Source organism: Aulonocara sp. 'chitande type north' Nkhata Bay, linkage group LG1, assembly GCF_057382095.1.
Source record: "Aulonocara sp. 'chitande type north' Nkhata Bay isolate Kocher_YH1m ecotype deep benthic linkage group LG1, A_spYH_male_GT1.1, whole genome shotgun sequence".
Taxonomy (NCBI): domain Eukaryota; kingdom Metazoa; phylum Chordata; class Actinopteri; order Cichliformes; family Cichlidae; genus Aulonocara; species Aulonocara sp. 'chitande type north' Nkhata Bay.
In genome coordinates this window covers 40,728,012-40,845,837 of record NC_141344.1, presented here as the reverse complement: position 1 = coordinate 40,845,837, position 117,826 = coordinate 40,728,012, and the positions used below count along the sequence as shown (strand labels likewise).

General features: G+C 42.5%; 5 protein-coding genes across 9 annotated transcripts; 2 read left to right on the top strand and 3 right to left on the bottom strand.

The window, feature by feature from the left end:
* Positions 1 to 1,374: 1,374 nt before the first annotated feature.
* Positions 1,375 to 4,957, bottom strand: mesd (mesoderm development LRP chaperone). Its single transcript, XM_086296444.1, has 3 exons — positions 4,760 to 4,957; positions 3,133 to 3,361; positions 1,375 to 2,082 (listed from the first exon to the last, which is right to left on the bottom strand). The coding sequence occupies exons 1-3, from the start codon at positions 4,917 to 4,919 to the stop codon at positions 1,815 to 1,817; spliced, it is 657 nt and encodes a 218-aa protein (XP_086152570.1). The 5' UTR covers positions 4,920 to 4,957; the 3' UTR covers positions 1,375 to 1,814.
* A 2,073-nt stretch (positions 4,958 to 7,030) lies between these two features.
* znf414 (zinc finger protein 414) lies at positions 7,031 to 11,029 on the bottom strand. The gene is made up of 5 exons (XM_086296432.1): positions 10,877 to 11,029; positions 9,363 to 9,473; positions 8,448 to 8,553; positions 7,836 to 8,359; positions 7,031 to 7,576 (listed from the first exon to the last, which is right to left on the bottom strand). The coding sequence occupies exons 1-5, from the start codon at positions 10,923 to 10,925 to the stop codon at positions 7,407 to 7,409; spliced, it is 960 nt and encodes a 319-aa protein (XP_086152558.1). The 5' UTR covers positions 10,926 to 11,029; the 3' UTR covers positions 7,031 to 7,406.
* A 6,992-nt stretch (positions 11,030 to 18,021) lies between these two features.
* On the top strand, positions 18,022 to 35,883 carry plekho2 (pleckstrin homology domain containing O2). Its single transcript, XM_086296419.1, has 7 exons — positions 18,022 to 18,598; positions 24,848 to 24,997; positions 25,223 to 25,345; positions 27,801 to 27,905; positions 28,008 to 28,106; positions 31,232 to 31,504; positions 31,612 to 35,883. The coding sequence occupies exons 1-7, from the start codon at positions 18,590 to 18,592 to the stop codon at positions 32,908 to 32,910; spliced, it is 2,058 nt and encodes a 685-aa protein (XP_086152545.1). The 5' UTR covers positions 18,022 to 18,589; the 3' UTR covers positions 32,911 to 35,883.
* Positions 35,884 to 37,397: 1,514 nt separating this feature from the next.
* On the top strand, positions 37,398 to 72,903 carry ankdd1a (ankyrin repeat and death domain containing 1A). Of its 5 annotated transcripts, none has more exons than XM_086296331.1 (15): positions 37,398 to 37,548; positions 49,526 to 49,629; positions 53,641 to 53,739; positions 55,018 to 55,116; positions 55,250 to 55,354; positions 57,204 to 57,302; positions 58,350 to 58,448; positions 63,462 to 63,560; positions 63,645 to 63,743; positions 64,212 to 64,310; positions 64,410 to 64,508; positions 66,877 to 66,972; positions 70,175 to 70,367; positions 71,994 to 72,125; positions 72,320 to 72,903. In XM_086296331.1, exons 1-15 carry the CDS (start codon positions 37,515 to 37,517, stop codon positions 72,379 to 72,381), a joined length of 1,518 nt encoding a protein of 505 aa, XP_086152457.1. In that variant the 5' UTR covers positions 37,398 to 37,514; the 3' UTR covers positions 72,382 to 72,903. The 5 variants fall into 5 exon arrangements, with proteins under 5 accessions (XP_086152457.1, XP_086152486.1, XP_086152476.1 ...); XM_086296350.1 differs by lacking the exon at positions 37,398 to 37,548 and adding an exon at positions 38,717 to 38,820; XM_086296341.1 differs by lacking the exon at positions 37,398 to 37,548 and adding an exon at positions 38,760 to 38,874.
* A 1,059-nt stretch (positions 72,904 to 73,962) lies between these two features.
* Positions 73,963 to 99,881, bottom strand: LOC147339581 (hatching enzyme 1.2-like). Its single transcript, XM_086296385.1, has 11 exons — positions 99,339 to 99,881; positions 85,325 to 85,429; positions 85,048 to 85,078; positions 84,773 to 84,838; positions 84,470 to 84,619; positions 83,165 to 83,282; positions 82,854 to 83,032; positions 81,118 to 81,199; positions 80,284 to 80,408; positions 74,501 to 74,549; positions 73,963 to 74,189 (listed from the first exon to the last, which is right to left on the bottom strand). The coding sequence occupies exons 2-10, from the start codon at positions 85,385 to 85,387 to the stop codon at positions 74,506 to 74,508; spliced, it is 858 nt and encodes a 285-aa protein (XP_086152511.1). The 5' UTR covers positions 85,388 to 85,429; positions 99,339 to 99,881; the 3' UTR covers positions 73,963 to 74,189; positions 74,501 to 74,505.
* Positions 99,882 to 117,826: the final 17,945 nt, after the last annotated feature.

Here is a 117,826-nt window from a genome sequence, read left to right as displayed (position 1 = left end):
TCGCTCCCCCCTCTTCAAAATGATTCCAATGTGACCAGAAAAAACGATTCTTCTCCCTTTACCGAAATAGCTGGTCTTTTTTCGGAGGTTGTAGCAGTAATTTAGCGTTTTGTATGCGTGTATGTGTTTTTAAAGATCCACAGGTTGCTAAGAGATATATTTTATACTTATTTATTGTACAGACACTCTTGATGTAAATCTACGAGGGACTTGTTTTGAGTTGTAATGTTATTACTGTCCTGTATGTATACTGGATGTAGGAAACAAAAACCATCATAGGTCCACTTATTGCATACATGCCTATGACTCCTGGTATAGTTGCCTTGTTTTAATTGTATACCAAATGGATGTGTTGTATAAGTGGCTAAGGTGATGAAACTCCATGACTCTGAATTTCTTTGAGGATTTTTGCACATAAATAAAGACAGTTTGTCTGCACATCTCTGTGTCCCTGATTAAACCAACACAGTGGATCCCAGCGTGACTAGCAACCACAGCAGTGGACGTTAACTGGGATACAATACTGGGATGAACAAAATATAATTTTACTGCTTAAAAAACACAAAATCAGAGTGACTGCACATTTTAAGATCAAGACCACAATAATTCTACTGAAGAGTAATATGTAATAGCTGAGTTGCAGCTGCACCATCCATGTGACATCCCTACACTTCTGCTAATTTTAGCCTGTTTTGTGAATAAAGTCTATACAGATATGTACACAACCTGCCTCTCACCCAGTGACAGCTTGATGCCTTTTAGGATCCACTGCATCTATACCTACACAAAAAGCTTGTGTGCCCCCTGTTGGCCAAAGCTTTAATTACAATGTACTGTCAGTAGCTTTACTAAAACTTGGGTTTCAAGTTCAGCTGCGTTTGTTTATGCTGGTATCAGCAGCAGCATCACGTGGCTGTACTGAACATCAGCGGTCCTCAACCTTTTTTGTGCCACGGACCAGTTTACTGTCAGACAATATTTTCACAGGTGTGAAAAAGGTGTCGCGGATAAAAACAACAAAATAAAATGATACAACCAAGACAGACTCTGGGATTTTGTAAACATAATAATGAACACAATGTGTAATTGTGTTACTTTGTTAGCAGCATCCTCCTGAAATGCGCCCACAACATTGAGTGTAACATCCTTCTCTCTGCCCCTTAATGCTTTCTGGTTGCCATGGCAATGCATAAATATTTCTTTCAAAATAAGACACAACTACAACACAGGAAAAGACCCAGGGAACATCCGACCCAAACGACTCGGTCCGAGGCCCGGGGATTGGGGACCGCTGCTGTATATATCTGCACGCATGCCTCTCAATCGAAAGCAAGTCTGCACTTGTTACTGAATGCAATGTTTTCACAGTGGAAGTCAAAGATATCAAAAGTTTATTTTCTCATCAAATCAAATAGAAAATGTGGATGCTACAAACACACGAGGACAGGACGGTGAGATCTGTGCCTCCATGCCTGCACCACACAAAAATTATTCCACAACCAATCATGGATACAAAGGATTAAATGTTTGACAGTGCTCATGTGGAGTACCTTGTTAACAATAAATGCATGTGCTCCTTTTGATCTGGTGATGACTTAACAGAAATCAATATGGCTTCCATTGAAAATGATCTGAAAGAGTGACGATTCCAGCTGAGCAGTGAAGGTGACGTTACCCATCAGAATTCATTAGTTCACTCATCCCTCCACATCTCCAGGTGGTCCAGTGGGCCCTCACCAGTTCACTGCTCACAGAGTGGATGTGGGAAGCATCATTTATGAGACCACAAGGTTAATTACTAACTCACAAACTCATCAGAGCTCCTGTTTCAGAGAGTTTGCACGGTTTCCCTCCAAATCAGGCTTCTTGCTCTCCGTTTTCTTCTTGCTCTTTCTCTTAGTGTCGACCTCATTCTGCTGCTTGTATTTGGCATCATCCTTGTTGGCAGCCTTCCCTGGAAACACCTGTCCCTCTACAGTAACATCTACGCAGCGCTCTTGAGCCACAAGGAAGTCTTTCACCTCCCAGGCAAAACTACCATCTCGCAGCATGAAGATCACCCTGTTGGAACCCACCACGAACCTACAAGAGGAAACATTCAGTTTTATTAATAAAGCACCAAATAACAACAGCAGTTGCCTCAAGGCCCTTTGTATTGTAAGGTAGACCCTACAATAATGCAAAGACCCCAACTATTAGACGCCCCGCTCTGAGCAAGAGCTTTGGCGACAGTGGGAAGGAAAAATAATTAACCTCAGTGTGTGAAGAGGACTCTCCATTTACATGCGCAAACTGGAGTCTATTAGATAGATATGATACAAACCACTGCAGTGCAGTACCTGTAATACCTACAGCATGTTCTAATCGCTCTAATAGGATATTATGATCAACAGTATCGAACGCTGCACTGAGGTCTAGCAGGACAAGCACAGAGATGAGTCCACTGTCAGAGGCCATAAGAAGATCATTTGTAACCTTCACTAAAGCTGTTTCTGTGCTGTGCTGAGCTCTGAAACCTGACTGAAACTCTTCAAATAAACCTCTGCAGATGATCTGTTAGCTGTTTGACAACTACTCTTTCAAGGATGTTTGATATAAAGGAAGGTTGGAGATTGGCCTATAATTAGCTAAGACTGCTGGGTCTAGAGATGCTTTTTGAGTAAAGATTTAACTACAGCCAGCTTGAAGGCCTGTGGTACATAGCTGATTATTATAGATAGGTTGATCATATTTAAGATCAAAGCATTAATTAATGGCAGGACTTCTTTGAGCAGCTTTGTAGGAATGGGGTCTAAAAGACACGTTGATGGTTTGGAGGAAGTAATTATTGAAGCTAACTCAGAAAGATCAATTGGAGAAAAAGAGTCTAACTTAACATCAATGGTACTAAGAGTAGCTGTAGATAATATTACATCTGTGGGATGAATTGGGCAGAGTGATGATAATTCTGGAATAAAAAATAAATAAATGCATGCTTCAGTATTGATCAGTATCACAGAATGGGCTCTTAAACTGTTCTGAAAATGACTGTCAGTGAACACAGTTTGTTTGTTACTGCTCTACAAATAGAAATCACTCCCACGCAAACGACAACAAGAAACAAAAAACGAAACAAGGTCAGAAAGGAAATACCTCTGAATATCAAAGTTGGCATTGAAAAGGCTGCCCTGCCACAGGCCTGTGATCTCCTCTGTCTCTTTCTCTGTAGGATCTCCTGAAACTGTGGCAAAAACCATCAGAGTCCGACCTTTTTTGGACATCTTAAGCAGCTCCTCTGGTTTGGAGGGGTTCACCTTAGAGAAGTCGATGGGAGGAGGAGACCTTTTGTGCTCTGGAAGGTCACCTTCCTCGATGTCATCGTCTGCCTATTAAACCACATGGAGAGAAAAAAACAAAACACATGACAACAGTTTAAGATGAAACAGCAGCTAATACTGCGTCTCACTCGTTTGAATCTATTTTATACTTTCCACTCTTACACTATAGCATGTGTGGACGAAACTCCAGGCCTCAAGGGCCGATGTGTCCTTGATCCAACACAGCTGATTTAAATGGCTAAATTAACTCCTCAACATGCCATGAAGCTCTCCAGAGGCCTGGTAATGAACTAATCATGTGATTCAGTGTGTTGAACCAGGGTGAGATCTAAACCCTGCAGGGCACCTTGAGGCCTGGACTTCCCCCACCCCTGCACTCTAGACACAAATATTTAGATGATGTTGAGTTTTGTTTTTTATTTTAAACAAATGGCAATCTTGTTTTTTTAATTCATGTTTTTTATCCCTAAAATAACTGGTTTAAAAGAGACCGAACGGAATATTCGGAAATAGGATGACTCATTGTATCATTTAGTGATCATTTCAGACTGAAAGTAGGAGGTACCTCCTTCTGAGAAGTAGGACTGACAATAAAATCAAGCTAAGCAAAAGAGACAATCATATACTTAAGCTAACCTATATCTATACACTCAGTCTTTACAATGTGGATAACTTCATATCACTCAACAGAGCACTTTGCTATCAGACTGCTGGCTTACTTTGAATTCAGTTTGACTTATTTAACACCAAAGCACAACAGCAGTCGCCTCAAGGTGCTTAATACAGTAAGGCAGGGCTGCCCAATCCCAGTCCTCGAGAGCTACTATCCTGCAGCTTTTAGATGCATCCCTACTCCAACACAGCTGAATCAAATGGTTTGATTACCTCTTCAGCATGCCATCATGTTTGGCAAAGGCCTGATAACAAGCCATTCATTTGATTCGGGTGTGTGGGAACAAGGATGCACCTAAAAGCTGCAGGATGGTAGCTCTCGAGGACCGGGATTGGGCACCCCTGCAGTAAGGTAAAGGTACAATAACGGACAACCCCAACAATCAAATGATGAGCAAGCACTTGGCTACAGTGAAAAGGAAAAACTGCTTTTGAAAAATAAACATTTTAAAAGGATCACCGGAACCAAAAAAACTGTATGTATTGATTAACCAGTGAAATTATAATAACCTCTTGTGGAGTTTAAACTAAAACAACTTCCTCTGGAAAGAATACCCCGCATCTCTCCCACTGTGGAATGTGTGCCACGTCTCTCTCTTATAATGACTGTGGTGTTTAGTCTTTCTGTAGCGACGAAAGAGTCCGGCATCTAATAGTAACCCCTAGCACTTCCACCAATATATCAGTTAAACACTCAGACTTAGCTGGGCTCACGACACCTAGCCAGCGGCTAACAGCTGCTAACATCTGAAGGCTGTGGACGGGAAAACTTGCCTCCCACTGTTCCAGGAGCCGTGCCATGTCAGCATCATTGTAGTCTCGGATGTCCTTCTTTTTCTTGGCCTTTGCTTTAGTCTCGGTCTCTACAGCACAAAGCATGTGTGTGCAGAGCACAAGCACCGCGCATCTCCACAGAAAGCCAGACGCCATGTTTCCAGATGGTACCCTGTGATTGGCTGTGAAGTCTGCCGGTCACAAGACGAGAGGGGCGTGTCAAAAGAGTCCGGCCGGCATTGCAGACCGGTGGAGAATTTCAAAGTAAAGCCGGGAGGACCCACCGGGGGGACCCACCGGGAGGACTACTACAGTCTACTATTATTACCGAGCACTGCTCCCTTAATCGTTATTATTGTTATTGTTTTTCAGGCAAATTAATCGACTTTCCGGGGCCTTAACGTGCTCAAATACACAGATACGTTATTGTTTGGGACATTTGAAAATGGCTCTAGAGCGCCACCTATGCAGACTATAATGAAGTACTACGGACGGACACGTAGTTTGAGCTACATGAATGAAAAATGTACACATATAACAAGCTAAGAGGGACAAAAAGCCTCTGGGCTCCTTGATCAAACCAAACAGGAAGTCCAATATTTTGAATTGAAGATAAAACTGGTGCCGATTTTACTATTTTCAAAGTGTTCATTCAATAAACGTTATAATTATATTATAATTATACTATACTATATTTGCACACTTTGCATCTTGCACATGTCTTTGTCTCGTCTATAATATCCTGACAATAACTTGAACATGGTATGCAATTACACTGCACAACCCACTTTGTATTGTCTCTGTCCTGCCTTTGTTTATCGTACAGGCAGTATTGTATAGTTATCATTATAGTATTGTATAGTTAGTAATTGATATATTTTTATCCCTTAATTTTACCGAAACTTAGCCTATTATTTATTTGTAATTCCTAGTTGTATATCTCTTGGAGATATATCTTTTATATACTCATAAATGCACCATAGGGGGCTTGGGGTGAAACAGCATTTGATTATACTTTGTATACTGCTGTATTGACAATAAAGCTTTTGAATCTTGAATAATTGTTCAGTGTACACTACAGACCTGGGCTATAGGGTGCATCTGTGGCGCCACAGCAAATTTCAATCATTTGCCATGACATTTTTATTATAATACCGTGTCCAATCTGGCTCAATCTTCTCAATTGTGATAAGGGTGTGCCCCTGAACACATTTTTTATTTGGAGTGTTTAACAATCATCACATCTCCACTTAGTACGCACAGAAAATATCATGTTTTACACTTTGAGGTATAGCTTCAAGGTGGTTACACTTGAGCAACTTGAACTTTGGACATGAAAAGCCTTAAGGAGCTGGTCTTAGTGTACCGTATGTTTAGTTTATGTACATCAGGTTTTAATGATGCTTTGACATGAAATTTGTTTTTATTTAATGGTGCACCCTGGTGACATGATAATCGAGGGGTTTGGAAAGCTTAAAAGGTCGTGAGATTTAGCACGCACCTTGAATGTGATGTGAACTTTTCAGGTTAACTCTTTTCATTGGATGTTACAAATTGGCCCAACAGTGCCACCTACAAAATCTGAAAAAGGCTTGAGTGTCCACACCACCCACCCCTCTAATAGCTGGACATTTATTAAGGAGCAGTTCTGGGACTTGTGTTAAACACCTGTTGGTGATGGGAGTGTGATGCATGTGCAGTGCACAACTATTACTGTAGAATAAGTGATCTTGGATTTGTAATCTAGTTGACTGGTTTTTGTATAAAGTGCTTTTACTCTACCTGTAGAGTAAAACTTCCCTCATTTACCCATTCATGCAAGCACTTCTATATGGAAGTGCTTTTGGATGCATCAGAGGGGAACTTGGGTTCCGTATATTGTCAAAAGATATTTGGCATGCAGACTGGAGCAGCCAAGGATCGAACCAATTCAATTCAGTTTTATTTACACAGCACCAAATCACAAGAACAGTGAGCTACAGGTGCTTAATACTGTAAGGTAAAAACCCAACAATACAGATAACCCCGTATGAGAAAGCATTGGGCGACAGTGGGAAGGAAAAACTCCCTTTTAAGAATTGGCTGGAGGTGAGAGATAAGACAACACTATAGAAGAGAGCCAAAGATAATAAGTAATGACTCAATGCAGAGAGGTGTGTCAACACAGTCTTGCATGAATGGGGTCTAAAAGACAAGGTGATGTTTTGGAGGAAGTAACTACTTAAGGTAACTCACTGTTCATTCACTGAACAGGGTTTAGTGATCTAAAACTATTGCACTCCTCTTCGTCTTTCCGCTTTTCTTTAGAGTTGGTCACATCTGCCTTCATCTCATGCCACGCCAAACCTCTGCATGTCCTCCTTCAATCTTCTCTGTGGTCTTCTTGTTTGTACTGGAGTGACCCAAAAGTCAGATATTTAAACAAAAACTTTCACAAAAACGTCTGAACCTTTTATTCAAGAGGTGAAGATGTTAGATGCTCTACAGAAACAGTAATATACAATTTTCTTAGCATCATTACCCAAGCAGATACATGCACATAACTCCTGCGGGTGTTTCGCTCTGAGTCAACCCTGCTGTGCACAGCCAGCACTCAGAATTTGGCTAAAACCTCGACACATACAGACAACTAGAGTTGCCACACTAAGTGTTAGTAGCAGAGCTCCCTGTATCTTCTACAGCTTTGATGGTGCCGTGTTTACTGCTGATGTGCAGGGTCATTTCCTTGCGGTTGGTTACTACATGGCCACACTGTACACATGTATAGCGCCCCCTGGTGTGCTCCCAAAGGATGCGTCTGCTGCAGGCCAAACCTAATGCACAAAACAAATAACTGTGAGTGTTTGATTTGCTCACTGATTAAACTTACACAAAAGCAGTCAAAAGCATGCTAACGTCACAGGATACATTTAAGGCTTTGCAAAAGGTGACGGGTTTCATCTGCGACCATTTTTAATCATCCTTTCAAAAACAATGATCAACCAGGAAACTACTTTATTTAACTACTGCTGCACTTGCGCTGGGCTGAGTAACTGTTCCCATGGTGCTAGTCTGCAGTGAACCCGAACTCACCTGGACTCTTCTTCCAGATAGCCGATGACCCAGGAGGAGAATGAGGTGCTGATCCTGGAGCAGGAGGGATGGGCTCAGGTGACCTGGTCTGTGGCTGGTGCTGAACCTGGAACTCAGGAGGGTCAGCGCTTGCTTTTGGACCATCCATCTTTAGACATGGGGGCATGTTAGGGGCTTTTTCCTTAGGCAAAGTACGAGCTTCATTAATGTTTTGAAGAGGGGAGGTTTCTTGGAGATGCAAGATAGGGGAACTGAGCAGAGGTGGGGCTGAGGAGTGTGCCTGAGGATCAGCAGGGCGGATGGCTCCATCTGGGTTTGGGATTTGAGGCGGCAGTTGCTGGGGTGCAGACACCGACTCCAGCCGTGGGAGGTGCTGCTCTGTGGGTTTTGGGTTGGTAACAGCAGCAAGCTGAGGGGGTGTCTGTTCAACAGGCTTCGTTTTACTCCGTGTGACTTTAGAACAGGTGTGCAGGTGAGTCAGCAGGCCACGGTATGAGCGCAACTTAGTGCGACAGCTTTCACACCTGCAGAAAGAGAAGCCAGACGATTGTAAACATGTCTACAGCTCACTGACAGCACATCAGCACATCCGGAGAACACAGGCCAACTCACTGGAAGAAAATGTTGGGTTTGTGATGATGCCTCATGTGCTCCATCAGTTTCTGCATGTTGGAGAAAGAACCACCGCAGCCGACAGTAGAGCACAGCAGCACTTTACCTAAGGAGATCAAAAATAGTGTTTGTCATCTGATACAATCTTTGTTGTCCACAGGAACATGCAGAAACTGTAAGGCAAGATTTTTGGGGTTCAGCTATAATCTGACATTTAGAATATACTATTAGGGTACTGGGTGAAAAGCCCTCCCCTCTGCCCGACACATGTGCAGAACCATAAGTCAGCAGGTTATCTGATGGGTTCCTAGCTTACTTCTCTTCTAACATCACGGTTGTTAGTTTCTGCTTATTTCCTACGCTCTTTTTATCACTATGGTTCAAATAACATTTGAGTATCTATCATTTATTAGAGGAATAACTTTGGACGACAGTGGTGTACTTCTGAACAGGAAAAACATCGTCACACACTTGAACATCATTTGAGTGTTTTCAGGATTCGGTTACACTTTATTCTAAAGCAACATAACAAATAGACTAAAAACACGGAGACGGTGCGAAAAGTCTCACTGAACAAAACCACAGCCGTGAATAACAGCAAAACTCAGACTGTTAACCATTAATGATGACCAGTTACTTTAAGAGTCCCAGTGCAGTACAGCAGACAACAGCACGTCCACAGTACAGCCATCACTGCCACATGTGTTACAGCAAACAACGCAGTCACACTGTCTAAAGAAATTATACCAAGTTTCATATCATGAACACAAAAACATGTTTTGATGGAAAGCACTGTTCAGGACTGGAGACTGATAGAAATAAACCATGTTTGCTTTTATTATGCGCTTCAATACTGGTTTATTTCCAGCCGCAACCTTATTTGTTTATGTCCACAGTTGGAGTGCAGGACCTCACCAGGTAGAGACTGAGCCGGGATATCATGATCTTTGATGTGGCTCTCCAGAGCACTTGTGTCGCGGTACACTCTCTTACAGGCGTGCAACGGACACGGTATCCTCTTGTTTCCTGAAATGGACAAAGACGACTTTAAAAGCTGACACAAACACAACTATTCATGGAACCCAACATCATGTAAATCACATCAAGAATTTAGTAACTTGTCTGGAGCTGCTTAGCTAGCCGGGCTAATGTTAGTGAACACAGACGTGGTTTTGCCATCTTGCTCGTGACTATGGCTTGTGAGGCATTCCTATAAAGTATAAAATGCCAGACTTTGACACTACCGTTGATGTTTGAATGAAAGAAGCAGGTCTAAGTTTCACAGGCGAGAAGCTCAATGTTTTTCCAGCCTTACAAACATGTTTGATTAAGTAATCCTTCTCTAAAACTGCTGCAGGGACGATGCTGCCTGTCTCCATCACTGACCAGGACACCAGACTGACACTGAACTCTCCAAATTTCATTAACTTCTGAGCAACGTTAAGTTAGTATTTTCACACATGTAACTACAAAACTGACTTTTTATTTAGGCCTTTTCGCAAGAGTCCGATTAAAAAACCCCAACAAGTCGGTCAGTGTCTTAAACCCGCAGAGAGAGAGGATTTGGGTCAGAGCGTGTGAAAGCAGCTGGACACTGCAGGGAAAGTAAAGCTCAATTTGAAATCTACTTCCTAATTTCTAATTGTATTTCCTGGAAAGCCCATTGTTTACTACACTGCAACCTTCCACGCCATTCAAGTTGTTGTTTGCTGCTTCGACCCAATATGTAGTTACACTGAGTGCTGCATTTTAATAGTCCAGCCTGGGCTTCCCTCCCCCAGCTGACTGGACCGTTCCCGTAACCCTCTTACGACTCTGAATGCTCTCAGCGTTTAATAACATCATAGCTAATACTAAGTCATGATATAGTGAGGGGTCAGCATCACCTTAGACCGCTGAGCTGTCACACAGGCGTCTTTACAGTTCAGTCACGTGTAACAACAGCTGTGTTATCACAGCAACCCAAACAGCAGCAGCACAAAGTCAATGGAAACTGGAAGCAGCCTGGTTCTTGTGTAACGCCTTTAACAGCCTGCCTCAATCAGCCATTCACGCTTTCAGTTGAACAACCAGGGCAAAGCTGCCAGTCTGTATCTGCGATCACATTATTGAAGTCTTTGTTTTCTGCGCATTAATGGTGCGCAGCACAGCCAGACAGCAGATGATCGGTCCGCATGTGTCAGTCAAACACGGACAAGACAACAGAGCAAAGCAAACCACACGAAACGCTTAGAAATCGCTGGATTTTGGAACTTGTGACGGTTTCCTCTGTATACAGACCGCTGCCCCCCCCCCGCCCCGCCCCGCAATATGGCGACCACTTTGAGAAACAGCAGAGGAAATACGTTACCTACGTGCGTACAGATATCATTAAAAAACGGAACCAAACCGAAACTATAGGTATCTTTCAGAATGACTTCATTACTAACCTCCGTTTGCATATTCAGACGTCTGTGCGGGGACACTGTCTGCAGACATGCTGCTCCTGCTCCTTCTTCTTCGCGTTTATTGGTGTTTGGCAAGAAACCACACAGTGGATTACCGCCACCGTGTGGTGTGGACTGTGAACCAATCAACAGTTACAAAGAAGCGCTGAAGAAGTGACTTTCTCCCAATCAGCTTTCTGGGATTTACAGGGATTAACTTGGATGACGAGCATGCGTCAAGAAAGTTTCTCATGACCACCGATTAGCGCTGTTCACAGAGAGCTGGGAATGTCTGCAATCACAACACTGCAAAGATGTAGCCTTAGCCTTAGATTACAGCTTTCACCATCTTTCAGTGGCAATTATAACAAACCAAGTTAGTAGTTTGAGCATTCACAGATTGTAACTATAGTTTTTATAAACTGTCATGCCAATAAAGCACCATTTAAATCTGTTTTTGAGAGTGATATCCATAGTTGGTATCAGCTGGGATGTCTGTGATGCAGTTTGTTTAAAAGCAAAGTACCAGTCTTTGTTTGTTTCTGTACCACAGAGTGGATCAGGAAGCAGTACAGGGAGGAGCTGCTGTGCAGAGGAAGAGGGACTACTCGTTGGCTGTTCCCTTGTTGCCAAAAGGGGAACAAATGAACAGGGAAGTGACCCTTTGGAACTAAACTATTGAACAGACCTGCTGTTTACAGCATTACATAGGATTATTTCCCCTTAATTGTATTTGTTGTTGTTGATAAAAAATAAAAATGTGACTTTTTAAATCAGATTTCCTAGGCTCTCTTTAATTGAGGGGGTGTTGGGAACTTCAAATTCGAAGGCTGTCACAGTATCAGTATCTGTAGTTAATCTGTTTCCCTCCCCAAGCATATTTCTCCTATCTTGGCTTCCCTTCACTGGCTCCCTGTTGAATACAGAATTGAATTCAATATCCTGCTCCTTAAGTAAAATATCTTTGGTAATCAGGCCCCATCTTATCTTAACAACGTTATAGAACTGTATCACCCCAATAGAGCCTTTACTCTCAGACTGGGGGCCTACTTGAAGGGTTTGTAAAAGCAGAATGGGAGGCAAAGCATTGAGCTTTCAGGCCCCTCTTCTGTGGAACCAGCATAGGGCTTTAGTTAGTGCTGGATCAGGAACTGAGTGCTTCTTCTCCTCTCACCTTTTTACTCACTCTGTGTTTGTGCACCATTCTGCACTTACGCATTAGTTATTATTAATCTCTGCCTCTCTTATGAAAGGTAAAATATTCTTCATCACCTTTACATTATCAACGATCTAGTCACTCATCACTCGTAGTTTTTAACCACAAATTAATTACATTCCACGATAATCCATCTAAAAAATGCTGTGTCTGTGTCCATATCAAGGAGAATGAAAACCTCAACACTGAAGGAAGCCCACACACACAGACCACACACAGGGAAAGAAAAGGAACACAGACATGTTATCCCAACTGGGCCTTCATCAAATCAGCGAAGATGCACAGTAAAGGTCAGACACCAACGAGGGAGCATCAGACTGACAAACGGAACAACACTGTCATGCCTTACATAGCAGGTTTATCAGAGAAACTTCTCCAAGAACGACATCCGAGCCACACACTCACACACAAACTGGTTCATTCCAAGGACAAAACTCCCAAACACAAGCTAAACAACACAGCATACGCTGTGCAGTGAAAATCTGACTGTAGCAAATGGAATAATAGGGTCCAAGGAGGAAGAGCCGCAGCTTTCCTCTCTTTCAATGGAAGTGATGACTGTTTACAAAAATATGAATCAAAGTCAAAGTCAACTTTATTTGTCGATTCTGCCACATGTACAGGACATACAGAGAATAGAAATTGCGTTACTCTCAATCCCTAGATAAATAGCAAATGAACATTTAAATATATTTAAATATAAAAGTGATTAAAAATGCAAGTAAAATAATTAAAAAGTAAAAATTTAAATAAATACAATTTTACATATAACAAGAAAGCTATATAATATACAATATAATGGGTAAGTGACATTGAGTGTAAACCAGGCAGAGTAGTGCAAATAGGCAAATAGTGCAAATGGAGATTTAGTAGTGTACGGTAAGAGAAAGTGTAACAACAAAGTCTTATGAGGTAATGGCAGTCCAATGCTCCACAAAGTGACTGGTAACTGGTGCAGGCCAGTGAGTGAGTCAGAGAGTGTGTGTGTTTGTGTGTGTGTGACAGAGTTCAGTGAGACCGTGGAGGAGAGAGGGGAGAGGGGGCAGAATCGGGAGGGAGTTAAGCTTCCTGACAGCCTGATGGATGAAGCTGTCCTTCAGCCTGCTGGTCCTGGCCTGGAGACTCCGCAGTCTCCTCCCCGACGGCAGCAGCTTGAAGAAGCTTTGCATTGGGTGCGTGGGATCAGCCGCTATGCAAAGGGCTTTTTTAGTGAGACGGGTGCTGTAAATGTCCTGGAGGGAGGGGAGAGAGACACCAATGATCCTCTCTGCAGCTCTCACTATGCGTTGGAGGGTTCTATGACAGGACGCATTGCAGGTTCCAAACCACACAGTGATGCAGCTCGACAGGATGCTCTCGATGGTGCCTCTGTAGAAAGTGTACATGATGGGGGCTGGTGCTCCTGCTCTTCTTAGTTTGCGGAGAAAGAAGAGACGCTGCTGTGATTTCTTGGCCAGTGCTGTGGTGTTGTACGTCCAGGAGAGATCCTCTGTGATGTGCACACCCAAGAACTTGGTGCTGCTCACTCTCTCCACAGACGCTCCGTCAATGGTCAGAGGAGCATGTTGGGTGTGCATTCTCCTGAAGTCCACAACAATCTCCTTCGTCTTCTCCACATTCAGAGAGAGATTGTTGTCAGCACACCACATGGCCAGGCGTCTCACCTCACTTCTGTAGTCGGTCTCATCCCTGTTGCTAATGAGACCCACCACCGTTGTGTCGTCCGCAAACTTGATGAAGAGGTTGGAGCTGTATGATGGAGTGCAGTCATGGGTCAGCAGAGTGAAGAGGAGGGGGCTCAGCACACATCCCTGCGGGGCCCCCGTGTTTAAAATGATGGTGCTGGATGTATTACTGCCAACCCGTACTGCTTGAGGTCTTCCGGTGAGGAAATCCAACAGCCAGTTGCACAGTGAGGTGTTGAGCCCCAGCTGGACCAGTTTTTGAATGAGCTGTTGGGGGATTATGGTGTTGAATGCTGAACTGAAATCTATGAACAGCATTCGAACATATGAGTCATTTTTGTCCAGGTGTGTGAGTGCCGAGTGGAGTGCAGTGGAGATGGCATCATCGGTTGAGCGGTTGGGCCGATAGGCAAACTGGAAGGGATCCAGGGAGGGGGGCAGGACAGTCTTGATGTGTTGCATGACTAGTCGTTCGAAGCACTTCATCAGGATGGGAGTAAGTGCAACAGGACGGTAGTCATTAAAGCAGGAGGGAGATGACTTTTTTGGAACCGGAATGATTGTGGTGGCTTTAAAACATGTGGGGACGACAGCCTGGATGAGTGATATGTTGAAGATGTCTGTGAAGACATCAGTGAGTTCCACTGCACAGTCTCTCAGTACACGACCAGGAATGTTGTCAGGACCCGGAGCTTTACGTGCATTGATCCTGCTGAGGGATCTCCTCACGCTGTCCGGTGACAGAGTCATCACCTGGTCACCAGGAGGGGGTGGGGTCTTCTGTGCAGTGGTGCTGTTTTGGACTTCAAAGCGAGCAAAGAAAGTGTTCAGCTCGTTCAGCAGGGGGATAGTACTGTCACAAGTCTGTGGTGGGGGCTTGTAATCTGTGATGGTCTGAATGCCCCGCCACAGGCTCCGTGAGTCTCTGCTGTCTTTGAAGTGATGAGATATTTTCCTGGAGTACTGGAGAATCGATACATATGAAGGTCAACTTCCAAGCTTGCTCTCTGCTGTGTCCCCCATCTGGATCCATGGCTGTAGTGGTGCTTGATCAGACTGGTAGCCCAGTACTTGCTCCAGCAACTTGCAGTTCACTTCACTTCTATTCAAGTTTTTGCTTTTTAAAAGTTTTCCCCAGTTCATCATTGCACCATCGTAAGTGGTACAGTGAAACTTTCTCTCATCATGTGTCCTGACACCCTGACAAATAGTTGCCACTAACCTTTGGAGGAGTTGGAAATTCCCTTAACGACTGAGTGTGTGGCACCTGAATTTTCAAGATAGGACATAACTAATGTGAACAAAGGCTGTATGCTACCGGGTATGTGAGCTGCAAGTGTGTACCTTCAACCTTGGGTGTGAGTTCCTCTGGCCATGAGCATCATCAGCAGTGTTGTCTAGGGCTGGGCCATATTATACCGTTCACGGTAATACCGGTATAATGTTAGGCAACGATAGGAAAATGAAATATCGCGATAGAATGGGAGTAAAACGCGCATGCGCAGTGCCTTTGTTTTCATACGCACATGGCCGATTGTTGAGGAACCAGAATTGGTTTGTAAAAATGGTGCAACTTCAGTGATGTGGAACTGGTTTGGTGTTTGTCCGTCAGATACACAACAAAGCACATTTTTTTGCAGAACATGCAAGCGGCCGTTGTTATTGTCGTATTTGTCGGACTAAGATGCTCTTAAATCTGGGAGTAATCTGGTTCCCAAACTCCGTATATTTGACTTCAGGTCAAACAACACTGCAGCATCACTGAGAGTTAAAAACTGTCTAAATTCTTTCATCTTTAATAAAACGATCAGCATTGCTGCTTTACCAGGTGTAACTATGAAGTTTAATTTCCAGGCATCCATGAAAACAGAATTTATTACATTTAACGGAGTTAGAAGTTAGCAGGAAGCTAGCGGAAGTTAGCTCGCTAGTTTCGCTAGTTACCTAAGCATGATATAGCATGTTCTGACTGAGAGATTTCTGAAAAAAATCAAACGTACAGCTCTGCTATCACTTCCAACATAAATGAAGACAGGAAACTAAACAGCAGTGACGTTTGTAGGGTTACTGAAGTTGGGCTAGCTGCTATATAATGATGTGCTACGTGATCGCTAGCGACACAGCTATGTTAGCATAACATAAACAGTGAAGCTGGAGGACGAACACTAACACTTTTCCACTTATAAAAGTTAACGTGAAGGTTCTTCATGGTTAGAGACAAATGCAATCGCATGGCAGGATGCTGTAAACGGACCAAACTTCAGTCAGGAGAACAACTGAGATAATCCATCCACAATACGAGGTTAGTCATTAATATACTGCAACAACATGGGAATAGAGCAGCTGCCAGAGAATTCAACATTAAGGAATCAATGGTACAGAAGTGGAGGAAGCAAGAAGAATGAGTTTAATAAAGTTTGATTTATCTGACTGCTTTGTTTCGCTTAATGTGCCTTATAATCCCGTGCACCTTATGGTCCGAAAAATGCGTACTGCACACTGCAGTTTAATGTTGCAAAGCACCTCTTTTTAACTTCAGTGGATATTATACATGGTTATGCTCAGGACATGTCAGCCCATTTCTAGTGGAAATGCCTTTTGGTTAAACTTTCAGCAAGCAATTTGCATTTGCACTGTTACATTTTTATAAAGCTTTAATGTACATAAAAACTGTTGTGATATTTTGATACCATGGTAGCATTTACAGGATATTGTTTTGTAGTGATATTATACAGGAAAACTTACTCAATAAGGCCCATTTACTAGTTGTTTTTCTCTTTCTCTGTGACCCAAGAATTAATGTGTAAGAATCACAGGATGGTACCTCAAGGTTGAAAACACCACAGAGACCACTTCCTTACTCCCATCCTCCCTTCTTTATCTCCTAGAAAAGGCTTGTTAAAGGCCAGGTGGTTTGTTTCAGAATTCACTAATGAAAGAACTCTGTATTCTATGTCTAGGAGTGTATTTCGCTGGGATGATCATAAATTGTAGCTGAACTGATAAACTATACAAAGGATACTTCTTTGCTCAGAGGGCAGGAAGACGCTTCCTTATTTGGTCTGTACCGGTTTGAACTGAGAATCTGCTGACACACGAACCTTTTTCCTCTATATAAACTGTTGTCTGATGAATAAACCTTTGAGTTGATTTTGGGAAAGCAACCTGAAGCAGTCTGTGTTTCCTTGTTCTCCCAAGCTACTCCCGACGTCGTAACTAACCTGCTGAACGGCATACTTGAGTGTTACTTTGAATAATTTTGAATCTTATAGGATAAAGACAAAACTCTGCTTATAGGTGCCCACGCCTCGGAGGAAACCCGATCCACGGATGACCCGGGACGGAGATTTCTTTCAAAAACCAGCTTCTTGTTTAAGTGAAAATAAATGGAAGGTTGTCTTTTTGCGCTAGTAATGTTGTGGAGTTGTATTTTGTCTCGCATCAATTATATCGTCGGTTATATCGTTATCGCAAATTTTCAAATATATATCGTGATAAATATTTTTGGCCATATCGCCCTGCTCTAGTGTTGTCCTTGTTGTGGCAGTCTTTAGCTCACATTATGCTGTTTCTGGAGCTTCCTCTTCTTCTACCTGTGGGATTGCCAGACTCTTTAAACATGGTTAGGGTTGCCTTGTAGAGCTCGTTGCCAATCTTCTTCTCTCGCCCCACACTCTAGAAGAAATAAAAATATATCCACTCTCTTTCACTTATCCTTATCAGCCTTTCCCAGCTACCATGGGGCAAGAGGAAGTGTACACGCTGTGCAGGTCTCAACAGTCTGTTGCAGGGCTAACACATTTCTATCAGAGTGACTCATATGCATTTTTATACCAGTTCTTTTTACTGACCTGTTGCCAATTCACTATGATTGACTGACTTTTCTTTTCCCTGTCTTTGGAATTACACACCTTTTCCAAGGATGTAGCTGGCATCAAAACTTTTTTTTTTACCACACTGGCCTCATTTGAGGTATTGCTCCCTGAAAACTCTTAAAATGTCTTTTAAAATAAATATAACTAAATAAATGACTAAATCCTTTGCTTTCTTTATATTTTGTTGGGGTGATACGCCGTCTATTTTCATTCTATTTCAGAATTTGTGCGACCACTTCGATTGCGGATTAGAAAGATGCGTGCTACAGATTTCAAACATAACCTCACAAACCAACAGGAACAGCCACACCTACCAGGAAGTGCTGAGTGAATGAAGTAGTGACTATAGCGAACATGCTAGGTCACAGCACTGTGATGTTAGTTATTATGTACAACGACTTTGAAAAGAAAGTAAACAAACAAACAACAAACCCCTCCCCCTCCCGCTGTCTGCCAAGCAGTGGAAAAGTTTCCTGCGGTTTCATCCACGGAGTGATGGCCGAGCTGTGAGTCTGCTTGTCAAAGGATGCTGGAGCTGCAGCTGCGGGTCTTGTTGGTCCGCTGCAGACGCAGACGCGGGGCCGCAGACGCAGATGTCCACTTTAACGCAAGCGTGCTGCGAGGATGCGTGGCTGCTGCACGCGCACACACTGCTCGCGTTGCTCCTCCTTGCAGATTTTTCAGTTCAAGAGTGTAAAGGGACTTCAACCGGAAACTACTTTTTTTTTCTTCGAACTTTTTCTGTCAGAAAAAAAGGAAAACGGGCCGACCCTCCTTGTCATAAACTGACTATTTCCTTATTTTTGCTCATTAACGTGTGCGCTGGAAATGTGTCAGCTGCCGGCCCGCAGGCGACAACTCAAGCGTTTTTGGTGAGAAAGGGCGACGTCGAGTGATTCTGGGCTAGTCAGCAGCCACATAACGGAGCCCAGTCTTTATCATGGAAGATGTGAGTAGTCCCTTGAGTCTTACTGCGTGTGCTGCCTGCCCTTGTTGTGCTTTTGTTTTGTGACAGTTTCACCACTTTTGACAGAAGCGTTGAATCAAAGCACCCCGTGACGTTAGAATAATGTACTTTGCAAAGGCGCGATCAGCTTCTGAGGCCCGAAGAGTGCTGGCAGTGTGAAGCTGGAGCACTTTTCATGGGAGAGTCATGCGAAGCAACAAGTTGTTAGGTGACGTTTCCAGCAGACGGGCTTGCCTGCTTCAGTCAACTGCAGTGAAAACGTTCTGGGGCTGGAAACACCTGTTCACCTGTCTCCACGTCACCGATCCACGGAATCTGCTCCTTCCAGCACAGAGTCAGGGTGGAAGGACCACAGCCAGGGCAGGGCGGCTAATTCCACCCACAAACTGACCGCGTTAATGAAAGAGCGCAGAGAGAAAATGTGGAGCCTTTCAGAGAGAAACTCTGGTAAACGCGATTAGCGGTTCATCACTGGCTGCCTGGTTGGTTCTGGCAGGACAGCAGCAGGACATGCCGAGCCTCGCACGGCTACACAAACAGGATAAAAAGGCAGAATAGAATCAAACGGAAGAAAGTAGCTGAAGTGTACGTTCGGCAGTTGTTCTCTGAGTTTTAAGGCTGCGTTAGTGAGGGCCTCTCTTATCTTAGTACGTTATGATTTATGACAACCTGCGGCCGCAGTCTCAGGATCAGATAGTCTGGTCATCTGCTGAAAACTTGACGCTTTTCATTCAAAAACATCACAGTTACCCAAGTCACAGTATTCTATATATGACCTGCATACCTCAGTTACATTTGGGCATTTTGAGGAAGCCAGTTTACCAGAATAGGGAAGTCAGAAAGACACATACTATGTCAACTACTGTATGTAAGGAACTTGTTGTGCACACTTAATGCATGTGGTGCCACGCCCTTTGAGTGGGATTCATCAAAAGTATGCTGTTTGTTAGCTGCTCTCTACCTTCAGTCTACAGTGTCACGATTAAAGCAGCAGCCTCTCTTTTGCAATCTGTTCAGTCTGGAATTTGCAGTGCTGATGGTGAAATCAGTTAATGCATTTGAAAACATCAGTGTGACTCTGTGGCGATCGTCACATCCAGCTTGGCTCGGGTTCACTGAGGAAGACGCCATAGAAACTGCCTGAAGTAGAACTGCTGGAAGATTTAAGAATGTGTCAGAGATCAGTAAGATTTGAGTCCTACATTTTCACTGTGTGGGCTAGCTTCACTAAAGGTTGTCTCTAGCTCATCAGCGGGTCACTCTGTGATCTGCATGTAAAGCAGAACTGAAACGAGTACATGGGCATGTTTATGCCTGGAGAGTCCCACCATGTGACTGTGTTTCTGTATTTTTAATTTGCACTTCCCTGCTCACCTATTTTCTTAAACTTGCACCCAGAAAGCGTCACAGCCCTTCTGTGATGACCAATCGCCTTGGCTCTGAGTCATCTACACTCTCCATTCCTCTCTGACCTCGTCAGAGAAAAGAAAAGAAACTCACATTGTTGTCGGGCAGAAAACAGCTCTCTCTCATCATCACAGTCAAGCTTTCTTCCCTACAATGGATGAATGTCTGCACACCATCATACTTTGGGTCCACCTTTCATAGTAAGCAATGGACAATATGCTGTTTCCATATCAAGAAGGGCATAAACCTCTTTTAAAACACCAGCACAAAACATACCAGGACATCAAGGATCTCATATTGTGTAAGTTTAATTGTAATAAAATGTAAGGAATATTTAATACTACGAGTGGCAGCTAGCCGACACTGATGCATACAAAAAAGAGGCCCGATTCATAACTATGAGTCTCAATGATATGTAAGTCATTAACAGTCATAAACACAGCCAGTGTACTGGCAGATAAATGCTATAACAGGAGGTGTTGGACTGGTGCTTTTGGTTGCGCTAATCTTTGTTTGGAGAACAGTGAGTCCAGAGTGCATTTCAGTAGTTTTCATCCCCTGTATTCAATATGAAAAATACATTTGTAATGCTAATGAGAAGCAGTACATTTTTTTTTTTTACTATTTACATTTGGGAATTCATAATGAAGAACTGTGTGCACTAATATAGCATGACACTTTATTATAAACACAAGACTGTGGGTGTTAATGTGCTATGTGTCACGGCTGCAAGAGTGTTCTAAAAAATGTGTTGTCCCCATCATCTTTTACTTCTTTGGCCTACAGAATATGAGCTGTTCTGCAGAGTTTTGTGGCTCTTTACCATAGAAAGTTGACTCAGTTTTCACTAGAAATAAAGAGAGATGCTGCTTTGCAAACACTGACTAAAGAGTAAGGACCACAAAGTGGAAATTTTTGTTAGGTCAGTTGCTATCAAAACTTTAGGACACCACTGTGGTCTGTGGTGTTATATGTACACATATATATATATGTTATATATATATATATATGTAGGCCTATAAATTAGGTTTAAATCTAGAATGGACTGCAATTTTATACAATAAGTTGACTTATTGAATAATAGTGCTACACTGATTTCTGATAACACTGATAGTGTTATTCACTCTACAGTTGTGTGTGGAACCTACTAAGGCTTAAACAGTGAAGCTGCACCTTTTTAAACTTCAGACATGTGGTAGGTACTCGTACTGACTGGCTAATTGACTTGCTAACAATATGTTCTGACCCCCCCCCCCCTCTCCAAAAAAAAAACCAAACAAAAAAACCCCCCCACTTAACCCTGCTGTCTTCTTCCAGCCTGTCGGGGGTTAAAGTGTGAGTTACGCTGAGACTTAAACTGGGAATGAATGCCAGATACACCCTAAACTTAAAGTACCACTTCCACAAAAGCACCTACTCTGTTTTCTAATCCTCTTCTAAGACCCAACTTGCATGAGATACCTTTGCTTAGTATCTTGTCACTTTGTAACTGTACTATAATTTATCCCTGCATGTTTTTTTAACAGAGCGATGGTAGGTAGGTGTTGATCCATTTTTGCAGCAACCACAACACCACAGATAGGAGAGGTAATAGATCACAAGCATGTGTGGGCAGTTTTAGGTAAAACATTGTTTCGCGTCTGACTTCCTGTCTAAGTCCAAAATTGGAACTTTGTAACTTACCATCTGATATCATAGTGCAGAGCTGCAGCAGTCGGCTCAGGCTTGAGTAATGGAAACCTTTCTGTGTTCCAAGGGTTTGATCAGCCCTACACAGTAATTCCATCCAGGAGCACCAATGACTATTCTAGTTGTGCTATCACTTTATTTTGAAAGCTAGCTTTTCAGTTTTGCCCTTTTACCCTTCATTTGCTGCTGCGGTGCTCTTCACTAAGATAAGAGATACTCTGAGTTACAGTAAAAGTGCTTAAGAGTGCTCCCACTTAGCCTAACCCATAATAAGAAATCTTAGATTATTTGCAGTTGGAAGAGGATCACGGTTTAAACTGACCAAACATTTCCATGAACAAAATGTTGCTCAGCAGTATTTAACCTTCCTGCCTTCTTGGGACCTTTTTGTGCCACTGCTATGTGTTAAATGGCTGCCATTTCCACTGTGTTCAGTGGAATATAACCAAACTTGCCACAGGATAGTTTTTACCTGTCAATGTTAATATTCCAGTGTGAATTCCTTAAATCAGCCTAAAATGGCTGAGCAGCAGAAATCCCCACACCCATCACCCTGGGGACCATTTTCTGCCCATTGACTTCCATTATAAACGCTATTTTTCAACCCCAAATTATCATCATATGATTTTATTTTTTCTTCTTTTCTTGGATGTCAATGAAGACTCAGGGCCTTGAAGTTTTAATTTTTAAATTGCAAAAAAAATGCAAAAAAAATAATGGCAGGTCAAAATGTATGTTGGTGCCAATCTTTGGTCCATCTAAAGGCCTACTTATAATGACAATCACATATTACTTCAACTGGTTTTTTGTGGAAATATTTAGTTTCGTTTTTTGGTTTTTGGGGCTTATAACACAGGGCGCTCATGTAATAACACTGGGATTTGAAGGGTTAAAACAACGAAAATATAATTAAAACTTTACATGAATATTTCAGGGAGAAGTAGTTTTACAAGGTTGGCTAATTTAAAGTGGAATAAAATATGGATATATGGTCTTTTTATGGCGTGGCTGAGAATGGTCCCTAGGGTGATGGGTGTGAGTTTTTTAAAGGATGGCAGGAGGGTTAAACATTATTGCTCAAAGTTTAAACATTGAATGTCATCTACCTGCACTCTACATTCAGAAGCACCTTAAAAATTGGCTTAAAAACTAGGATCAGATTTATCACAAGGCTCCACATTCAAAAATATTGGCATTTTCAACATGGGATTGAATAGGAATGGATAGGTTGGATATCATTTCCGACTTAGAAAGCTGCACAGTGTGCCAGACCACAGCTGATCCACTGAATTCTGTCCCGTGTTGCTGTGTAATACCCAAAGCATGAGCAACAGCACACAGGTTTTTAAAGCCAGAAAAAACCATGCACAGAGGAAGTTAACAGCAAAGTGACAGCAGCGTTGAGGTATTTCACCTTACATACACCAGCAGGTTTTATTTTTGAGTTTGCAGTAGTTGCTAATTTCACCACAGTCTGTGGTCAAATCAGCCATCTACTTATCTACAACTCAACCAATCTATGTCTAAGTTGAGTCTGACTTTGACTTAAATATCACATAATGACCCATAGTTTCTTCCTCACACTGGAGATTACACAGTTTTTAGCGCTAGTATTGTCTCAGCAGTCTGTATAGGAAGACACCTGACAGCAGATGTTAAAGGTCTGCACGTCTGCAAGCAGTCTCACTTGAAACCAAAGGTTTGTTCTTAAGAACTGTCCAGTACACAGTGAAACGAGACAACATTCCTCCAAGAGCTTGGTGCTACAAATGACATATAACAGACAAACAACACGCAAAGTGCAATGTGCAAAAGTTGCAAAAAACCAAAACAAAGACAGTGCAACAGCCAACAGAACAGAATGATACAGACACAAGACAGTGCAGGCACAGCAGTGCAATAGAAATGTGCAAAAGACTGAGCATTGTGCAAAAAGTCACTTTGTGTATAAAGGTGTGTGTGTGTCAGTCCAGTCACCGAGTGTTCAGGAGTCTGACGGCTTGGGAAAGAAACTGTTTCGCAGTCTGACAGTGAGGTTTTGTGGATGCAGCGGGTGCTCCAGGTGTCTGTGGTGGGGGGAAGAGAGGCTCCAATGATCTTCTCAGCTGCTCTCACAATCTGTTATACATCTGTATCAACTTGAGAGAAAGGCAGATGTGAAATGTAAAAGTGAGGTCAGAGGTCAAATATGATATTGGATGCAAACTATAATGTGATATTTAGATTCCCATTTTCCAGTGTCATTTCCCAAATGTCCATACAAACACATTTTTTATATAGCTCTATATAACATTATCAGGAGAGGTCAAAGCGATCCTGTTAACATTCAGAATGACATACAAATGCTACCAAAAACAAAACCTCCTTGGTGAGGGTGATATCCTCAGTGGTATGACTCAGTTGCCTGGAATAATCCAAATTCGGTGCACTGCACACTGTTGTTTGACGACTCTTGTGCCTCTAATAATGACTGGAGTGTCCTTTGTGACGTCACTTGTAGGAGCCCATCCAGAAAGCTGCCGCAGTATTCTCCTGGATGGTAGTTGTTGCCACTCAGACGATGTCACCACATAGGTGCTGATATATGAGGAGAGCCCTGCTCTCAAAAACCGACATAGATGTAAAAGTTGGATTTAAGAAATAAGTACATAAAGTTTTAAAAACATGTTTAGAGCCATCTTCTGTCATTGAACGTGACGCCATGTGATTGGTTGGTTGCAGCTGATAGACATATTAGTTTATGTTTACTAACTAGTGACAGAATCGACGACGCAGAGGAAAATGAGGACTCTACAAAACTCCAGGAAAAACAGCACTTTTATCACATTGACACATCCAGGCTTCAGTATCTTGACAGTTTCTGTGGGCTGTGGGTGACAAATGACAGTAACACTACTTGATATAACCTTTAATATGTGCTCATGCTAATAAATCACTTTAGTTGCTCATAAATTTGGATTCCACGTTGGTGAAAATGTGCAGAAGAGAATCAACACCTCTGTTCTTTTCCTGTACAGGTATATTGTACGACCGTCATTTAGAGCAGTGATAAAATGAAAGTGAATATAATTGTCTGCATCCTGCAAGTATGCTGGTGTGTACTGAGTGTGACTTCCTTCCTCTGTATCAATACAGGGTGCAAAAGAGGACCCAGCCCTCCAGAAAGAGCCTAAGTTCCTGAGTAAGGCTGGCTGGTTGAAGAAGGGCTATGGCAGACTGCTGGCAAGCTATAAAGACCGCTACATCCAGGTGGAGAAGACAGAGATTGTGGTGTATGAAAATGAGGTATATAAAGTTTCAATACATCGGGTGTGAGAATATGAACTTATATCAATATTGCCATTTAATTCTTGTAGTCTTGCAGCTGTTAACTTTTATTTAACATCAGATAATCAAGTAGATGGTCTAATTTCTCTCTTGCTTGTTGATAAGATAATAAGCTAAAATGATGTTGGCTTTATCCTTAAATTATACACACAAATTTTCAAATATCAGTCATTTGTGTTGCAGGACCTACAGAACTGCTTGGAGAGGCTTGACCTGGAAAACTATGACAAATGTCATGAATTAAAGAGCCCCTTCACGAAGAAGCAAAGACTTATACTCATACGATCGGCAAAGTCCACAAATAAGGTGAGAGAAGAGTCTGTCTCTCTATCTCTTTCTGTCCCTGTCACAAACATTTGTCCTGCCTGCACAAAGAACACGTTGTAGATCGTGGTGCAGGTAAGCAGCAGGCTCAGATTAGTGGTGCTGGTTGCAGTGATGCTGGTGAGCAATCCGGTTGTTCAGTGATGACGTGACGAATCCTACTTCTGGGCCTAAAGTAGTCTGCGTTTAATATGGCTTTTGTGTTGTTAACATGTTTAATGTTTTGTATTTTCTTCTATTTAATCTCAAAAAGCTCCTAAAACAGTCAGTGATCCCTGTTGACCTCCCTCGGCTTTTATTACCGCTAATCATTTATTTAAGCTCAGTTTTTAAAACCTTAGGATGTAACTACAGCCCAGCCCATGCAGCAGTATATGAATGACTAACCTCGTATTGTGGATGGATTATCTCAGTTGTTCTCCTGGCTGAAAGCTTGGTCCTTTTACAGCATCCTGCCATGCGATTACATTTGTTCCTGACCACCGAGAACACTCACCTTAACTTTTATCGAGTGGAAAAAAAAGTTAGCTTGTTTATATTATGCTAACATAGCTGTGTCGCTAGCGGTCACGTAGCACATCATTATATAGCAGCTAGCCCAACTTCAGTAACCCTACAAACGTCACTGCTGTTTAGTTTTCTGTCTTCATTTATGCTGGAAGTGATAACAGAGCTGTACATTTTAATTTGTTTCCAAACCGCCGCAGTCAGGACATGCTATATTGTATTTAGATAGAAGCTAGCGAGCTAACTCCCTGCTAACTTCTAACTCCGTTAAATGTCATAAATTCCGTTTTCATGGATGCCTGGATGTTAAACTCAATTGTTACACCTGGTAGAGCAGAACGCTGATCATTTTATTAAAGATGAAAGACTTTAGACAGTTTTTCAACTCTCAGTAATGCCATAGTGATCGTTTGATATATGGACCTGCAGCGGAGTTTAGACCCAGACACGGCTAGTGACGTCAGACTGAACAACCGGATAGCCTGCAGCCAGTGATGCGAATGAACAGCGGGTCACGGTTACCAGTGCTGTCACAAATGGCTCAGAATGATATGGTGGAAGCTGCATCCAGTTCTCCAAAGGCTGATTTGATAAATGATGAAGGAATATGACAGGAAAATGATATCAAGGACTGCTTAGACGCTGGCAAATGTGATAAGTGGCTGAAAATCAAGGTAGCCGGCAGACGAGAGGAATGACAGTTGAGGCTGCAGGTAGTTTTTGGTGTTTCACAGTTCTCAGACATAGTGTCACAGGACGAGCATCAACAGTCATACTCCCTACAGGAAATTTCCTATTTTCTAATAAAACCTTTGGGAGTTAGAGAAGTTAGAGTTCTTTTCCTGATCTGCACATGTTTATTAAACCTACCGTATTTTTCGGATGACAAGGCGCACCGGATTATAAGGCGCATTAAGCGAAACAGATAAATTGATAAGTCAAACTTTACTCAGTCATTCTTCTTGCTTCCTCCACTTCTGTACCATTGATTCATTAATGTTGAATTCTCTGGCAGCTGCTCTGTTCCCATGTTGTTGCAGTATATTAATGACTAACCTCGTATTGTGGATGGATTATCTCAGTTGTTCTCCTGACTGAAGTTTGGTCCGTTTACAGCATCCTGCCATGCGATTGCATTTGTCCCTGACCACCAGAATCCCTCACGTTAACTTTTATCGAGTGGAAAAAAAGTTAGTGTTCATCCTCCAGCTTCACTGTTTATGTTATGCTAACATAGCTGTGTCGCTAGCGGTCACGTAGCACATCATTATATACCAGCTAGCCCAACTTCAGTAACCCTACAAACGTCACTGCTGTTTAGTTTTCTGTCTTCATTTATGTTGGAAGTGATAGCAGAGCTGTACGTTTGAATTCTTTCATAAATCTCTCAGTCAGAACGTGCTATATCATGCTTAGGTGGAAACTAGCGAGCTAACTTCCTGTTAACTTCTAACTCCATTAAATTTAATAAATTCTGTTTTCATGGATGCCTGGATGTTAAACTTAATAGTTACACCTGGTAAAGCAGCAACGCTGATCATTTTATTAAAGATGAAAGAATTCAGTTTTTAGACAGAAGCTGACGGAGTTTTGGACCCAGATGCCTCCGTGAGGCTCCTGACGTAATGCTCCAACAATCCATCAAGCAGTGCGGCTTCGTAGCTTAGCAAAGTCGTACTAAAACATTTTTTGACAGATTTTTGAGCGCCATGTACCACATAAAATCGGTTCATGGTCAGTAAGCACAACCAGAATTCCTACGTAAGGGCCTGTGGCCTAAATAGATTATTTCTTATTCTTAAAAAAAACACAATAATGAGCACAGTTTTTAAAAATAGAAGAAAAAACTGTCAATACTCCTGTTATTGTGTCGCAGTTCGATTATCTACCTTAGTTTGAGTTGACTATTGTCTGCTTCATTCATTCACAGGTCCATGATGTTAAATTCCAGGCTCAGACAGTGGAGGACAAGGAGGCTTGGATTAAAGCCCTCAGTGATGGCATTAATCGAGCAAAGAATAAAATTTTTGATGAGGTAAACATGCGATAGAGCCATAAATTTATCTTAAATCTTGTCTTTGTCTCGGTTTTAATAAGCATGTAGTTTTAAAACTCAAATTATTTCTTATTTTCACAGGTGAAGATTGATCAAAGCAGCAACTTAGAGCACGTTACTCGAACAAGACCCAAAGGGAACCGCAACCGGCGTCCACCGACCAGGATACACATGAAAGAGGTGCGTGTCAAATTGAAATAGTGCTTGTAGTATTGTTGTAACGTGTCTTTTGTTTTAATTTGCTCTTAATACAAACTTTGCTTCCGTGGTTACCTGGGTCTTTGATTGATTTGTATTAACTGACATGAAACCCACATCGTAACTAATCAACGTAACTACATTACTAAGGTTGTGTTGTGTTAAGATGCAGAGCCAGAATGAATGTGATTAGTAACGCCAGGATTTACCTGTTATTTAAAATCAAAAATGTCCATGCTGTATGCCACTGGATGCTATATTCTAATAGAAAGGCTATTTGTTTGGGCCCAGTACATTAAAAATAAGCTGCCAACCGCAGTGAGTTAGAATAGTGAGTCACTGTGGTTTTAGATAGATTTATATTATTTAAATTTGATATCATATTGACCATTTATGGTAGTAAGGGGCTTTGACTGCAGCTGTGCCATATAATAATGCCTGTGATAATATTGTTATAAATTTTTCACAATATCAATTTTACTTATATTGTCACAATGTCATTGCTTGTGCAACAATAACACAAGCCCAGCCATGTCTGAGAGTAAGAGCAACGTATCACCCTCTGATAATAATTTAGTACCTAAAAAGGAGCGACTCCAACAATCTCCAACAAGGCACAGTACTTATGCAAGAAAGGAAATGACTCTACCGAATGTCACTGAAGAACTGGCAGGTTGCATTGCATATCACAGGAAGCGCAGATAGTGGATGGAAATTACTGAGGCTTACATGGTGGGGTAGAAAAGCAGGCTCCTGTTTCTGTAAGCATGTTCTGAGTTAATTAACTCTGACATTGGCAAAACACAGAGTTTCCTGTTCCAAAACAGCCAATCAGAGCAAGTTCAATTAGCTCCGAGGATGTTAAGCATGAGTTAGGTGTGATTATCATTCACCATGGCAACATGTAAACAAAAAGTGAGTTTTAAGGTCATGTGATCTAAGGAATATGAACAAGTTTCAGTGCTTACCACGATATAAAAAGAGTCATTTTAATCAGCTTGGGCAACTTTGTCATCATCACAGACAGAATGAGTCTGACATAATACGTATCATTTTATTATATCCACGATCATCATGCAGCCAGCTTGAACTTTCATTAGATGAAGCTGAATCCTAATTTTACATTCATTTTGAATGTATTTATTCAAAATGTACATAATGTATATAAGAGAAAAGGTGTGAAGGAACAGATTAGACAGTTTGCTGATGGACCTGTGAGAGCAACAGACAAGAGGTGGATCCACCCTCTGCTCAGATTTATTCAATAAAAGGTTTTTCTGCACTTATTTATGAACATTTCATTTTTTCTATAATTCCAATAATAAAGAATTCAATTGTTTCTGCCATTATTAAATTAAATGTTTGAGATCAGAAAAACTTTAATGTTCCCAGTGTGAGTATTGATGATTTGATCTGATGTCAGTCTTCACTGATAGTTGCTGTTTCACATTTAACTAAAAAAAAGTTTTTTGAATGTAAGGTTTCCTCAGAAAAAGGCAAATATGTCACAAGTGCCTTGGCTTTTATAGAGCTGTTTGTAAACTGATCATCTAGATTTGACATATTTCAGGACAGTTTTGGAAGGATGACGTTTTTTAACAGATCATCCCAGAACAAAATAAGCCACTATGAACGGATCCAGGCCCATAACCCATAATCCTCTCCATTTCCTGGTTCTGGGTTGAATCTCGATCTGTGAACTAAAAAAGTGAAAATAAATAAATAAGGTCAGTTTGTTGGCCTACAATTTTGTTACTTGACTGGCATTGATGACGTATTGATGAATTTGTTTCCTGAAACTCTGGATGTCTACAAGACTGAGTCAAAAAATAATTAGTGTACTGCTTTTCCTAAAGCTTGCCTCTGATTTATGCCCTCATTACAATAATAATTAAAAAGGCTAAGACATTTTTTACCACAATGAATTTTAAGTGAAAGAAATACAATTGAAGTTCAGACTTCCAACTTTAACTCAGCAGGTTAAACAAAAAGATTGCATCAAAATGTGAAGAACTAAAGCATTTTTAAGACAACCTATTCATTTCAGGGGCTCAAAGGTAATTGGAAAAATTAGCTAACTGAAAATAAAATGTTCATTTCTCATACTTGGCTGAAAACCCTTTGCTGGCAATGACAGCCTGAAGTCTTAAACTCGTGGACATCACCAGATGCTGGTTTCCTCCTTTTTAATGCTCTGCAGGCCTTTACTGCAGCATTCAGTTGTTGTTTGTTTGTGGGCTTTTCTACTTTTTTCTATTCTATTCTACATGAAAGTAAGGTCTCTGCATCATGAAGATGATTGCATCATCAACTCACAGTGTTGGTCTGCATATCTCATCAACAGCTGTTTTTGTTTGTTTGTTTGTTTTGTTTTAATAATGAGGTTGACGCAGCATGGTTTTGGTGCAGCTGTGCTGACTTCTGTTTATTATTGTGTAGTGGAGACCATTCTGACAAGAAGGCACAACAAAGAGTGCTGAAATCTGCCCCCAAAATGATTAAAGTTAGACACAAATCACTGTACACATTTGTAAATCTTAGTTTATGTATGTGGATGATATCGTACGATATGGCAAATAGTTCTCAAATTGAGCAACATTCTGCAGTACAGCTTCCTCCATGAGGTGAATGTTATCTGAAACACTGGTATATTCTCCTGTTTGACACTCAGGTTCTAAACGTGTTGGCTAGCAGTACAGGTCCCTAGAATACCGCTGTGTCAGCTATCACGATCAAGCAGGGACTGTTTATCAGATAAGGGGGTGGAGTCTAATTCACAGAGTTCACATGGGGTGAAAGGAGAATAGCAAACCCAGTGAGGGTAGTGATGGTCTGTGAAGGCAAGGGTGTGTGATGGAGGAGGCAGCAGAGGCTTGTAAACAGATTATCATAAGGAAACTTTTAGCTTATTTGCCCACTGCTTGTCTCTCACCTTGAACCTACTGATTTAATTTGCACTACTCCACAAATCCTTGGTATTCTAGTTTGGCCTTGATCTTGTTCCCGTAGGTTCCTTAAATTTCCTGAGCTTCACCCTTAGGTGAACTCTACTCAGTTCTTTCCTGTCCGTGTGCTCTGTGTCATTTAATCATATATTTTTCTTCTAGGTAGCTGATGTGTCATCTGATGGAATCCTGCGCTTGGATCTTGATCTTGAAGATGCCGTAATGCCTAATGGAGCACATTATGCCAATGTTGATGGCAGTGAGACCTCCAAAGAGAAACAGTTGGTGTCAATTACCGAGGAGGAAGCTCAGCCAGATCCAGACGTCAGTCCCCAAAAAAAGGTCATCAAACCTCCAATGCCGCCTATCAAGGAGGCTAAACCCAGCACAGCACATGAAGATGAACCTCAAAAGAATGATGGTTCAGAGAAAAAGGTATGTCAAATTTTTCTAAAAATTGTAATTGTGAAATGTTGTAACATTTGTGCATGTCTTTGTGTTTGGATATCATGGCCTTGCTATAATTGCTATATTATTTGAAGGTACCAATGCCCCCATCGAAAGAAGCAAAACCCTCTACTTCACCTGTTGAAGAAACTACAGAAGAGGCAAAACATGAGAAGATTTCTGAAACAAGTTCTGATGCCAGTAAAAAGGCAGCTCCACCACCAATGCCTCCCAGTAAACCCAGCTCTGTGAGTAATGTTGATGCTTTACAGTCCAAGCCACACTCTCACCCTCCTATGCCTCCATCCAAGGAGAAGAAGCCCTCCCATTCTGGCTCTGAGACAGACCAGCAGGTTGAAGGGATTAGTAATGAGGATAATGAGAAGGAAGATGAAAGTAGGAAGGAGACTATAGAAACAGCCGTGGAAACAGATGAGGCAGTGCAGCTGATTGCTAAAGAAACGTCACCTGATGTGAAAGATGATAAACACGAGAGTCACTGCACAGAAGAAACAGTTAGCAGCAACACAAAGATGGTATCTGACTGTGGGGAACAAATACCCACAGAGTCACTGAGAAAGAGTCCAAGTTCCCATCCAAAATTCAACAAAAAGCCTGATGAATGTGCCGAGCCTGACATACAGCGGATAGAGAGCACCTCGGCTAAGAGTAATCCTAAAGAGGGACCCGACAATACTGCCTCACTCAATTCTGTCGATTCAAAAGACGCACTGGCCGAGAGTGAAGTCCCCTCTTTGAATGACTCAACCACTGAGACCCTTACCCTGAGTCCACTGCTTTATCACTTGTCCGGGGAGAAAAAAAAGCAAGATGAGAAATCTGTAGACAGTGGTCAGCACTCAGATGATGAGAGTGAAGGCTCTGGAAGTCAAGACACATTGGTAGCTGCGACAGCTGCACTCAGGGGAAGCCATTCTGCTTTGGATGTGGTGGATGCTAGTGAGGACAGCATTCAGGTATCTGTTATTTTAAGACCAGCACAGGTCACAACAGTGCCTCAGGTTAGCTCTAAGAACATAAAACCCATCCCTCCTCTCAAGCCCTCAGCCAAGGGCAGGTCAGCCTCAATTGGAAATTTGCTGTCTGAATCTGATGTCTGTAATCAGATGAAAGAGTCTAGCAGAGGTGGAGCTGTGAGTGCTGGGGGTTCTAGTGATGATGTCATTAAACTTGAGACTGAAGTGGCTCTAGAGATGGAAAAGACGAGCAAGCTCTTGAGCAAAGTGTCCCAGGACCATGGAAGTGAAGAGGAGGATGTACCGGGGGATTTGCTGGCTGAGGCCATGGAGAAGCTGAAGAAGGCAGACCACGTCCTCAGGGAGGTCAAGAAACTGAAATTTGCAACAAACGGAAGCAAAAGGAAGAGTTGGTGAACGTCACACACTGACTGAAATTGACCAACTGATAAACCCTTTACCTAGACAGTGATAGTGCAGTCACATCATGGAAAATGTAAAAAGACCCCACTAAATACAATTTGCCTAAAAGTGAAGGGCCAGTGGTATTCTGTATCATCACAGATGGTCGTTTATGATGAGCTTATTCACTCTGTATGATCATGGTGTGCAGGCCTGACCTGGACACTGTACTGGATTCAATTCAGTTCAACTTTATTTACAGTACTGTGCAAAGGTTTTAGGCAGGTGAGGAAAAAATGCTATAAACAAAGAATGCTTTGAAAAATGGAAGTGTTTATCATTTATTTTCACCAATCAACAAAATGAAGTGAAGGAACAAAAGAGAAATCTAAATCTAGTCAGTATTTGGTGTGACCACCCTTTGCCTTCAAAACAGCATCAATTCTTCTAGGTACACTTGCAGAGTTTTTGAAGGAACTCGGCTGGTCGGTTGTTAACCACAGATCTGTGGATGCAGGCTTCCTCACATCCTTCTGTCTCTTCATGTAATCCCAGACACACTCAATGATGCTGGGATCAGGGCTCTGTGGGGGCCAGAGCATCACTTCCAGTACTTGTTCTTAATGACTGTGGCTGCGTGTTTGGGGTTGTTGTCCTGCTGCAGAATACATTTGGGTTCAATAAACAAGCATTTATATTTCTGAAAGCGTTCTTTATAACAGTTTTTCACACCTGCCTAACACTTTTGCACAGTACTGTATATAGAAAGTCACAACAACAGTCACCTCAAAGTGCTTTTAAGGTTTTTGAGCGTTATGCTTTTTAAATGCGCTGTGGTGTGCAACAGTATTAAAGAGGGTTTGAATGAATGGCTGGAATAGTCTGATGGACAAAACTGTGTTATTGTCGATGGTTTTGCTGCACTTGGAACTTTTTGTGGAATTATTTCTAATGGATGTTTTTCTGCAGCGGAAAGTAATGTGTTACTGTATTTTTTTTACTACTGTGTTTTCTTTTGTAGATACAAAATAATGGCCCTCATTACTAATATGTACGTGGGAACAGCCTTACCCTATGCAACAAATGCACTGGCTGATTTTGTTCTTGCACGTGTTTGATAAATGATTTACTTTTGGTAGTCAATCAGACTCTAAATCAGCACGCTCATGCTTGCCGTGTGCAATATGCATAAAACATACAGCCACTCCTCAATTTCCCTGTATAAATAAATTAGTTTACCTGGAGGTGAAGTGGAAAATGCAGTAATGTCATGAGACAGCAGCCTGCACCGCTAAGGCAGAGACACACTCACTGTGACTCAAGTAAAAAAAGTTTGAAACTGATGTAAAAAGACCCGACAGAGTATAAGCAGCTGGAAAGTCTGTCGGCTCCACGTGACAAAACTGACTGTATGAACAAACAAAAAAATTAGACCGCAAGTGATAGAAGTCTTTTTTTTTAAAATGAACAATAAGATAATTTTAGGGAGGATAAACTGATAAAAGACAAAAAAAGATCAAAGAAATACTGGAATATGTTGCAATTAAAAATGTTTCAATTTAGTATTTTGTTTTCTTTGCATACGATTTACTTTTTTATTTAATTGTAACTGAGCATGTTGTGTTTTGTAAAACTGTTAATATTACATGAAAGCAACAACAACAATAATAATAATGATAACAATTCTTAATACTATTAATAGTAGCTTTAGTTATAGTAGTATTCATTTCATTAAATGTCCTTCGGCAGCCATTTGTGTTTGTTTGTACACATGGTACTTCTTCATTTGTTTCTACAGTGCAAACAAATTCAGGTACGAAAATATTGATAAATCATGGATTTGTGTGTGAACTCTTGCTACGCACAGATTTGTCTGTGTGCCTTAACACCTTTAATGTTTCTTAAGGTAATTTTCTTGCTATCCAAAGGGATTTATGTAAAAAAAAAAACTGGAAGCATAGCATCTGGCTTTAGTCATCTCTTATGTTGTGAGCTCTTCTAGACGGATCAATGTTTCAAATCCAGGAGAAGTGTTGGTACACAGCAGGTCTTTGAAGGTTCTGTTCACCTGAGCTGTGAGGACTAACAAAGTATCGATGAATCAATGCTTTAGCCTCCTAAGACCCGAACTCTTTCATGGCAGCATTTTTAATTTCTCTTTGCTATTTGGGTTCATTGGGACCTGATGAATGTAAAAACAAAGAATTACCTGATTTCTTTTTTTACCTGATCCACATATGAGGACATCCGTTTTAAATTTCGATAGAACAGTGGGAGGATGACGTCCTCGTGAGTGGATATCAGGCCCTTGTAGAGCAAAATTTAGTATTTTGGTCTAGACAACCCAAAATGTGATGACCACATATGTGGACGCCAGGTCCTAAGAGGTTAAATATATAATATATAAATATAGGTTAAATATATACAGCTACAAATAAGCACTTCTGTTAATGCCTAAAAGCATTTCTAATCATTTGTGAACCTCAGAAGCTTTTTTCTCTCCTTTTCATTGGGAAGTTTTTGCTGACAAGTTGCTATTAGAGAAATTATACTTTAATCACCGCCTTCATGGTGTTTGTCACTGGTGAAGGTGAAGATGTACGGTGTAGGTAAGGATCTGTTCAGACTCTTAACATTGATAAAGCAAATAAAGGAATATTTTTACTTTACAGGGTTTTTTTATCATTAGTAATATCATTTCATTAATGTACTGTATATTGCACAGAAACGCACTTAGAGCAGCTCTCACTAATGCCTATTACTATTCTCTAATACTTGTCTTTTGTATGGGGGGTATGTGCATCATTCTCCCCTGTCTGAATGTTGAACTGATTATTAATGAAGAATCTTCCGGGTTTTTCTAGTGGTAGAAATGTAATTTTTATGTCCTCCAGAATATGTAAGCATATTTTCATAACAGTAGATCGACTGAAGTTTTGTACTCTTTGATAAAGTTTGCTATTGCTTAAATAAAGATAAATGATTTACTTTTGTTGTTATGTCTTCAGTCTTACAAACCATTTGAAGCATTTATCAACAGTGTTACACATGCTGCACTGTAGCTTCCTTCTGTTATACTGTAGCCTGATATAATCATCCTGCTGAGGTGAGGGTTGAAATTTCTTCGATTGTTTTTTGCACCTTTGTTAAAATTTGTTAACATCCCAACAGCGATTTTTAAAAACCCTTTTTAGAAATAAACACTGGCTAATGTGGTGTGATGGTCAACCAATGCAAAATGAAAGTATATTTGATCATTAAAAAATGTAATGAAACAATAAGTGTTTCAATAAAATTACATCACTTGCTGCTTGCAGCTTCAAATTTACAGTTTTTATGTGATTAGCGGGTTACTTGGACTGTTGTGACTGTAGTGTGAAGTTTGTCATTTTATATTAATAACAGTTTCACAATAGAAATTAAAATGACAACAGCGCTGGGTTAAATTGTTCCTCAAGGAGAGATCTTCTACTTGGGCCAGTGATGAGGAATGGTTGCAGTACCTTTTAGCTGTTTTTAGTGGATTAAAGACACACAAGATCATTAGCTTCATTAATTTGTTCAGATTCAAATTCATTATTGGTCATTTTGTGGGATAGCCATTCAGACAGCACACCAGATATTCAGATAGAGATTCAACAAACACGTTACAGAATCAATATGACTGGCCAGTTACCAGCTGCCTTTTTGCTCCAAAACCATGCCAGGAAGAAGAGAGGTGGAGATGGTTTTATAAACTCCAAAGTAAGCAGGAGACATGAGAAACAGGAAGAAACAGAGAGGAAACAGCCCCATTATGACTCGGACACGCTTTAAAAATTGCAATATTCATTTCAGTTCAGTTTTATTTATGTAGCTCTAAGTTTACACCAGAGCAATAATACTGAGAGACCCAACAATCAGACGACGCTCCTCTGAGCGTGCACTTGGAGTCAGTGGGAAGGAAAAACCTTCTAAAAGGAAGAAACTTGTAGCTGAACAATGTTCAGGGAGGGGCAGCCATCGGCATTACTGAATGGGTGAGGAGGGGGAGAGAGGATAAAGACACTCTGGTAAAGAGCCAGAGATTAATAATGACTAATAACTGAGTACAGAGAGGTGAGTGAAGAAGAAACACAGAATCCCCACACCTGCTGCAGCTTAACTAAGGGAGGATTCAAGGTCACCAGGTCCAGCCCTAACTATATGCTTCATCAAAAAGAAAAGTTTTAACCCTGATCTCAAAAGTAGAGATAGTGTCTGTCTCCAGAATCCAAATTGGGAGCTGGTCCCAAGTGAAATCTATCAGGCCAAAAGTCTATTTTAGATAGATCTATCTGTTTATTAAATATGTGGTTTATGGTGAGTTGAGTCCATAGATCACAGCAGTTGGTGACGGGAATGTCACGCTTCGCTGTCTGCCAGAAAAAGACCGAGAAGCGTCGTTTTTGCTTTGAAGACGTGCTCGCTTTATTTTGAAGGTATAGACCGGATATGGTGGTTCTTTGGTTTTGACATGTGTAGCTTGACAAATGTACTGACGTTAGCACGCAGGATAAACTTGTGCTGGAGAAGGATAACGGGCTCGAGTGATGGAAGAGGAGCCGGGCCGGTAGAAGCGGCTCTGAGGAGCAGCAGTCATGGGCGATGAGCTGCTGTCGGAGGACGACTTCTGTAAGTATTTCTGTCCTCGCTCAGCGCAGGATGTCCGTCTGTGGCGCAGGGAAGCCCACCCTCACGCTCAGCCAACAGCCTAGAGGCACAGTTTATGTATTAGCAGTTTGGGTAATCTTATCTGTATAGTGGCTGTTATCTTAGCCTATCACATTTTATTTGTCCCCATTAAAGCCCCTGTGATGGTTGTGTTGCTGCTCAAGTTTGACAAAAGAGTGACTGGAGTATCCTGATCATTTGCTCTCCACACTGCAATTAACAGGAAACCGGAATTAAAAGTGCAATTTCACAGATTTCTTTGTGTGACTGAGTAAACTGTTGAGGAGTTTAAATTCCTGTCATCAACATTTAAAGTCAATATGATTTCTGAGATTTCTTTTTTGTTCTATTTTTTTGTATCTATTCATTTAATTGTTTAGATTTTGCACTGAAAAAGCCTGTTGATACTTTGTAGGATAATAAGAAACCATTCATAGCTCAGGATACATTTGGAACAGGAGATGTAACTATACTCAGTATAAAAGATGGATGTAGATAATCACCCACAGTTTTATACTGTCTATTTTAGAAACATTTACTGCCGTTGAGGGTCTTTTGAATGAAAAGAAATAAACAAGCAATCTTGAGGACACTGCTGCCTTTCTCTACCTGAAACAGGTGTTGCATGCATTGATTCAAAACCAAAATCTTCTTTATTTGGCCACGTTTGTGCACACAAACAAGGAATTTGACTCAGGTTCGCTTTACTCTCTGCATGTAAAAAATAAACATTTTTAAATAAGCAAATAAGTCATATATACAGAAGGAGAACATAAATACGAGGTTAGAAAGTTAGAAAAGTGCAAGTTGTGGAAGGTCTTAAGAAACTATACAAACTATGACAAGTTGCAGCTGGGCATGAATGATAGATATAAATAGGCTGAACATAGAGCAACCTGGATGAACCTTAAGTATTAATTTTGAATAGTGCAGATTGTGCAGTACAATATGCATATGACCTGAGTCATGGCTGAGTGGTGGCTGGTTTTTGTAAAAATAGAACAGTTTATGTCCAGGATCTGCAGAGATGTTTTCTGCTTGAGGATCCTCTCTGATGCAGTCTGGCCCTGTCCTGCTTCGTGGCTAAGCCAAACCAGACAATGATTGATGTACACAGGACAGACTGGATGACTGCAGTGTAGAAGATGACCATCAGCTCCTGTGGCAGGTGGAACTTCCTGAATTGCTGCAGGGAATACAACCTCTGCTGGGCCTTGTTCCAGACAGACTGATGTGAGGACCACTTCAAATCCGTGATCCACATCGGATACTTTATTGTTCAGGATGGTGAGAGGGACGAAGGCGTGGGGGGGTCTCCGACAATCCAATATCGCCACAATCTTGAGCAGGTTCAGCTCCAGGTGGTTCTGACTGCTATTTCCTGTCTGTATGCAGACTCGTCACTCGTCATTGTTCTAGACCAGACCAATGAGCACCAGACCAGTGTGCCACCCTCCACAAAATTTGTAGCAGAGTACAGCCAATGATTTTTCTGGGCAGTGTCATTACCCTCTGCGTAGCCTTGCTTTTCTCAGTAGTGGTCTGTGTACCAAACACCCAGTTTGGGGTCCGAGTTGGACTGATTGAGGCCGGTTTGTGAGGAAGTCTTTGATCCAGGAGCAGTTGGTAGGGGGGGGTATGAAGATGGTCCAGTTTGATGATGAGGATGTCTGGCTTTATAGTGTTGAATGCTGAGCTTTAGTCCACAGAGAGCAAACTGAGCAGTCCACCTCAACCTAAGCAAAGAAGGTGTTGAGCTCCTTTCGCGAGTTTGAGGGTGATTTTGGGGCTTGGGGGGGCTCTATCCTTTGTAGTTAGTGAGGGCTTGGATACCGCTGTACAGGGAACTGTCCCTCACAGCCTGTACTCGTCATCTAAGGTTTTCGGTTAGAAAAATGTGGATGATTTTAGTCAATGTCATGTTCTCATGTCATGTTGAGAAGTTAGAACACAGTCTTTGTGTTACCAGGTCTCAATTGTTATAACCTGGTGCATCAGGCTTTTCCTGATCCAGCTGGGTTGAAGACACAAGTGTGCTTTGTAACGGTTTTTCCTACCATTTCAGTGATATTTCAAATACAGGAGCTTAGAGACATACAGGTACACAGAGTGAGATGTTGGAACAATAGTCCTACAGGTACAAGTGACTGTGAGATGATGTTGTGGCAGGCATACTGGGACCTTAATTTAAACATTGCATTAGATTAAGTTAGCCCTCTGGGCTTCATGCTGGCCATTTGTGTCTGCCCCCCCCCTTGACCATTTTTGCTGAATTGCGGAATTGAAAACCATGAAAACTAAATTTTTTCCCCCTTCAGCTGTAAAAAGCTGATAAGAGATAAGATAGGAGATAAGATAAGAGATAAGATAGAACTTCCTCTGGGAAATTCGACTTCCAAAAAAAGCACAGCAACGACCGAAGTTACAGTTACAGAATTGTTATATATATATACACACACACACACACACACACACACACACACACACACACACACACACACACACACACACACACACACACACACACATATATAAATACAGAAACAAATATAAATAAAATATACAAAGGGGATAAATAGAATAAATAGGAATAAAAAATAAAAATACAAGTGAATTGCACATTTCAAGTATTGAGTCTATTGCACTGTTGACTATTAACAAAGGTATTGCACAGTGAGGTGAAGAGGCACTACAGCTTAGTTGTTCCCCCCTCCTTTGTCCTCCTGTTTCCCCTCCCTCTCCCCTCCAGAGAGGAGTTAAACAGTTTGATGGCGTGTGGGACAAAGGAGTTTTTAAGTCTGTTAGTTCTTGTCTTGGGGAGAAGCAACCTGTCACTGAACAGACTCTTCTGGTTGTTAATGGCCGTGTGCAGAGGATGCCCAGCATTGTCCATAATGTCCATCAGTTTCTTTAGTGTCCTTTTCTCTGCCACTGTCACCAGAGTGTCCAGCTTCATGCCGACCACAGAGCTAGCCCTCCTGATCAGTTTCTCCAGCCTGCATGAGTCCTTCTTTGCTGTGCTGCTCCCCCAGCACACCACAGCATAGAAAAGTACTCCAGCAACCACCGACTGGTAAAACATCCTCAGGAGCTTCCTGCAGATGTTAAAAGACCTCAGCCTCCTGAGGAAGTACAGTCGGCTTTGGCCTTTTCTATACAGGTGCTCTGTGTTGCATGACCAGTCCAGTTTATTGTCCACCCACAGCCCGAGGTACTTGTACTTGTTGACCACCTCCTCCCCCTCTATCTGAACCGGCAGTGGACCTTCTCTGGACCTCCCGAAGTCCACAACCAGTTCCTTAGTCTTTGAGGTGTTGCAGGTGGTTTGTGTGACTCCATGCGACAAAGTTCCTCACCAGACTTCTGTACAAATTTGTGATTGTGATAACTCCATAATGAGGATTTTGAAATCGATACCATGGGTGTATCTATTACAAATCTTGGAGAACTTCAAATCTCGGTGACATCGACCTCATGGTCAAGGTTAGAGGTCAATTTTTTTTAAAACTTGTGAATGAAATAACTTGAACAAGGTTATGTAGGATTTTTGAAGTTGTTACCATAGGTGTATCTACTAGGAGGCTGAGCAGTGGATGGTGAGTGGATGTCTCGTGATGGTGTGTCTAGTTAGGAGGTAGACTGGGTCGCCTACTGATAGGAAGGTTTGTGGTTCCCTGGCTGCGACAGTCTGCATGCCAAATATCCTCTAGCAAGACACTAATACCAAGCTGCTCTATGATGCAACCACTGGAGTATGAATATGTGTGAATGTTAGATGGAAAGCAATTAAGCATTGAAAAAAACCCTTGTATGAATGGGTGGATGAGGCATGTTGTATAAAGTGCTTTGAGTGCTCTAGAATAGTTAGTGGTTTCCCACTAATGCAGAGAGCATGCACTGCAAACCACTAGTAACTGGTTTCACACCAGGACACATACTCTATGCAATTGCTCACATCAGCAGCATGAAGTCTGACTTGCATGGGACGCAAAGGTGCGAGGATTGGATGGACGTAGATGAAGTGAAGATAAGAGCCTACATTTAATTCCAGTTCTAGCTGCCATCTACTGCTCAAGACATTTATTGGCAACAAGAAAGGATGGGTCACATTTAATGCTATGATCCCCTCTATTGCTATTATCACGCGCTAATGTCCATTTAATGACAGGTTCACCTGCTCGGGACGCTTCAGGGACAATAAGCTGACTGCATTTTGCATCCTGTGGGAAAAAGGAGTTGCTCGTCTCCCCCTGTTGTTCTATCCAGTACGGGGGGGGGGGGGCAACTTGTTTTTATTTATTGTTGCTCACTCTGTACTGGGCCCTGCATAAGCGGAGACACACAATAGACCTTATTCTTTCATATAGTCTCCCTGTGACTAACCTGTCTGTACCTCTGTACTCTCAGATGTGTGTTTTATTTAATGTGGGTTTTACATGTACTGCAGCTCGCCCTCCTGTTCAGCAATGTTGGGCTATTATCTCTCCCATTGCCTCTCAGTTTTTTGCTGATTTTAATCAGCTTTGTGGCCCTTCCTGTTCCTGGTTTTATTCTTCCTGTCAAACCATCCTTGGAGGAAAGGACAAGCTGTTGAAGAGAGCGGGAGATTAATAACAAATAGTTCATCTCTGGCTAGTAACGTCAGGCAGCCTAATTCTAAACCTGAACCTTGGTTTAATGACAGAGCTCATGCTATCAGGAGGGAATGTCACAGAGCAGAGCACAGATGGAAAAGCTGTCATTTCAAATTGTAAGACTGCCAGTGTCACTACCAGAATACTGTTAAAGAGGCAAAAAAGGAATATTTTACAGATTTCATTTCTTAAAACAGCCATAGCCCACGTTATTTAACACCTTTGCCTCTGTTTCTGTTTAGACGCTTCTCCTGATATATGCAATGGTTTTCTGTGTGTTTTCTTTTAAAGGTTGCTACCACAAGGGCTGTTATCACAGCTGCTGACTCGCCTCTCTGCCTCTGTCCCTTCTGCTGTTTTTACTCAGTTTGAGCCAGTGACCCTCTCACTCTTAGAGGATGTGGTTCGCTATATTAAGGCCTCAGCTCTTCTTTTTTTTTGACTGCTATAGGGCAGGCAGTCTGTTCTTGCTATTATAAACAGCAGTCTGTCCTCTGGTCTAGTTCCTGTAAATTTTAAATGTGCAGTAATGCAGCCATTGCTTAGGAAACCTGTTCTTGAGTACACTGAACTGGCTAAATATAGGCCTCAGTCCAAGCTGCCTTTTCTTACCAAAGTTTTAGAGAAAATTGTATCATGTCAACTAAAACATTTTCTAGATATGAATAACCTCCTGTGGGTCGGGTAAAACTCTTTCCATCCATCCATCCATCCATCCATCTTCATCCGCTTTATCCGAGGTCGGGTCGCGGGGGCAGCAGCTTAAGCAAAGAGGCCCAGACCTCCCTCTCCCCAGCCACCTCCTCCAGCTTATCCGGGGGAATACCAAGGCGTTCCCAGGCCAGCCGAGAGATATAATCTCTCCAGCGTGTCCTGGGTCTGCCCCGGGGCCTCCTCCCGGTGGGACATGCCTGGAACACCTCACCTCAGGAGGCACCCAGGAGGCATCCTTGTCAGATGCCCGAACCACCTCAGCTGGCTCCTTTCAATGTGGAGCAGCAGCTGCTCTACTCTGAGCCCCTCCCGGATGGCCGAACTTCTCACCCTATCTCTAAGGGAGAGGCCAGCCACCCTTCGGAGGAAGCTCATTTCTGCCGCTTGTATCCGCGATCTCGTTCTTTCGGTCACTACCCACAGCTCGTGGCCATAGGTGAGGGTAGGGACGTAGATCGACCGGTAAATTGAGAGCTTCGCTTTTACACTCAGGACCGGTGCAGCGTCCGCATTACTGCAGCCGCAGCACCAATCCGTCTGTCGATCTCCGGCTCCCTTCTCCCATCACTCGCGAACAAGACCCCGAGATACTTGAACTCCTCCACTTGGGGCAGGAACTCGTCCCTGACCCGGAGTGGGCACTCCACCCAGAACCATGGCCTCAGATTTGGAGGTGCTGATCCTCATTCCCGCTGCTTCACACTCGGCTGCGAACCGTTCCAGTGCGAGCTGGAGGCCTTCACCCGATGAAGCCAACAGAACCACATCATCTGCAAAAAGCAGAGATGAGATTCTGAGGCCACCAAAGCGAAAGCCCTCTGCCACTTGGCTGCGCCTAGAAATCCTTATTGCCGGCAATGCGAACCAAGCTCTTGCAACGGTCGTATAGGGATCGAATGGCCCGTAGCAATGGGCAGACACCCCATACTCCCGCAACACCTCCCACAGGACACCCCGAGGGACACAGTCGAATGCCTTCTCCAAGTCCACAAAACACATGTAGACTGGTTGGGCAAACTCCTATGCACCCTCAAGTATCCTGGAGAGGATAAAGAGCTGGTCCAGTGTTCCGCGACCAGGACGAAAACCGCACTGTTCCTCCTGTATCCGAGGTTCGACTAGCGGACGAACTCTCCTTTCCAGCACCCTGGCATAGACTTTCCCAGGGAGGCTGGGTAAAACTCTTTATAGCACATAATCTGTATTATTAAGGGTGTTTAACAACATCCTTATCGCATGTGACTGGTAAACTTGTTGTTCTGGTTTTGTTTGACTTAACTGCTGCCTCTGACACAATAGACCACAACATTTTTAATATCTTTGCTACATCATTGCATTGCACTGTGCTTAAATGGTTTAGGTCTTATCTGGCAGATAGATCTTTGTCTGTAAACCTTTGCAGTTCTGAAGCATCTAATGCTTATGTCATGTGGCACTCCACAGGGCTCAATTTTCAAATTCAAATTTTATTTATCATACACAATCATACACAGTACAACATGCAGTGAAATGCTTATTGCTGTGCAATTCTCAACCATTAAAAATACAAGAACACACTGAAATTAAAAATTAAAATAAAAAGGTGTGCAAATCAGCCGTGTGCAGATTGACAGTCTTGGATCAAACAGTCAAAACTGACGATTATTGTTGTTGTTAAGTGCATGTACAGTGATGTGTAGAGATTGCAGTCCTACACCTGGTTCAGGGCCTGAATAGCCTGGGGGAAGAAGCTCCTCCTCATTCTCCCTGTTTTGGCCTTAAAGGAGCAGAAGCGCTTCCCTGACCTCAACAGTGAGAAGAGTCCATTGTGGGGATGGAAGAGGTCCTTCATAATCTTCCTGGTTGTGGTACTGCACAACTTGGTGTAAACAGACTGCAGGTCAGGAAGCTCTGAGGGAATGATGTGTTCGGCAGAGCAAAGCACTCTTTGGAGAGCTCGTCCTGCTTGGTGCTTTACCCATACCAGGTGCAGGTATTTCCCGTCAGGATGGTGTAGGAGTAGAAGTTCTTGAGCACCTTCAGAGGCAGATGGAAGTCTTTAAGTCTTTTGAGGAAGAAGAGACACTGCCGAGATTTAGGCCAGTGCTGTAGGCCAGTGTTGTTGCTAAGGATTGTCTCATTGCACTGAAGTCACACTGGGTTAAATATTTACACTTGGGTTTTAAGGGGTATTTGTTTTTTTTTACGGGTTGTACGGAAGCCCCAAACGCAATTTCATTGTTCTTTGACAATGACAATAAATAAATACTTGACTACTACTACTACTACTCTCGATTTACTGCCTCTGGGTTCCTCTAGGGCCCACAGAGGCAAAAGCTCTGTCTGCCTTAGTTCTAAGCCTCGTATGCTGTATAATAAGTAGGCCCTGATCACATGACCTCAGGGACCTGCTAGGGACATAGGGCTGTAGAAGTTCAATAATGTAAACTGCTGCTTGTCCATGGAGAGCTCTAAAAGTCAGAATCAGAATCTTAAAGTGGAATGTGAATTCAATGGGGAGCCAATGCCAAGATGGCGTCACATGTGAGTACTTGAAGATTTGGTCAGAAGCCTTGCTGCAGCGTTTTGAACAACCTGCAGGAATTCCAGGGAGTTTTTTCTTACACATATAAACAGTGAAATACAGTTGTCCAAACGTAATGAAATGAATGTATGAATAACAATCTACAGTTAAGTGCGTGATACAATACGGCTTAATAACTTAGGGCTAACTTAGTTTAGCCTTTGTTCTTTTTTCATCAGTTAATTTTTTCCAGTACTAAAAAACTGTTTTCAGCATAAATCATCACTGGGTGTTGCTGATGTCTGAATCTGAGTTAGGGCTGCCACGATTTGTCGACTAGTCACGATTACGTCGACTATCAAAATCGTCGACGACAAATTTAATAGTCGACACGTCGTTTGAAGGTTTGTAAGATCGCAAAACACGCAGGAATAAAGTAGCAGGATTTAAGAGTGTAATAACGGACTGAAACAGAAGATGGCAGCACTGCATGTACAAGGATGCCAGCTGCCGTTAAACCCCGAAGAAGAAGAAGAAGAAGAGAAGCAGCTGTGTCCCAGAATTCATAGCGCGGCCCAGCTCAGTTTCCAACAATGGCGGTAGCTAGTTAGTTTTAATATTACTCTTATTATTCTTTCTGGGTCACAAAATAAACGTTTAACATATTTTCAGGCGAGAATGTAGCTGTGCAAACCTCAAATATCTGCTCAGTTTATCAGGACACCACATATTTTCAAAAGCGCTCCGACGTTTTCGGAGACGTCTGTTACCCACTAGCTCGATAGCGAGCCGGGGGCTAGGTCACTAGCGCGGTGAGAACACCGGACTCCCGGCAAATCGTTTTCAAACCCACCGCCGTCTTTCGCTAGTCAGGTTAAATATATATGAGTCACTTAGATAACTTAAAATGTTATTGTTTGGCTTTTTTTTTTTCAGTATTTTATTTGTTCCTGAGTAAATCGGTTTGTCTGAGATTAAAGTTATAGTTTTTACACAGCTGAATAAACGTCAAGCAGACAGCTGATTATCAGAAGTGTGAGATGCTGGAGAATATACTCCGGTGTCCTGTTATATTTTAGAAAGCAAGGAGTTTATTAAACTTCACCGAAACAATCTGCAAATTTCATTAAAATTGAATAAACTATCATCTTGTCTTTATTTTTAGTTAGCACCTTAAAAGCTTAAAGCTGTAAGCTAATGATAGTTATATAAGAGCAGATGCTGCTGGTGCAATAAGCTGTAGTTTTACGTCCAATGGATGATGATCTGATTAGTCGACTAATCGCATAAATAATCGGTGACTAGTCGACTATCAAAATAATCGTTTGTGGCAGCCCTAATCTGAGTGCAGCTCCTGTAATCAGAGAGAAGAATCCGTGTCAGATGTGAAGTTTATCCCTCAAAGCTCGAATAAAGTCTCATTCTCACCTGTCCTTACAGATGTGGAGAGAGAGAAATATGCTGCTGTTTGAACACATTTAGTATTCAGCTGTTACTCTTACAGTCTAACACTCATAATAAAAGTACAGTAATGTTAGTTAGTGACTGAGCAGCCCAGTGGCTTTTCTGTTTCTCATATAAACCATTTCTAAACTTCTGTTTGTTATTTATGTTTCATTAATCCGAGGTTATAACCTGTGAATTCGACTACTAAAAAGTAATTTCTGCATTGTTTTGACTACGAGAAACAATTGTCACAGATTACATTGGGTCAAAGTTACCAGGAACAGGTTTTTTTTTTTAACCATTTACAATATTTTTACAGTCAAACAGAGTAACACCTGTTGTGTCAAAAGTGACTGGGAATACTTTATATTTCATATGTTGCCCATTTCTTTATGCTGTATTTAGAATGCTTGCTTGGCACATACTGTTTAAAAGGGCAGTGTCCCCTAAAAGCCAGCAGATGCTCCTTCACTGTGACGTTTGGACTTGAAATATAGTGGCTGGCACTCCACACACTTGCCCCAGACCTCTCCGATCACCGCCAGTTTGTCTTCGTGATGACAACCTGGTCCTGTATCGTGGCTGTCAAAGAGAATCACCCGAAAAAACATGTAAGATTATTGGAGTGACATGGTGGCCTGAAACATTGACTGACCAGACGCTGCATCCCATAAACTGCTGGTTGAATATTTCTGGATCTGAATTCATTACTCAACATCCAAAGATTCATCTGTGCTTTGATCTGTTTCTGGGTTACTTCCTTCCAACTGTCTTTGTAACTCTGTTTTTGTTTCCCCTTCAAAGTTTGCCGCTATGGTTTAGATCAACACAGTCAGTAACTGTTCGAAGCAGGATTTGATGTCATCATCCAGGACACAGCAAATTTTGCAGGTTCTAATGAAATTTTCAGCAGAAAACCTAACGTGATTGTCAGGTGGGGATAAGTTCCTGAAGTTCTTGAATGTGACAGCAGCGTCATCTTCATCACTGAATTCCTCCTCATCTTATCTTGGTCTGGATTGCACAAATTATATTCAGTGCTGTCTTTAGCTTCTGACACTTCCTCCTCTATTTCATCCTCATTGTCAGTTTCATTCTCTCACTTGTCCTCACCAGTGTAGTGATCAACTGTGTAATCAAGAGCCTCACTTAGGGTATATCAACCTGCCCTGGTGTTGCCACATAGTTGCCTCTATGCTTTTTTGGGGGGGCTTTGCTTCCAAAAAAGTATTATAAACCAAATTTATGAAACAAGTTTGATGCCTTTGAAACAATGTTTCAACTGTTTGTGAGAACTGCCAACACAGTTGGAGTTGTTCCGTGGAAGAGAGGCTCTACTAGGGAAAATGTTTCTGTAGTGGTTGCCAGGGAACCCAAGGAGTGTGTTTTGCGTTTGAGTGTGTGGACTCTTTTGTGGACAAAGTCATGGAATGTTCAGGTCAGTCTGATGAAACTTTTTTCAAAGCTAAATGTTTTAAATCAGTCAAATTTGACCAGAACTCAACATGAGGGTGAAAGAAAGTACAGCTAACAACCATACTAAATTCATTTCCTTTGCAGCCATACGTGTCTCCACAGTTACAAATGGTAGCACAGGTCATGAATGCCAATAGAGATCAAAGACTTAGTTTTAGCTTCAAGCAGAGTGGTGCTGGAACTTGAATGTCATGCTAAAGTCCCTTTATGTCAAAAGAAACTGTGGCAGAAGTGAATTGTTGTGCCACTTGGTGCCACTTGGCTCAGGCCATTTACCTGTGGCCTGAGCATCACTCAGGCTCACACATTCATGTAGCTTATTTCACTCTTTCTGCACCCCCGTCTTCCTCTTGTAAACTTTTTCTTGGATTATTAACTTTTATGCAATGAGTGGGGTTAGGTTCAAAGGTGGCAAATGACATTCCTGTCACGGTCTGCAGAGGCAGGTCGTGCGGTGGTGTGTGTAATGGACCCAGGAGCGTACACAAGTGAGTAGACGGGAGTGAGTTTAACAGAAAGCGAGCCTTTAATATGACTGAAGACCAGGAATACAAACACAGCAGGGATAGCGTGGCTAAACTATAACTAAACTGGGAAAACTAATACTGTGACAAACTAAGAGAACTCTGAGACGAAGATGATCACAAAAGACTGATCGTGAAAACATGGGGGTGAGAACACAGACGACGCGACACAGACTGTACGAAACACAGAGACTAAATACACATGAGGGATGATCAGGGGAAGTGGATGCACACGGGGAACACAGGTGACACTGATAATCATAACAAGACACGGCAGGAGTGAACGTAACACTGATGGGAGATGGGCAAAGTAAAGCAGGAAGTACACAGAGGTTCAAACAGGAGGAGAGAGAGCACGGGGAGAACGCAGACATAACGGGCTGGGGAAAACATAGAATAAAGCACAAAGAGAGACGAGGGCTCATAAATACACAGAGGGGCACACAGGGGGTAAGAGTCACGAAGGGAAAACACATAAGGAACAACGTAACAGATCAACCCAGGAAGCATGGCCTAAATAAAGAACAAAATACAAAAATACATGAAAACTAAGACTACTGGGCCCACATGGCCCAGGACCATGACAATTCCAACTCCAGCACAGATTTGACGCTTAAGGTTTTTTCTTTGTCTGATTTCAGTGTTGTGGTCTGAAAAGGATTTTCACGATGCTGCCAGAAGAAATGACACATGGAAAATGCAAGAACTCATCAAGAAGGGTGTGGACGTCAATGCCAAAAACAAAGTAAGCATGCTGAAGCACAGACTTTTCTGGATGTCAGCAGTTGATGGCTTTAAAAATCCAAGCCTTGGGTCCTCTAAATTCTCATTTTCTTTTCTTGCCTAGTCTCATTCTGGCTTACTCTGTTATGTGGCCCTGGCCATGTTTTGAATCGGTGTGTCAGTATGTCTGGTCTGTTGTGTATGAGTGTTCTGCACCTTTAAGAGTCTGCAGGTCCTGCTTCTGATTGGGGGAGCTGCATCCCAAACAATATGTCTGGCAGTTGTGGCTGAAATTTTAGTTGGTCTACTTGACTGTGGTTTGGTTTCAGCAGAACCCCCATTTTTCACTTCTTAACTGGAGTTTGACACTGCTGATATTTTCTTATTTCCTTGTCCTGTTTTATAGAAGTCAACTACCTTTTCCCGCAGTTGTTTGACAATAAATGGCATCAGCCAACCACTAACCATGAGTGAAAGAAATGTTTTTCTTTTATCATCTATATGCATATACCAGAGTATGTAAACTTGGGCGATCGTGGCTCAAGAGTTGGGAGTTTGCCTTGTAATTGGAAGGTTGCCTGTTCGAGCCCCGGCTTGGACAGTCTCGGTCGTTGTGTCCTTGGGCGAGACGCTTCACCCGTTGCCTACTGGTGGTGGTCAGAGGGCCCGGTGGCGCCAGTGTCCGGCAGCCTCGCCTCTGTCAGTGCGCCCCAGGGTGGCTGTGGCTACAATGTAGCTGCCATCACCAGTGTGTGAATGTGTGTGAATGGGTGGATGACTGGATGTGTAAAGCGCTTTGGGGTCCTTAGGGACTAGTAAAGCGCTATATAAATACAGGCCATTTACCATTTATGAACACAACTGTATACTAACGTCCTGTCCCAGGATAAACACAGGCTCTGATAAATATCTGTCCTCTGTTGTCTAGAGTCGGTCACTATCTTTCTGGTTTTATTCACGATCTGGAACAGATTTCTCATTGACTGCTACTGCTCTCAGTTCCTTGTCCTGCTCATCAGTATTTTGTAACTGGTGTGATACACAGTTGTACTGAAAGTCTGAAGTGAACAAAGGGAACCCTTGACCAATATTCAATTCCAAACTAACAGGAGACCATATTATCATTTTATTGTCGTCTCGATGGACCAAAGTTACTTCGAAGACTCCTGGGTTATTTATGTATGATGAAGTTAATTGTAGGGCTGGGCCATATCATACCGTTCACGGTAATACCGGTATAATGTTGGGCAACGATAAGAAAATGAAATATCGCGATAGAGTATGGGTGAAACGCGCATGCGCAGTGCCTTTGTTTTCATACGCACATGGTGGAAAAAGCATGGCAGCGATGGAGAATGAGAAGGGCGAGAGCGGATCGTTGAATGAAACGGATGAACCTGAACTGGTTCGTAAAAATGCTGCAGCTTCAGTGATGTGGAACTGGTTTAGCTTTCGTCCGTCAGATACACAACAAAGCACATTTTTGATAGAGCATGTTAGCGGGCCGTCGGCACTTAAAATTTGTAAATTTGTCTTAGAATAACTAAGCTGTCCTGGACTTTGGTCCACCTATATGCATTGATGGATAATATTTTATAACATAATATATTATATGCTATACTAAAGTCCTTTTTGAGATAATGCCCTGGTTATTGTCTTGCTTTGTCACGGGTTGCTTAGAGGATCCACTCGCAGGACTCCTGAGTAGCGTTTAAACAGAGACTGTTTATTTACAGATCTTCACCAAGTGTATGTACAGACAGTGCGGGATTAGTGCTATATACAAGACGTGAGGGGCATGGGTCCAGGACTCCAGGGAAAACGGGGAAATCACACATGCGCTCAGTTCAATCCGGGTCCGGGGAATCTAGGAACAAAGAAACACTCGTTAAGTCTCTGAGACAGAGGCACAGGAAACTTGAGCTAGACGTGTACTGACTAGAGCCTTCACAACAATCCAGCGTTGAACAGCTGATCTCCTCCCTCTAATATACCAGCTGGTCTGATGAGGCCCAGGTGTTCACAATCCAGGAAGGCGTGGACCGAGGGCGTGAACCCGCCACAGGGCTCGCAAAATCGCTAGCCCGACGTCCCGGAGCTAGCGATATCTCCGGTCGGGCGACCAAAATCTATCTCAGCCCCGCCCGTCGGGCTATATGATAACCCAACAGGCGGGGCTGAGCCATGAGTTCCGCCCTGGCAAAACAGGGGAGAGAAGGAGAGAGGGGGAGAGAGAGGGAAAAAGAGAAGAGAGGAGGGCTAGGAGTGGAGAGATTCTGATCAGCACCTGGCTGATCCTGCAGGTCGTGACATGCTTGGTACAGACTTGGTACATGGTAAATGGCCTGCATTTGTATAGCGCTTTTCTAGTCCCTAAGGACCCCAAAGCGCTTCACACTACATTCAGTCATTCACCCATTCACACACCCATTCACACACACATTCACACACTGGCGATGGCAGCTACATTGTAGCCAGATTATGTACGGAAATTAAAGAAGACCTTATTAGCATGTTTGTCAAAATGTGGACTATGTAGTGTTGTTGTTGTTGTTGTTTTTATGTAATTACTTATCAAATTTAATTACCAGTTATCCCTAAACATTTGAACCAGTGATAATCAGAGACGGTGATCAAAGATCATCAAAGATGGTGTGTCCACTGTGAGCGACCATCTTTGAACAGAGGCGGGGTTTACAACACCAACTCTCTGCCATCTATAATCCAGTTTTGAGATCCCTCCCCAGACGCCTTAACGCCCACTCACATCCTGGGCCATCTGACCTCAGGAATTCACATGATAAGGTGGGGCCAGGTTTCACAATGAACACACCCAAAACCCTGGCTGATTGGGACCCACACCCAGTTTCACACCTTGGCTCAGGCGATTAGAGGATCATCAGGGGGTCCTTTGTCCCTCTGTGGGGGGAAACTCCCACTAGGTTTATATCTGGGACTCTCCACCATTTGACCTTAGAACTGAAGAAGCTTCTCGGATGAGAGGTGAAACGTCTTCAAGTAACTTAAAGAAGTCCAGACGCTTTTCTTTGCAAGCTCCTTTGACTTGTACAAAATGTTTCTGCACCATGTTTTTTGAAATGTATATTTGTTATTTACAACCGGTTCGATCCTGGTCGTTGTGTCCTTGGGCAAGACACTTTACCCTACCGCCTACTGGTGTTGGCCAGAGGGGCCGATGGTGCGATATGGCAGCCTCGCTTCTGTCAGGGCAGCTGTGGCTACAACTGTAGCTGCCTCCACCAGTGAATGTGAGAGTGAATGAATAGTGGAATTGAAAAGGACTTCGAGGGTCTCAAAAAGCGCTATATAAATGCAATCCATTATTATTATTATTATTATTATTATTAAGCAGAGAAGCCCAGACCTCCTTCTCCCCAGACACTTTCTCCAGCGTGTCCTGGGTCTGCCCTGGGACCTCCACCCAGTGGGACATGCCCAGAATACCTCACCCAGGAGGCGCCCAGGAGGCATCCTTGTCAGATGCCCGAACCACCTTAACTGGCTCATTTTGATGTGGAAGCATAGCGGCTCTACTTTGAACCCCTCCCGGATGGCTGACCGCAATCTTGTTCTTTCACTACCCAAAGCTCATGTCCTTAGGTGAAGGTGGGGATGTAGATCGGCCGGTAAATTGAGAGCTTGGCTTTTACACTCAGCTCTCTCTTCAGCACAACAGACCGGTACAGCGTCCGCATCACTGCAGCCAATCCATCTGTCGATCTCCCCTCACTTGTGAACAAGACCCGAGATACTTAAACTCCTCCACTTGGGGCAGTAACTTGTCCGTTACCCAGAATGGGCACTCTACCCTTTCCCAGCTAAGGACCACGGCCTCAGACTTGGGTGTCCTGATTCTCATTCCTGCCGCATCGCACTCAGCTGCCACAAGAACGAATGAATGAGCTCAAAGGAATTATTATGGACAAGTGATTTTAATCCAAAATGTCAGCACTAACAAACAAGAAATACGCTGTGCTGTTATTGTCTTTTGTGTGTGTGTGTGTGTGTGTAGGTAGGCCGAAAAGCACTGCACTGGGCAGCAGGAGCTGGGAATGAACAGGCTTTGCGTCTCCTACTGGAGCATGATATGGACATTAATGAGACTGACAGTGTAAGTAAACTTGAACTGATACAAGAACAATTTCTCACTTCCTTAGTTACAAAATTCCTTTGTAAGTTCAAGGGGGAAGCTGAAAGGGGATTGTATTCTGTTACAGATGTGGATAAAGACAGCGGCACACACCTGTTCCTGTTACAGTTTGGTTCGGTGCATTCATAGTTGGAACATTGTGGGGTTGTCGGCATAGGCTAGTCTGTGCATGCATGCAGATGTTGCGCTCATGCGGACCCTACTAGTCTCGCAAACGTGGTAACGATAACACGCCCATAACACCATTCCTTGATATGGGGAATAACTCACTGTGGATTTGTATTGTTGCTGAAGTTATTTTACCCTGGGTTTTGCTGTCAGTCTGATACATCTACCACACTAATTAACACTAATTAAATTGATATTTAGTTCATAATGGGTAGTGACATTTTTAGAATAGTTAGAATTATAGCTAGTAGCTTTGTCTGTGAATAGCCCTACAGCCATATCCTGCTTGTAAGCCCATGTGTACAATAAGAATTCAGTAATCTAACAGTTAGCTAAAAAACATGCCTTCAGTTGAAATGGTTGAGGGTAGTTCCCATACTCACCTGACATGCTCGAATCCACTGTGTCTTCCAATGAGCAGCCACACCAATGTTTGCCAAAGTTGTTCAACTGGTAGTCATACATCAGTATTCCCCTGCATTGGTTCTGGTTTTCAGGGGGTACCATCAGTTGTCAGACACTGGGGGTCATTTGGCTGTCTGTTTTCTCTGTATTATTGTAGGGTCTTTACCTTTAAATATAAAGTGACTTGCAGCAACTGGTTATGTGATTTGGCACTATATGAATAAAACTGAATTGAAAATAGAATTGCTATACCTTGTGAAAACCATCATTTAACATAATCTTAGAGAAATTTGACAATGATGGGTTTGTTATGCTGTCTGTGCATGCAAAGAGCCAAAGTTGTGTTAGCAACATAATGCAGTTGTTTCTGTCCTGGATGCAGTTTCCATCTTACTGTCACGGTCTTGTCCTTTTTGTGCAATAAGAATAATAGCAATGTACATATACAAACTGTGGACTGTGCCACTATTTTCGTCCTCCAGCACACACTAAATTCAGCTGATTGTAGCGCAAGTGCAACTGGAATCGATAGGCAGGCAGACTAAATTCCAAGGAATTAAACTACTGGGAACCAGTCTTCTAATAGAACCGGTTTTTGATTCCCATTCCTATGTCAGACATTTTTCTCTGTGTTCTGATTCATTAGTTTGTAAATATCGTCCACAGTTTGGGATGAATGCTCTGCTTCTGGCATCCTGGTTTGGTCACCTAAACATCCTACAGATCCTGGTGTCCTGTGGAGCCAAGCTCAACTCTGAAAACAAAGTAAGAGCTGCCATATTTCATTGAACTGTTAAAAAATCTGAATTTAACAGGGTTTCTTTTTTTTTTATTGGGTTGCAATGCAACTTATTTATAACAAGGTTATTGTCTTGACCTGATATCCTTTTCATCTTAGGACGGTCTGAATATGCTGCACTGTGCTGCTCAGCGAGGACACATCAGAGTATTGGAGTTCATCTTGGCGCACCTAGAAGGCATCAGTCTAGATGGAGTTGAAAAGGTGACGGACTACTAGCTTTACAGAGCAATTTTGTACTAACTGAGTCATAAAAAGAACAAACACTTCCTTTCTTTTCTCATCTCCTAGCAAAAAATTATTTGCGCAAAATACACTGCCCCCCAAAAAGGAACATTTTCAAAACATAAAATCATGTTGGATATCTATACTGATATGGACTAAGTAATGTGCTAGGAATAAAGGATGCCACGTCACTTAATGGAGTGGAAGTGAAAGTCAAAATATAAAAAATGATGCCCTCACATATTATTTTTTCAGTGGTGTAAAACTTGTTCAGAAAGTTTTAGCAGTTAAATATAATCCTACTGTGGTGGACCACTGGAGGCTCGACTCACACCCAGTTCTGAGGAAGTGTTGTTGCTGTGTTTTGGAGGGAAAAGTATTCAGTTGTGTGGTAATGAGTAATACATGAGGAGTGTTAGTCAAGAGCCCTCGTTTACCTCCACATTGGTGACCCCTGACTCAAGCATGCTGCAGCCTGATGGTGGCACCGGCTCCGCTCTGGATGCATCAGTGGCTGCCAGACCTCTGCCTCCTGCTGCAGCTGCCTTTGCTGTGGCGCTTGAGCTGCCGGACTTTTGGCTTCACGATCCCCCGTCGTGGTTCGTGCACATGGAGGCTTAGTTCGCTCTTCGTGGCATCTTGGCTGACGACGACACGAAATATCACTATGTGGTGGCCTTGCTCGACCCGCTAGCCACCCGTCGTGCATTGACTCTCCTCTGGGACCCAAGGGAAATACACCGCCCTTAAGGACCTGCTTCTTCGGCGCTATGCCCTTTTTGACGCAGAGCGAGCCGAAAAGCTCCTCTCCCTCTCAGGCCTGGGTGGCGGTACGGCTCTGGAACTGATGGAGCACATGCTATCCTTGCTTGGACTGGACAACAGGGGATTCCTCTTCGCTCTTCGCCCACATCTTCTTCCGACAGCTGCCGGTAGCCGTGAGAGCCAGCCTCGCCAACTCTCCGCTCCTGGGTGCGAACGATTATCGCTCCCTGGCTGAGGTAGCGGATCGTATTCTCCTGCCTCGCCGGCGGCACCTTCCACTTCCCCGCCGACCTGCCCCGGAGCATCCCACCCTTTGCTTATGGCAGAGATCGTGGCGCAGCGGCGCCGTGGACAGGACCTCTGTTTCTACCATCAGCGTTTTGGCGCCAGAGCGGGCCGCTGCCTGCTGCCTCATGCTTTTCCGTCCCCGGGACACGGGCCCCGCCAGCACACAGTAGCGGCCGCGACCGCTGGTGACAAAGAAAAACGGCTCTTCATAGAAGACTCGCGGTCCAGGAGATGTTTCCTGGTCAATTAGCTCTAGATTCCCTTCCAAATTCGACCCCTTCCAGTTTGCCTACTGGCAAACTCACTCCATTGAGGATGCCATCTCCTTGGCTCTGTACCGGAACCTTGCACACCTGGAGAAGAATACCATCATCCCACAGCATCTGGTAGGCAAACTGGGAGACCTAAGCTTTAGCCCATCACTATTGAATCCGGTACAAAGCGCTTTGAGTGCTTTACTACTTAGCTGACCAGATCAACATCCCAGAAATTTTATTTAGTTGATGCTATACTCAGATTAAGTGTTTCCTTACATGTTTGAGCAGTGTATAAGCAGTATATCAATAAATCAAGCTGAAAATGAATGGAATTTTTATTATATGGATATTAATGGAATTATTATATCTTGTTTGTAATAATAATAATACTAATGCATACTTTATTGATCCCTGTGGGGAAATCCCGCTCTGCATTTAACCCATTCACTCAGTGAAGCACTCAGTGAAGCACTATTGTATACACTATATGTAACATATGTGTATGTCTTTCTGCTCAGTCAGGGAAGACAGCTCTACACCTAGCTGCTGAACATGGACAGCTTGAAGCAGTTGAATTTCTGATTGGAATGGGTTACATGCCTGGTTTGAAGGACAAGGTACACACACACACACACACACACACACACACAACCCCGTTCAGCTATCTTAGTGAGGACCTTCATTGACATAATGCTTTCCCTAGCCCCTTACCCTAACCATTAAATATGAATGCCTAACCCTAACCCTTACCCTAAACCTAAACATAACCTAATTGTAACCCTGACACTAAAACCACATTTTGAGCCTCAAAAATGCCTTGAAATGCCTTCAAATTTGTGAGGACCAGGTTGTGTGTCCTCACAAGTGACTGTTGGTTCTCACAAGTATAGCAGAATGCAGATTTCGGTCCTCACAAAGATAGCTAGACATGGACACACATACACACACTTTGAATCAGCAGATGTGTTTAGCCATACAAGCAGAAGCTGTGCAAAAAAGCTTTGTTAGGCTCTCCCATACTTCTGCCAAGGTAATTTGTGCTGAGCAGCAGCCAGCATTTCAGAGTTTTGAAACTGACTTGAAAAGATGTGTTGAAATGTTTATAAAAACAAGGCCAAGTGAGAACCATGACTATTTACATTGTAGATTCTCAATGAAGGCATCAGAACTATGAATGAACACACATGGAATTATGAAGTAAACGAAAAAGTGAGAAATAACTCAAAACATTTTTTATATTGTATATTTTCATTCAGATCAAAACAGCCACCCTTTGCTTTAATTACTGCTTTGCACACTGTTGGCATTCTCTGGACGAGCTTCATGTGGTCATTACCTGAAATGGTTTTCCAACAGCCTTGAAGGAGTTCCCAGAGATGCTGAGCACTTGTTGGTCCTTTTGCCTTCACTCTGCGCTCCATCTCATCCCAAACCATCTCCACTAAGTTTAGGTCAGGTGACTGTAGAGGCCAGGCCATTTGGTGCAGCGCACCATCACTGTCCTTCTTGGTCAGATAGCCCTTACACAGCCTGGAGGTGTGTGAAAAATAAATGATGGTCTAACTAAACGCAAACTGGATGTGATTTGTGTATATATATATATATATGTATATATATATATATATATATATTAGTTATTATATATTGTTATGTCTGGATTACAGAAAGAAAACACGCCTATGCACCTAGCAGCAAGCAAAGGGCACGCAGAGATCCTACAGAAGATCCTAGAGACTGGTGTCAGTGTGGATAAAAGGAATATAGTAAGTATGATGATGAGCCTGTACACTTAAAGGGGTATGTTCAGAAACATTTACGAATCCTTCTCTTTTGTACATGTTTATTCATTTTAAGCGGTATAAATTACATTTTCTATCAGCCCACAGTGAAAAACCCATAATGACGATGTTAAAACGTGTCTTAGTAAATCTAGAATATTTCTTAAAAAACACAAACCAACATTTTTTAAAAACATGTCAGAAATACTACTCTCACTAGATGCGGAGAAGGCCTTTGACAGGTCGAGTAGGTTTCCTCTTCTCGACCCTGTCAAAGTTTGGCATAGGCCCTAATTATATTTCCCTTGCTAAGCTGCTTTACACAAAACCTCGGTTAACACAAATAATATAACTTCTAGTCCTTTCCTCCTCCACCGCTCTACAAGACAAGGGTGCCTTCTGTCCCCATTGCTATTTGCACTTGTCATAGAACCTCTCGCCATTCAATTACGCTCTACAAAGGATTATAAAGGAATAAGGAGATTTGGTGTAGAACATAAGGTGTCTCTCTGTGCAGATGATTTGTTACTATATATCACTGACCCTACTAAATCATTGCCAAAAATTCTGACAGTTTTAACTGAATTTGGGAAAATTTCTGGATACAAAATCAACCTAACAAAAAGCATATTGTTTCCTGTTAGTTCTTTAGAAAAGTTAGATAGCGCTACATTGACTTTGTTTCCTTTTACCGTCTCAAATACTTTCAAATATCTTGGAATAACTGTAACCCGTGAATTCTCTGGCCTTTTCAAACTTAATTTTATTAATTTATACCATCAAACTGAACAGAACTTGGAAAGACTGTCTAAACTGCCCATCTCGCTTGCTGGACGAGTAAATATCATTAGGATGAGCACTTTACCCAAATTTTTATTTTTGTTTCAATGTATCCCAATATTGATCACAAAAACTTTTTTCAAGAAAATAGACCAGTTAATCTCTCAGTTTATCTGGAACAAGAAGACACCCAGAATGAAAAAGACATTTCTCCACAGAGCCAAGATTACAGGAGGAATGGGGTTGCCTTGCTTTCAGCTCTGTTATTGGGCCTGTAACATACGTTGTATGTCATTCTGGGGTGGGGAACATAGACCTGATTGGGAACGGATGGAAAGTTTGACTTTTTTCTCTAATACTCTTAAATCTTTGGTTCATTCAAACTCAGATCTGGGTAAGCATAAATGTAAAAATCCGGTAGTGTCTGACTCACTAAAAGTTTGGTCTCAAATTAGAAAACATTTTCATTGGCGTCAATGTTCAATCTTTACACCATTAATTCATAATCAAGCATACACATTGTTCTCAGGATCCACATTCCAGTTATGGACTTCCAAAGGGATACACACAATCAAGGATCTGTTTATTGATAATCTCTTTCCTTTGTTTCAACAACTTCAGCAAAAACTTTCCATAGAAAATGATTTTTTCAAGTATTTACAAATACGTCATTTTATTAAAGAAACGTTTCCATCCTTTCCCAATGAACCACAAAAGCTAGTTTCAGATGATCTGTTCCCGATGAACCCGCTAAAGAAAGGAGCTATTTCCAGGATCTACAACCAACTTTCGCAAATAGACATTACAACTACATTGGATCACTTGAGAAACAGTTGGAGTGAGGAACTGGGTACTAACATCACTGAAGATCAATGGACCAAAGCACAAGAACTGGTTCACTCCACTTCTGTCTGCTGCAGGCACGGACTGCTACAATTTAAGGTCCTGCATAGGCTCCATCTGTCAAAACTGAAGGTTTCAAGGATGTTTCCAGGGGCTGACTCAAGATGTGGCCAGAATTCTGCCTCACTGTGTTTGGACATGTCCCAGCATCGCCACCTACTGGTCTAAAATATTTAAACCATTGTCTGATATTTTTAAAAAAACAGCTCCCCCCAGACCCAGTAATGGCACTTTTTGGTGTAGCTACAGTTAAAAACTTAAATAACAAACAAATTCATGTTTTGAGCGTTAAAACATTGCTTGCAAGACGCCTTATACTTCTGAATTGGAAAAATAAAGCCCCCCCAACTCACTCTGCTTTGTTAAGAGACACAATGTATCATTTACAGTTGGAGAAAATTAAGTTTTCATTGAGAGATCATGTTAAACGGTTTTACGTAATTTGGCAGCCCTTTATAGATTACTTTAATAAGTAAGCTGGGAGGGATGGCCTCCTCCCATATCTGCTCCAAGTTTATATATATTGGTCTGGGCAGGTGTATTGTTCTTTTTTTCCCCTCTCTCTCTTTCTCCTTTTTTTGGTTTTTTTTTTTTTTTGTTTTTTTGTATATATATACTCATTTAGGTATATAAATATGTATGTATAGACATAGATGTGTGATTGTTTATATAATGGTAATTATATTTTATGTATGTTTCACGCTAATAAGAAAAATAATAAAAAGATTAAAAAAAACCATGTCAGAAATCTTTACATATGTTCTATTGATAAGTCTAATTTCCAACCTTATGAATGTATCCTGAAATAACGGCAGCATTGCTAGGAATTGCTTCTGCTGATTGTAGTTTCTTAAGGTAAACTATCCTTCAGCCTCATCCCACACACATGCTGGTTCAGTTTTCCACAAGAAATTCTGTTTGTTCTTTAGTTACTTCTGTTATTTTTACTAGTTAGTCAACAGACATATTACAAGGTTTACAATTATTGTAAGAAGTAGAAAATATACCCTATGCTTTTGTTAGACTCATTCCCATACACTCCCATGGAAACTCCCACACAGTTTCTAATATAAAATGTCTTAATGCATGCTCAAGCATCCAGGTAAGGAAATTTCAAAAAGTTGATTCTGTTCATCTGGATGTAGTGTTTTCAGTGGAAGAAATGTTTTGTCACTCATCCAAGGCACCTAAAAAAGCTCCAGCCGATCCAGGAAAGAAGGTGAAACTGCCGTCTAAGCAAAAACCCTTAGTGATCCCGTATGTATCAGGAGTATCAGAACAATTGGGGCGATTGTGGCTCAAGAGTTGGGAGTTCGCCTTGTAATCAGAAGGTTGCCGGTTCGAGCCCCGGCTTGGACAGTCTCGGTCGTTGTGTCCTTGGGCAAGACACTTCACCCGTTGCCTACTGGTGGTGGTCAGAGGGCCCGGTGGCGCCAGTGTCCGGCAGCCTCGCCTCTGTCAGTGCGCCCCAGGGTGGCTGTGGCTACACCGTAGCTGCCATCACCAGTGTGTGAATGTGTGTGTGACAGGATATGTAAAGCGCTTTGGGGTCCTTAGGGACTAGTAAAGCGCTATAAATACAGGCCAGGCCATAATTGAGACACATTTTTTTTCTAAACACAGAGTTACTATGGCTTTTAAACCCCAAAACACACTGTGCCAAAAATTGGTTCCACCAACACAAATAGAATAATATAGTGTTCGCTGTTAAGTGCCAGGAGGTTTGCCATGATTTGTACATCTGGGAAACCAAACAAGGTTGCATGGCAATTATCTTGGGGCAAGATAGTAACCCCAAGTTTCTCTCAGATGCATCCAGCGCGCGAAGAATGTGTGTGAACATTAGATAAAAAGGACTTACATAGAAAGCGCTATACAAATACAGGCCATTTACCATTTACCAAAGAGCATGTGCGAATGGGTGTGAGTCCATTTACCATTTACCGTTACCATGATAGTTTACTTGTTATGCACCCCTAAGAGTACCGAAGAAAGAGCCCATACATCTCTATGACAACCGTGTGCCCACCCCTGAAGCCACCCATTCTGCCATCCCAAACCAATCCCACCATCAAGAACAGCGTCCCACAGGGAGCAAGGCTTTGCAAGCCATAGACCCAGATGAACGGATGCCCCCCAGATCCAGCACCTCTGGACAGGGTGCAGGAAACAGGGTTGTTATAAAGGGTTTAACAGAAGTGTTGCATTAATTGTTTAGGAATTATAGAAATTTTTATACTCTTTTAAACCTTTGAGGCTCAAAAGCATTTGGATACATGGCTGCCAAGCAGTTTTGTGGCCATTTAAGACTTTTCCCATAATTATTCTATCAGTAATTAAGCAGAGATATAGAGATAAGTGTTGAACTTACATTTAGTAGATGTCCAGTGAAACCCTTTGTATGAGGTCCAAAGAGATGCTGACACAAGCGAAGGCTAAGATTGAACAAATTACAGAAATTGTAATTGCCAAAACACTTGTGTACCTAACTGTGTGTTGTGTTGCAGACCAGAGCAGCCTTATGATGTCCAGAACCTTAAAGAAGGGTGAATCCTATCAATCAGTGGGTCCTGCCACTGAAGCATTTTTCTTGTTTTCTTTTTAGCCATCCACTCACCCATTCAGGGTCATTGATGGGCTGGAGCCTCTCTCACCTCCATGGGGAGAGATGCAGGGTATACCTTGAACAGTCTGCCAATCTGTTACAGTGCTAACACAGAGAGGCAGACAACCATTTACACTTGGCATTGGGTAGCTGTTTACTGGAACACTTAATATGAGTTTTAAGGAGATGTTGATGAAGCAACAGAAGCCATCATTAAATGAAAAACTAAATAAACATATCAGAGAGAGATTAAAAAGTTTTATGAGGAGCCAAAATAACATTTGGGACATTTTCAACCAGAAGGAATATACTAGCCAGCTCAGACAGTTTACAACAAGGTGTACACCACTGGTTACGCTCAAGAACAGGAAGACCAGATTTGAATTTGCCAAAAAATAAAAGAACTTTCACAGCATGGGGAAAAACTATTAGTAATGTTAGTTTATGTGGTTTCCTCAGTAAACTGGGTGAGGTAGCTGACTCCTAATCACAGCGATTTCTCTAGTTTCAAGTAGCCTGGCCCTTTGACCCAGGACCTGTTGGCCTTGCAAGACCCTTCTAAGCAAAAATGATTCCTACTCACCAAACTCTTGGGATCACTCAAGCATTTTGAACCTGAAAAAACACATTTCTTCATGCTTGTGAATAATAAGCTTTAAACTGTAAAAACCTTTGACCTTGATTGTACCTGTTGTATTGTGTTGTTGTAGGATGATCTCACACCATTGCACACGGCAGCTGACGGAGGTCACTATGAATGCGTTAGACTTCTGCTGGATTCTGGCTGTAATGTCAATGCACAAACTAATGTATGCTTGTTTACTTAAATATGCAATTCAAGAGTGGGTTGGCAGTGTTATTTTCATGAATTAATATTTATCTTCTGTCTGTAGAGAAAAATGAATGCTCTCCATTATGTGGCACAGCATGGTCATGACAGAGAGGCCAGCTTGCTGCTGAAGGCAGGAATCAATGTAGATGCTATAAACAATGTAAGCACTGTTAGCTATCTCCGGAAAAAAATAATTATGATAATTCTTTTAAAGTACCCATATGCAAAAGAAATAGAAGAAATTTATAAAAGACTTGCATAAGATTTGGCTTACTTCATATAAGGCTTATATGATTTACTCATGAAAGTGGCCACTTTCTCATTACTTTCATATATTGTTTTAGTAAGTATCCAAAACAAGTTTCATTTATATAATTTATCAAAGGATCTTATATCTGTTTTCACTCTTGTATGCTTTTCACACAAGTTTCACATAACACAAAGCTTTATAAGATTTATATATATCTTTTCCATATGGGTATTCTTACACAGTGGTATGTTAGCATGTTAGCATTTTGGTGCATAAAATGAAGAAGAAATCTAAAATTAGGCAGTAAACCCTTGTAAACGTTTTAAAAGTTAATATCATAGAGAGCAGCTTTTTAATACCTGTTTCTCTTTGAAACAGCAACACTGCACACCACTCCACCTGGCTGTTTTCAACAATCACACAAAAGTTGTACGATTGCTTATCGATGCTGGCAGCAACCTGAATGCCACTGACATTGTAAGTACAAAGTTCCACAGCCACATGAACACAATGCATAATAAAATGTCCTATAATACAGTAATTTTACTTAATGGTTGTCTGTCATGTGGGCGACAGAGGCAGCAGACCGCACTACACATTGCCTCAGAACATGGCTGGCATGACCTGGCTGAGATGATGCTGATTTCTAGAGTTAGTCTCAGTCTAACTGATAAGGTACCACACACAGCTTCACACAGAATATTATGTACACTGCTCAAAACAATAAATGGAGTACTAAAGTCACACATCAGACCTTAAAAAATATTCATGTTACTTTGACGTACGTTTTGAAATTCATTGAAAACAAGAAGGGGTCAGGGGTCACAAAGGTCAGTGAAAACCATAATCATCAGCCTTTTGAAGGCTGGATGAGATGGTGGATGGTGGTGGGGGGATCTCCTCCCAGATTTGGATGAGGGATTCAGGTGTGTGAAACATGAGGGCCAGGCAGTGACATCAGTGTCTTCATCATTATATAATTGCCAGGTCACTGGGTATTGCCCTGCAACACAAACCCAGGACCGAGTGCATTAAGACAAGCTCTGAGGATTTCATCCCAGCAGTACAGGGTACTGTTGGCTAGCATGGTTAATGATAAAGGAGCTTTACACAACATAATTTACCAATTCAAACCTGCATACACGCAATTCTATCTAGCATTCACACTGCGATGAACTTTCAGCTCTGGCCTGTCTCCTACTATCTGCTCCTCACTCTTCAGACTGTGCTGGGAAACACAGGCTACGTCCACACTAAAATTTGAAAATGGCGTTTTTGTCTGAAAACGCTCCGCGTCCACACTATCGTTTTCAGTCGTTTTCACAGAGTTGTGCGTCCACATTGAAACAGCCGAAAACGCTTCCGTTCCAGTCCTGCGCATGCGTGAAACGCAAGAAGATTCGGCCTGCCTCATTTCCGTCTGCCATTTATTTACTTTTCCGGCTCTTTGAAACGTCGCGGCAAATGTTGAGGAAAAGCACCGAGTTTTTTAAATGGACTAACAATGAGCTGGAGTTGTTGCTGCGAGTAACACAAAAGTACAAAGTTGCAAAAGCGAGTGAGAGTTAAAGAATTTGAAGAAAAGCTCTGGAGCACGTACAGACTGATATTAATCTTTAATAGCGCTGTCAAAACTGAGAGCAAACAAAACAAACGCTGTATAATGCCCTCCGCTATCTTAGTTTGATTGGTCACATGACTGCATCACATCACTAAAATGTGTCATCGTTTTTGAAAAGGCTCGGGATTCGCTGTCCACACTGCAACACGAAAACGGCTTTGGATAGCGTTTTCAAAACGCTGCGTTTTCCTTCACCGAAAACGGCGTCTCAGTGTGGACATGGCCACAGTGTAACCTGGATGTGCTGCAGGTACTCTCTCATCAAACCAGTACTGACGAGGATATCAAAAAGCAATTCTAGGAGAGAATAATGGTCTGTCCCATCACCTGCAGAATCATTTACTTTATGGAGATTGTCTTGGAACTGTAAGAGCAGTTTGGCGAGGAAGAACAGCTAGCAGGTCCAGCGAGCATGTGGTGTGGAGGTTAGCTGGATAACTCAAAGTCAGTCAGTTAAATCGAACAACACATTTATTTGATGTTAGCAACATAAGACCATACAAGCCAAGTCTCCACGGCTCTACTCTGTCCGTACGTACATGTGCGGAGATGGGTAGTCACCGGCGCCAGCCCGTTACAAAGGTATGGTTTCTCTCAGAACAGACACACAAGCATGTAATGGCTGCCACACTATACTCACACACCCACTACGAGACTCCCCCAACTACTACAGTTGTTAAAAGTCCGCTTGTTCATTGTAACTGTTTATACTACGTTACCCATGATGCACCTCGGTATCTGTACTTCCGGTTGGGAACGTGTTCAGCGCAGTTCTGCACAGATGAGAGGTGTGTCGGAGGATAACGTATTTACTTGCATTCCTGTATGACCACACACACCCATATACACACTCACACCCCCTTTACCTGCATGTGAATACTGTAATGCCTCCCTACCAACGCTGTACATCCTGTTGATGTCATCTGCCACCTCCTTAGTAAAGTAGGGCAACCCCCTCTAGTGGTGCTATAACACAGTAAGGTTTGTCTTGGAACGTCTTCAGTACACCTGTTTGATTTGCACCAAAAAAAGGTGAAATTAATTGATTCACTTACACTTCCGAAGACGACAGCTTGATATCCGTAAAGTTTAACTTGTGGTTGATGATCAAGTGTTCCTTTACTTTTTTGAGCTGTGTATTTCACATTGTACACTAACAAATAAAAACAGTTTTCAGTTGGTGCATTGATCCTTCTATATCATATTAATTAAGATCTTTGTTACGCTAGTCTTAAGTAGAATATTTATCTTTTTTCACACCATTTGAAACCTTGATGCGTAGTTCACTTTTTCTTTGTCCGGACAAAGTTAATCTTGTAGCACAGCATCATGATAACTGTTTTAGTATAGATTCAGATCTATGACACTCATAGCTGTGTCTTCTAACAAAGCAATGCTTTTCTGGCCATCTAATGTACACAGCAGGGAAAAACATGTCTGGAAGTGGCAGCAAGAGGAAACCATGTCGTCCTGGTGGACATGATAATTAAAGCTGACCGTTTTTCTAAATGGGAGAAGGTAAGTGTTGCTAACGCTATATTAATACTAAATACACTCTCCTTATATGAAATCTGTGCTCATATTCGATAAATACATTTTCACTCTTTTCCAGCGTATCAGCACCCATGTCCTGTTGAGTTTTTCACATTATATACATATTAATTGTTTTGGATTTTGTAATAAAAAAAAAATCCTGGCATACAGGCATAGTTATAAAGAACGAGAACAACTCAGAGCATACACTATGACTAGGTCTCCAAGATGCTTAAAACATAAGAAATCAGGAAGGGGCATGTAAAGGAATTTCTTTTACTTATGTATTAATCACATTATTTTATTGTATGATGCCTTGGTGCCACTGGATTTTAACATGTCTCACACTCATACAGTAAGACAAATGGTGGGGGTGTAGTAAGGAAGTTGGGGGAAGCAGACGACTCCACAGGAAGAGTCTTTTGTGTCTTTGAGGACTCTGGGAGGCAGCAAGGGAGTGTGAAACAGCTGTGTACTGCCTTTTGTTCCTGGAGAAGGTATTTAACTGAGAGCCATGCTGGGCTCAGACTCTGCTGACCGTCTGTCCCGCGGTCATGCAGGGACTTCATCAAGCTTGGTTGTCTGTTCTTTGTGTGTTTGATTAAAGAATGTTAGCTACCGCTCACCGCTCGTCTGCAGGCTTTATTTAAATGGAAAAACTTCCACAACAGGCAAAAAAAAGCTTTTTGCTAAAAAAAAGATTCAGAGCAGAAGTTTTTTGCACTGCATTTTAAAATGAAAACATATTGCATTTATTTACAATTAAAGACACAGAGCAGAAAGTGTGTTACTGTTTTACATCCACAGACACACAAGAAAAGAAGCAGGCAACATGAGGTCAAGTTATGGCAATTTTATTTGTGTGTTTCAGTTTTTAAAAAACAAGCAAACGTCCCAAGAAGAAGGATGGGGTGAAAGAAAGGTGGAGATTTTAACATTAGGAGGAAGAAACTATTGATGCTGCTGAGTCAGTTCTTCCTCAGCAGTCTGCTCCAGAATCCCCTCCTGTCCTCAGCTTGCTTTTCTTTTTCTTTTGCCTTCAGTTCGTTTAAGGTCTTGTTGAGCTGCTCCTCGGCATCTTTAAATTTTTCTTTCAGCTGCTGTTTGGCCAGTTTCCCTTTGTGTTTGAGGAGCTCTTTAGCTTCCTTTTTGTGCTTTCGCATTTCTTTCAGTGCGTCTTTGCAGTCTTTCTTGGTCACCGTCATTTCTTTCTTAAATACCTTCACCTCAATTTTCTCTTCTGCAAGTTCTTCTTGTACTTTCATCAGTTCCTTCTTCATGTTTTCAGTGTGACTCTTTGTATCTTCCATTTCTTTCTTTGCTTCCTGTATTTTCATTTTCTCTTCCTCCAACACTTTTTGAGCTTCCAACAATTCTTTCTTCAAATTTTCAATCTCATTTTCTGCCTCATCTTTACGTTTTTTCTCCTCTTCAAGTTGTTGCTTTACATGCAGTAATTCCTTCCTTAGTGTTTCAGCTTCAGCCGTTACATTTGCAGCTTCTTGAGTTGCCAACTGCATTTTCTTTTTTCCCTCTTCAAAAGCTTCCTGCACCTCCTGTAATTCCTGCATCACATTTCCTGCCTCCTTCTTTGCAGTTTGATATTTATTGTTGGCTTCTTGTGCTGTGCTTTTCTCTTCCTCCAATGCTTTTTGAGCTTCCAACAGTTCTTTCTTCATCTTTTCATTCTCCTTTTCTGCCTGTTGTTTTCCCATTTTCTCTCCTTTAAGTTTGAGACCCACATGCAGTAATTCCTGCAATACTACATCAGTTTCAAACTTTGAATCTTTAGCTTCTCCTCTTGATTTTTCTGCCTCTTCTTTTAATTTGATATTTTCAGCCTGTATCATTTGAAGTTCTTCTTGCAGGTTAATCAGCTGTACTGAATTGTGAGGTGAAGCACTCGCCGATCCTCTTCTCGTTCTCCCCTGATTCATTTTGGCCTTTTAAACAAAGGAGCCAACGTTTTGTAGAGGAGTGAAGTGAAGTTTTGGATGTTTCTTCGTCAACTGTCGTTTGTCCTGCACAGAGATGCTGCTGTAGATGTGTCTCTAGCTGTGTCTGGATACAATGAAACATGCTGGAACTAAGTGCTTGTGTTGCACAGTTCTACTGAACATTCCATTTCATGCATGCTCCGCCCACATGGTCAGGAATGTCAGGTGCTGCATCGCCAAAGGCTGCTCCCGTTGCCTAGCAATAACAGCTGTTTACTTTTGGGGTCTGGTTCATTATTTAATAAAGAAAACATGTCCAAGTATTGGGTGCTGAGGCTCAGCGCATATTCTAGCCTGCTGTGTGGGTGGGCAGCTAGAAATCACTGGTGGGCAACATGAGTGAGGAGAAAACTGGAGCAGCCAAGCAGGGAGCTGCAGGTTGCTGGTTTGAGTCTCTGTTCAGATGCTGGTGTCTCCTCTCTCTGAGATGTCTGCAAACAGTCCCAGATAAAACAATAAGGATAATAAACAAACACGTGACTAAAATAACAGTTATGACTCTGATGTGTTTCATGTGTAGCAGGATGGCCTCTATACAGCAGTCGCTGCAAGCATCCACATCGCCACACTCACTTTTCTTTAAGCAGGCGTGCTGGGCTCCTCCTAAGGAAAGTTTGAAACTTCATTTCCTTCATGCTGGTGAACTTTTTACCAAATATTTTCATCAAAGCTTCTCCATCACTGACAGGGATTGTTTGGATCTTCACACTCATCTCCACCAACCCTAAAAAATGAGTCTCACTTTGCTCATATAATGCCAGGAGTGTCTCCATATTCCACAAAAGTCTGTGCAAACATGTAACAGTATCCCATATTCATATGAATATTATTGATATTATAACAAAAGCTGTCACCAACACAATTGTCCCAAGTGCTTTTTTTATTAGTTATTGCAAATGCTTGATTGCAGTTCTTGCTAGATGACAAAACCACGTATTAGGTTTAGAAGGAAATGACTTTTGGAGGTAGCAAGGGAGTGTGAAGCTTAAGGTGTAAAACAGCTGTGTACTGCCTTTTGTTCCTGGAGAAGGTATTTAACAAACCAGCTAAGTATCTTGTAAATTCTTTGTGCTAGTTTTAAAAGCAAGAGGTACTGAGAGTTTGTTTTCTTTGTACATCATATGCATAAAACGTGATAACATCCTTTTAACTTCGAACGACTCACAAAACTTTCTCCCTGTTGAATTCAGGATCACGGGGGATGTGAGCAGGTAAGAAGACCTCTGAGCTTCAAACAGGACCATCAGCCAGAGACACAGCACTTCCGTTCTGTCTTATGGACCCTCGCCACAAAGCATCTGTGTTATGGGGAGTGGAAGATTCTCGCTCAGCATTGGGACTTTAGTGAAGCACATATACAAGCTATAGAACAACAGTGGACAGGTGAGCAGTGCTGAGTTCCTAAAAAAATTATTGACAGTTTTATTGCTATTTTTATTACCTTTTTTGTACTTGTTGGGTTTTTTCATATATATATATATATAAATCTTTACACAGGAAATCATACAAGTTTGAAAAACTGTAATATAAGGCCTGTAATGTCCAGAACCATAGAAGCACTGTTTCATGGGTCCAGTGATTTTATTGAAAATAAATTCTCAAATTTGGCACTGACTGATTCACTCTACAGCATTCTGAGTACCTGAGGTGATTAACTCTGGTCTAGGTCAATTTTAACCCAGATCAAGAATTCTTTCTACAATTCTACTACAACAAATGAACTACAGATCTATTTAGAATATATGGATAGTCTGACATGAGTAAATGGATGCTTAATCCTTAATATTTCAGAGAGCAGATGGTGTTGTTTTTCTTTTGGTTTTTTTACAACATCACTTTTTTGTAGAAAAACGTCTATTATCATACAATATCTTGTCTTATAATGATGACCTGAAGCACAACTACAACTGCCTATACCTGATACCTGAATCTTGGTTAACCAGAGAGATAAAAGCCAGGAGAATAAACCAGATGTTCTCCACTGAACTACCCAAAGTATAGTCTGAATGGCAGCAGAACAAAATGAGAACAGCCCCGCCAACGCTGGAGACAGAGCAATACTGAAGAGTATATGTAAGAAGGATGCAACACATAACAGAAATGCTCAGTGCCTAGTGGATCTAAGAGCAGACTGCAACAACCTCCCTGAAAGGATCCAGTAACCATCACAGTGGCAGACATGTCAAGCAGAGGGATTGGACAGCACCATTCCCTGCCATGTTTAACACCTACTGGATAGGGAAGCTAACAAGCTAACTCCATTAGCATCCTGCAGCACAAATGAACCAGGTGCTAATGGTTGAGACCCACCCGGAATGTCTAACCGAAGGCTGTCCTGATCCCCAAGGATCCCAAGAAGGGGCCCGTCCCATCCAACTACTGGCCAATAACTTGGCTAAACTGCCCACCAGATTGCCCTCCTCCTGAATGGTAGATACTGTACCTCCGTCCATCCAAACCCACACTTGTCCTTGTTGGACATAGTTGGATATAATTGCTAATCTTTCTCTTTGGGTAGATTGGTCCTCCAACCAAGAGCAGTCTCTCCAAGATGACAGCAGTTTGCAACATGGATTGTAATAAGTTTTTCAGCTTTTGTACACTGTTGCAAGAGTTACATTCTGGGCACAGCTTTTTTCTTTAATTCCAAATGCCAGATCTTTGACACTTTGCTTTTAAACTCTATTTGACTTTTAACCTGTTGAACCTTTTTTTTAATTTAAAGTTGAACTTTAAATAAAATATTAAATTATATAAAATAAAATATTGTTTCATTTTGTTGGAGCACTTAAAATGTAAGATATCAGGATGTCATTCAGCTTTGCTTACTGGCCAAGTACCTCGCTTGCTTAACGCTGGTCTGTGGTTACAATACAGACCCAGTGGACTATATGAACTAGTTAGTTACTGTGATTCTATAAATGTTCTGATGGTATAAGAACTGTCTACAGTGACTGTGTTTAACTAAAAGTTCAGATGGATAATGCTTGATATAAATCTAAATTGAAGGTAAGAAAAGCTTCAAAGATCATGGTCACCGGATGCTGTTAATCTGGCTTCATGGAGTGCTCGTAGCTGGAGAAAACCCTACCAAAGGCCTCTATGAGGGGTTGGTGGAAATCTCCCGGACAGATTTGGCAGGTGAGCTAATCAGGGAGGTCACTTCCTTTCACTGGTCAGACTATTTGTCAGTTTTAACAGTCATACAATATTAGTTAACAATATTTCTCCACAGAAAGACCAATAATGCCGTAAGACTGTTTTTCTGTTTGTTCACTGGAATGTGTCTACTTTTTTTTCTTTTCTCTGTTTTCCTCTTCTGGTTTGTTATCCAGAGTTCATCCGACAGAAGGCAAACTCCCAGACCAGCTCTCCTAAAATGTGCTGCGTAATGTGACGGCAACAAGTTTATGCTTATCATCGAGCTATTGTGTTAGCTTTGTTAAAACTTTCTTTATTTAAAGAAATAAAAATGTTATTTTCTATAAATAAAATTACATGATTTGAATTGTGAGTCACATAATGGTTTACATTTTTTAATGAAAGATAGGTGTGTAGCAGCCAGGGGAAAGTTGCTCTCTATTTCTTTCTTTTTTTTTTGCCGTGCAATTTTGTCAGGTTTTCTCTACTGCAGCACTTGAACTGTGTTTACCTAGAAGGGCTGTAACAACAGCCTTGCACTGCTGCAGATTTCCATGTGCTGCATCCCATGCCAGTTATCCACACACAAAGAAAGGACAAGACAAGCTGCCCCTAACCTACCCAAAATGCCCCACGCCTGCTGCTTAGGTGTGGGATTTTGCTTCCCCCAAAGGTCCTTGAGGTTCCTGAGATTCCCTAAAGCGCAGATCGTACCTCCCAACATGGGCCAGCTCGCTCCACATGATAGTGCATCCGAGGAGGCGTGGACCCCCCTGCGGAGGCGTGGACCCCCCCTGCGCATGGAGAGACCAAACCATGAAACTGGCGACTCCGGGCACTGGTGCTCCATACTCCTTGCAGGCCCCCTGCATCCCAGACCCCAAACCCCAAGACCCTCACACCAACACTAGTTCACTGGATCTAAGACAGAGCCCAGCTCCTAACAAAAAGCGCCCCTCACAATGATGCTTTACAACACTGCATCTGATGTTTTGTGTTGCACTTGATGTTGTAAGGCTTGGATGCAGCTGCTTGGCCATATAAACCCATTCCATGAAGCCCTCTATGCACTGTTGTCGAGCTAATCTGTAGGCCACATGAAGTTAATATTTGCCTCTCTGCCCTTTGTCCTCCCCTCAAACCGGCTGTCACTCCCTAAGCCGTGGTCTGCTGGAGGTTTCTTCCTGTTAAAATGGAGTTCTTCCTCCACACTGACTCCAGGTGCTTGTTAACAGGGGCTCATCTTACTGTTGGGGTTTATTGTAGGGTCTTTATCTTAAACATAAAGCACCATGAGGCGACTGTTGTTTGGATTTGGTACTGTATAAACAAAATTAAAGTGACAGTCCAAAATAAAGTCATTTTAATGAAATTCTTATTTACTCATTGTGAATAAAGTACAGCAGTACATAACACATTTGATTGATGATTGGTGGTTGATTTATTTAAACTAATATAATCATCCTGCTGCAACCAGGTTTCTGTAAGTCAGAGTAAATCAATTTGTTGATCAATTATTAATTCTTGTACTAACAGAGAGAGCAAACCCCAAGTTAGCAGTTCAGTCAACAGTAAAGCAACATGGAGCGAAGGCGGTGTGCATTTCACTTACTCTTTTGACTGGCCTTACTCTTACTTTGAGGAGAGTAATACTGGGAAAATAATATTGTTTTTCTCACTGAAAGCCATTTCCACTCTGTTTGACTGTTACTTAAGTAGATTAACCTTTGGTTTTATATCTTTTTGTCAGGAAAATACTAGTACAAGACTGAGTTCATATCTTTACTTGTTAAATGTGTATTTTTGACCTGTAGACTTGTAGGATTTGTGGAATAAAGAAACAAACTTACTAGAAATGAAAATGAATGTTTATTTTTGTTCATTTTTTAGTATTTCATACAGCTGACTAGCAATTACACAAGCGTGATTGGGATTAAGTCAACGGACAGGTGAAAAGTATAGACAATGATACATTTTCATTTCTCATTTTAAACAAAGCTATTTCAGGCAAATTTGAAAAGCATAAAATTCAAGCTGCATCAATCTCTCCCATCTCTTGGTTGTCTGTGGAAACAGAAAGAAGATGTTACACATATGTAGTATCTGCACAAAAAAATCACAAACACAGGCTGTAAATTGAGGAGATGTGTTCGTCTGGTGTTCTGGTTTATATGCCTTTCACTCATCCCAGCTACATGCTTCTGACCCTGATCAATTAAAATATATGACATTTCATTGTTTTTTGTTTTAAACCAAATGTTTCCACTAAAGTTATCCTGACAAAGCTTTAATTGGTAAAATAAATGTATAGGAACATGATTTTCTATTATAATGAAGTAAACAAAATTCGAAAACATCCGAGCTTATTTACTTACTTTTTCTAGAACAACTTGTTCCTTTGCACAGGTATGGGCACATTTGAGCCTGTCAAACAACAAACAGAGAGAAATCTTTAAACGCTGCTGCATTTCTTTAAGACACCACATGAACATCTGAGTTTGATGAACAGTTTGATGTACTATATCTATGTTGGTGTTTACTAGTCTCCATGATTGTTCTGTGAAACTAGTGGAGGTAGAAAAGTAAGCCGGGGGCTGAGCAGATAGGTTGAAAGAATTTAAGGTCTTCAGCACACAAAGCAGATAATTAAATAAGCATGCTCTCATGGTTATGATATTCTGAAGCATATTATTATCTATAGACAATAATACCAAACAGAAATTGCTTCCTCTTCCCTCCATTTTGCATCACCCAATGTCAGTTTTGTGTACATATTTGATCTTCAAACACGTTTTACCCCAGTGACGTTGGTTTTTCTGCTTGTTTGTTAACAGGATTCCAGGTTTTTGTGCTTGTCCCAACTTTTTCTATTTATATAATTATTATTTGAGGAGGAGACAGCTTCATAGTACAGTTACATTTTGTTTGAATTTTGAAAACCTCTCAACCTTTAAGCACAAATGGGTGCAGTAGTAGGTTTGGAAACTAAAGGTGGTGCAGAAAAACGGCAAGTAGACTGGCACTTATACAGTGTTTTTGTGCTCTAATTGAGCACTCAAAATTCTTATTAGCCAGTCGCACAAACATTCATGTAAATGCTCTTTCTTATACTTAAGTACCAGACACACATTTGCACAAATTTATCAATAGCGACTCAGAGTTCAGTATCTTGCTCAAGGTCATTTCAAAATACTTCTTGGTGTTGTCTCAGTCTGGAGTATCACTTCCTGTTCTATCTTACAGTGGTATTTTTGCATTGCTTATCTGTGTAGCCAATTTAATTAAAAACTTATAGATAACGTCTTATTTCATAGTGTAATCTTCCTGCGCTTTATCCAAAGCACACTCTGTTGAATCACCCACTAATTATATTTACAGTGTTCAGTCACTGTGTCTTTAGGGATTCGCTAGCTTAGCATTAGCTCTTCACCTGTCTCTCCTACTCTTTCCTGCTCAGATGTTTAGTTACCCCTTGGCCTACTTTACTAATAACTATACTTGTTATAAATGTAGCTTGTTTGTAGCTCCGGAGGCCCCGTCAGTTCTCTTCCATCGGATTTTCCCGAGCAGTTGGGAAAACATGATTGCTGAGTGATGGTGAGGAGGAAGCGTAGTCCTAAATAGAAGCCCCCGGTACACTACCAACCCAACCATGTGTTGAAGCATTTTTCCCCACATGGCGACACACCTGGAACATCTATACATCCATCCATTTTCTTCAGATTCTCTGGGGCCGGGTAGCAACCTAAGCAGAAAAGCCCAGACCTCCCTCTCCCTAGCTCAGGGGTGGGCAACTCCAGGCTTCGAGGGCCGGTGTCCCTGCAGGTTTTAGATGTGTCCTCGAACCAACACAGCTGATTTAAACGGCTAAATTAGCTCCTCAACCTGTCCTGAAGTTCTTCAGAGGCCTGGTAACGAACTAATCATGTGATTCAGGTGTGTTGACCCAAGGTGAGATCTAAAACCTGCAGGGACACCGGCCCTCGTGGACTGAGAATGCCCACCCCTGCCCTAGCTGCCTCCTCCAGCTTGTCCAGGGGAACACCAAGGAGTTCCCATACCACCCAAGAGATATTATCTAGAGTTGGATGTCTCGAGACTGGTCTTGGTCTCGAGACCACTTTTACGTGGTCTTGGTCTCGACTGACTTTGGTCTCGGTCTTGGTCTCGCTGTTTCGGTCTTGCATTCTCAAATCGACATAGTGTTCGGGAGATTTGGAGTCAACCATCAGCGGAGCGGGGGGGTGGCTTACTGGGCTTAAGCCCGGGTCATTTTTTCAGAAGCATGGGGTCTTTTGGAGTGTAATTTGTTAGTTAGATGCCTGACTGACAACTGTATAAAACAAAAACAACACACGAAGCTAGAGATGGACCGATCCGATATTACGTATCGGTATCGGTCCGATACTGACCTAAATTACTGGATCGGATATCGGAGAAAAATAAAAAATGTAATCCGATCCATTAAATATCACGAAAGCACCTCGCAAAACTTGCAACACGCCGTAACTCACCTCAGAACGTTAGCACTCGGAGCAGTATGCATCACGTGATAGAGCAGCTGTGGCATGCCGGACCTGTAGGTGGTCTGGATAGCATTTGGAGCTTCGCTAGCAACCTGGCATTTCATCTCCGACAAAGTTATCCCGAGAGAAGTAAAGCAAGTGTGTAAGTCCATCTCTGAATGTTTGTAAAGCATTCCCATGTTAAGCTTAACAAGCGACTGCCTCTTGCTCTCCGGCTGCTACTTCAATCATGAAACTGCTTAAATGATCAGCTGATCGGCTTTTCTGTCGTGAGTCCGTCTCTCTTGTTTGTTTTTGGCCCACTTTGCACCAGAAAGAGGAAACCAGCGGCTGAACAACAGCAGCACGTTTAAGCTTGATAAGCTGTTGTTAGAATTTATTTATTATTACTTTCTACTCGAGGATCTTTTTCTATGTAGCTGACGGCTGGTAACTGTGCAGGGGCGGATCTAGCAAAGTTTAGCCAGGGGGGCCGATAGGGCATGAACAGGGAAAAGGGGGCACAAAGACATACTTTTCTTTCTTATTCTCATTTAAAATGTCGAGCTTTTAATAAATAATTATCTGACACCCAAAGTTTAAATTTGATGTAAAATGTATAGAAGTCCATTACTGTATATAGTGACTATTAAGTCTAATATATATACCCTAGTAAGCTATAGTACTTTTTCCTTTGGGAAGGTACCATCTGTGCAGTCTGCAATTTTGTTGAAGAAAGATGTTGAATCTATTTAATATTTCTTGAAAAATAATTGATTTCTGTGCATTTTTTTTCACACTGCATCAAATTAAGGTTGATTACGTCGATTAAGCATCATGAGGTGGAGCGTGAGGGGTGGTTCCCTATTTTTTATTTTTTTATTTTTGTTGTTGCTGGGAGTTGGAACCCTATTAGTTAGGTTGCTTAATATTTACGCTAAGTACTCTTTAAAATACCAGAATAGGGAGGATGGTGTAGGTCTAAGTTTATTAGATTGATCAGTATTGCTGAACTATGAAATATTTTTTTTGTATACAGGTATAACAGAATAGCTTTAGTGTAGTTGTTGTTTTAAACTTGAGTATGAACTTGCAGACTTGCAAAATGCAGCAAGATATTTTAAAAAACAGTTTTGTTGATTAAAAAACACTATATCGGATTCATATCGGTATCGGCAGATATCCAAATTTATGATATCGGTATCGGTATCGGACATAAAAAAGTGGTATCGTGCCATCTCTACACGAAGCACAGAGCGCACCGTCGTAAATTCCCCCTAATTTTGATATGATCCGAGCTCAGGCACTAGGCGACTGAGCACAGCACACATGTGAGCGAGAAGCTGCTGCCTGCGAGTTTGCTGCAGACAGAGGAGAGCTTAAGTTTGACCAGGTACCAAAGCAAATCATTCATACTGAACTAATAATGTAAATATGACGGTGTATCACAAAAGATTGATATCAAACTGATCACTTGGTTGCGTTACTTGCTCTTCGAGTGAATCAACAAATAGACAAATAAAAAGCCGAACAGCAACGCTGATTTTTTAGAGTCTTAGCTTTCATTTCATATTTTCAGTTGTTTCCCTCCACGGCTAAACAAACCCTCTCAATCGGTTTCAGTTGTGTACTGATGAACACAACAATGGACATAAGGAGCTTCTTTCAAAGAAAAAACTCTGGTAGATGTTATTTTATATATTATGCTTTGGATGTTGTTCAGTATATCTATGCAAAACAAGAGGGATTTCAATACACAGCAGGATATTCACAGTTGAAACCAGATGTTTACACTTTATGGAAAAAACATAAAAACTTTTTTTTACTGTTAAACATCAGTTTAGAGTAAACTTCTGTTTTAGATAAATAAATATTGAAATATCTTTCGAATTAGTTAAATGTCAGAATAAAGAGAGACAGAGCTTCTATTTTTATCACTTTCATCAAATGTAGGAGTACATATACACTAAGTTTATTGTTAATTAATAATAAAACTCCAGACGATTCCATTCTGAGCTGAAGAAGCTTCTGATTGGTTCGTAGAGTCCATGTGAGTAAACTGGTGGCACAGCTGTGGATGCATATAAGGCAAAACACAGAGCCTGTTTCTGTGACATGGGAACATCAGGAGATGTCAACCAAAACACCAGGAACAGAACTGTGGAGCTCCATAAGTGTGGCTCAGTTTGAATACAATTTGGTGCCATTTGCAATTAAGAAATACAGACAGTTTGATGCAGCCCCGACTTTGTTCTGCCTTGCTGCTTAATTAAAAAAATAGTTTAAGGTGTCCTGCATATGTGATTTTTTTTTCCTATATGAAGTCATTCTTTTTTGAACAAAACTCAAAATAGAGCCTGATAATCTTTCAGTCATTTCTACCCTCACCTAATTTCCTTAAATTCCTGTGTGAGAGCTGCTCGGCTCTCACACAGGGGCTCAGCTATGCTCCAATTCCTCCATACTGTGGCCAATCACATGCGAGGATATAGGATAATATCATTATGTGAAAAACAGAGAGGGTGAGAGACGCGACAGTCACGTGGAGCGTGCGTCTGTCCTCTCAGTGAGTAAGATAGTGGACAGCGGTGAGGAGGGCTGTGTGAAAGCAAAAACACATAAATATGCCTGACACCCGTAAACGAAACAGCATCTGGCTGCAGTTTAAAGACTTTTTTTGTCTCGGTCTTTGTCTCATCTTAACTTGGTTATTTCTTGGTCTCGGATTAGGCGGTCTTGACTACAAGTGTAATATTATCTCACCAGTGGGTCTACTCCAGGGCTTGTCCCAGTGGGACATGCCCAGAACACCTCACCCAGGAGGCATCCTTGTCAGATGCCCGAACAACCTCAACTGGCTTCGTCCGATGTGGAGGAGCAGCGGCTCTACTCTGAACCCCTCCCGGATGGCTGAAATCCTCACCCTATCTCTAGGGTAGAGGGCAGCCACCCTTTGGAGGAAGCTCATTTCTGACGCTTGTATCCACAATCTCATTCTTTCGGTCACTACCCAAAGCTCGTGACCATAGGTGAGAGCAGGGACATAAATCCACCAGTAAATCGAGAGCCTCAGACTTGGATGTTCTGACTTCCTGTCTGTTCACACTCTGGTGCTAACCACTCCAAACAAAATCAAACAAAATTGGTGTCAATCAATTGTGCTACATTTCTGCTGGTTTGTGCTACAAAAATTTTCGTTTGTGCCGCTATCATTTTAAAGATATTATCTAAAGTTTTTAGAGAACTCACACATGCACTGATAAACACAGTCCCACCCACATTCCAAGGATTCCCTCTATAAACCACCACTGTGCAATAACTATTTATATGTAAATACTGTCCAATACTGTCCAAGTGCTGCAGAAACTAAAACTCACTTCCTGCAACCTCCATCCGGTCGAAGCAGATGGCTGCCATGACCTCTGTTTACTTGTTTATAAGACAGGAGGGAGGTCTTTACCTTACAATATAAAGTGCTTTGAGGCAACTGTTGTTGTGATTTGACGCTATAAAAATAAAATTGAATTAAACTAATTGAATTTAGAGTGGAGTAGCCAAGAACTGAACCACTGACCTTCCAACTGTTAATCCAGCTTCCTTTTTTCTTTATAAAAAAGGAAAGAAAAAGAAACGAAAAGAAACGAGGTACATACTGCAGGTATAAAGGCGATTCACTCGAAGGATGTCATTGGCACTCATCTCTGTAGCTCTGCCAATGGCTACATTCTCATCGGGTATGGGAACGATGGTTGGCTCCCTGTCTCTTGAGAAGGCAAACCTGGGGTGCAAACACACAGTAGTAAGGCAAATTGTGATTGTAGTCTCAAACAAGTGTCATTATAACAACTACAAAGAGAAGGCTAAAAACATGAAATTATAATATGGGCTTCAGCTTGAGCAATGCAGCAGGGAAAGGTCAGTCGAGAGGATTATCTACCTAATTATTACCTAATTGACTCTGCCAAACAGAGTCCTTATTGCCATTTCAAACATTTAACAGAATGGGATATAAATGTTTCAAGGTTTATCATCTGCCCAAAAAGAGCCCAAAGGCAAAGTCCTGCACGCCATTATTGTCCATCATGTAGCATTTGCTCGTTAGGCAGCAAGCTAGCACTCTGTGACGAGCTAATGTGGCTTTTGTCTATAAATGTGTGCGTTGTAGGCAGCTGCAATATTATTACTGATAATAAAATTATCATCATTATTATTGTTATTATTATTATTGTTATAGCACTCAATGTGTAAACTGTTTCATTGGTTACCACAGCTTTATACTGGTTTGAATTACTGGTTTTCTCAATGGCCAGTGTGGTAAGAGAAGTTGATTACAACACACATGTACACAGGATGTAGAAAATTAAAATCTTGAAAATGAAAGGACTGAAAACAGATAAAACTGTGTCAAATAAAACTGTGTTATTATGACATAATTTTTAAATAAATATACATTTGAAGCATGTTCAGGGAGTGAACTGATATCTTACCTTCCATAGTGCATAACAGAGTTGTAGTCATAGGGAGTATCAAGGTTCCTTGTGTTGATTTTCCTAAAGTTATGCTCCATCCCTGTGGGGGTTCAAACAACTCAGTCAATGTTTGTCTCTTACTCCAGGCTGAGCATTAAAATGTCACAAAAGTTCAGTTCACCCTACAGCTGTGTGAGAGCACCTGGGTAACTTTTTTCCTTTGCACAAAAACAAAGAAATCTATTGATTTGTGTCCATGGACACAAGAGCTTTCCAGCTTTAAAGAGAGAGCTCTCCATATGGACATGGGAGGGCTGGGACAGTTGTAAGTCATTTCACCTTGCGCTTCCACATAGTGACTTGTGCATTTATTTTGATGCTACTTTTACACTTAAGAGGTGTGACTTCTTTTGCTGCTGACTTCCATTTTGAATAATGTTTGCCTATGTTAACCCTTTCACGCATGGTGGTTGCTACAGTTTACAGCTATTTAAAGGCTGTGTTCTTGTATTTGTGTCACTGCTGATGGTATACTTGCAAAATAAACCATTACACACTGATGTGTCACACCCACTGGTCGTTTAATGTTACAATAGATGTATGAAATGTTTCATTGTAATTTTATTATTTAACCCTGTCATGCATGAATTATGACAAACTCAATCAGGATTTATTTGTGTTCATCTTTTCATGCCTAAAGATGAATACAAATACTTAAGAAAATAAATCCTGATTGAGTTTGTCATAATTCATGCATGACAGGGTTAATATACAAAAACTACTCAGGTTTGGACAATAAAATTACTTGGTTAACTTTAATACTTTTTGTTAATATTCAATTCAATTTTATTTATACAGCACCAAAGCATAACAAGGCACTTTATATTGAAAGGTAGACCCTCCAATAATACATACAGAGAAAAACCCAACAATCATATGACCCCCTTTGAGCAAGCACTCTGGCGACAGTGGCTCAGGGAGGGGCGCCATCCGCCGTGACAGGTTGGGGTGAGTGAAGGAATGCAGGTCAAAAGACTAATATACAACACATATCCATCCATCCATTCGCGTCCACTTATCCTTTTCAGGGTCGCGGGGGGCGCTGGAGCCTATCCCAGCTGTCATAGGGCGAGAGGCGGGGTACACCCTGGACAGGTCGCCAGTCTGTCGCAGGGCCAACACACAGGGACAGACAACCATTCACACTCACATTCACACCTATGGGCAATTTGGATTAACCAATTAACCTATCCCCACAAGCTGCATGTCTTTGGACGGTGGGAGGAAGCCGGAGTACCCGGAGAGAACCCACGCAAACACGGGGAGAACATGCAAACTCCACACAGAAAGACCCCGGCCTGATGGTGGAATTGAACTCAGGACCTTCTTGCTGTGCGGCAGCAGTGCTAACCACCGTGCCACCGTGCTGCACACACATATACATACATCTTTTTTTGAAAAGCACAGAGGAACAAAACATTCTTCCAATTCAAATAGATTAGTCTCAAACTTATAAATAAATTTAATAAATAAATAAAAGAATTCCACAGACAGATTTGATTATTGTGAATGTTTCACATTTTGCCCTACATTGTTTGTACTTTGGGTTGTTTGAAATATTCTAAAAAAACATGATTATTGCTCTACTGTTGGTAAATGAACTGTCATTTATGTAGAAGTTTTTTTTGTCATCCTGACCACTTAAAGATTTTTTCTGACTGTTGTTTCTGGCTGTTGTTTGTCATGTGACCCACCTGGGATGACGTTCTCTAGCAAGATGCGTACATGTTGGTCTCTGTCTGAACGCGTCTGTTCATGGTCGAAGCCCAGGGCATGGAGCACCTCGTGTTGGACTATCTGGTGGAAAACACAGCCCTGGCGACTCAGTGACACTATCTGGCCACCCCCACGACGCCCAACAAAAGAGTAACACCTGAAAAAGAGCGGTAAATAAAAATTTTATGACAAACCAGTAAAACAGCTTCCTCACTCAGAACATCCTGCGTTAGATGAAAAGTTTGCCTGTAGAATTCAAGTATAAATGCCTACTTTGTGTTGGACTTACCCATCACGAGACTGAATGTCCAGAAAGTCTCTTTCTCCGCTCTGGGGCCTAAAGCTGACGCACGTGGCTGCTTCAAATGACCTCAGACCTTGCTCGATGACGTCACGTTCCCTGCGGGCTTCACAGAAAAACATGTATTGTGGTTCTAGTTTGTTGTGGCATTATATTCAACTAAGACTGAGCACAATGCTGCTACTCCTGAGTAACTGCTTACTACTTACACTGGCCTATAAATCAATCAAATCTATGTTACTGCCTCAAAATCAGCTGATGTTTTTGTACAACTTTAATGAATTTATAGAAAGCATAAAATATTCTTCATTATGTTGGCTTGAAGCTTGTAAAGATTGGTCATAACATTGAACTGCTCCCCCCCAGTATCTTTGATGTGGCATAGCTAACAGAAATTTTCAGGGTAAAATACATCTGTCCCATTTTATCTACATATCTTAACTATAACTAACTTTGAGTGTTATTATATTGGGATATATCATAGGTTCAATAACAAGACACCCCCAGTGTAATGTCTGTGGCACTCTGGATGCTTTGTCAGGTAATTCCCTGGAGAAAACTTGTCAAACTTGCCAAAAAAAATAAATAATTTTTTTTGATTGTGACACTGGAAGAAGGTGTAAATTTTATTTGTAGTTTCCTCTAACTAGTTCCTGCACTTTTGAATTAAAGAGCGCCTCTTGGGTTGGATTGAGCCAAAAGCACAATGGAAGGAAAAAGGCATTAGAACCGAGAAAACAGCAATTTTATCTGCAACATTAAGGTCTTCAAAATTGCGACTGAATATCTTGTATCAGTCTCCATGCTAAGCTTTGGCAAAGCTTTATATATAATTTTATATTACATCTATCTGATACAGATTGATGTATATTTAGGTTGTTTTTTTTTATATATCGGAGGAAATTTATGTGTAACTGACTAATTCCTTTTTTAATAAACTGTCCTTTTCAGTTTCCTTGGTAGTATTTTTAAACTCTTTGTATTCTCTGTACACAAAAACCTTTCTGTATGTCATTAAAATACTTGTTTAGTGTTTAGTCTTTTGACCAAACAGCTGTATTTGAAGCCCTGAGATGAGAACCCGTTGATTTCTCTTTGTATTTAGAGGACACTAAAATGTGGAATCTCAGAGGGAAAAGGTTTGGGAAGCAGCTTTGCCCACTAATGGAAAAAAAAACAAACCCCAAAACAAACCCTACAGACGGAGAAAATCATTCTAATAGTTTTCAGTTAAACCTGAAAAATTAGCAGAAAGCTCAATAAAAAGGAATGTTTCCATGTATCTAGACTTACAGTACTGGTCGGAGATTCGATAAGGTACAACAACGCTGCCATTGTTTTTAGGCCACAAACAGCCTCGAGCCGTACACGGATCAGCGTTCTGTAGACCTGTTGGCACTGCTATGTCTCCAAATATGACCAGAGGTTCATCCAAGTTCTTTCCTGTAAAGTATGGAAAGAAAAACATATTTTCCGTGTACTTTCGATGGTTTCATTAACACATCAACTCAGTTTTTAAGGTTAGCCCCTGGATGTTGTTACTAAAGCTGTATATTTACTACTGATGAATAGGAACTGAAGTGAAGTTGAACATACCAAGATTAGCATTAGCCTTCTCCAGCAGTGTCGAGATACTGAAATCATCACCCTCAGTGTTGTTTCCTGTTCAATATGAAGCACATATGTTTGACTGTTCTATAAGGACAAGGTCACATGTTACAACATCACAAAGACATGTCAAGGAGTCAGGCAAATCCAATATGGACCAATTATAATAAATAAATAAATGAATACAAATCAACATGAATAAGAGCATATCTCATAGTGTGATGACATACAAGTGCTAAATGTAAAAAATAGCAAAGTCTTACCGGAGTTTTCAACACTTTTTTTAAAAGGTGCCTGTAATAAGATAAAAGGGTTTATAAGGACTAGTATTTGATTTGTTTGCAAGTTCAAAAATGCTTGAAGATTAAAATTGCAAATTCCAATTTATACAATAAATTAATAAAATGAAAAACAGAAGTATTCTCTTTGTGTTCTTATGTTTTGTTTTGAAGAAAGCTTGTATTCCATTTTAACAAAATAAAACATCTTGGTCAAATCAGAGAGGAAATCTACGTCTGCATACTTAACTACAACGCTTACCTCTATAACAAAAGTGTGGGCGAAGCACAAGAACACGCTGAGCACAGCCGCCTGGAGGATCATGGCTGGTTACTGAAGAAGAGCAGCCGACTGAGAAAATACCTGCTGAAAACACAAGTGTTCGGCTTATATAGTTAGAAAGGCCAGCTGAATTCTGTCCTAATATGGCATGCTGTTCAACCAGTACTCATTACTCAACTGAAAATGACAGTTGTTACTTAAACACGTCTGTTTCAACATATTATGAAATTAGACAAAAAGGCTGTTGCTGTCTTTATATTATGTCACAGTCCAAATATTATAGTTACCATCAATGTATTTAAATCTGTCAAACATGGTGGAGGAGTGTTATGGCACAGGCATGTATGTGCGGCTGTTAGTGGCACGGGGTCAGTGTTCACTGAAGATGTGGTTGCTGATAGAAGTTATAGGGTGAATTCTTAAGTTTACAGCCTTATACTCTGCTAACATTTAGCCAACTGCTTCAAAACTCTCCTAGTGACTAACCAGAGCATGCTGTTCATTTTCTGAAGATGAAATTGGAACAGCCTGAAGACAATCTCAGGACAAAAACCAACCTCCCAGGCTGCAGGAGACTTGGGGTGGGTGAATGACCTAAATAAATATTTTAATAGGTTTGATCAAATGCCCACCACAGCATCGTCCCCCCTGCTGCAATCTCCTTCATCTTCAGGGACCGCCTGTCCTTCATCTCAGGACTTCACACCTCTCAGCTCCCAGCCATCACACCCACCCCAGGCTTCTGTGGACTCCAACATACACACCCCTCCCCCAAAATCCACTCTTTCTATCTCAGCACTTCAAGTGAGGAATGAGCTTCGCAAGATCAAGGTGCAGAAGGCTGCAGGTCCAGATGGCGTCAGCTCCAGGCTCCTGAGACGCTGTGCAGATGAACTGTGTGGCATCCTAGGATATCTGTTCAACCTGAGCCTGTCACTGGGGAAAGTACCACAGCTGTGGAAGACCTCCTGTGGTACCGGTACTAAAGACCTCCCGTCCCAAGGACCTCAGCAGCTACAGGCCGGTAGCCCTGACATCGCATCTGATGAAGACCCTCGAGAGGTTGGTTCTAAACCATCTGCGCTCCCTGGTGAGGTCTTCATTGGATCCGCTGCAGTTTGCTTACCAGCCTGGCATCGGGGTGGAGGACGCCATCATCTACCTCCTGCACCGAGCTCTGACTCACCTGGAGAAGCCTGGAAGCTCTGTGAGGATCATGTTCTTTGATTTCTCCAGTGCTTTCAACACCATCCAGCCACGACTTCTGAGAGACAGGCTGGAGCTATTGGGAGTGGACCACCACATGTCCCAGTGGATACTGGACTACCTCACAGGACGTCCACAGTATGTGAACATCCAGGGAGTGGACATTGAGATAGTGGACTCTTATAGGTACCTGGGTGTTCACCTGAGTAATAAACTGGACTGGAGTCACAACACTGATGCTCTTTACAGGAAGGGTCAGAGCAGACGCTACCTGCTGAGGCGGCTGAGGTCATTTGGAGTCCAGGGAGCGCTTTTAAAGACCTTCTATGACTCTGTGGTGGCATCTGTCATTTTTTACAGTGTGGTTTGTTGGAGCAGCAGTTTATCTGCAGCTGAGAGGAAGAGGTTGGATAAACTCATGAGGAAGGCCAGCTGTGTTCTGGGATGCACCCTGGACCCAGTGCAGGTGGTGGGAGACAGAAGGACTGTGGCCAAAATAGCATCTCTGATGGACAGAGTCTCCCACCCCATGCATGTAGATGTTGCTGCAGAGCTGCTTCAGTGACAGACTGCTGCATCCTCGATGCATGAAGGAGCGTTTCTGCAGCTCCTTCCTCCCTGCAGCTGTCAGACTGTACAATCAGAACTGCTCCCAACAAACACAGATGTTCACATCTGCGCTGTAACTGCAATAAGTTAATTAACCGATTCGCAGTACAACCTGGTTTGCCTCTTATCTGTAGTTATTTTTATTTTATTTAATAACTGTACAGTACTCTCTGTATATAGTAACCACTGTCCTTAATGTAAATATGTAAGAAAAATTGTGTATGTTTCTGTCCTGTGTCCTGTTTGTTTGTATATGTGTCTTTTTGGCCGCTGTTACAACCAAATTTCCCCTTGTGGGACAATTAAAGGATTATTCTATTCTGTTCTATTCTAAATTGGAGGTGTCTGCAATAAAGGCACTGACATTTTCATTGGAGTAATGAAAAAAATCAGATTTTTCCTGTTGCTTTTGAGTCTCTGCTCATTTCAGAGACTGCCATTCCTAAACAGTCAACGCAAATGTTTTGTTAAACCCCTTAAATTAAAGTCTTTGCTTCAGTCACATCTTGATTGTTTAATTTAAACTACAAAGTGGTGATGTACTGAGGTATAAGTACAAAAGCCAATTTTGTGTTTATATACTTCTCCAAATTGTGGGCACAATTGCATTGTGTCCTGTTTACACATAGTTTTGCAAAAGCAGAAGCAGTGAATATGAGAAAACAGCCATTGCATGCACTACGAATCAGTACACTAAAAAAAAAAAAGATCCTTTGAATTAATTAAATTTTATCCTGCCACCATATTTCCATCTAAAATTTTAAGTTTGCTGCAGGTGTCTCGATTAGTTCAATGAACATGGCATTAACATGGCACGCTCACCAGTTAAATTTCATTTGGTTATGTAGCTTTAATTTATTAACCTTTCATTGAGTCCAAATATTTGGTTTTAGAAAATCTGTCAGGATTTGTGTTAATTTACTGAGCATCAGTGAAAAATACATCAAAGCGAAAACTATATCAACTATTATGTACTTTGTGTCAGTGTCAGTCTTATTAAATGAATTATTAAACAGAAAACATGATGAATATCAATGTTGTTTCGATTATATTCCTTTACTTAGATATCAAAGTTTACCAAAGATAAAGTGCATTATTAATACATCCAAAGAAAAGTAACATTTCTTCTGCAATTGTCCAACATTGTTGTTCGAACTAGTTCTTCCTCTTTCAACCCATTTCTTCAGTTGCTGGTACACCCCACAAACCACAGAATTAACTAAGAGTCATTTTGTGCTGAGGATGTTCAGCACTGTCTTAGATTTGTATCGTTGTATGCTGGTAAAGCAACACTCCTGGCTGTTTCCATTACTGCTGTCTGTGGAGGGGTGAATTTAAGTGCTAAAAGGGGTGAATCAGGATTTGTTAACATGAATATTTCACAGTTCATGAGCACACAAAAACTAGAAAAATGTTGCGTTAGTAAAAGTCACCACATGTAGTATTTTACTCTCCGTTTGGAAAACTTTGTTGAAGCAACCAGTTAAAATCAATATTTGACTCAGTGTCCCACTAAATCTGTTTTAAGCAACACGTAAACGCTAATTTTATTTTTCCTTAACGTCTGCATCATTGCTATACTTTTTTGAATGTTATAAAAATCCCAAGTTAGCCACTTTTATACATAAGCATTTCACGCAGTACTGAAAAATGAAATACATTCATTTTTTACAGCCAATTAAAAAATACAGTTTAAAAATAACTGATGTTTTTATATTTTTTATAACATATTTAATATACCCCAGGCCCAGATGGGCTGCCGACAGAAATTTATAGGGAATTTAAAACTAAACTGCTGTCCCCTCTTTTTGACATGTTTTCGGATTCATTTGAAAAGGGAATCCTTCCGGTCTCATTAAGAGGAGCCCTGATAACTTTACTGCCCAAACCTGGTAAACCGTGCAATAAATGTGGTAACCTAAGACCGATAAGTCTCCTTAATGTGGATCTAAAGATACTTTGCAAAATTTTGGCTCGAAGACTGGAGAGATTTTTACCTGATCTAATTACCTGTGATCAGAATGGGTTTATTGCGGGTAGACAGGGATTTCATAATGTGAGAAGAGTGTTGGATATTCTTCATAGTCAGGAGGGAAAACCGGACACTGCTCTACTATCATTAGATGCCGAAAAGGCCTTTGATAGAGTTGAGTGGCCCTATTTATTTGAAATATTAAAAAGATTTGGCTGTGGGGATCATTTCTGTCGGTGGATTAGACTTTTATATAATGAGCCATATGCTGAAATACTGACAAATGGAATTATATCTAAACCATTTGAAATCAAACGGGGCTGTAGACAAGGGTGCCCTTTGTCCCCTTTATTGTTTATTTTAGCAATCGAACCGTTTGCCATTGCGGTGCGGTCCCATAAGAGCATAACTGGTCTATCAGTAAACCAACAGGAACACAGAATTGCTTTGTTTGCAGATGCTGTTATTCTTTTCTTGGAAAAGCTGAAGGAGTCTATCCCAGCCTTGTTGGATCTACTACACGTATTTGGACGGATTTCAGGATATAAAGTGAACAAAGAAAAATCTTCACTAATGATACTTAACTCAGAAGAGAGAGAGGGTGCTGGAAATTCTTTCCAATTCAAAATGGTAGACTGTTTTACCTATCTGGGGATTAAGATAGTGCCATGTTTGAGAGACATTGTTGGAGCTAACTACACCCCTATGGTAGACTCAATCACCTCATCCCTAGATAGATGGAAGCCCTTGCCCTTGTCACTTATAGCGAGAATTAATGTTCTTAAGTTAAACATAATGCCCAAACTTTTGTACCTGTTCCAGAACATCCCATTGTCACCCCCTGCTAACTTATTTTCACACCTGAAGACAATTTTTGTACGTTTTTTGTGGAATGATAGACGACCAAGGCTCCGTTTATCACTCTTGTACTTACCGTATGAAAGAGGAGGCCTCAAATGTCCCAATCCACTTTGGTACTATTGGGCAGCCCAATTGAGGACTATGATGTATTATTTTACAGATAAATCCCCCCCGCCTTGGACAAATATGGAAAACAGTTCAGTACCTCTTCCCCTTCCCCAGTACCTATACTCAGCAAAAGTCAAAATGTTGAAAAAAAAAGACAAAAAATCCTATAGTCAGAAATATGATTATGATCTGGTATCAGGTTAAAAAATACCTGGGTGAACCCACCTCTTTCGCACGCTTTAGCCCAATATGGGGTAATCAATTTTTCCCTCCAGGCAGAGCAGACCCTGCTTTTGGGAAGTGGGCTGACAAAGGCTTAAAGACAATAGGGGATCTCGTGGGATCAGAGGGTGAGATTTTGATGTCATTTGAGGAGTTGATTTCCAAGTATGATATCCCATGCAAACACCGATTTAAATATCTACAAGTGAGAAACTTTATTAGATCATCTCAAAATCAGTGTTTGTCAATCCCTCCGCTTTCCACTTTGGAAACAGAAATGAAAAGAGATTGCTTTGGAAAGGGAATAATCTCCAAATTATATAATATGTTAGTAGAGGGTTCCCCTGAATCTTCTTTAGGAAAACTTAATGCCTGGAGGGAAGATTTACAGGAGGACTTATCCTCCGAAGACTGGGAGGAGGCATGTGCTGAAGCACAAACACAAACTACCAATACTTGTCTCAAAGTATTGCAATATAATTGGCTAATGAGGACGTATGTGACTCCAGAAAAGCTTAATAAGTATAATGGTGATATCCCAGACTTGTGTTTCAGGTGTGGAGAGGAGAAAGGGACGTTTTTCCACTGTGTCTGGCAATGCAATAAAGTACAACGGTTTTGGAAAGAGATTAAACAAGCTCTGGATATTATATTGGGTACACAACTAGCTCTTGACCCTAAACTTTTTATTTTAGGGTTATATCCTGATGGACATCTTATGTCTAGAAAGGTAATTACCGCCCTGGACTTGTGTCTACTGCTGGCAAAAAGAGTCATAGCACTCTCATGGAGGGAGACCAGTAAACCAAAATACATTAACTGGATTAAGGAATTGTCCACAACTTTACCTATGGAAAAAATTACTTAGATTATCAAGGGGAAACTACCACTTTTTCAAAACATCTGGGGTCCCTTTATGCAATACATGGGAAATGTGGATCTTGGCAGTATGGTGGATGGGGCAGATGGGGTGTAAATGTTGGTGGTCCTCTGCAGTTTCCTAAATTAATCTCTTTTATACTTGATCTTTAATGCTGTGTGAATTGTACATTTGAGTTTGTAACTTTGAACCATGCACAATAGTGTGCATGGTTGATGTTGAGCAACCCTTGGAAATAGAGAAGCTTATTATTATTATTATTATTATCATTATTTTTTTTTTTTTTGGGGGGGGGGGGGGGGGGGGGGGGGTTGTGTTTTCTTTTTCCTTTGTTTGACTAAGTTATTATTTACAGGTCATATAGTTCGTACTTCCACTTAACTGTTGCTCTCTAACACCTTATAAGTGTCTGATTTGCAAGGGAGGGCGATTGACTGTTATACAATAATTTAGCTGCCCTGGATGTCTCCTTTGCTGTGGAAGTACTCCAATTTCTGTATGTAATTCTGAAACGCAATAAAGATATTGTTGGAAAAAAACCAAAAAAAAACAAACATATTTAATATAAATTAAAAACTAAGACGCATAATTGGGTTTGTGAAATCCCATTTCTAAACCTTTAGATTAGCATTTGCAGCTTTGGTGTTTTGAGTCTGGCTGTAACTGCACACTCATTTGCTAAAATCTTGTTAATCACCTGTCATTAGCCAATGATATCCCAGATTATCCTGTTTTCTGCAACATTTTCTGCTGCACTTAATTTCAGTCCAAGGGATTCCTTCTGTTGAATCTATTAAAAATGCCAAAAATAACAGTTTGACAGCATAAAGTTGTATTTTTGCTCCAACAAAGAGCTTTTAGCTGAAAACCTGGTACATCTCAGTGTGCAGTGTGTTCTTAAAAAATCAAAGGAAACTGAACAAGTGGAGGATATATGTGCTATAGTTTACAGCAGATACTGTTCATCTGCTGTAAACTATCTACAGCAGATGAACAGTATCTCAAAGTCATGTCATTGCCCTTCAGCTGATCCATCGACTATTCACTGAAGCCTCATCAGAAATGGTCTCAGTGGAAGGGTGGCTATCAAGAAGCCATACTTAAGGAATACAAACAGGGAAAAAAGGCTGAGGTATACCACGTTACACAAGAACTGAACTGAAACAGAGTTAACGATAAACACGATTAAAAAAAACAAACACTAAAAACTGATAAAAACCCTGAAAACCATGAATTTCACACCCGAGTCTCAACTCTCGCGGCCCGGTACCAAACGACTCACGGACCAATACATGGCCTGGGGGGTGGGGACTGCTGTTGTAAGCTAAAGACCCTACGGTAATACAATAAAACAATGAGAATCCCAGCAATCATATGGCCCCTATGAGCAAGCGCTTTGGCGACAGTGGACAAAGAACAGGAAGAAACCTCCGGCAGAACCAGGCTCAGGGAGGGGGGTCATCTGCCATGAGCGGTTAGGGGTGAGCGGATGAAGAAAGGACAAAGATGTTGTAAAAGAGAGACAAAAATTAATAATAACTAATAATTAAATGCAGAGAGGTGAATGAACAAAAATGAACATACAGCCAATGAAGAGAAGCCAGCACAGGAGAAATCTGCTCTCTTTCTAGTCCCTGTCAGGACTCCTGCTGCAGCATTTTGGATTAGCTGAAGGCTTTTCAGGGAGTTTTTAGGACTTCCTGATAATAACGAATTACAGTCGTCCAGCCTGGAAGTAATAAATGCATGAACTAGTTTTGCAGCGTCACTCTGAGACAGGACATTTCTAGTTTTAGAGATACTCAGCTCTTTCTGGGACAGTGGCGCGGCTGCCCCTCTGTTGGTCTTCCTTGGTCTCTTGTGTTCTGGGGGCCTCTGGATGTCTGGAGTTTTGATCTCCTCCACACCTGCTTCATGCCCTGGAGGACGGGGCTGTGGCCCCCCCACACCCTCTAGCAGATCATTACATGAAGGAACCTTTTAAAAAAACAAGCGCGTCCATGCTCACAGGTGTACACACGGGTGATCACACCCACAAACTACACCCTTTTTGGCTCCTACCTCAAAGCACACTGTGTTCTGTTGATCTTATGTGCTGCACAATAATGTTTAACATTTAGTATTTACTGTCATATTCACATATATCATTGTGATGTTGTTTATTATGTTGCTCTTTTTTTTTCGTCTGCTTGTTTTCTTTTTTCTTTCTCAACAGGTGATCCAGGTGATCGATAGATGGATTTTTTGTCTGCTTATTTTGTTGGTTTTTGTTTTTTGCCCCTTATCCCCGTCCCTCTTCTCCGCTGTTTTTCTTTCCCTCTTTCTTTTCCCCAGTCAAGTCTGTCCCGTATTTAGCAAGTGAAAATAAAATAAACAATAAAAGGTGAATCAAATAAACCATTATGGGAAGGCTGGGATGGTCCATTTGGTAAAGTAAATCCGTTGGGCATCTTTGTTTGCCTTTAGACAATAATTCTGATGGCAAACGGGACAGGCAAAAGAAAGAAAAAAAGATACTGAGCAACTGGAAGAAAGCAGTCCTACATAATTGTTTAATTTGTGCATTAAAGGACATGTCCTGGTCAAAAATGACTCAAAGGTTCCTCACAGCGTTACTGGAGGCCAAAGTAATGACATCCAGAGTAAGAATCTGGTTAGAGACCAGATTTGTAAGATTTTCAGGGCCGAGTACAATAACCTCAGTTTTAACTAAATTTAGAAGCAGAAAGCTTGAGCACTGGGAGTGCTGACTCCCATCAGGCTTCTTCAATGAAAGTTCAGCTTATCCAAAAAGCTTGGGATTGTTTAAAAATCATGCAACGTGATATCCTTGATTTCTTTTTTACATTCTGTCTCTCACAGTTGACGTATACCCACAAACAAAAAAAATGTCATGGCGACTAAAACAATAGAAAGAAACACTTTCTAACTTAAAATCCCTTAATGGCTCTTAGTTTGGCCCTGATAGCTAACTGATAACAGCAGGATTGCATTTCTGGCTTTGACTCCAACTGTACTTAATGCTGCGACTAATAAAGTTTAATCACTGAAAAACTATTTATTGTTTTCATCTGATCATTTTATAGATTGCACATTTTCCCAACCTCAGTGTAGTTGAACATCTGAGGGCTAAAGTTGCAAAAGCCAGTTTTGTGTTTATCTACTTCTCCAAATTGTGGGCAGAATTGCATTGTGTCCGGTTTACACAAAATCAAAGCCCTTGCTTCATTCAGGTATTAGTTTTTATCACTCTCTGGTTCTCTTCTCTCTTCTTTGTTCTGTCTTCCTCTGCTCACCCCAACCGGTTATGGCAGATGGCCCATGTGATACTGTGATGCAGTACATGAATAAATATCCCTAGTTAAGGATACACAAACTCATAGTGGCTAGCAAAAAAACAAGGGTTAAAAAAAAGACGGTAACTAAAATAATACAAAGGCTATCTAACTCCAAACCCCCCATTCAGTTTGGCCCTATTAACTGATAACAGCAGGATTGCATTCTTTGACTCCAACTGAAGTGTAAACACTATGGAAATGCAGTTTAAACTCTATGCATATACATCTCCTTCACCAAGTCCACAGAGACTTAAACAAATCTGTTTTACCAAGGCATTTTCTAAGTACGTTAGCTGACTGCTTTTAGCATTTTTTATTTTATTTACTATTTTATTTATTTATATTTATTTTTATTTTTTATTTAAAACCTTTTTTTAAATGGAGAATCTGGATCAGGTTGTGGCTGAGGTGGTAGTGGTAGTTATCAGAAGGTTTATGAATTGGCCCAGACTCCTCTCTCAGACTTGTAGTAGGAAGTGCTCTGAGTGCTGTGCAGAAAGGGGCAACACAAGTGCCAGTCTGTTTGGACTGGCACTTGTGTAGCAGCTTTACAGTCTGTTGAGGAGCTGAGGATTGGCCCATCAACCACTCAGTTAGTAGATGGCTCTGTATTCTGAGCCACAGCTGCTCTCTAACAGTTAAGGACTTGTCTCCATGATGAGAATGTTTGTAACTTGCAGTTTTATGCTGTGTGTTTATATCTAAGGCCAAGCAACTGGAACTTTGTAGTCCACATAAAACAGGGTTTGGCCTGTGATGCTGGCAAGAGAAAAAGACCACAACTCACTATGGTGCCTCTCAGGTGCCCTCTAGTGGACAAACCACAATTGCACATTTCTGGGAAAGTGTGTAAAAGGATAACCACATTGGCACAACACTGCTAGGTGCTCTATAAAGAAGCAGGTTTTTAAATAACAGCAGCAACAGCCTTAATGAGTTTACCTGAAGTGACCAAAATAAAGGAAAGTGGGAAAAGAGAGGAGCAGTAACAGATCAGTCAATCACTCACACACAGAAATAATGTTTCATCCTTCCACTGATGTCACAGAAGTATCCTCAAGTAGAGTAACTGAATAAAGCGATTTTGAAAACGTACTTTTGTTGACGATGTATTCTCAGACTGATCCTTCATGTTGACACAGCTCAGACCAATTCAAGTCAGTTTTATTTATATAGTGCCAAATCAACACAGCCATCCACCCACTACCTCCTGGATTACTATCTACATCAGGGGTGTCAAACCTTGACGCAATTATGTCTGGCCCGCAAGATAATTTTATATGTCAGTTATTAATGGTGCGTCTGTATGTGGGAGTTGAATCTTCAACACTGCTGAGAATCCATCCAGGCAGAGGTGAGACATTATTTCAATCGGCACACAATGCGGTGAATCTCATGCAAGTAGACTTGGATCATACCATTACCATACCAGTGAAACAAGGAAGGGGGGATGACGTTTGGAAGACAGCCAGCATAGCGGTACAGGCCAGGTACACCCTTTCATGCATAGTGGTCTCTACAGTTACAGCTATTCAAAGGCTGTTTCCGTGTATTTGTGTCAGTGCTGATGGTACGCTTGTACATAAACCACTACATTGGGCACTGATGTGTCACTCCATACCCTGCCACACATTAAAAACACGCTGTACACCTAAGTGGACATGCAAAAAACTCTTTGAAAAGTACATGTTTAAAAAAAATGAAGTTCAAAAATCTTTTTTCATGCATAAATATGAATATTGAAAAAAATCTAGATTGAGGTTGTCATAATTCATGCGTGAAAGGGTTAAGAAGAGCAAAACATGTTTATGTTTACAAATTAGCCAGATGCAAGTAGCATCTGTTTATGAAAAGATGATCATTGTAGAGGAATTTTGTTAATTTTGTAATTGCAGAGGAAAAGAAAATCAAGGCCGTCTACCTATAAAAATACATAATGTGGAATAAAAATCCATAAGGAAGGCGGGATCTTTAATTAATTATCTATCCAGTTAATTTTGAAAGTATAATTTATTGTGATAACATCAAGAAAATGTGGTCCAGAAATTTCATCATCAGTCATCATTCATCAAGATTGATTGTTTCAGAAAATGAGTCCAGGTATTCCATACAAAATCTAGCAGAGCTTTATCTGTAGTTTCACATATATGAGGGATTATGCGATGGATGCTAGTCTTAGGATTCCTTCAGCCTTTGATAGTAAAAACCTTCCTTTTAATTTCAAATCTCATAGAAGTCACGAGTTTAATCTTTGTTAGTTTTTTCTAATATGGGATTGAAGTTATTGAAACATTGCTGTGATTCATGATGTTCAATATTAATGCCTAGAAAAGTAAGTGAATTTTTCACAGGGATATTTGAGACAGGATCAGCATTACACTCTTTAACTGCTTATAATTCACGCTTTTAAAGATTAGGACAAAGACCAGAAGCTTTAGAGAAGGATTCTAACAGACGAATTGCAGAAGTCTGTGAGTTATCTTTTAAAAACGATGTTGTGTCATCAGCAAGGTGACCAATAAGAATTGTCCTGTTAGTGATAGAAATGCTGCTTTATTTTATATGGGAGCAAAGCAGCTGAGCAACAAGAAGAAAAAGATGTGGTGCAATTGGACACCGTTCTCTGATGCCCCGTTGCACATCAAATCTGGATGAATAGAGCAGTTGGCATTCTAACAGCACTGCAAAAAAACTCCCCAAAGCAATGTCTGTTAAATAAATGGTGTAAAAACAAAGATAAGTGCCAAGATGGAATCATCAAGCAAATCTATTTTAGGTTTGAGAATTAATTGTCAGTAATCAATCCTCGAGTCATACTCCAGGGTAATGCACTAACTGATAGGCATTCATTAAACAGTTGTAATAAAACAGGAGCTAATTGAGGAGCTAATAATTTAAAGACTTCAGATGAGAAGCCATCTGTCCCTATTGATTTTTTATTTTTCAGCTGTCCTTTAGGGTAATAATGAAACATCACATAGATCCTCATCCTCATCTCAAATTCAAATTCAAATTCAAATTCAAATTCAAATTTTATTTGTCACACACACACAACCATACACAGTATGACATGGGGGTGAAATGCTTGTAGCTGTACAATGCCCGACCATTAAATGACAGAAGAAAAGTTTTACAATATTTACAATTTACTACAAAAATTTACAAATTAACTTAGGAATTTACAGTAAAGAATGTGCAAATAGCAGAAGAGATTATAAAGATAAGGATTATAAATTATAGGAATTATAGGATTATAGGAAATGTGTGGTGGTGCGTGTGGTGACGTGTGTGAGAGTCCGAATAGCCTGGGGGAAGAAGCTCCTCCTCATTCTCTCTGTTTTGGCCTTAAGGGAGCGGAAGCGCTTCCCAGACCTCATCTCAAGTTTGGGAGTGTTTTGTAAAGAGTTTAGAAACGCCAGATGAGTACTTGTATTCAATTTTGTATAATACTTTTCTAACTTATCAAGTAAGAGGAATTCTGCTCTGAATTGAACTCAGGGTTGCTGTAGTCAGACCTATATGGTCAGGACATACAGCAATATGAACAGACTGATGATCAGTTAGGGCAAGGAAAAAATTTTAACAGTATAATATTTTTAGAAAGCAAGTAATAGTCTAGTCTAGAAAGTCTTGTATTGTCCTTATTACTCCATATTTCTATTAAGTCAAATCTATCACTGAAAGGTAGTGCTGTCAGTTTTAATCTTGTTAAAATGACTACTGAAGATTAAGAATCTGAATCAGAATACTTTATTAATCCCCAAGGAAATTATGTGGTTACACTTGCTCCAAGACAGTAGGAACAGAGCAAACTAAATTAAATAATAAAATATAAAAGTTTAGAAAATATGATTTTATTGCTCAAATAGCTCAATTATAAATTTCCAGAATGTTACAGAAATGAAATATATATGATCAACATTTTACTCTAAACTGTAAAACTTGTTCTTTGTTATTTTCACTGTGTGCAAAAGGGTGTAGCTGTTGCACTGTGTACTGTGCATTAGATGGCAGAGTTGTACAAGGAGCAGAAGTGATTTCCTGTGCTGCTCAGGAGTGCATTTGGGTAATCTCAGTCTCTCACTGAACGTGTTCCTGTGACTGGCCAGAACGTGATGGAGTGGGTGGGAGGTGTTGTCCTAGCATTGTCCTTACCTTGGACAACATCTGCCACTCCAACACCACCTTCAGGGAGTCCAGCTCCATCCCCACAGTATTACGGGCCTTGCAGATCAGTTTGTTGAGTCTGTTGGTACCCTCAACATGCGGGCCTAGCATGCAATAGCATGGCATTGGCCACAACAGACTGAGTGTTGTCCAACAGATGTTAACAGACCTCAGCCACCTCAGAAAATTGAGACAACTCTGGCCCTTCCTGTGGACAGTGTTGGGAAGGTTACTTTTAAAATGTATTCCATTACAGATTACAGATTACATGCCCCAAAATGTATTCTGTAACGTATTCCGTTACGTTACTCAATGACAGTAACGTATTCTGAATACTTTGGATTACTTAATATATTATCATGCTTTTTACAACAACGTGAATGTACTATTGCTGTGTGATTTATTACTATTACTGAAGGTCCGCGACTCTGAACTGTAGTAAAGGGACCTCTGACTAATACGGCGGGGTCCCTGTCGGCTCGTAGCCGAAAAATAGCTTTACTTTGTTGTGTGGGTCAACTTTTCTTGCGACAGACAGAGAGAGGCGTTGAAAGGCTGCTCCAACGAAACTTATTGTTCCGGAGGAAAACACGAACATGGTGTACAGTCGAGTCTTAATAGCTTACTTACAACTGGGCTCGTCAGGCTCTCTTCTTGGCTGCAGTGGTTATTATTATATTTACATGCTTCCAGCTCCCGTTTTTCCTCGATGACAACTCGTACCTTTCCACTCCCCTTTTTCTCCCTCCTCGCTCACAGACACATAACGTGTATGGCAGTCCATTCTCCCTGCAACACGGACTACACTGCCCATGATGCTACATTCTTTAGAGCTATGCTTGTAGCATTCTGCCTGTTAGCTTAGCACAACAACAACAACGAAAAGGCGCTCTCTCACCCAGGAAACACACAGTCGCAGAGAGAGAGAGAGCGTCGCCCTGTAACCATGGCAACCGTAACGCTGCCGCCTGGAACAACAGAACGTAGCTATCAAACAAACCCAAACAGTCCTGACCCGCGACAATATGAAACAGGAAAGTACCGCAGTGTAATCCATTTATTTCAACAAAGTAACTGTATTCTGAATACCACCTTTTTAAACGGTAACTGTAACGGAATACAGTTACTCATATTTTGTATTTTAAATACGTAACGGCGGTACATGTATTCCGTTACTCCCCAACACTGCCTGTGGAGTGCACTGGTGTTTTTGACCCAGCCCAGTTTGTTATCAGTGTGTACTCTGAGGTATTTAAAGTCCTCCACAATGTCCACACTGACCTCCTGGATTGAAACAGGGGACACAGGTTTCCTGGTCCTCCTAAAGTCTACAGTCTTTTAGGTCTTTGTCAAGCTGAGCTGCAGATCCTGCTCACACCATGTGCCAAAGAATCAACCACAGCCCAGTACTTCATCTCATCACCCTCACATGCATCCAACAACCGTGGCAGCAGAGTTATCAGAAAACCTCTGAAGTGGCAGGTCTCTGTGCAGTGGAGGAAGTCTGTGGTGTAGAGGGTGAAGAGGGAGGGGGAGAGGACAGTCCTTTGTGGTGCCCCTGTGTTGCTGATAACCTGTCAGGGAACTAGTGTTGAAGATGCACACTGTGGTTTTTCTGTAAAGCGATCAACAATTCAGGACACAAGAAAGGCATCCACCTGCATGTTGTCAGCTTATCACCCAGGAGTGTCAGCCTGGTGGTACTGAGTGCACTGGAAAAGTCGAAAAACATGACCCTCACAATGCTCACCAGCTGGTCCAGAAGGGCGGAGACAAGGAATGTGTTTCTACTATTGCAGATAGGTGGCAATCTATCCATCATAGCATTGAGGGTGATATTAAAGTCTCCTGGAACTATGACTTGAGGTTATTTCCAGTAAAGTTTATCAGCAAATAGCTGAACAATCATAAATGACCTTTAGGATTTGTATATGTGAGCAAAATGCCACCATTAAAAGTATTTTTTTTAATATTAAAACACCTGCTGAATGCTCTGAACCATGAGAAAACCACAGATCATTACCCCATTAAGTTCTCCAAAAGTTAACATCTTTTGAGATAGAATAAGATTCTTCACAAAAATAACAAGAATATATTTTAAATAGGAAACTTAAATGTATAAGACATTATGCTTTTACAGACATTTGATTCTGTGTCACCTGATTTAGCAGGTGAGTTCCTGTCCAGTGTAATATGCAGCCTCACCTTCAACCCGTGCCTTCATGGCCGCTGGCCACAGCTGCATCTGGGACTTTATCACCTGCTGTGACAGATCGTCAGCAAAGCGGAGTTTGTTTCCGCTTACAGTTGGATGGTTTCTTACAGCTAAATAACTTTCTTGTACGTCATGGTATCAAAACTTGGTTTAGAAGTTTGAATTTTTTCACCTGGTGGTGCAAATCTACTTTCAGTTCATCATCTTCACAGGGTCTTGTAATCTCATTGCAGGTTGGTTTGGGAAACCAAAACGACATCCAGAGCTCAAACTCATGTCTTTGAGTGGTTCTGTTTTTGCACTTCTGTTACTTGTTTGTACAGTTCATGTTGTGTATGTGGATCAGGCAGCTAAAGTGTGATGTATTTGTTTATAAAATCCAAAACAGTCTGATCATCATCCACAAGAACACCTTCAGAGAAAGTGCATGTACATGAAATGATCTTGTGGGCTGGATATAATTGAATGTGACCCGCAAGATATATTTGACAGCCCAGATTTTAAGGCTTTTGCAGCATTTAACAGCTGTGTTAAATTATGCTGGAATTAAATTGTGTTTCTATCGTATTCAAATTTTACTAATCTCTTGTATTACTGTATTACTAATATTCCTACACTTACCAGCCAAAGCACCAAAGGGATCAGATTTCTGGGGAGATGACAAACCCATTACACCATTTTATAATTCAATCAAACTGACTGAGGAGGCTCCAGCAATGTTTATCTCTGAAATGGTATTCATATCAGGTTGTGCAGCAGAAAGCAGGACCCAATCACAGGACATGCTGAATGGTAACAGTGAGTTTATTTACAATGCAAAAAACAACAAGGTGGAAACAGTTCCAATAAATCTTGAATCCCTCTGTGATGACAATCCCAGCTCCAGATGCAAACAATCCATCTCTCACACAGATTCTCCTTCATTCTTACAGAAATATTTACAATGTGCTCACAGCTCTCTCCAACACTCTCCACAGTTTCCTGGATGCAACAAAGCACAACAACGAGTCTCCTCCAACTTGGCGAAATAAAAAAACTGACTATTGCCACTTAATGATCCAGTGTTGACTGAAGCTCAGCCACTCTTTTAAATAGTGCTCTTGTGATCGGTTCAACAACAAGGTGTGGCTTTAGTGCAGGATCCTTTTGGCACCTGACGCTACACAAAGAAGAGGATACAGACACACACACACAGATAGGGGAGGGAGACACAGTGAGGTCCAGGATGGAGGAAAAGAAACACAGAAATGGCAAGTTCAGCCAGCGAGGACAGAGGAACCATTGACCATTGTGACAACCATTATTATTGCATAGGACTGCTAGGGGTTGTCCTCCCATTAGTGTAGTAGTGTCATGGTCCTGGGTCGTTGACCCAGCGTTTTGCGTTTTTTCTGATCTGTATTAGTTTAGGGTTAACCTGAAGTTTGGTGTATTGTCAGCCCTACCTGTGTCTGTCCTTTGTGCTCTGTTCATGTCCCCGTGTTGTGTTGTACATCAGTCTGTTTCCTATTTTATTTTGAAGGCTCGTGTTCTGGATTTCCTGTTCTGTTCTGAAGGTCTGTGTCTGTTGTTATTGTGTTCAGCTTGTCTCCTCCGGTCCTCATGTGTATTAGGTTCAGCTGTTCTTCCCTCCTGTGTGTGATTACCTGATTACCTTGTGTGTGTATATTTAGTGGGTGTCGGTCTGTGTTCGTTGTCGGCTCGTCTGCGTTCCTCCGTGTATCTCTGCGTTCTATGGTATTCCTGTCTCTGCGTCTCTCTGCCCCGCACCCCTTTTGTATGGTCTCAGGTTTGTCATTTAGTTCTCCCAGTTTAGGTTTCTTCAGTTGTTTTGTCATGCCTCACTGCCTGTTTCTGCCATTGTCACGTTGTAAATAAACATCACTCGTATCATCAGTCACTGCTGCATTTTGGGTCCTCCCTTCCCTTCACACCACACGGCTCACTCCGCCAGCCGTGACAGTACGAGCCGACCAACATGGACCCAGCAGCATTCGCACCTACCCAGGAGTTTCGGGAGGAGGTAACCGACACGGTCGCAAGGTTGGTAAACCTGTGGCTCGAGCAGGAGGAAGAAGAGTTCCACCGCGCTGTAGAAGCCAGGCTACAGCAGCTACTCTCTGCACACTCCTGGCTGCTAGACTCGCTTCACCCGCTGGCACGGGACTTCCTCCTTCATGAGCTGCACCTTCGCCCTCCAGCCGCTACCGCTTCCCAATCCAGCCCGGCGGTGAAGATTTTGCCCAGCCCGGCGGTGAAGATTTTGCCCGGCCCGCCGGAGGTTTTGCCCGGCCCGCCGGAGGTTTTGCCCGGGAGGAAGCGACGATCGCGCCGTCGGCGCGTCACCCCACAGCCGGAGATTAGGACTTCGGAACTGCCGGCTGTGGTGAGTGGAAAAGACACTCCGTCTGTTTCGCCAGCTCGAATGACTGTTTATTCCGGGGCTGTGTTTGTTGAGCCAGCTGCCCAGCAGGTAGCTCAGTTAGCCGCCCAGCAGCCACTAGCTCTGTTAGCCTCTCAATCGCCACCTCCATTACAGTTACAGCCAGACCTATTAGACACTTGGTTACGATCCATAGCTCAGTCAATAGCTCAGTTGGCAAGAGACTCATCAGCTTTATTATCTACCCAGCCACCTATTCAGCCACCATCTTCACCAGCTCTGCCTGTACTACAAGTTGAGTCCATCCAACCGGAAAAGCACTGTTTTTCACCTGTTCATGTCAAGCAGAGAGACACACCACATAACGCAGTTGTCAGTCCGCAACAGCTGGCCAGCCCAGAGACTGTGACGCACTCCAGGGCCTCCCCAGAGGCTGGGTCCCAGCCCCCGGCCGACTCTGGACCCCTGGAGATTAAGAAGCCAGCTGAGGACTGCATCCAGCTGTCGCTGCCTGAGCTGGGTCAATGCTCTGTGCAGCTGCAGTCTGCCTTGTGTTTGCCAGAGGCCCGTGCGCCTGCTGGTTCTGATCTGTTCCTGCCAGAGGCCCGTGTGCCTGCTGGTTCTGACCCGTACCTGCCAGAGGCCCGTGTGCCTACTGGTTCTGTTCTGTGCCTGCCAGAGGCCCGTGCGCCTGCTGGTTCTGAACTGTGCCTGCCAGAGGCCCGTGCGCCTCCTGGTTCTGAACTGTGCCTGCCAGAGGCCCGTGCGCCTACTGGTTCTGACCTGTGTGTTCCAGGGGCCCCGGTGCCCACTGGTCCAGAGACTGTTTTCGCTGGGGGGCCCGAGGAGCCCGTCCAGCCTCCTGCTTCGCCTGCTGGGGGGCCCGAGGAGCCCGTCCAGCTGCCAGCTGCAGCCTCATCATCCTCGCCAGCTGCAGCCTCCGAGCCTTCATCCTCGCCCGGTCCAGCTTCGGCTTCAGCGTCGCCTGGTCCGGCCTCCCTGTCTTCACCCACACCGTCGCCTGGTCCAGCCTCCCTGTCTTCACCCACACCGTCGCCTGGTCCAGCCTCCCTGTCTTCACCCACACCGTCGCCTGGTCCAGCCGCTGCTTCATCCTCGTCTGGTCCAGCCGCTGCTTCATCCTCGCCTGGTCCGGCTCCAGCCTCCGTGTCTTCAGCGTGGCCTGGTCCGGCTCCAGCCTCCGTGTCTTCAGCGTGGCCTGGTCCGGCTCCAGCCTCCGTGTCTTCAGCGTCGCCTGGTCCGGCTCCAGCACCCTCATCAGCGTCGCCTGGTCCAGCCTCCGCATCCTTATCATCCTCTTCAGCGTCGCCGGGTCCAGCTTCAGCGTCTTTAGCCTCGTCTGGTTCAGCGTCGCCTGGTCCAGCCTCTGCTTCGGTCTCGTCTGGTGCTACGAAGGCCACGCCGCCATCGGGTCCCGGACTGCCGCCTCGACATCAGCGGTCGTCTGTCGGGCCGCTGGTGGAGCGTCATCGTCGATATGGACGACCTCCTAGACGCCGCCGTTGCCTTCCGCGCGGTCGGCCTCCAGACTTGTGTCATCACCGCCGTTGCTGTCCGCACGGTCGGCCGCCTGAACGGTTTCCTCGTCGCCGCCGTTGCTGTCCGCACGGTTGGCCCCCTGAACGGTTTCCCTGTTGCCGCCGCTGCCGTGTGCACGGTCGGCCCCCTGAACTGCCTCCACTCCGCCACCGCTGCCTTCCGCTCAGTCGGCTTATGGATCTGCGTCGCCGACGTGGCCGGCCTCAGAAGATGAACTGTCCTGGACTTCTGAGCTGTCAGCCCCTGGGCCGGCCTCCTGAACTGTGTTTTTGTCCTTGTACTCCAGCATGTGTGTTTTGTTTTGGACAATTCCCTCGGTCCGCTGGAGCTTGTTTTGCTCGGTGTTGGTCCCTCCGTCCTGGGCCCCCGCCGCCCGCCCTCGGTTGGTCGTTTGTTTTTGTTTTGGGCTGTCTGGAGCCAGCCCTTGGAGGGGGGGTACTGTCATGGTCCTGGGTCGTTGACCCAGCGTTTTGCGTTTTTTCTGATCTGTATTAGTTTAGGGTTAACCTGAAGTTTGGTGTATTGTCAGCCCTACCTGTGTCTGTCCTTGGTGCTCTGTTCATGTCCCCGTGTTGTGTTGTACATCAGTCTGTTTCCTGTTTTATTTTGAAGGCTCGTGTTCTGGATTTCCTGTTCTGTTCTGAAGGTCTGTGTCTGTTGTTATTGTGTTCAGCTTGTCTCCTCCGGTCCCCATGTGTATTAGGTTCAGCTGTTCTTCCCTCCTGTGTGTGATTACCTGATTACCTTGTGTGTGTATATTTAGTGGGTGTCGGTCTGTGTTCGTTGTCGGCTCGTCTGCGTTCCTCCGTGTATCTCTGCGTTCTATGGTGTTCCTGTCTCTGCGTCTCTCTGCCCCGCACCCCTTTTGTATGGTCTCAGGTTTGTCATTTAGTTCTCCCAGTTTAGGTTTCTTCAGTTGTTTTGTCATGCCTCACTGCCTGTTTCTGCCATTGTCACGTTGTAAATAAACATCACTCGTATCATCAGTCACTGCTGCATTTTGGGTCCTCCCTTCCCTTCACACCACACGGCTCACTCCGCCAGCCGTGACAAGTAGTTGGAGAGTGTCCTAGAGTGAGTGCGCCAGTACCCATTACAATTAAGCATGCTGCTTTTCACACACCTGTTTTAGAGAGACCTTACCATTGTAACAGGCTGGTGCTACCTGGTAACTACCTGTACATGTATGTACATATAGTGTAGAGCCATACAGACCTGGTTGTATGGTCTTGTTCTGCTATTGCCAAATAAAGGTCTGTTGTTCTATCTAACTGACTGGCCTACGAGTCGTCTGGCTAACCTCCACGCTGCATGCCTGCTGGACCTCCTACCTGCTCCAGACTGCTGTTATACTATGACAGTTTATCCATCTATCAGAACATCCTGTTCATCAGTTAGTCATTATAATTATATTTAAAATATATACAGGTAAAAAATGAATATATGTATTAATACAGTTTTCTGTTCCCACTGTAACTGCATCAGCATGACTACAGTCGTGCCAAACTGGCGATGGTTGAAGTAAATGGTGAGAGCTCACTGACGTCATTTTTATCAAGCTTCCCCACTGATGCATTCAAGTGATATGATTATCATCATTATGAGATTCCTAATAAATTCAATTGCCTTACTTGGCCTTCAAACTGGCTGTAGTTAAACCTTTACTCAAAAAGTATCTCTAGACCCAGCAGTCTTAGCTAATTATAGGCCAATCTCCAACCTTCCTTTCATATCAAACATCCTTGAAAGAGTAGTTGTCAAACAGCTAACAGATCATCTGCAGAGGTTTATTTGAAGAGTTTCAGTCAGGTTTCAGAGCTCATCACAGCACAGAAACAGCTTTAGTGAAGGTTACAAATGATCTTCTTATGGCCTCTGACAGTGGACTCATCTCTGTGCTTGTCCTGCTAGACCTCAGTGCAGCGTTCGATACTGTCGACCATAATATCCTATTAGAGCGATTAGAACATGCTGTAGGTATTACAGGTACTGTGCTGCAGTGGTTTGTATCATATCTATCTAATAGACTCCAGTTTGTGCATGTAAATGGAGAGTCCTCTTCACACACTGAGGTTAATTATGGAGTTCCACAGGGTTCAGTGCTAGGACCAATTCTGTTTACATTATACATGCTTCCCTTAGGCAGCATCATTAGAAGACATAGCATACATTTACACTGCTATGCAGATGACACCCAGCTCTATCTGTCCATGAAGCCAGATAACACACACCAATGAGTTAAACTGCAGGAATGTCTTAACGACATAAAGACCTGGATGGCCGCTAACTTTCTGCTTCTTAATTCAGATCAAACTGAGGTTATTGTACTCGGCCCTGAAAATCTTAGAAATATGGTATCTAACCAGATTCTTACTCTGGATGGCATTACCTTGGCCTCCAGTAACGCTGTGAGGAACCTTGGAGTCATTTTTGACCAGGATATGTCCTTCTGAGCCGGTTCAATGTCTACAAGGCTGCAGGTCCTGATGGCATCCCCGGGCGTGTTCTCAGAGCGTGTTCTGGGGAGCTTGCAGGAGTGCTCACAGACATACTCAACCTGTCCTTGGCCCACGCTGTGGTACCGGCCTGCTTCAAATCCACCTCCATCGTCCTGATACCCAAAAACTCCAACCCATCTAGCCTCAATGATTACCCCCCAGTAGCACTCACCTCCATCATCACTAAGTGCTTAGAGCAGCTGGTCCTAGCACACTTCAAATCCTGTCTCCCCCCACCCTGGACCTCCACCAATTCGCATACTGCCAGAACAGGAGCACAGAGGATGCAGTCTCCATCGCACTGCACTCTGTCCTCTCACACCTGGACAACAACAACACCTACGCCAGAATGCTTTTTATAGACTTCAGTTCAGCATTCAATACAATCCACCCCTCACAACTCACAACTGACAGACCTGGGCATCAGTTCCCTCATCTGCAAATGGTTACTGGACTTCCTGACCAACCGCCCCCAACATGTCCGGCTGGATAACCGCTGCTCATCTACCTTCACAATGAACACCGGTGTACCACAAGGCTGTGTGATGAGCCCTTTCCTCTACTCCCTCTTCACCCACGACTGCAGACCTGCTGATGGTTCCAACACCATCATTAAGTTTGCAGATGACACCACGGTGATTGGCCTCATCAGTGACAACGATGAGGCTGCCTACAGGGAGGAGGTGGATCGTCTGGCTGAGTGGTGCGACACAAACAACCTGCTGCTTAACACCGAGAAGACCAAGGAGCTCATCGTGGACTACAGGAGGAATGCTGATCCACATCCACCCATCCACATTAAGGGGACGGCTGTGGAGCATGTGAGCAGCTTCAAGTTCCTGGGAGTCCACATCTCCGAGGATCTCATCTGGACGACCAACTGCTCCAAGCTGGTCAAGAAGGCTCACCAGCGCCTCTTCTTGAGGACTCTGAGGAAGAACCACCTGTCCTCAGACATCCTGGTGAACTTCTATCGCTGCACCATCGAGAGCATCCTGACCAACTGTATAACAGTCTGGTATGGGAACTGCTCTGCCTCGGACCGGAAGGCGTTGCAGAGGGTCGTGAAAACTGCCCAGCGCATCGCCGGAGCACCACTTCCTGCCATAAAAGACATCTACAGGAAGCGGTGTCTGAAAAGGGCTGGGAAAATCATCAAAGACCCCAGTCACCCATCACATGGACTCTTCACCCTCCTGCCCTCTGGGAGGCGCTACAGGAGCCTCCAGACTAAGACCACCAGGTACCGGAACAGCTTCTTCCCCACAGCTGTCAGACTCCTGAACTCTGCCTCCTGACATCTGACCCACGTTAACACATGGACTGAACATACACACACCCACAACCACCTGCACACACACACACACAATGGACAACTGTACCCTCAAACACACAATAATAACATGGACTGAACCACCACTCACAACCACCAGCACTTTATATAGCCTCTGTAGGAATTATATCTCACTTATCTTAACTGCACTACTGTATAGCTCTGTGTAAATAGTCATTCTGTACATGCGATAATTTTAAATCCTACAACTGTTTATAACCTGCATAGTTCACATTTCTGTATAGCTGTATATCTCAGATTCTGTATAGTTTTTCATATTTATATCCTGTTCATAGCTTGTACTCACTACAGCCTGTACATACTTATAGTTATAGAATATTCACAACATACTTCATACCGTGTACATTATAACATACCATAATAGACCCATTTCTGTAATATACTCACATATCTATACTATTGCTAATATATATTGTAATATATCTATATCATGGCTAAAGCACCTCTGTGTCACGGCGGGGTGCGCCGATGTGAATGGAAACAAAACCAAAAACAAAACACCAGAAGCACACAGGCCAAAAAAAACAAGGGCACAAAAGACCGAGACCCAGCTTCAGGAGGGCGGCCACGAACCCGGCAGAACAGGAGCGAAAGGCGAAGCGGTTCAGGCGGCCGTCCCGGAGGTCGACAGCAAAACAAAATAGAGTCCAAAAGTTCGGGAGGTCGACCAGGAGGCCAACGGTCCAGCAGGCCAAAATCCATGAGTTCCGGGGGCCGACCCGGAGGTCGAGAGCACAGCAGGCCAGAGATCAAAAGTTCAGGGGGCCGACCCGGAGGCCAATGGTCCAGTAGTCCATAGCCCACGAGCTCAGGGGGCCGACCCGAAGATCGAGAGCACAGCAGGTCACAGGTCAAAGATTCAGGGGGCCGACCCCGATGGCAATGATGTCCAGCAGAAGGCCCGGAAAGCGGCCGGCGATCCCGAGGGGCAAAACGAGGCTCGGGCAACAGCAACACAACCGCAGAACCAGGCGACGCCGACACAGAAACAGAGGCCGAAGCTGGACCAGGCGGAGGCGAAGCAGGAACAAAACCGAAGGCTGGAACTGACGACAGCGAAACAGGAGTCGAGGGCGAAGCCGGACCAGGCGAAACACAGGCTGAAGCCGGACCAGACGAACCAGAAGCAGAAGCCGAGTCTGGACCAGGCAAGGCAGAAACAGAGGCCGGAACAGGCGAGGCAGCAGCAGAAGCTGGACCAGGCGAGGCAGCAGCAGAGGCAGGACCAGGCGAGACAGAATCAGAAGCTGGACCAGGTGAGGCAGAAACAGAGACTGGACCAGGCGAGGCCGAAGCAGAGGCTGGACCAGGCGAGGCAGCAGCAGAGGCTGGACCAGGCGAGGCAGAAGCAGAGGCTGGACCAGATGAAGCAGAAGCAAAGGCTAGAGCCGGACCAGGCGAGGCAGAAACAGAGGCCGGAACAGGCGAGACAGAAGCAGAAGCTGGACCAGGCGAGGCAGAAACAGAGACTGGACCAGGCGAGGCCGAAGCAGAGGCTGGACCAGGCGAAGCAGAAGCTGAGGCTGAAGCTGGACCAGGCGAAACAGAAGCCGAGGCTGAAGCTGGACTAGGCGAAGCACAGGCTGAAGCTGGACCAGGCGAAGCAGAAGCTGAGGCCGAAACTGGACCAGGCGAAACAGAAGCAAGAGCTGAGGCTGAAGCTGGACCAGGCGAAGCAGAAGCGGAGGCTGAAGCTGGACCAGGCGAAACAGAAGCAAGAGCTGAGGCTGAAACTGGACCAGGCGAAGCAGAAGCGGAGGCTGAAGCTGGACCAGGCGAAGCAGAAGCAAGAGCTGAGGCTGAAACTGGACCAGGCGAAGCAGAAGCGGAGGCTGAAGCTGGACCAGGCGAAGCAGAAGCGGAGGCTGAAGCTGGACCAGGCGAAACAGAAGCAGAACCAGGTGACAGCGAGGCAGGCGCAGGTGGTGGCTGGACGGGCTCCTCGGGCCCCCCAGCTGACGCGGCAGGAGGCTGTGTAAGTTGCAACAACACACAGTGTGGCAGAACCAGGCAAGGCGTCGTCCTGCAGGCTGAGGCGCAGAAGCAGCAGGCGGTGGTCCTGCAGGCGGCGGCACGGGAGCCACAGGTGGTGGCACTGCAGCCACAGGTGGTGAAGCAGAAGGTGGCCGGACGGGCTCCTTGGGCCCGCCAGCTAACGAGGTGTGAAACTGGACGGGCTCCTCAGGCCCTCCAGCTGACGTGGCGTGAGGCTGAATGGGCTCCTCGGGCCCTCCAGCTGACGAGGCGTGAGGCTGGACGGGCTCCTCGGGCCCTCCAGCTGACGAGGCGTGAGGCTGGACGGGCTCCTCGGGCCCTCCAGCTGACGAGGCGTGAGGCTGAACGGGCTCCTCGGGCCCTCCAGCTGACGTGGCGTGAGGCTGGACGGGCTCCTTGGGCCCTCCAGCTGACATGACATGAGGCTGGACGGGCTCCTCGGGCCCTCCAGCTGACGAAACATAAAGCTGGCTGGGTTTTCCCGAACCTCCAGCAGACGAAACGTGAGGCCGGACGGGCTCCTCGGGCCCTCCAGCTAACACTGAAAAAGGCTGCACAAGCTGCACCTCCGTCCCCGGCTCCAAACCGGCCTGGATTGCAGTCCCACAACAGCTTAGCTGAGCCTGATGGCTAGCATTTCCTGTGCAAACAGTCTCTTTACAGCCGGGCTCATGAACCGGAAAAGCAGTGTCAGTTTCCCTAACCTCCGGAGAAAAAACATGAGGAGCCAAAACATAGTCACTCCCTTGCGTTCGTGATGCGGAGTGTCGGTGGTGCGCACGCCGTTTCTTCTTGGGAGTGGAAGACGGCGGAGCGATGGGCGGAAGTCCCTGGTAACTCCGAGGTCCCCCGAGAGCCAGTCGAGTTCCCCGGAAAGAGGGCTCGTGCTCCGGAATGAGCCATGGCTTCCACCGGAGCTCCTCCTCCAATAGAGCGCAGAATATTGACTGGCGCTCGTTGTGGTCCAAGTCTATGGTGTCCAGTGCTTTCCCGCACTGGACCGTGGCAAGAGCATGGCGTGATTGTGACGAGGGCGTGGAAACTGGTGAGCTGTGAGGTGGGGACGCTGCAGCGAGTCTCAGCGAGCCGACACGAACTGTCTCAGGCTCGCAAGGCGGCGGCAGTGATTCCTGTTCGCAGTCCTGATGTTGTTGTAGTGAAAAAACAGTGCGAACGAAATCCTGCACATCCTCCGACAATTCTGCCGTGTAGACAGGGTATGCAGACAGGATCTGGCGAAGCCGAACTTTAACTGACTCCTTCTCACTCTCCTGTCTGCATACAGAATAGATGTTCCATTGTCCCTGGAGGATGGTCACACGTGCACTGAACTCAAAAAAATCCTCGCAGATATCTGCTGGGTCCATACTGTTCGGTTCGTTCTGTCACGGCGGGGTGCGCCGATGTGAATGGAAACAGGACCCAAAAGCAAATGATGACGAGTAGTGTAAGTTTGAACAGAAAAGTGATCCTTTATTAGATGACGGCAGGAGTAAACCAGGAAACCAAAGTAAACTGACAAGACACTAAAAAACAAAATACTAAACGGTACTGAGACCAAAACCTAAACTATGACTGTGGTGGAAAATAACAAGCAAAGACCATGACTAAGACTAATAATACATAACAGACGAAAACCGTAACTAAGACTGAGGTCAAATAAACAGACGAACCGATAAAGGCAAGCAGAAAACAAAAGGCTTAAATACAGACATGAGGTGATCAGGGGAAATGGCGACACCTGGGGGAACAGCTGACAAACATAACCCTAATGACAGGACCAAGAGAGAGTGAAACTAAATACAATGACCAAAGAACACACGACACTGTCAGAATAAAACAGGAAACACTGAAAACTAAACATGACAACACAATAAGACAGACCTAATACGTGATGAATGAATACAAAACCCCAAACATAAAAAACCCAGGAACAATAACCAATAACTGCCCAAACTAAAGGCAAAATAGGAAATAACACAAAAACTAATAACATATCAAAAAATGAGAAAAATACAAAGAGAACTCAGAGTGCTGGGTCGGAGACCCAGCCTGTGACACTCTGGATGGATGCAAACTGCATTTCGTTGCCCTGTACCTGTGACATGTGCAATGACAATAAAGTTGAATTCTATTCTATTCTATTCTATTCTATTCTATTCTATTCAATGCACATATTAAACAAATATGTAGGACTGCTTTCTTCCATTTGTGCAACATCTCTAAAATTAGAAATATTCATGCATTTATTACTTCCAGGCTGGACGACTGTAATTCATTATTATCAGGATGTCCTAAAAACTCCCTGAAAAGCCTTCAGCTAATACAAAATGCTGCAGCAAGAGTCCTGACAGGGACTAGAAAGAGAGAGCAGATTTCTCCTGTTTTGGCTTCCCTTCATTGGCTTCCTGTTAAATCCAGGATTCAAAATCCTGATTCCTCACATACAAGGTCTTAAATAATCAGGCCCCATCTTATCTTAATGACCTTGTAGTACCATATCACCCTATTAGAGCACTTCGCTCTCGCTCTGCAGGCCCCTCTTCTGTGGAACCAGCTTCCAGTTTGGATTCGGGAGACAGACACTATCTCTACTTTCAAGATTAGGCTTCAAACTTTCCTTTTTGCTAAAGCATATAGTTAGGGCTGGACCAGGTGACCCTGAATCCTCCCTTAGTTATGCTGCAATAGACGTAGGCTGCCGGGGATTCCTATGATGCATTGAGTTTTTCCTTTTCTCACTCACTATGTGTTAACAGACCTCTCTGCATTGAATCATATCTGTTATTAACCTCTGTCTCTCTTCCACAGCATGTCTTTATCCTGTCTTCCTTCTCTCTCCCCAACCGGTCGCAGCAGATGGCCCCGCCCCTCCCTGAGCCTGGTTCTGCCGGAGGTTTCTTCCTGTTAAAAGGGAGTTTTTCCTTCCCACTGTTGCCAAAGTGCTGCTCATAGGGGGTCATATGATTGGTGGGTTTTTCTCTGAATCTATTATTGTACGATCTACTGTGCAATATAAAGCGCCTTGATGCGACTGTTATTGTGATTTGGCGGTAAATAAATAAAATTGAATTGAATTGAATTACTACAGTCCAACTCCACATATAACCGACACAGATGTGTCTGCATGTAAACAGTTGAGGCAAAACAGATCCATCATAATCATGATCAAATGAGAGGAAACAGAATTAGGATAGTTCTTACTGCTAGGCTGATTTTCACGTTTTCATGTAATTGTTCATTTGCAGAGACGCATGTTTATCTGGACAACACTATAGAAGTGTGGGTCTAAGGCAAACACCAGTAAATGTGATGATTTAACATTCTAGCTGCTCAGCTGATATTCAGCCACTTATGTTCACTCATTAACGTTGGCTTACGTAACGACTCACACTCATGTCACTATGCAAACTTTTCTTCATGCTGAAAGAGAGAAAAACTCATTGTGCCTTTGTTGTGCTTGTTTGGGCCACACAGGGTATGTTACAGAGGGTGGGTAGCATTACCAGAATGGAAAGTTCCTCTGCAGTTATGCTCTAAAACACTTTACATATTACACAGTCAAATTCTGAGAATCAGCACCTCCAAATCTGAAGCCATGGTCCTCAGCTGGAAAAGGGTGGAGTGCCCACTCCGGGTCAGGGACGAGTTCCTGCCCCAAGTGGAGGAGTTCAAGTATCTCGGAGTCTTGATCGCGAGTGATGGGAGAAGGGAGCCGGAGATCAACAGACGGATCGGTGCTGCGGCTGCAGTGATGCGGACGCTGCACCGGTCCGTCGTGGTGAAGAGGGAGCTGAGTGTAAAAGCGAAGCTCTCAATTTACCGGTCGATCTACGTCCCTACCCTCACCTATGGCCACGAGCTGTGGGTAGTGACCGAAAGAACGAGATCGTGGATACAAGCGGCAGAAATGAGCTTCCTCTGAAGGGTGGCTGGCCTCTCCCTTAGAGATAGGGTGAGAAGTTCGGCCATCCGGGAGGGGCTCAGAGTAGAGCAGCTGCTGCTCCACATCGAAAGGAGCCAGCTGAGGTGGTTCGGGTATCTGACAAGGATGCCCCCTGGGCGCCTCCTGGGCGAGGTGTTCCAGGCATGTCCCACCGGGAGGAGGCCCCGGGGCAGACCCAGGACACGCTGGAGAGATTATATCTCTCGGCTGGCCTGGGAACGCCTTGGTATTCCCCCGGATAAGCTGGAGGAGGTGGCTGGGGAGAGGGAGGTCTGGGCCTCTTTGCTTGGGCTGCTGCCCCCACAACCCGGGCCTGGATAAGCGGAAGAAAACGGATGGATGGATGGATGGATGGACAGTCAAATTATGCTTTACTAGTCTCCATTTTACAGGTTTCTCCAAGTCTAACAGAGGACAGAAATATTAGTCTGTGCACTGTGGTTGTTCATATGGGCAGAAACACTGCACACAATAAACAAACGAGGATAGGTGGTCTATTATTATGGCTGCATAAATAGTGGATCAGTGACATTTAAATCAAGCTTTAATTCAAGCTTACACCCACAGACAGTCTGCTCCTATTTTTATTTTCTATCTGTGTGTATACAGTAGATTCATGTGTGTTACACTTTTGTTTTCCATGTTAATCAGAATAAGAAGCATAAATAAACATCTGTTACACCTTATCCAATATATAAATTTAGTTAGCTAAATACAGTATTCCCGCGCCAAATCGTAGTTCACCTTTCGAGGACACTACATCACGGATTTATTTGTAAATTTATATCTGGTTTCTGTGGCCTGCAGGCATTTAATTTAAAATGTATAATATAAATACAGTCTTATCGTCAAACATCATGTCGCTGATGCAGCCTATGATCAGGGCGTTATTTAGGTTTAGTTATTTATTTAATTTAGGCTTTATATTTGAAATGCACCACCTGGTCGAGGTTATGAACTTTTCACTGAACACGTAAGGATGTATCTCAAAAGTGTGTGGAGGATTTTTATGGCTTAAAATATGTAAAAATAAAACAAACATAAGGTTTCTTCTTCGAGGGGTGGCCCCAGAACGTAACCCCCGCTTTAATCACGGGAAAAGTGTATTACTCATTACTCATATCAACTCTTGATTACACAAAGAATAATTCAATTCAGTTCATTTTCATTTACATGGTACCAAATCACAACAGTCACCTCACGGTCCTTTATATTTTAGGTTAAAGACCCCACAATAATATAAAAAGACCCTACAATAATGCAAGTTATAGCAGGGTTGCTAAAACCTTTTTTAGATAGAAAGATAGTGGGCAGTAGACAGGAAAGTAGGGAAAAACACATGGACTGGACTCGAACCTGCTGAACTTCAGCCTTGTGTCATGATTCAGGTGTGTGGATATAAAGAAAGAGCCCAAATGCAGGACTACAGAGGATTGATTATGAAAACAGAAGATGACAAACTGAACTGAACTCAGCAACTGAACTACACTGAGATGAGAACACATGTGAGGGATCGACAATGACAAGACCATGGACGGGAGGAAACTAAGGACTTAAATACATAGGTTAGTGATGATGACAAGACACACGAATTTTGTGCAAAATAAGTGAATGTACCATGTTTCCTCAGCACAGAGCTGCTGGAGCTTCTGTTTACCCTCAGAATGACTCATCTGATTTCAAATTGTTTAACAGCGTTTAAAAGGAGGGACTGATGGACACTGGGCAGCATAGAAACAGGCCATACGTTTAAGGAACCAGGCACAAATACTTAGAAGGCCAATAAGTGCTCTATATATTTCAACATAGGGCATATGTCCTAGTACATATGGGAGGGGGGGGGGGGGGGGGGGTGCAAAACAAATGCAGAACCAGTGAAACCAACTGCTGCAAAGGGTGAAGTCAATCTGGCAGCGAAGGAAACATCAGTCACATGGTAGGCCAGCTCTATAACTAAGAGCAAGTGTTCTCAAAATGCTCTTACTCATTGCTCATGTGTGTCATGTTGGCCAAACACCCTGCACTTAAATAATCTGTTGATTACAAATATTTATAGTTGTGTCCTGAAACAAAGAACACTTTAGGTAACTAAAAAACACAATATGAGCCAACCTGTTGCTTTAATTAGTGTTTGGTCTATTTCATCAGTGTTCACTGATGGTCTGTTCATTAACGGGGGATCTGCCACCTCTTGCTTCAAAATCATGACTGCCAGCTTTAAGAAGAAATTAGTTGCAGAGATACAAAAACATTAAAGTATTCAGAATAATCAGTGTTGTGTAATTGAACTGACCAAAGATGAAGTCGCTTACTTTACACGTGATTAGATCAAACGAGGTTACATCTTCTTGATGTAGATGACACAAGGTGGCACATGACCAGCGTGGCAATTTGGCACCTCGGTTTCTCATGAAAGCCCTGTTTGATACAGAGCTTGTGGTTCTTTAAACATATCCATCTCCCTCCAACACACACAAAGACTGTGTACAAATTCAGGGGCTGCATCTTTCAAAGGACCCAGCCTACCCAGTCTATGTAGCCTCGGTCCTTCATAGGCCGAGTTCCTCGTGGACCGTGAAGGCTGGAATTGAGAGTGAAATTGGATGCTCTAGCCTTCGATCTATTCCCACCCTCACCTGGGTTTATCTCCTGTCGCCTAGCAACCGTTACAGTGTGAAGCACAGGCTTGTAAAAATGGAGCTCGAAATCTTGCTCAGTTTTTTTGAATCTCCCAGGACCTACAGCAGTTGCACTGTTGTCACCAGCATGTTTTGTACCTCAGCTACGAGATAATCCTATCCAGTTAAAATAACTTTGTTTAATCTACAAGCTTTTAGGAATTACATGTTACCTTTAGTTAGTTTCTGGATAATTTCTGGGACTGAATTTGTATACATTTACTACAGTATATAAACTAGTATGTAATATATATAAAATGGATCCCAGGCCTGATTTTCAACTAAGCAGGGAGACTCTGGCAGCGCTGTCTCCTGAACCAAGATTGGAAACATGGTTGGGGTGCCACAAATGAGACCTGCTGGGATTTATTTTTATCTGTAAGACTAATATCTCATAATTAACACCACATATTTGTGTTTTGTACTTTGTTGCACACAGTGTAGTTTTGGAAGCAGTCTGTTACTCTGATACAACAGACAAGACTAAGA

Excerpts from the sequence above, each read along its gene's own strand:
- mesd (XM_086296444.1), bottom strand. The coding sequence starts at position 4,919 with ATGGCGTCTGGCTTTCTGTGGAGATGCGCGGTGCTTGTGCTCTGCACA. Across the intron at positions 3,362-4,759 it reads CCTGGAACAGTGGGAGGCAA|ACGATGACATCGAGGAAGGT; the intron begins GTTTTCCCGTCC and ends TTTAATAGGCAG. Across the intron at positions 2,083-3,132 it reads GCCAACTTTGATATTCAGAG|GTTCGTGGTGGGTTCCAACA; the intron begins GTATTTCCTTTC and ends TTCCTCTTGTAG.
- LOC147339581 (XM_086296385.1), bottom strand. The coding sequence starts at position 85,387 with ATGATCCTCCAGGCGGCTGTGCTCAGCGTGTTCTTGTGCTTCGCCCAC. Across the intron at positions 83,283-84,469 it reads TCGAATCTCCGACCAGTACT|CCCGCAGGGAACGTGACGTC; the intron begins GTAAGTCTAGAT and ends TTTTCTGTGAAG. Across the intron at positions 80,409-81,117 it reads TCTGTTATGCACTATGGAAG|GTTTGCCTTCTCAAGAGACA; the intron begins GTAAGATATCAG and ends TTTGCACCCCAG.
- znf414 (XM_086296432.1), bottom strand. The coding sequence starts at position 10,925 with ATGTCTGCAGACAGTGTCCCCGCACAGACGTCTGAATATGCAAACGGA. Across the intron at positions 9,474-10,876 it reads GTCTGAATATGCAAACGGAG|GAAACAAGAGGATACCGTGT; the intron begins GTTAGTAATGAA and ends TGTCCATTTCAG. Across the intron at positions 8,360-8,447 it reads AAACCCAACATTTTCTTCCA|GTGTGAAAGCTGTCGCACTA; the intron begins GTGAGTTGGCCT and ends CTCTTTCTGCAG.
- plekho2 (XM_086296419.1), top strand. Across the intron at positions 24,998-25,222 it reads TTGTGGTGTATGAAAATGAG|GACCTACAGAACTGCTTGGA; the intron begins GTATATAAAGTT and ends TTTGTGTTGCAG. Across the intron at positions 27,906-28,007 it reads AGAATAAAATTTTTGATGAG|GTGAAGATTGATCAAAGCAG; the intron begins GTAAACATGCGA and ends TTATTTTCACAG.
- ankdd1a (XM_086296331.1), top strand. The coding sequence starts at position 37,515 with ATGGGCGATGAGCTGCTGTCGGAGGACGACTTCT. Across the intron at positions 58,449-63,461 it reads GTGTGGATAAAAGGAATATA|GATGATCTCACACCATTGCA; the intron begins GTAAGTATGATG and ends GTGTTGTTGTAG. Across the intron at positions 63,744-64,211 it reads ATGTAGATGCTATAAACAAT|CAACACTGCACACCACTCCA; the intron begins GTAAGCACTGTT and ends TCTTTGAAACAG.